This window comes from Mesoplodon mirus, assembly GCF_964341445.2.
Source record: "Mesoplodon mirus genome assembly, chromosome: 11".
In the NCBI taxonomy this organism is placed as follows: domain Eukaryota; kingdom Metazoa; phylum Chordata; class Mammalia; order Artiodactyla; family Ziphiidae; genus Mesoplodon; species Mesoplodon mirus.
This window is the reverse complement of record NC_138987.1, coordinates 56,324,595-56,468,773: the sequence shown is the minus strand read 5'-3', so window position 1 is coordinate 56,468,773 and position 144,179 is coordinate 56,324,595. Positions and strand designations below refer to the sequence as shown.

At 40.4% G+C, this 144,179-nt stretch overlaps 2 protein-coding genes across 8 annotated transcripts; both read left to right on the top strand.

Moving 5' to 3' along the window:
• Positions 1–40,933: 40,933 nt before the first annotated feature.
• LIMA1 (LIM domain and actin binding 1) lies at positions 40,934–93,765 on the top strand. 7 transcript variants are annotated; one of them, XM_082635183.1, is made up of 10 exons: positions 40,934–41,074; positions 50,927–50,972; positions 60,600–61,064; positions 71,879–71,963; positions 73,085–73,233; positions 75,879–75,986; positions 80,454–80,511; positions 82,054–82,163; positions 89,777–89,910; positions 91,412–93,765. In XM_082635183.1, exons 1-10 carry the CDS (start codon positions 40,956–40,958, stop codon positions 92,418–92,420), a joined length of 2,283 nt encoding a protein of 760 aa, XP_082491309.1. In that variant the 5' UTR covers positions 40,934–40,955; the 3' UTR covers positions 92,421–93,765. The 7 variants fall into 7 exon arrangements, with proteins under 7 accessions (XP_082491309.1, XP_082491308.1, XP_082491307.1 ...); XM_082635182.1 differs by lacking the exons at positions 40,934–41,074; positions 50,927–50,972 and adding an exon at positions 75,443–75,532 and having other exon boundaries at positions 60,603–61,064; positions 80,454–80,529; XM_082635181.1 differs by lacking the exons at positions 40,934–41,074; positions 50,927–50,972 and adding an exon at positions 75,443–75,532 and having other exon boundaries at positions 60,773–61,064; positions 89,780–89,910.
• A 3,312-nt stretch (positions 93,766–97,077) lies between these two features.
• Positions 97,078–131,584, top strand: CERS5 (ceramide synthase 5). Its single transcript, XM_082634656.1, has 10 exons — positions 97,078–97,400; positions 120,973–121,078; positions 121,688–121,818; positions 122,516–122,573; positions 124,431–124,481; positions 125,172–125,264; positions 126,884–127,012; positions 127,114–127,220; positions 128,026–128,182; positions 130,697–131,584. The coding sequence occupies exons 1-10, from the start codon at positions 97,204–97,206 to the stop codon at positions 130,871–130,873; spliced, it is 1,206 nt and encodes a 401-aa protein (XP_082490782.1). The 5' UTR covers positions 97,078–97,203; the 3' UTR covers positions 130,874–131,584.
• Positions 131,585–144,179: the final 12,595 nt, after the last annotated feature.

The window sequence follows — 144,179 nt, the reverse complement described above, 5'->3', positions numbered from 1 at the left end:
CTTAACTTACGTGGAACCCAAACATCAAAGCGATAACCAAGCTGGTGCAAATGATTTTCAATGCTTGATTTGGATATTTTGAGTATGTCAGCTATCTCCCGCATGGTTTAAAGTTGACTGTTCTCAATTAATGTCTCGATTTGATCGCTATCAACTTAAACTGGTCCACCCGACCGTGGAGCATCATCCAGCAAGAAATCTCCAGCACGGAACTTTGCAAACCACTTTTGACACATTCGATCAGTCACAGCACCTTCTCCATACACTGCACAAACCTTTTTTTTTTGCATTTCAGTTGCATTTTGACCTTTCTTGAAATAATAAAGCACAATATGCCAAAAATATTGCTTTTTTCTTCCATCTTCAATGTTAAAATAGCTCCACAAAAATTCACCCATTTTGATGTTTTTTTTTAAATGCACGCTGATATGACAGCTGTCACAATACAATCTAACAAAATTGTTTCGAATGAAGTTAAAGACAATTAAGTGCTACTAGAGCCATCTTTTGGAAAAAACTGAATAAACTCTTTGGCCAAACCAATATTATATGTGATATATATATGATCTATTACACATTATATAGTATTTATCTGATTCTAAAAGTATTTAGATAAGAACCACAATATTTCTTAACTTAAATCTTCATCCTTCTTTTAAGATTTAGAAAAAAAATACTCTTGAGAGTTTAATTTTTTCATTCACAGTTATCAAAATGATTCTTTATGGGCCTACCCAAAAAGGCAAATTTATATAATACTTTAAATATATAAAGCTTTTAAGTTCAATTAAATCATAGTGTATCATACGACTACAAACTCTTTTTACATTGTTTTTTAAGATTTTTTTCCCCGGATTTTTCTCTATACCTAATTTAAAATAATAGTTATTCCTGGAAAACAATGTGTAACATATTAAGATCTCTGTTGTTTTTTACTCTATACATTCTCCTTAGGCAATCTCATCTTCTCAGGGTACTTCATTACCATGTGTATACTGATAATTTTGACCTATATAGCTCAGAAACAGATCCAAGGTTTTCTGAGGCCTAAAGCTTACACAATTGGGAAATTAAAAAATTAAGTTCACACAACTTAAGAAAATTAACATAGCTCTTCAAATATAGAATTCTTAGCGCCTGTCGCAGAGCCTTGAAAGGAGACTTTGCAAAAGAGACCTGGAGTAACTTCATCAGCTTCACAGCAAATCTGCCTCTGCTATAGCTGTATCTTACAGCCAGATATTTCTCTTAGCGACTATTGAGCTATCCTCTAGTTGCCTACTGGATATCTCTCCTTTTAAGTCCCCCATTAAATTTTTTAAATTAATTTTTATTGGAGTATAGTTGCTTTACAATGTTGTGTTCCTCCGTTAAAATTAATAGGCCCACAGTTGAACTTGGTTTCTCCTTTCTACTCTTCCACCACTACCATAAGGAACTTGCTAGTTTTCCTGCATTCTCTCCAGATCAGGAAATAGCACCAGCATTCATGCAGCTGCATAGGTTACCTCCATATCCAAGCAAACCATCAAGTCTTGACAATTCATCTTCCAAATAATCTGACATTCACATCTCTCTCGTTCAGCTACTTTTCTCCAACTCCAATCCCAATCTAGTTCAGGTCATCAACTTCTCTTACCTAGATTATTCCAACAGTCACCTAATGGGTCTCCTAGCCTCCAGTTTTGCCACCTTCTAAACTGTTCTTCATGTTACAACCAAATACGCATCTGATCATATCATTCCCTAGGCTCAAATACTTTACTGTACAAACTTCAATATGCCTAAGAAATTACTTGGCATTGTTGTTAACAAACAAACAAACAAACATAGATTTGGGAACTTTACCCTAATGATTTTAAATTTTTATTATTTTTATTTCTTTGGCCGGGCCCCATGGCATGCAGGATCTTAGTTTCCTGACCAGGGATCGAACCCATGCCCACTGCAGTGGAAGCGCGGAGTCCTAACAACTGGACTGCAGGGAAATCCCTACCCCAGTGATTTTGGTTCAGTAGGTTTGGGGTAGAGTATAGGAGTGGGTAATTTTAATACGACTTGTAGGTGATTCTGATGTAGATAATCCGTACTTTAAGGCACAATGTTTAATGGCTCCCCAGTTCTCCTACAGTGGAGTTCAAACTCCTTGACATGTCTTCCAATGCCCTGTAAAATCTGGCCCCTGCTTACCTTTCTGGTTTCATAGGTGACTACTACTTCCTATACTCTAGGGTTAAGCTATACTGAAAATTTCCCCATTTTTAAAGAAAGCATACCCCAACCATGCTTTATTCTCCCCAGTTGATCCCATCCAATCTATCTATCCTTCCAGTGAACCAATCAAACACACACAACCCTCTGCCTTGCTAATTCTTATTTACCATTCAGTTTAGACATAAATTCCACTAGGAAGACTTTTGAGTCCCAAACCTTTCTAAGGGCTATAACAGCCTCCTATATTTTTCCCAATCACATACTTAACTAAAGTATTCTATTAATTTATTTACTAACCCTAACCCACTGAATCACTGTCTTGTTCTCCAGTGAATTCCCCAGTGCTTGGCACTGTACCTAGCATATTATAGGCACTCAATAAATATTTATTGAATGAAAAAATGAATGACTTTTACTTAGAAGAAGTTGAATGAAGTTAAGGGAAACAAGATAAAGATTGTATTTATGCAATGGAAAATACATACACCAATGCACAAGTGCCAGGGGGAACTATAGAAAAATAACCACAGCAAATGAACTAGGAGGAAAATGAACAAAGGGTTTGAATAAGCAATTCACAGCAAAGAAATTCAAATGGCCAATAAGCATGAAAAAACATATTTATTCTTGTTATCAATTAGACAAGTACAAATTAAACCAATGATACTGTCATTCCATACCCATCAAACTGGCAAAGATTTAAGTCTGATAATACCAACTTTTGGCAAGGATGTAGATAAGTGAGATCTCACACTATAGATGGAAGGATAGACTGGAGGCATATACCTAGCAATTCTAGCATATAAGTACAAGGATGTCCTCTTAACATTGTTTATGAAGTGAAAAAATGGAAATAATGTAAATATCCAGCAGTGATATATGTTTCAATGGAATGCTTCAAAGCATTTAAAAATGAATTAGTTACACATATGGATATGGATAGTCCCTCACAATAAAGAATAAATAATGTCAGTGGTGCAAATGTTGAGAAATCAGGAGTGAAGAAATGAAGGACCCAATACAGGAGGAAAGCAAAGGGTCATGGTATAACCATCATTTGATGATCCCAATCTGCTAACTCTTTTCCCAATAAATTTCTTGTCATTAAATTTGATACATGACCTACTACTGAACTACCATTTCTCACCTCATACAAATTCATTAAAATGAAGCTTTTTTCAGCTTTATCACTATTGATTGCAATAGTGGGTTTTTTTTTTAGCTTTTTGAATAGTTGCAGGGATTGTAACATTGTTTAATTCTACATTATTATCTACAAATCCCTGAAAATTTCATGTTTAAAATTTCACTTAAATAATACAATTTTCCCCCACCAGCGATCCATGGTGAAGTTAGTTCCTCACAAGGCCAAGGAGATGGTTCTAATAAATCAAAATAATTCAAAATGCTTTGTTTCTAATAAAAGACATAAATTCATTACTTTTTAGTAACACACTTCTAGGCAGAGCTTCAAATTTATTTTTATTAAACGGAATGTCTTGGGACTTGCCTGGTGGTCCAGTGGTTAAGGCTCTGTGCTTCCAGTGCAGGGGGTGTGGGTTCGATTCCTGGTGGGGGAACTAGGATCCCACAGGCCATGAAGTGCAGCAAAAAAAAAAAAAAAAAAAAAGTTGAAAAAAATAAATGGAATGTCTTTAAACTTATCTGACTTAAATCTCTGACATGAGAGTCATGCTTTCTAATACGAATTTTAAATTTTCTAAAGCTTTTATGATGCATTTAATTTTTTTTAACTTTCTGAATAGTAGTTGATCTTCATTGCAATCCAATTGAAAGTAATGAAAAATCTCAAAGAATATCAATCATTAAAACAAGGTCTTGGGCTTCCCTGGTGGTGCAGTGGTTAAGAATCCGCCTGCCAATGCAGGGGACACAGGTTCAAGCCCTGGTCCGGGAAGATCCCACATGCCGCGGAGCAACTAAGCCTACAACTACTGAGCCTGCACTCTAGAGCCCATGAGCCACAACTACTGAGCTCACGTGTCACAACTACTGAGGCCTGTGCGCCTAGAGTCCATGCTCCACAACAAAAGCCACCACAATGAGAAGTCCACACACTGCAACAAAGAGTAGCCCTGCTCGCCGCAACTAGAGAAAGCCCACACACAGCAACGAAGACCCAATGCAGCCAAAAATAAAATTTAAAAAACAAGGTCTTGTCATTTCTCCAAAGAAGACATACAGATGGCCAAGAGGTGCATGAAAAGCTGCTCAACATCACTAATTATTAGAGAAATCCAAATCAAAACTACAATGAGGTATCACCTCACACCAGTTAGAATGGGCATCATCAGAAAATCTACAAACAACAAATGCTGGAGAGAGTGTGGAGAAAAGGGATCCCTCTTGCACTGTTGGTGGGAATGTAAATTGATACAGTCACTATGGAGAACAGTATGGAGGTTCCTTAAAAAACTAAAAATAGAATCACCATATGACCCCACAATCCCACTACTGGGCATATACCCAGAGAAAACCATAATTCAAAAAGACACATGCACCCCAATTTACAATAGCCAGATCATGGAAGCAACCTAAATGCCCATCGACAGATGAATGGATAAAGAAGATGTGGCACATATATACAATGGAATATTACTCAGCCATAAAAAGAAATGAAACTGAGTTATTTGTAGTGAGGTGGATGGACCTAGAGTCTGTCATACAGAGTGAAGTAAGTCAGAAAGAGAAAAACAAATATCGTATATTAATGCGTATATGTGGAACCTAGAAAAATGGTACAGATGAACCAGCTTGCAGGGCAGAAATAGAGACAAAGATGTAGAGAACAGATGTATAGACACCAAGGGGGGAAAGTGGGGGTGGTGGGGATGGTGGTGTGATGAATTGGGAGATTGGGATTGACATGTATACACTAATATGTATAAAATAGATAACAAATAAGAACCTGCTGTATAAAAAAATAATAAAATAAAATTCAAAAAAAATAAAACAAACAAACAAGGTCTTGTAAGAAATTAATCTTAGCTAATCTCTTTGCCAAACCAGAATAAAAAGAATGAGAAAAATGCATATATGATGAAGTATATGCCTGACATACAGCAGTGGCAGTTTGTAAACTACATGCCACCCATCTCAATCTCAGTACTAGATCAGTTTTTTTTTTAAACTGTAGTTGATTTACAATGTGGTGTTGTAGAGCAGTTTTCATAATCTCAATTTCAAGTTCTTTAGCTACAGTTTCCAATCAATTTTATTTTTGTTAGATTGGTGATAAATAGAATAAATTTTATCCAGAATATTTTTTAAAGTTGACTTCTATTTCAAATACTGAATTGCAATTGATGACTTAGTGCCAAATAATGGCTTCAGGAAAATTTTATAACAAATTTGCAGCTATTCCAGACTTCCTTTCCACTATTGTACAAGCACCATTAGAACAAAATGCAATTAAGTTTGCTTTCAAATATTATCAAGGCCACAATCACTTAAAGTAGACAATAATGTATTAGAAATACACTCTGTTGTGGCTGACACAAGCAACAAATACCATTACCAATACAGAAACTGATTCAACTGTGCACTGGAGATAAATCACTAGGTTCTTTTCTTCAAACGTATAGATGCCTGATCAATTATAGTAACTATTTGGCATTCTCTTCTATAATATTCTTAAATATCTTCATATAATTTCTTTTGCAATATCGTCTGCTGTTCTTGTTGCATGTAAACAATTGTCTGTGTCTATTCCATTTTCCTCTTTCAACTTTATTGCTGCCCTCACTATCAGATAAAGGCCTACTATGTTTTACTAAACTGTGAAGAGTATTAAAAACATCTATGATAGTATCAATATTTTTATTATTTAGTTTATACACTAAATTGGAAACTGAGTCATTAGTTGATTCTTTTAACAAATTGTGAATTTTAGTGCAGTCTTTAGGAAAATCATATTCCCTAATTTTGTTTTTTTTTAGAAAAGTGTGCCTAGTAGTTTTATTAGTACCATTTGGGGTTACTCCATATGCCCTCCATTCCTTGGACATATGAACATGCTTTTCTGCTCTCCCTCCCTAACGCTAAAATATCAAACAATCCTTACATACTAGTTTATATTCTTTTATTTCAAGCAATTTGTACTGCTCTGAAAACATAAACACTTGTCTTTTCATTCCAACAATCTGGAAGCACAAGGTTATCTACTTCCTTTGCTAACCATGATGGTGTTTCTTCAATGACCAGTTGTTCAACAACTTTGAAATTTTTTTCCATTAGCTTAGGTATCCCACAATTTTCACTCCTATAATTTTCTGTGTCTATTTTAAACTTCATCAGATTTAAAAAACTTAATAAGTAACCCAGTTACTTTGGCATTTTAAGGATCTGAATCTGAAAATAATCTTAAGTTAGTAAAATTCACAATACTACTTGGGGGTTAACAAAATTTTTTAAAATAATTTTAATATGATTTTAGAAATAGCATAAACTTTATTTTTTAATTAAAATTTTTTACACATTGTAATTAGCTAAACCAATATTTTGTACCCTGCTTATAAATGTAGAGCTAGGTAAAAATAAGTCACAGATGGTATTCTTAGCTTTGGATATTAATTTTTTTAATGCAAACGTCTAAGAATATGCTACTATTTGGTTTCATCTAAAAGATTTAGAAAGTGATATTTTGTTTCCATTATTTTAGAAATAATAGGTATGCATCTGTGTTTTTATATATATTATATACCTATGTCATATACATTAGTATATATAAAAATATGTGTATATATAAATATGCATATATATGCCTGTTTTACATCAATTTTTTTTTAACCTTTTGACTCTCTTCACCCATTTGTCCCCCATTCCCGCCTCTGGCAACCATTAATCTGCTCTCTATATCTATGAACTTGTTTTTTCGTTTTTTTTCCTTAAAGATCCACATGTAAGAGAGATCATACAGTATTTGTCTTTTTCTGTATTATTTCACTTAGCATAATGCCCTCAAGTTCAATCTTTTCACAAATGGCAAGATGTCATTCTTTCTCATGGGTGCGTAATATTCCATTGTATATATACCACATTTTCTTTATCCATCCATCAATTGATAGACACCTAGGCTATTTCCATATCTTGGTTTTTGTAAATAATGCTGCAATAAACATGGGGGTGCATATGTCTTTTTGAGTGTTTTCATTTTCTTTGGAAAAATACTCCGAAGTAGAATTGCTGTAATATACAGTAAGTCTAGTTTTAATTTTTTGAGGAATCTTCATACTGTTTTCCACAGTGGCTGCACCGATTTACATTCCCACCAGCAATGTACAAGGGTTCCCTTTTCTCCACATCCTCACCAATACTTGTTATTTCTTGTCTTTTTGATAACAGACATTCTGACAGGTGTGAGCTTTCGACATCTCATTGCGGTTTTGATTTGCACTTCCCTGATGATTAACGCTGTTGAGCATCTTTTCATGTACCTGTTTACCTTCTGTACGTCTTCTATTGAAAAATGTCTATTCAAATCTTCTACCGTTTTTTATTTTATTATTTTATTTTTTTATTATTTTTTTTTTTCCGTACGCGGGCCTCTCACTGTTGTGGCCTCTCCCGCTGCGGAGCACAGGCTCCGGACGCGCAGGCTCAGCGGCCATGGCTCACGGGCCCAGCCGCTCCGCGGCATATGGGATCCTCCCAGACCGGGGCACGAACCCGCATCCCCTGCATCGGCAGGCGGACTCTCAACCACTGCGCCACCAGGGAGGCCCTTCTACCGTTTTTTAATTGGATTTTTTCTTTGCTATTGAGCTGTATGAATTGTATCTTTATAGACTTTGGATATTACATCCTTATCAGATATTATCTCCCATTCAGTATGTTGCCTTTTCATTTTGTTGATGGTCTCCTTTGCTGTGCAGAAGCTTTTTAGGATGATACAGTCCCACTTATTTATTTTTGCTTTTGGTATCAGATTCAAAAAATCATCACCAGACCTATGTCAAGGAGCTTACTGCCTGCATTTTTCCTTCTAGTAGTTTTATGGTTTCAGGTTTGACATTCCAGTCTTTAATCCCTTTGAGCTAATTTTTGTTTATGGTGTAAGACAGCTTCCCCAACACCATTTATTGAAGAGACTATCCTTTCCCCATTACATATTCTTGGTAACTTTGTCATATGTTAATTGACCATATATGCATGGGTTTATTTCTGGGCTTTCTATTCTGTTCCACTGATCTATGCATCTGTTTTTAGGCCAATACCATACTGTTTTAATTACAATAGCTTTATAATATAAAGTCAGGGAGTGTGATGCCTCCAGCTTTGTTCTTCTTTCTCAAGATTGCTTTGGCTATTCAGGTTTTTTGTTTGTTTTTTGTTTTGTTTTGTTTTGTTTTGTTTGATTCCATTCAAATTTTGGATTATTTCTATTCCTTTGAAAAATGCCATTGGGATTTTGATAAGAATTGCACTGAATCTGTAGATTGCTTTGGGTGGTATGGACATTTTAACAATATTGATTCTTCCAATCCATGAGCATGGAATATTTTTCCATTTATCTGTGTCTTCTTCCATTTCTTTCATTAATGTCTTATAGTTTTTAAAAAATTATTTATTTATTTGTTTGTTTATTTATGGCTGTGTTGGGTCTTCGTTTCTGTGCGAGGGCTTTCTCTACTTGTGGCAGGTGGGGGCCACTCTTCATCACGGTGCACAGGCCTCTCACTGTCGCGGCCTCTCGTTGCAGAGCACAGGCTCCAGACGCACAGGCTCAGTAGTTGTGGCTCACGGGCCCAGTTGCTCTGCGGCATGTGGGATCTTCCCAGACCGGGGCACGAACCCATGACCCCTGCATCGGCAGGCAGATTCTCAACCACTGCACCACCAGGGAAAACCCTGTCTTATAGTTTTCAATATATAGGTTTTTCACCTTCCTGATTAAATTTATTCCTAAGTATTTTATTCTTTTTGATGCAGTTGTAAATGGGATTGTTTTCTTCATTTCTCTTTCTGATAGTTCACTGCTACTGTATAGAAACACAACAGACTTTGTGTTTTAGTGGAGTCTTTAGCATGAATTTTAAACTAAAATACTAACTGTGCTTTTCGGTGTTTACCTATACCTTCAGTGTGACTTGTTGTTTCTTAAATATCTACTATCAGTTTTAATTATTTTTCCAACAATATCTCACAAAATCAGACTATGAATAAATTCTTGATTATGTTCTACAGTAAGACCCAACTGTAATAGTATAAGGATTAATCCTAAAAAGAAAAAATTCTTGATTATGATTTGATTCAGCAAAAAAGATGCTCACATCACTGCCAAAGAAGTGTAGTTTGGACAAGGATGCTGAGTGATATTTTTGTTTAATTAAGTAGTAAGAAAAAAGCAAAACAGTGAACTTCACTGTTGGAGCTTCATTCACATGTCAGTGACATGAGCAACTTCTTTACTGAACTGGATAACAGTTTTGAATACTGGAACAATACTTTCTTAACCTTTTGTGCTACTCACAATGTCAAGGCCACAGATGTGATACACTGTTAAGTTTAGTTCTGCATTATTAATATTTTCTCCACTACCCTACTGCCTGTTTTTATAAATACAGCTTTATTAGAACATAGCCATGCACACTTTTAATGTAAGAGTTGAGCGGTTGTGACAAAGACCATATGTACTAGAAGGCCTTAAATATTTACTAATCGGCTATTTACAGAAAAAATTGCAAACACTTGGTCTAGAAAATCAACAATAAACCAAGCCCTGGTTTGTAGAATTTGCCAATTTCCATGGTGTAAATACTCCTATTGCAGCCAATTTCATGCTACATATGTGACAAACATACAAACATGAACAGAGTTGGGCAGAAACACATACAACATAATATAGTATTTCCATCCTACAGATACCATAGACAACCTTAAGAATAATTAGTAAAATGAAGTTTTAAAAAGTGATGTTTTAAGTATTTATTACCTGTTTTGAACGTATTTGTTAATTTATATAATTTGATTTTAACAGTGGTTATGCTTAACAACTAGCTCATAAAATCCCCCCCAAAAATAGCAATCAGCCTTGCAAACTGGTAAAAGCCAACTGTGGTGTACTATTAGCTCTACTTTCAAGAGGCCAGGAGAGCAAGGAGTAATTTGCCTGACAAGTGGCTGAGTCAAGATTCAAATCTAGGTCCAAATTTCTGACCCCGGTTTGGCTTCTTAATCTTCTTGGCAGAGAATAAGGGCCTTTATTAACCTTGTTTAAAAAAAAGCGGGGGGTGTGGGGGGAGTGATATATACTAGGGGAACTCCACAGGTAATAGAATGCATTTTCTGCAGTACCATCCTATATATTTGCCAGAAGTCTCTAACAAAACTGTCAGGCAGCACGGGAATATGAATCTTGATGCTTGATACCTATTCAGAATACCTAGTCTGGGCTGGGTATCTGAAGGAATAAGAAAACAACTGATTGGTCTATCCATCATCTGCCATTGGAAATTTATTAGAAATCTTCGTTAACTGCTTTAGGAAGTGTTAAATACAGGTGTTTACTACCACAAGCCCCGCATAGTGTTTATCGACCTACATGAATTCTGAAAAGCTTAAGAAAACTTGTGGTTTGAAACCTTACTACACGTGGGGCGCAGAAAAAGGAAAGGACATTCTCGAAGGGCCCTCATGCAGCCACACGTACCTGGGGCACAATGTGCGGGCAGGATGGCCAAGTGCTAGGCCTCCCGACGTACGCTAAACCCTTAGAGCACAGCTCTAAATGAAGGAATGATAACGGCTAGAGCTGTTGGAGAACTTGGAGATCTGCCCTTGTACAACCCCTTCATTTACATGAAGAAACTCTGCTCTAGTGAGGTGAGGCGACTTGAACTTCAAGCGGTGGAGCCAGGACGAATTTATAGCTCTTTCCACTACACGCCACGGCCTCCTCTAGAACACCCTCCCTGCACAGAACTTACCCCAAAAGCACCAGGAACCTGGTTGGCGACTGGCCTACACTTGAACCTAGGACAAACCTCCTAGTCGCTCTTGAGTCAAACTGTAAAAGCTCTGAGTCAGCGGGTTAAAGCCAAAGTACAGAAGCACAGAGCTCTAGGTCGTGCAAGTGCGTCGAACCCTCAAAGAACAAAGAGCGAGACACGGTGCATGGAAAAAGCAGCCACGCCCCTCACCACGCCGACGACGCACCGCAGAGCAACGCGAGCAGCCGTGAGGAGGAGCACGCAGCCGGCAGCGCGCACGCTCACCACGAGGTCGCGCGGGAGACGGTCTGACGTGCGCGCCCCCGAGCCGGTGGGCGGGGTCTTGGGCGGGGCTCTGAGCCGGACCGGGGCGGGGCCGCAGGGAGCTGTAGGTGTTGCAGCTGGGTCGCGACAGGTGCGCAAGGCAAAGCGCCAGGGACCCGTAGCAGGGCTGGTAGCAGCGCAGAGAAAAGACCGCTGTTAGCCAGGTAAGAGCCTTCTTTCTCCACATCCTCCACAGCCGGAGAGTGCGCGGAGACCTCGAATTCCCTCCACACCCTCTTTCTCCCGCGACTTTTGGGGGTGGGGGGAACACAAGGAGCGTGAACCCCTCCCCCTCGAGAAAGGGAGTGGAGGAGCTGCTGATCCTTTGCTCTTTCCTCACTTCTGGGTACTGCGCTGGGGTTGGAGTAATTATGTAGAGCGGAGCTTTTGCTGCCTGAGGGCGGGAACTGATAGGATCCCCTCCTCTTCCAACAAGAACACTCCTTTCTAACTATGTATAGTTTTTTGGTGTGGTGTAGGAAAGCGGCAGTTCATCAAAATTCAAAATAGTCTCCCAGGGAAATATTCTAATAATTCAACTGCTCTTTTCCATTCTCCATTTTTAGCCATTCTCTCCCTCTTCGATTTTTCTCCCCTTCCATTCAGCCTTTTGAGATATGTTGATAATATAGCAGTCCTTACAGCTGGATGTGTCACCCCAGAATCGCTATCGTGTATATATCGCTGGCACCTGTCAATACGTGGGTGTTAATATAAGGTAACTGTACACCCCTGGCTACTAAGCCTGAAGCTGTAGGTGCTAGGAGCTAACCATCTGGCACCCTTCCTTACCTCCTTACTGGTGCTTACAATCCTGGTGAGAGATATTTGAAATACTATTATCTTTCACCTAATTCCAGCTTTCAGAAGTCTGCCTAATCCAGATGGTTCTATTGACTTGACTTTTCAAGTTAGTCAAAGATACTTAGGGAGTTATCAGCCCTTAAGACAGTGACCCTTTAAAAGGGGAGAGGTCTTCTTTTGCATTAGGTGTTCTTTCTTTTGCTCTTGATTTAAGTGGTTAAATGGAATACTTTTCATTTGCATAGTTATTAATACTATTCACAAATAAGTATTTTAGAAACCATGAAATAACACTTTCTTCTGAGGTCTGATGTAGGCACAAAAGAAGATGACCCTCAATGAGCATTTCCTAAGCTCCTGTGGAGTTATAGCCTGGTTGAAGGATGATCATGTTTTAGGTAGACCTTCAAAAACGAGTGTGTGCATATGTATTTCTTTGTTTTGCATTGATAGAACAACACGTAACATGATACTAGGTAATCACTTTAAGAACTCATTTCATTTTTTTGGACAAAACATTTATTGAGTGCCTCTTGTATTGTCAGTCCTGTGGATTCAAAGTTCTAAATGTTCTTCCTCTAAAATAGCTTAAAATCAAATGGGTTAGGCAGGTCAATAGATACAACTTAGAGATTAGTGAGGCCAGTGCTATACTAGAGATCAACCCAGAGTGCTGTAGGAGCATAGAGAATACAGTTTAAAAAAATTCCCTCTTCTGCTTTTCCTGGAACACAAAACAAAATAAACAACAACAATAACAAAAACCTTTGAGCAATAGTGAGTGATTCTCTTCAGTCCATGTATTTGTGTCAGTCATATTCCTTACCTATGTTCTGTCAACGTTATGGCCTTTTGATAATGGGATTAGGACTTGTCATTAATTCTATGTAGTTCAGTAAATAGTTGGTGGAGCTATTTTCACAGTTCTGAATTGGGCCTAGAAGTGTTGTTACCATGTAGTCCCTGAACTCTAGAGCCTCTGGGAAGAGAATAGTGTATTGGCAACATTAGCAAAGCAGTGCCATTTTGTAAAACTTGGTCCATTGTGTAGCTTTGTTTAGCTTGGTACGTTCAAGCTTTGTTCCAGATTCTGGTTAAAGGTGGGCCAAATTTTAACCACCTAATAATTCTAAGAAAAGAAAGTTCCAGAAGTGAAAACAATTCTATTAACAGCACATCTTGATGACAGAGGATACTTTTTCTTGCTAAGGTACCCTCAAAATGTCTTTTTCTTTCTTTCTTTCTCTTTCTTTTCTTTTCTTTTTTTTTGGAGCAGGAGACAGGATGGAGGAGGAAAGGGTCAGAAATGTTTGAAGATTCTTTGCAGAGTTTTAATGATCTGAAGTCTGTGGTAGTCTGCAGTGTTCTTCATAAACTGCAGGCATTTAGTAACTGCCTACAGTGTGCCAGTGTTCTAGTATATAGAGGATGAACATGCCACAGTCCCTTCTATATGATTATGTTTTTCATTTTTAAAATAGAGATTAAAAAAAATAGTTCTGATGAACCTAGGGGCAGGACAGGAATAATGACGCAGACGTAGAGAATGGACTTGAGGACATGGGGAGGGGGAAGGGTAAGCTGGGACGAAGTGAGAGAGTGGCAAGGACAAATATACACTACCAAATGTAAAACAGATAGCTAGTGGGAAGCAGCTGCATAGCACAGGGAGATCAGCTCGGTGCTTTGTGACCACCTAGAGGGGTGGGATGGGGAGGGTGGGAGGGAGGCACAAGAAGGAGCGGATATGGGGATATATGTGTACATATAGCTGAATCACTTTGTTATACAGCAGAAACTAACACAACATTGTAAAGCAATTATACTCCAACAAAGATGGTAAAGAAAATAAAATAGAGATTTTGAGTTAATAATACAGATGATGGTTGTTTCATTTGGCAATGAGCCATGGTACTTGATGGACACATTTCTTATCTCCTTTGACATTGTGTCTCTCTGTTCACGCTCTAGGAAAGTGGTCCCACCAGGAAATTTTGGAAAGACAGTAGGTATTTGCATGTATTTTGTGTATCTACAATGATTTTGTTGTTTACTTATGTTTTCAAGTACAAATTTTAATTATTGTTCCTCTTAGGGTTTCAAATATCTGGATTTCCTCTGATATTTTTCTTTCTTTTTTTTTTTGTTTTTTTTATAAATTTATTTATTTATTTTATTTTTTTGGCTGCATCGGGTCTTCGTTACTGCCCACGGGCTTTCTCTAGTTGTGGCGAGCAGGGTCTACTCTTCATTGCGTTGCGTGGGCTTCTCATTGCAGTGGCTTCTCTTGTTGCGGAGCACGGGCTCTAGGCGCGCGGGCTTCAGTAGTTGTGGCTTGAGGCTCTAGAGCGCAGGTTCAATAGTTGTGGCTCACGGGCTTAATTGCTCTGCGGCATGTGGGATCTTCCCGGACTAGGGCTCGAACCCATGTCCCCTGCATTGGCAGGTGGATTCTTAACCACTGCGCCACCAGGGAAGTCCCTCCTCTGGTATTTTTCAACATTTAGAGCTTCTGTATCAGAAAGGTTCATCAAAGACATATATACAACACAGACACAAAAGAATGTTGAGAGTGTGGGAGATCATTAGACATCTTTGCCATAAAAGGCCACCTAACCAAAAATTGGGAGAATTTGTCATTATTTATGTTGACAGCAAAACTAGTTTTCAGGCATTCTAAATTCCGTACACTCATAAATAGGTGACTTTCACTGAGAATGGAATTGTACTCTCTGCAGATAGGAAAAAGTGTGCCTTGGTTCCTAAGTCAGGAATTTCCATAAGAAAAGACTTTCTTTTTAAGGTTGGTATGGTCTTTCACTGTATGTTTTTTGATAGGAAGTTAAAGTACTTTATTTCGGATTGTGTACAGTAATCTCCAGGTGATGTTAAATTACTTAACACAGACTCTTCAAGGTTCTTTAGTAACAAATGAGTGGTTGTAAGTTGAGTCGTTTCTACTTAATGGTTGTGGAATTGAGATTCTATGGTAAATGGTACTCTTGGTAGGGCTATACTGATTTGTTTATTCTGTGGCTGGAGGGAAAGTCCTTGAGACTCAGTCAAGTTATTGTGCTAATGCAGTCCTCTTTTCATAAACAGGACGAGGTTTGACCCAACAAGAAATACATTATTTAGCATGTCAGATGATTTCTTTATATTTGAAAATGTTTCTAGAAACTTCACATGTCCAGTCATAAGAAGTTAACGTGGGGAATTCCTTGGCTCCACACTCTCACTGCCAAGGGAGGGCCCAAGTTCAATCCCTGTTCAGGGAACTAAGATCCCACATGCCGTGCGGCATGGCCAAAAAAAAAAAAAAAAAAAAAAGTTAACATGATACTATGAAATTTTACATTATTTTTATTTTTAAAGAATTTCTTTAATACTGCTCTGAAACTAAGAACTTGCATGTTTGGGGAAAAAAGATAACAGCTTTTTTGTACTTCTGGTAACAAGTGTGGAGCTGTTTTTTCCCTTATCTATCCTATAATGGAGCTCACTAAATGGAAACTTTACAATCCCTCAAACATGCTTTTTCTTGTACACCAAAGTATTGCCAATTTTTGTTTCATTACCCATAGATTAGTCATCTTGATATGCTTTTACTTGGTTTTAGATTTCAACAACATTTTTCCCCCATAAACTGAAGCTTAAGCAAATAATTTAAGCACAGGACTTCCTTTCCTCACAGTCAATTTTATTGAACAGGTAATATTTGCTCAGATTTGGTTTCCACCAGCAGCACTAGAGGAAACTGATCTGTCCATGCGTAGTACCCAGTGATTTCCCTCTAATGGCCCTGTCACTGTCCTCCTCCTCATCACTTGTCAACATTTGACCAAGTGGACAACTTTTCTATCCACTTTCATGTGGCTTTCTTTCTTCCTTTTTTTTTTTTTTGCGGTACGCGGGCCTCTCACTGTTGTGGCCTCTCCCGTTGCGGAGCACAGGCTCTGGACGTGCAGGCTCAGTGGCCATGACTCACGGGCCCAGCTGCTCCGCGGCATGTGGGATCCTCCTGGACCGGGGCACGAACCCACGTCCCCTGCATCGGCAGGTGGACTCTCTACCACTGCGCCACCAGGGAAGCCCCCATGTGGCTTTCTTGATGTGACTCTACCTGGTTCTCCATCTAACCATTTCCTTCCATGCTCCTTCACTAATTCACAGTCTTTTTGCCCCTTAAATGTGTGTGTTTGCCATGGTCCTGTCCAGCATCCTGTTCTCCTTATACTCTCTCCCCGAGCAATCTGATCTATTTCCATGACTTCAACTGACACCTGAATGTGAGTGATTTACAAATTAATCATCTTTAAAACCTCTTTTCATATTATATATATAATTCTTGTTTTATTTTCGCATATACAAACATCCATACGTATTTTGAAAATAAGAATTATATATGCTAGTTACAGAAAACCTGGGAAAAAAATAAATTATGAAGGAGACAAAATAGTCCATAATCTGTTCTGCAGAGAAGTACTATTTGGTGTATTTCCTTTCAGTCTTTTTTTTTTTCCTTTGATACACACAAACACACTCACATAAACACACAGGTAACTGGGTTCATTTTATTACAGTAGATAGAGTTTTGTATCGCTTTTCCACTTTACATTATGCCATGATTTTCCATGGCATCAAAATTATTTGAAAACAATTTTAACGGATGTTTAATACCCTATTGTACTGATGTTGCAAAATTTAACTGTGTACTTGGGTGTTTTGATTTTTACACCATTATTAATAAGTGAAAAAACTGAGACCAAATTTATGCATAAATCTTGGTACAAATCACTCATTATTTCCTTAGGTTAGATTCCCAGAAGTTTAATTACTGGGTCAAAGGGCATGAAAATTAAAAAGTACTGCTGTCAAATTGTGTTTTCATAATGACTAGATTAATATTCTCTCCTATAGTGATTGTGAGGACCTCTTAGTGCATCCTTCGTTAACACTGAATCTTGTTTTTTAATCTTTACTAATTTGATAAGCAAAAGTGATTTAATTTGTATTTCTCTAATTACTAGTGAGAGTGAACATTTTTCATGCCTTCATTTCCATTTCTGTGAATTGTCTTTTGGTTAATCTGTTCCCATTTTTAAATGTCTTAATATTTTAATTATGTTTTTTATTTGTTCGTTTGGAGTTCTTTCATTTATTTGGGGATTTGGCGGAGGGAGTACAGGTTTTTACTAGGCCAAACTGAATGAGTGGATGATTAAAGTGGAAAGTGTATAGAAGTTGACATTATGGTGTTTTACATGTCCATTATTTTGAGAATCCAGAGCTTGTGATGGATGGAGCAACACTGCAAAATGGAAAGGGTGCTGGCTTAAGAGTCAGGATTCCCAACTTAGTGTTGGGAACCAACCACTTAGGTGATCTTGGGCAAATCATTCATCTTCTCTGAGCCTCATCTGTAAAATGAGAGGGTTGGGCTATTGATCCCCAAATCCATACAACCTATGTATCGAAAGGATGACTTATGAACCACTGCTCACTAGACATGGTGAAATTATTTTCTGTCCCATCCCTAACCCACACATTTTAATTTTAACATCCCGGCACACATTTTAAATAGATAGAGCCAAGGAAAGACTGGATGCAATAAAGGCAGTTTTCCTAGGGGTATCAAGGCTTGGTGGAGCTTGGGGGCAATTTAATGTATTTGTACTCTCAAGACAATCAAAGTTACAACAATTGGTATTTTTAGGCACTCGCATAGATTGACACTTGATTACCTGGTAAAGTACATCGAAAGAGCCCTGCTGATCTATGTATGCCACAAAGCCCGATCATCTCTAGTGCATATAAAGCAAGTCTCTTTATGACAAGATAAGCTACCAAGCCAAGTTATTTAATAACTTCCACTATTCCATACAGAAACTATTCTTAGTGTTTTTTTCTTTGTGATTTGTGTAAGCTCTTTGGTTTTTTGTTTGTTTGTCTTTAACTCTTAGTTCCACAACCAGGGATTGAACCTGGCCCTGGCAGTGAAAGCACTGAGTCCTAACCACTGGACCACCAGGGAATTCCCATATAAGCCCTTCGTTTTAAGAATATTAATTCTTTGTTCTATGGTCAAATGTTTAGTTATTTTAATTTCATATGTGGTATATTATTTCTTATCTATAGATCTTTTTCTTTGGGATTTTTCTGTTGCTTTTACGTTCAGAAGTCTTTTGCCATCCAGAGATGGGTTAAGTATTCACTTCAATTTCCTTCTAAATTTTATGGTTTTACTTTTTATATTCTTTAATTGTCTTGAATTTACTTTGGAGTACCTAACCAGTATGTTTAGTGCCTTTGCATATCTTCTGAGCCCAGATCCATATTTCCAACATCTGGTAGACCATGTGGACGGTCCCTCTGCACCAGGCACCTGCGTCCACCTAATTTCCCTAAGGACAAGGCTAGAAGTTGTGTTGAACACTTCCGTCCTTCTCTCCTCCCACATTTAATCACCAGCTTTGGTTGATACTATCCCAACAGTGATAATGGCTCTTTTATCAGTCTTCTAATTCAGCTCCCCCTTTTTTGTTAGAGTCCTTGAGCAATCCTTAGAGTTGGCTTCAGTTTTTCCCTTTCAGTCCAGACTTGTCATAAAAAAATAGAACACTGATTTTCAAAGTATGGTTTCCTGATTATCTGTCTCAGAATCACCTGGGGTGTTGGTTTAAAAAGGAGATTCTTAGGTCCCACCTAGACTTACAAATCAGTGTATCTGGAGGGATGGGGCATGGGAATCTGCAGTTTTAACAAGTACCTGAAGAGATTCTTTTACATACTTAAGGGGAACCAAAGCCCAAGTAAATCAAGTCTAAATTTCTCTGCATGCCATTCAAGACCCCAACTCCCACACCCTGACAGCCTATTTTTCCAGGCTTATCTCTCACATCACTACCCACCCACCTGGCACTGTAGCCATACAATGATTCACAGTTTCCTGGACCCACCCTGTCCTTTCCTGCCTCTGTGCCTTTGCTCATGCAGTTCCCACAGCCTCAGACTCCCCCCTTCCCCCCCGCCCCCCCCTTAAATCCTTTTTCCTTAAGAGCTCAAATAAAATGCTACTTTAAAAAAATGAAGCCTTTTCTAAAGTCTTGTATTTGAATCAGTGGCTCCCTCCCCAGCCTTCAGTTGGCACTTTATTTTTACTTCGTTTTTTACCTTAGTGCTGTCACTGTTTATGAGTTATTGCTTCCTTAATAGATTGTAAACCTTCCAAGTGTGAGAACCTTGCCTTTCCTTTTCATTTTGCAACCATTATACATGTAATAAGCAATTAAATACTCATAGAATACATTAAATATATCTCATCTCGCAAACACTATTGTCTAACAATGTTTGACTTCACATCACACTGAGAATAAAATTAAAATCTTCTACCATTCCTTGTAAATCCTATTTAAACTGGCTCTGTCATCATTTCATACTTCTCACTCACTCCCTAGCCATATTATTCCTGCCTCAGGGCCTTTGCATTTGCTATTTCCTTTGCCAGGAAAACTCTCCCATCTCTTCTCTTCACCTGGCTGGCTGCCTGTCTCCTCCCCATCATTCAGGTTTCACCTCAAATGTCATTCACTCAAAGAGGCCTTCCCTGGCCAGTATCTAAAGTATCTGCCCCCTTTCCTACCACCACTCCAGTTACTCTCTTTGTATTTCCTTCACAGTACTAATCACAGTGTTTAATTGTCCAGCTTCCCCAGTGGAATGGAAGCTTCATGAGAGCAGAGACCTTGTCTGTCGCTTTTAGTGTCATATCCTGAGCAAATAGAGCACTGCTTGACACATGGTAAGTGCTCAAATATTTGTTGAATGAATGAATGAGCCTTGAAGAGAGACTTCTCCTTTTAACAAGTCTTGTTTTGGTTTGCAATCCAAAGTTTTGTTGTGGTTTTTTTTTTTTTTTAATGGACAACAGCTTGAGATATTTCCATCAGGGTTCAAATCAGGTAGCAGTCTCTGAGGATTTCTGAAGGTAGCAGGACAAAGGTTTGGATCCTGTGATAGGCAGGATTCAGTTCCACCTGAGTGCAGGTTTTCCAAGATGTTTCCAGGATCCAGGCCACTATTTTACTACCACTGTCAGCGTCTACTTTCAGGGTTATTACTGCTGGCCAGTACTAGTCTATTAGCTCTCATTACATTTTTAAAAGCAAGTATAGCAAAACTAGAACCAACTGACTAGAATTTTCAAGCAACCAGAGATTTTATTCTGCTTTCCTTCTCTAGGAGAAAAATAAGAAAGCTACCTAGAATCCTCAAGGAAAGATGAAATTATTTTCATTATGCTTACTATATGCCCTGAAATAGGACAGTGTATTGATTAGAGAAGTTTTTAGCAACAGTCTTAATTAACCAAGGGGTTTCTTGTTAACATCTAGCCAAACCAGGCAATGTTAAGTAATCAGTTCTAATTTTTTTCCAATTTCTCCTCATTGGGTAAAATAATTTTTAATCCCATAATTTTTTTCCTTGAAACTGGCTTGAAATTTTATTAAAAATTATAATAGTTTTTATAGCAATTTATACTTTTCAAAGTAGTTATACTTTTATTTTCTCACTTAATCCTCATAACCATCCCTTATGAATTATTATCTGTTTTTGAGATAAAGAAACTGAAACCTACCCAAAGAAGCTGATTGACTTTCCCATGGTGAATAAAAGACCACTACTCAATAAATGCTCTCAATGGATTTTTAAAAACAGCACCATAATTTGATGTAATTTTAGAAGGTAAACATTAAAATGTAATTAAATCATTAACATTAATATGTTTGTAACCAGTCCTTAAGAAATATGATGCATAGCATTGGTTCACATAAGTAGCAAAATTTTATCACTTCTGTGACTGTGTGATTTGGTAATTCTTTTTGTGGCCAGCCTCGGCTATGCTTGTCCTTGATTAAAGCATTGTTCTGGGTTAGCTTCTCAGATTTTTACAGAAGGGGAAGATTAGAGAACTTACCTAGAGAAGAGTCACTTTTCAGTAAACCCGTTTTAATTCTCCTACTTGAAGGGATTGGTTAAATTGATCTGAACTGGCTTTTAAGATTGAGCAAGTCCTGAAAAAAATACATCATCTAAAATTTCAGATAAGAAGAATGGAAGCCAGGCCCTTCCTGGAAATGGCCAGGAGTGAAACTAAGAAGCCCTGTATTTGGAGAAAACTTGATTAATTATTAAGGACAAAGGACTGGTATAAGGAGGTTATATCTTTAACAGATGCAGCCTTCTTAAATAAGTGTATATATTTCTTCTGCTTTGACATTGCAAAGAAGACTCTTTAATTAGCCACTGTGTCTTAATTAGCATGTAATTTTCAAGACCTGGGAGTATGTAGTTCATAGGCAGACACTCAATTATGCAGGTGGGCCTTTGTCAAGATATGTGGGAACTGAGAACTAGGATAATACTGTTTTTCATTCATATAACAGATATTTATTGAGCTCCTGCACTGTACCAGGAACTGATATTTGATGCATCTGATGTTCAAGTATGAAATGGTACAAAGGTTAAAGAAGAAACAGGAATTCAGAGTAAATCCATGTTTTGTGTAATGGCCCCAGTCAACTCTAAATTTCTATATTCTTTTTCCAATTAACTGTACTTTTCTCTAATTTTCACTTTAAATTTGAAGTTATTGACATCATTATCTGTGGGGGCTTTCTTTTGTTTTGTGTTTTGGGTTTTTTTGTTTGTTTGGGGTTTTTTTACTTACTTGGAGACATTTTCCTTGCTATGTGTGAAAAAATACTGGGAAAAAAACCTCACTGCATTGGACTATGTTTGTCCTTAGAGTGAGTTAATTATCAACTGGGGGGAAGGGGGAAGAAGAACCTAGTGAATAAGTAACAAATTAGATTTGAGAGAAGAGATAGAATTAAAATTGGATTAGATCTGGTAATTCCTTAATTTAAAGAAAAAAAAAGATTAGAAAGGTTCTTGGTCGGTTCTTCATGACCTAAAAATTTTAGACTGAAGTCAGTTTGTAAAGGCCATAATTGGGGGTTACTCTTTAAACTGTCTAAATAAGCTTTGTGAAGATTACCACAATTATGTAAAAAGCTAATGTGGGTTTCAAAAGTACAAGAAGATAAGATACTCAAATGAATGAATAAAGTAATAGAAGCATGTAAGAAAATGATAATTATATCATCTTCAACTTAGAGTTTTTACAGAGGTGTTGAGAACACCTAAAATTTGGCCCTTTCAAGGTATAATTTGACAGAGGTTTAGACTTTTTGGTGCAGAGAAATGGCGTCAGGGTTTTGAGCAGCTGTAGTTTTTCTGGTTGTAACTAGCAGTTTCTCAGAGACAACATCAGAGATGCTCTTTTTTTTAAATTGCTGATTTTACAAAAATAAGTAGACCATGAAGTACAGTGTGCATTGGAACTGCATTTCTGGTTTATCCTTTGTGCTTGAGATCATTTTGTTTCCATCCCAGCCTTCTAAAAAATGAGTAAGAGCTAGGATTTATTTAACCTCTCTGGGCCTCAGTTTCTTCATCTGTAAAGTGGGACAATCCTATTCTGAGTGTGTTACTATGAGGATTAATAAATTTATATTTGCAAAACAATTAAAACAATATCTAGTACATGGTAAATGTTCAGTGAATGTTAGCTATTGTTATTACTACCACTACTGTCAATATTTATTAAGCAGTTATTTTAGCACTAAGCTAAAGGAACATCTTAGAGATGATGAAACTAAGGCTTAGAGTGATTTTCCTAATTTTACTTAATAGATAAGTGGTTGGGAATTCCTGGCAGTCCAGTGGTTAGGACTTGGTGCTTTCACTGCCAGTGGGCCCAGGTTCAATTCCTGGTTGGGGAACTAAGATCCCGCAAGCTGGGTGGTGTGGCCAAAAAATAAATAAATAAATAGATAAGTGGTAGACTCAAGATGTGGACCTGAGCTGAAAGAAACTGGGGCAGAATTGACTTAGAGGTGGAACAGGCTGGGGTATGTGGCACAGCCGTTTCCATTTCTAGTTTTGACACTTTGAGAGTGGCCCAGACCACCCCCAGATACAGGGAGGATGTGATTTTCAGTAAATCGTCAGAGCACGGACATTAGGGCCTGTCAGACTTTTTCAAATCCTGGCTCTGCCACTTACTAGCTGTGTTACCTTGAGCAAGTTATTTAACCTTTCTGAGCCTCTTCCTCTGAAAGACGAGAATAGTATTTATTTCATGGTATCATTAAGGATTAAGTGAATAAGATCAAATGGAATGAATGTCTTTGCATATAACTGATCCCTATGCTAAGGTGGCTCAAACTTTTACCTGATTCTGACACAGTCATCTAGATGGTGGGTGATTAGGGTCTATGTCTGCCTCCCTGCTCTGGCCTAATGACCCCGGGATCAAGCCAAAACTGCACTCCCAAAGTTGTTTTTACATTGGAATCATAGGGGACCCTTTTCAGAAAAATTAGATGTGTTTGGACTCCGCATGAGAGATTCAGATTCCAAAGATGATCTTGATATTCAGAGCACCCTTCCCCTCACACGACTAAGAAGCCTTAGACTGGCTAGTTGAGGGTAGCAGCTGAAGCATAACCACAGAGAGTGATCTTAATGCCTGGATTGTCACATAGTGTCAGTCAGGCTTCTCACAGGGTTGTGCTGTGCTGGGAATATTGATGAGCAGTCAAGGGGTGGGTGCCCTACAGAAGAGAACTCTACAGAAATGAAGATCTCATCTGTATAGTGAAGCAACATTTCTATTTGGAAAGAATATTAATGAGATCTGGATAGGAATCAGACACCAGGAAAGACAGCTGCTGTGAGAGGCAATTTGAATTGTACAAGGAGTTACACATGATATTCAGAAGGTCCTTGTGCAAACTTAAAAAGTAATTAAGTTGTAGAGATAATAAACAATTTATAGATGACCTTTTAAAAATAAATGTAGTTTCAAAAAGTAAGTGTATTAAGTGGCCAATATACATTTAAAAATATGCTCAACCTTCCTTATGATTAAAAGAATAAAAACTAAAACAATAATATACCATTTTTCACATATCTAGCAGATTGGAAAAAATAAAAGTGATTAATAATGCTCAGTATGGGACTTCCCTGGTGGTCCACTGGTTAAGACTCTGCCTTTCAGTGCAGGGGGTGGGCGTTCAATCCCTGGTGGGGGAGCCAAGATCCCACATGCCTCCTGGCCGAAAAGTCAAAACATAAAACGGAAACAATATTGTAACAAATTCAATAAAGACTTTAAAAAATGGTACACATTAAAAAAAATCTTAAAAAAATAATGTTCAACATTCACAAGGATGTAGAGAATAAGCTTTCTCATATAGCTAATGGTTCAAATATACATTGATGCAAAATTATATATAAATTGTTGCAACTTTTTTTGAGGAACAGTTGGAAATGTCTATTAAAATTTTTAATACATAGGTCTTTTGAACCTATGAAATGCTGTTTTAGGAAGTTACACCTTAGATGCACACCTAAAAGTAGGCAATAGTAGAAGCATGTTCACTGCAGTCTTGTTCTTAAAAATGAAGAACCTAAAACAACATAAATGTTCATTGACACAGGCCTCATTCAATAAGTCATAAACTAATGCAGAGTGAAATAGTATGTGGTACTGAAAGGTTGAGGTAGATCTGACCTGTACATCTTAATGTGGGAAGATGTCCAAGAAGAAATAATTACTGAATAGCACATCAACATAAAACCATTACAATTTTTAAAAATGTGTGTTCACGTGTGACGTGTGTTAACTTCTCTGTGCCTCAGTTTTCTCATTTGTAAGATAAGCATAGTGATAATAGCTTCCTCTTGAGCTGTTGTGAAGATAAAATGAGATAATGTGTACTGAATGCTTAGAACAGTGACAGACACATAGTACTATGTGTTTGCTGTTATTAACATGTGTAGGCAATATCAGAAAGTCTTTACTCCAAACTGTGACAGAGGTTACCTTTGGGAAGTAGAATTGGCTTGGGAGAAGGGGTGGTTAAGAGCAGGTAGAGACTTCTGTTTTGTATATTGTATATTTCCACCTAATTGTTTATGATGAGTAGACTCATCCCTTGACCAGTCACTATGACCAAGGAAGCTAGACAGTGAAGAAAATGGCATCTTGAAGTGTTTGTTGAGACCAGTGGAGGAGACGTTCCCCAAAAGGAAGGAGGAGGGTGAAGGAGGGTGGCGGTGTGGGGAAATGGGAGGGACGCTGACGGATTACACCTTGGCTGCGGGAACTATTTTTGAAAACTACTGACCTAATTAAAGAAAAACAATTTTGATTGCACATTCCAACCCTTATATATGGACTTATCCTCTTTGCAGTTTAGTTACGTTTATACTAAAAAAGTGAGTAATGTTTAATTTGACTTTTTAAAAAATTTTATTTAGTTAGTTAGTTATTTTTATTTTTGGCTGTGTTGGCTCTTCGTTGCTGCATGTGGGCTTTCTCTAGTTGCAGTGAGAGAGGGCTACTCTTCGTTGCAGTGCATGGGCTTCTCATTGTGGTGGCTTCTCTTGCTGCGGAGCATGGGCTCTAGGCACTCAGGCTCAGTAGTTGTGGCGCACGGGCTTAGTTGATCCGCGGCATGTGGGATCTTCCCAGACCAGGGCTCGAACGTGTGTCCCCTGCATTGGCAGGTGAATTCTTAACCACTGCGCCACCAGGGAAGCCCCTAATTTGACTTTTTTAACTTTTTATTTTATATTGGAGTATAGTTGGTTAACAGTGTGTTGGTTTCAGGTACAGCAAAGTGATTCAGTTATACATAAACATGTATCTGTTCTTTTTCAAATTCTTTTCCCATTTATGTTGTTAAATAAAATCTGGTATGTATTTTACACTTACGGAAGATCTCAATACAAACTAGTCACATTTCAAGTGCTCAATAGACTTTTTTTTTTTTTTGGCCATGCCGTGAGGCTTGTGGGATCTTAGTTCCCCGACCAGGGATCGAACCCATGCCCCTTGCAGTGCAAGCGCGGAGACCTAACCACTGGACAGCCAGGGAATTCCCCTAATTTGACTTCTGAATAGAAACTACAAAAAGTAATTGCTCAAAGTGCCCAAAACAAACATTTGAGAAGGGATGGGTAGCTTTTCTAATAATTATGTAATTAAAATTTCAATGTTTTAAAGAGACCACTAATTTCTTTCCATTATACAATATTATAAAGAGAGTAATTTTTGCACTAAAAAATGTCAAACAGCTGAAGCAAAAATTACATTTATGAATTATTTTTTATCAGAGTCTAATGACATAGGCCTTGTTAAGACAATGTGACAAGTAAACTAAGCCCAAATATGTATCCTGTTAGTGAAGCCTCTGGAATAATGTTTATTGAATGTGTCTTAGACACGGAGGCATGCGGAGACTGACAAGATTGGGCTGTGACCTCAAGCTGTGTGCTAGGCATGGTATACATTTATTATCTCCTTTTATGTTTAGAACAACCCTGTAGGGTAGGTTATCATCCTCATTTTACATAGAAGAAGAGGGTAGTACAAAGAGGTCACCATGCATCTGGTTAGCACTGGAATCAGAATTGGAGTCAGCTGGTGTTTCCATGATAACTTACTGCCCTGCCTCCAAATAACCATTGTGGGAGGATGGGTGAATTGAGCCCTGTATGGAGGTACACTGAGAATTCTCAGGGACCTCAGTGATATCTCTCATCTAGTCTAGTGACTTTCAAACTATAATTTTTTTAAATAACAGTTTTATTGAAACATAATTCATGTAACATACAATTTACCTATTTAAAGTATGCAATTCAATGGTTTGTGGTATATTAACAGTTGTGCAGCTATCACCACAATCCATTTTACAACATTTTCATCACTTCCTGGAAAAACCCCATAATCATTAGCAGTCAGCCCTTTTCCCCCACCCCCAAGTGGTAGGCCACCACTACTCTACTTTCTGTTTCTGTAGATTTGCCTCTTCTAGACATCTTCTATCAATGAAATCATACAATATGTACTCTATTGTGACTGGTTTCTTTCACTTGGTATAATTTTTTCAAGGTTCATCCATGTTGTAGCATGTATCAGTACTTTTCATGGCTGAATAATATACCTTCATATGGATAAACCACATTTTGTTTATCTGTTCATCAGTTGATGAACATTGCGAATGTTTCCACTTTCAGAAACATTCGTGGACAAGTTTATATGTGGATATGTGTTTTCATTTCTCTTGGAGATACACACACACATACATACATACATACATACGTACATACATACATACCTAGGAGTGAAATTGTGGAATTGCTAGGTCATACAATAATTATATCTTTAACCTTTTGAGGAACTGCCAACTCTTTTCCAAAGCAACTGCACCATTTTAGATCCCCATCAGCAGTGTATGAGGGTTTCAGTTTGTCTACATCCTCGCCGACACTTGTCAAACTGTAATTTTTTTTTAACCACGTGCCACAGTGAGAACTATTTTACATTCTTACCCAGTTTATACACATACAAACTGAAACAAAAGCTTTATAAAAGAATATTTATCTCTACTATGTGTGATGCACTCTAACATTTTCTGTTTCATTTCATTTTTCATTAACATAAACAAACAAGCATGCTGGTTCTGACCCACTAAAATTGATTTCATGACTCATTAATTGTGACCCGCAGTTAGAAAAACTAGGCTATTTTAACCCCTTCATTTTACATAAGAGGAAATTGAGGCCTTGAGAGATGACTTGTTAAGCAGATGATAGTGTTAATTAGTGGCAGATTAAATAGAGATTAGAGCTCAAGCCTGTTGGCTTCTTGCTTTAACTTTAACATCTCAATAAATTTTAGTTACCCTCATGTTCAGTAGATAAAATAAATTGGAATTTCTATTCAGATACCATATTTAGAAAAAGAGTAAAAAGAATTCAACTTTGGGAAGTCCCCAGTGGTCCAGTGATTAGGACTCGGTGCTTTCACTGCGGTGGGCCTGGGTTTGATCCCTGGTCAGGGAACTAAGATCCCACAAGCCTCGAGGCATGGCAAATAAATAAATAAATAAGCCTTTAAAAAAAAACTCTTCAGAAAAAAAAAGAACTCAATTTTATTTATTTATTTATTTATTTATTTATTTGCGGTACGCGGGCCTCTCACTGTTGTGGCCTCTCCTGTTGCGGAGCACAGGCTCCGGACACACAGGCCCAGCGGCCATGGCTCATGGGCCCAGCCGCTCCCCGGCATGTGGGATCTTCCCGGACCGGGGCACGAACCCGTGTCCCCTGCATCGGCGGGCGGACTCTCAGCCACTGCGCCACCAGGGAAGCCCTCAATTTTATTATCATGAGTTATTGGTCTGCACAATATTTATTTATTTATTTTGGCTGCGCCAGGTCCCAGTTGTAGTACGTGGGATCTTAGTTGCGGCATGCGAACTCTTAGTTGCAGCATGCATGTGGGATCTAGTTCCCTGACCAAGGATGGAACCCGGGCCCCCTGCATTGGGAGCGTGGAGTCTTACCCACTGGACTACCAGGGGAGTCCCTGCACAGTAATTTTGTGCCATCTGGGCAGGGAAGTTCTAGGTGAACCTAGATGATGGGCAACAAATTTACCAGTTCAGTGACCCAGGTTCATTTTGTCCAAACCTCAGTTAACCTTTGAAGGGCAGCCATTTTTCTTACACGGCCAAATTTGAATGACAATGTAAATTTGAAATGAACAATATAAAAACATTTTATGCTGCTGTTTTTCCATTTTTCTTGGAATACGTATAGATCTTAGACCTTTTTATTTCAATGCTTTCCAGCATATGATGGGGAGAGACTTCCAACACTAGAATCACTTCAAGGTTCTTGTTAAGATGTGGTCTTCCTGGACCCTACTCCAGACCTAATGAATCAGAACTGTGGCATGGGACCTGGAAATCTGTATTTTAAACAAGCTTCCTAGGTGCTTCTTATGAACACTTGAGTGTGTGACCTACTGAATTAAGTCTCCCCCCTCTTTATTTCTCATCTTAGCTCTCTTTTAGTTTCTAGAATTACTATTTAGCTTTATTACCTGAAGAGCCAGTTATTTGTAAGAAATAGCATTTGTAAGAAAATACCTGAAATAGTCCAACAGAGGGAGTGAACTAAAACAATCTGTATAGATAAGGTTACGTTGTATTCTGCCTGAGTTTAATGCTAGAGACCATTTTTTCGGTGGCTATATCCTCTGGTTTCCCATTATTTGGAAGGATTTATCGCGGAACGAACAAACATAACCCACTGTTTTGTTTCACTTTCTTTCCCCCCAAAGTACTAGTTTTTAAAAATAGGTGAATCCAACAAATGATTTCAGATACCTGGTAAACCTCCCTTCGTTTAACAAATACTTGAGTACCCACCCATGTGTCAGGCACTGTTCTGAGAGTTAAAATACAATGTGATCCAAAAAATACAATGTGATCAATGTTGGGGTAGGTATAGTCCTTTGGAAACTTAAGAGGAGCCTCTTAGCCCAGTCTTCAGGGTTAGGGAAAGCATCTGGAGGAAAGTGTCATCTAAGCTGGGACCTATATCATAAGGCCAGGGAGGGTCTGAAGTATTTTCAGACAGAGGGAGCAACATGTACGGAGGAAGGCCCAGGCTCTTAGCCCCTATGCCATTCTCTCTTCACTATGTGTCACCTGTTAGGCATTTCTGATGAGCTAAGGTTAATGATGGTGTACTCTTCAGAGAGGTGAATCAAGTGCCTGTGGTCAACACAATTAGAAAGAGGCAGAGTGAGACCCTGGAAGTCCTCTTTTTGACTTCAGACCTTGTACACATTTTGTTACCGTTATACTGTCTTTCATACTGTGTTATTTATTTTATATAAGCAAAAATTCATATGCCAGCTCATCTTTGGAGAAAAATTATCTGTGGTTAAGTAAACTTAATTTGAAGGGTAATGGTAAAAGGATGATACATATGATTTAGGCTGTATTATGTTGTGTATTTATGTGACACATGAAGCTATCCATCATGCAGGGGAAAGTCAGGAAGGTTAGGGCTTATGATACAGCTTTGGGAATCATTTGGTATAAGTGACCTTTGATGACTTCAGCATAGGTGAGCTTACCTAGAGAGAGGAGAGATACTGACCCTTGAGTAATGCCTAGGAACAGGGGTGAGTGGAGAGGGAGAGGGAGAGAGGATTCCATGAGAAAATTGTGAATGGTTTAAAAGATAGGAAAGGAAGCAGGAGAGTTCCATTTAAGAAAAAACAAGGAGAAATACAATTTCAAAAATGAGGGATTAATCAACAACTCAAATGTCAACCGAGAGTGATAAAAACTGAGACATGGTCCTTGGATTTGATAGTAAGAGGTCTTCAGGAGAATAATTTCAACAGGATGGTGGGAGTGGAAGCTACACCCAAGTGGGCAGAGGGATGAATAGAAGATGAGGAAGTGGAAACAAAGAGGACCCGGAAACTAAGGTTCTAAAGATGGGAGCAAGGTGAGATGGTAGTTTGAGGGTGGAAAGGGCTTAAGAGAAAAAAGGATTATTTCCTTAATCCATATATACAAATTTCCACACACACCCCCACCCCAGAAATGTGAACATGTTTTTAGGGCAAAGTCAGAGGTGGATGTAAAGTTAGGGTCTGGGGAAGATAGAAGAGTCAGTATTGTGACACTTATTTTTCTCCTGATATAGACCAGGTAGGGGGAAAGATTATATCTGAGGGTACTTTCTTCTTTTATCTCTGGAATAGTTACATGTGAATTGCTTAGGGTGAATATTTGTAAGTGCCTAGTGAAGATTGCTCTGATTCTTTGGTGAGCAGTTTCCAGTGAAATTGCTTCTCAGTTTTACAACTTCTTTTTTCGTTACTTTTGCCCTGGATCTTAGTGTTTTTCTGTTTTGTTTTGTTTTGGGTTTTTTTGGCCACACCATGCAGCTTGAGGGCCGACCAGGGGTTGAATCCCGGCCCTCAGCAGTGAGAGCGTGGACTCCTAACCACTGGACCGCCAGGGAATTCCCTCTTAGTTTTTTTTTTTTTTTTTTTTAATAATACTTTTTTTTTTTTAATGTCTATTTATTTATTTATTTATTTATTTATTTATTGGCTGAGTTGGGTCTTCCTTGCTGCGCAGGGGCTTTCTCTAGTTGTGGCGAGCAGGGGCTACTCTTCGTTGTGGTGCACGGGCTTCTCATTGCGGTGGCTTCTCTTGTTGTGGAGCACGGGCTCTAGGCGTGCGGGCTTCAGCAGTTGTAGCACGTGGGCCCAGTAGCTGTGGCTCGCGGACTCTAGAGCGCGGGCTCAGTAGTTGTGGCGCACGGGCTTAGTTGCTCCACGGCATGTGGGATCTTCCCAGACCAGGGATCGAACCTTTGTCCCCTGCATTGGCAGGCAGATTCTTAACCATTGCGCCACCAGGGAAGCCCTCCCTCTTAGTGTTTTATTGGGGTTTTTTTGCGGTACGCGGGCCTCTCAGTGTTGTGGCCTCTCCCATTGTGGAGCACAGGCTCCGGACATGCAGGCTCAGCGGCCATGGCTCACGGGCCCAGCCGCTCCCCGGCATGTGGGATCCTCCCGGCCTGGGGCACGAACCTGTGTCCCCTGCATCAGCAGGCGGACGCTCAACCACTGCGCCACCGGGGAAACCCCCTCTTAGTGTTTTTAAGAACAAAATATTCTTATAGAGGAGATAAGAAAGAGGAAAATGTTATCGGTGACTCTGACCTGATGCAAATATCTATATCCTTGCTGACCCATGGGAATTTGGTCATTGTTACAATTTCCCTATTGTCCAGGATATATGTTTCTACAGAGACCTGGCTGAAGCTCTTCCAAGAACAGTAACAATGATTATTCTAACATGCTATAGACTTGCATGTCACCATGTTGCTGAATAATAGAGTAGTGAGCCTTTTATGTATAGTATTTGAAGTTATTTAGTGGTTCCATTTTCTTTTTTCATATCATTTGAGTTTATCTCAGAGTTTGAATAAGCTAAAATTACTGACTAATTCACAGTTCTGAAAAATGATATTTACCATCTCAACTTGCCTTGGGACTATATAATGGCAGTCATTTTTTGTACTAATAGTGTTCTGGATAAAATTTAAACCTTCATGCAGTTTTATTCAAGACATATTTATAGAGTTCCTTCTATTTAAAAAAGCAATATACTAGATACTAGGATGGCAAGAGGCAAAGTAGATCTGTCCTCTCACCTCAAGAATCTTTCAGGCTTCCCTGGTGGCGCAGTGGTTGAGAGTCCGCCTGCAGATGCAGGAGACACGGGTTCGTGCCCTGGTCCGGGAAGATCCCACATGCCGCGGAGCGGCTGGGCCCGTAAGCCATGGCCGCTGAGCCTGTGCGTCCGGAGCCTGTGCTCCGCAATGGGAGAGGCCACAACAGTGAGAGGCCCGCATACCGCAAAAAAAAAAAAAAAAAAAAAAAGAATCTTTCTATCGAGTATGATTTATAAAATTATTATAAGGCAGAGGAAGTGACCTATGCTGATTGGGATAAGGCTAGGGCAGTTCAGGAAAGGGTTCTTTGAGGAGGTAGTCTTTTCACTTGAGTCGTGAAAGGTGAATATATTGAGGAAGGGATAACAGTCTAAGTGTAAAGAAAAAATATATGGTGTATCAAGGGAGTAGAAACTGGCAATGGCATCATTTTGGAGATTCTAGATCTCTCTCCACATTCTATGAAATTAGGCTTCTCACCCTCAGAGAAAGAAGTTACAAATAAATAAAAGGGAATACTGGAATGAATTTTGTGATGCTAGATTGGAGTCAGAAGTATCACTATGAATTTATAGTTTAAAAAATATATGTATATATTTATAAATTTATATATAAATATATATAGGTAGATATAGAGATAAATATAGAAATATAGATGTGTATATATATGGTTTAATATACATATATATATTCCTAGTTCTGTCCCCTGAGAGCCTAGAACCAGTGACATCTCAGTAGCAATGAGTACACCTAATGTCCAGATCTTGGTTTCTCCAATAAAAGGAACCAGACTTCCTTGGAGAAGTGGTTGATTCCAGAGCTGGGGCAGGGCAAGCACAAGATGAATCTGAAACATCTTACAGAGCTAGAAAGTGAGGAAGTGCTTAAAAAAAAAAGAAAAAAATTGGTGGCATCTTGAAAGGACACCAGAGCCAAGCTGAAAGAGCTCCAAATGGCCAAGGTAGAATAATCTATGCAACAAAATAACATAACCCAGGGAATAAAATAATCCAGGAATTATCATAACCCAGAGAATAAAATAAATATCCATGAGTCTATACGAGTATAAATAAATGATTGAATAAATAAATGAGGGAGAAAGGATAATTCCTCCTTATAGGATAATTCTTCCTTATATAATAATTCCAGTTAATAAATGTAGAAGGAATGAGGGCAATAGAAAATCACCATTGGAACGCCACAGTATGGGACTTCCCTGGTGGTCTGGTAGTTAAGACTCCGTGCTTCCACTTCAGGGGGCGCAGGTTCGATCCCTGGTCAGGGAACTAAGGGATATAAAGGGAAGAAGATAGTCACTTTACAGTGGAGAAACGTGGCAGGTACCACCTTAACCAAGTGATCAAGGTTAACATCATCAGTAATAAGATATCAAAATAATGTATCCTCTGATATGATGCACTGAGGAGGCACATCAGCTCTGTAGTATTCTTCCCCAGATTCTATAACCTCAATCTAATCTGAGAAAACATCATATTTTTAAAAACAAACAAACTTTTTTTTGAGAATTGAGAGATGTTCCAGGCTTATCTTGTTTTGTTTCATCTCTTTTTTAAAAATTAATTAATTTATTTGGCTGTGTTGGGTCTTGGTTGCGGCATGCGGGATTTTTTGTTGGGGCGCGTGGGCTTAATTGCCCCCCAGCATGTGGGATCTTAGTTCCCCAAACAGGGATCAAACCCGAGTTCAACTGGAAGGCAGATTCTTAACCGCTGGACCACCAGGGAAGTCCCCATCTCTTTTTTTTTAATTGAAGTATAGTTGATTTATAATGCTGTGTTAGTTTCAGGTGTGCAGCAAAGTGATTCAGTTATACATTTACATATAATATCGATTCTTCTTCAGATTCTTTTCCCTTATAGATTATTATTAGATACTGAGGATAGTTTCCTGTCCAGGCTTATCTTGTATTTGCCCTTCCCCAGCTCTGTATCAACCATTTCTCCAAGGAACCAGGGTTCTTTTTATTGGAGAAACCAAGAAACCCAAATTAGGGGCAGTCTACATAATATCTGCCAGTACTCTTTAAAGTGTCAAGGCCATTCAAGGCAAGGAAAAACAGAACTGTCAGAGATTGAAGGAGCCTTAAGGAGGCATGACAACTAAGTGCAGTATAGGGTCCTAGAATAGAAAAAGGACATTAATGAAAAAACTGGTAAAATTTGAATATAGTTTATAGTTTATTTGGTAGTACTGTACCAATGTTAATTTCTTAATTTTGATAATTGTACTGTGATAATGTAAGATAAAGCTAGATGAAAAGCGTATGGAGGGGCCTCCCTGGTGGCGCAGTGGTTGAGAGTCCGCCTGCCGATGCAGGGGATACGGGTTCATGCCCCGGTCTGGGAGGATCCCATATGCCGCGGAGCGGCTGGGCCCGTGAGCCATGGCCGCTGGGCCTGTGCGTCCAGAGCCTGTGCTCCGCAGCGGGAGAGGCCACAACAGTGAGAGGCCCGCATACAGCAAAAAGAAAAAAAAAAAAAAAGCGTATGGAAACTTTTTACTATCTTTGCAGCTCCTGTGTAAATCTTAAATTACTTCAACATCAGGACTTCCCTGGCAGTCCAGTGGTTAAGACTCTGTGCTTCCACTGCAGGGGACTAGGGTTCCATCCCTGGTTGGGGAACTAAGATCCCACATGCCGAACGGCCCGGGTGAATTTAGTCACTATTTTTTGTACAAAAATATACCCTTAGAGATAAATGTAGTTTATATTCTAAAAAAAATTATCTGGGAACACATTTCATGTTGCTTTTGCTTACAATTTCCCTTTGCACCTTGAAGTTTTTTAGATTGTTTTTTTCTTTTAATTAAGTCTACAATCTATTTCTAAAAAGGTAACATTTTTTCTTAACAAGTGAGTTTGTACTTTGTTCTCTATTTTGAGGTTATATTCAAGCAACTATGCCTGTTGCACAAGCAACAACCTCAGGAGCCAAAAAAAAAAAAAAAAATAGAGAGCAAGAAAGATATGACTGAGATTGGATTTTTTTTTAAAATTGGGGTATAGTTGCTTTACAATCTTGTGTTAGTTTCTTCTGTACAACGAAGTTAATCATCTATATGTATACATATATCCCCTCCCTCTTGGGCCTTCCTCTCACCCTACCCCCGATCCCACCCATCTAAGTCACCACAGAGCACCGAGCTGAGCTGCCTGTGCTACTGTACAGCAGGTTGCCACTAGCTGTCTGTTTTACACATGGGAGTGTATATATGTCAATCCCATGAGATTGGATTTTTAAGAACAGGATTTTATTAGTGGCAGCTCATTTGCTTTTGTCCCAGCCTTGTTTCTGGGAGACAGTTCCCCTTGGTTAGGTAAAGCTGTAGATGAATTTATTAGAGCTGGTTTCCCAAGCAGCTCTAGGCCTCAGCCTAAGCAATCTCTTGAGGAAGCAGATACCTGGGGCCAAATTTCCCAGTGTGTCATTGCCCAACCCTTTATTTTCAAGGACCTTTGTTCAGAGATCTTTATATCCAGGCTATAGTTCATGCAAAGGGGTTTAGCTGTTCCACCTCAAGCTACCTAGTGTGATAAAAGAACTTTGGAACTGGGAATAGCTCTGGCTCTCATCCTGACTAGCTGGTGAGTTTGGGAGAATTATTGGGTGTTTATGTGGCTTAATTCCCTTACTGTAAAAAGGGGGATTTGATTACTTGATTTCTAAGCTTCTCTCTTGATGTAAAAATCTGCCATATGTATCTGAAACTGAAGGCATCTTCCTCTTAGCAAATAGTTCCCCTTTCTATGTATCGCATTATTACTTGCTGTACCACTGTCCTAGTCTCTGAGCCTAGGTTAATCTTAGAGTTATTTTTATTATATCTGTTTCCTTTACCTCTTCACAAAGTTCCACCAATCCAGCAGTTCTTCCTTCACAGTTGAAGTTTGGGTTTTGGAGTCTGAACACTGGATTCTGCCTGGGCCATATGTTAGCTAGATGACCTTAGGCAAATTATTCAACCTCAATAAACCACAGTTGGCTTTTTTGTTTGTTTGTTTGTGTTTGTTTTTTTAATGGAAATAGTCTATCTCCAGGAATGTTGTAAGAATTAGAGTTAGTAAGTGCCCGATAAGTGATAGCTGCTGTCATTATTTGTATATAACAGTGCAATGGATTGGATCTTAAAATCCACTGGGCCTCTGGAAAAAATACTCAAGGATATTGTAGCCCAAACCGAATACATCCTTCTGGAAGAGTTCTTTTCGGTGTTGTACATGCCCTTTTCACTCTTAACAGGATTTCTAGGATTAAGGAAGTTGTCCTAAAGTCTGAGAATGGGACTGTCATCTGAGACAGAGTGGGTGAGTTGGGGGAGATATCACACATTTTATGCAAGCCCAGAAAGCCGAGATATTCATGATGGGAGAGTATTTCAAGCAGGCCCAAGGTAACTTTAAGTTTCTCTGAAATTCTTTTCAGAGAAACTTAAAGTTACCTCTGATGCTAAACTTAAAGTTACCTCTGATGCTAAACTTAAAGTTATCTCTGATGCTAACCATTCTGGGAAGATACTTGCCACCACACTCTTACTGAAAGATCATTTGTGTGGGTTGCAGCTAGGTGAGTTCAGAGATTTTGCTGCCCGGTTTTCAACCTTGGCTAAAGGTGATGGTCTTAATCATTACTCATACTCCTAGTGGAAAGAAAATGGACTTTGGAATCCGACAGAATATGGATTTGAATTCCAGCTCTGCTACTTTATAGCTAAGCAATCATTGTAAAGTTATTTAATATCTCTGAAACTCAGTTTCTTCATCATAAATGTAAGCTAATAAAACCAATCTTTTAAAGTGGTTGTGAGGATTGAGACGTGTGCTTTGCGTAACTACATGTTTTTAGATGTTTTAAAATGTTCCTTTCCTTCTAAGAGTCTGATTTTTAACCTTTCAACTCCCTGCTGTGTATCACTAGGATTTTTCTTGCTGACATGTAGATCTCAACATGTGTAAAGCACAGCTCTTCATTCCCCCTCTTCTTCCTCTATTTACTCTCTGTTAGTGGCATCAACAACCTTCTAGTGGTTCAAGTTCGATGATGCCACCTTTGATTCCTTCTCTCACCTTAAGTCCGTTTTATTCTAAGAACTCTCAATTCTTTCTTCCCACTTTTCCATTCCCACCTATGCTAATTTAAACCTTGATTACCTTTCACTTAGACAGTTTTAGGATCTTCTTGACTAGTAAATAAGACTCCAATCTTTTCCTGTCTTATCAAGTTACACACTGCTGCAGAATCAGCTTTTATTTTTTAAATATTTATTTTATTTATTTATTTTATTTATTTGGTTGTGCTGGGTCTTGGTTGGGGCAGACGTGCTCCTTAGTTGCGGGAGCTGTGCTCCTTAGTTGTGGCAGGTGTGCTCCTTAGTTGCGGCTAGCTGGCTCCTTAGTTGCGGCACGTGTGCTACTTAGTTGTGGCCAGCGGGCTCCTTAGTTGTGGCAGGTGTGCTTCTTAGTTGCAGCTCACTGGCTCCTTAGTTGCGGCATGCACGTGGGATCTAGTTCCCTCACCAGGGGTCAAACCCAGGCCCCCTATGTTGGGAGCATGGAGTCTTAACCACTGCACCACCAGGGAAGTCCCAGGATCAGCTTTTAAAACATGGCTTTTATTATGTTACTTGCTTTTTCAGAAACTCCCAGTGTTCCACCATTGAGACTGGGTAATCCACTACAGAGCTCTTTTCTTACAGATGTGGATATTGAGGCTCAGGGAAATCTTTTTTTTCATTTGCCATAAAGGTCACACATGTGCTAGGGAATGACACATGACAACTAGATCTCATCTCTGCTCACCCACAGGCTAGTTCTTTCTGCTATTGGAATATGGTCCAGATTCCTTAGCGTGGTTTTCTTTGTTGTTGTTGTTTTGGCCATGCCGCTCGGCTTGTGGAATCTTAGTTCCCCAACCAGGGATTGAACCCGGTCCCATGGCAGTGAAAGCACTGAGTCCTAACCACTGGACCACCGGGGAATCCTATGAGCATGGTTTTCAAGGCTGTTCCCAGTATGTCCTCATTCTGTCTTTCCCTACTTTAACTTCTCTTGCATCTAGAGTCTAACTCCATTAAAGTATCTTTTGTCGTCTCAGCTCCCTAGCAGTGTAATGCTGTTCCCCCATCTGAGATGCACTTTCCGCCTCCTGCCCTCACTTGATGAAATTCTGCCAGTTTTATAAGTCCCAAGTCTTCCCTTCTCTCCCACCATGCCAGGAAATCAAGTCCTGTACTCTGAGACCATACATCCTGTCTTGTGCTATAAGTATTTGTGTGCGTTAGCAAGCCCAACAGATTATATACTCAATTTGGAAGTAGTTACTCGGTAACCTGGTTACAGAGTCTATCAAAAATCATGTACTGATTCTCACCTTTGTATGTTTCACAGGGTGGCTAATCACATTGCTAAGAAATAACAGTATGCTTCTGTGAAGATGTGGTCAGGGTGTTGAGCCACCTCATTCCTTGAGTATAAAGTGTGCTTATCCTAGCCTTATACCAAGATAGTTGTTCTGACTTACCTTGGCTTTCTGGCGGAGAGTAATCAAAATCACAAAATTGGACTTGGGAATTAAAATCCTTTTTCTTTATCACATTCAGTCCCTCAAATAATTAATGCTTTTCCTTTTTTAATGAACAAGTATGAGAACATGTATTCTGTATTTTTTTTTTGGATCCAGAATTGATCCCTTTAGAACTGACAACATTTATACCTGTACTTACATTGGAAGCATAACTGTACCAAATAATGTCTAAAAGTGTTGTTTGGTATTTCGTGGACTTGGCTTAAAGGGTCATTATTGTGGTTATACATAATTACGTTTAGCTGAATAAACAGCTGTGTCATTTTCTTGTTAGAGAAAGGCCTGCCAAGGTCTGGTAGGTCTGTCAGTTACAAACTGGAAAGCAGATAGACAAATGTCATATATTATTTGATACATGCAGGTTTATTTCAAAGAACATGTGTAGAATTAAGGTTATTTTATCCAGGGAGAAGAGATAATACAAAAAACTAACATTTATTGCTTACTTATTCTATGTCAGGGTCTTTTTTTCTTTATTTTATTTATTCCTCATAAAGATACCATGAAGTAAGTACTGTTGTTATGGATGAAAAATCTAAGTTTTAGGGAAGGGCACACAGCTTTAAGTAATGGGGCCAACACTCCCATTTAGTGCATGAGTCTCTTGACACCAGAGCTCCTTACCATAAGAGGGTTCAATGTTGTCTTACAACATGGGGATTTAAACAAACAAACAAAAACAACAAAACTAATGTTGTTTTCAGACAAGGCTTTAGTGGGGAGAACAGGTACTACAAACGGGAAAGTAGTGTGGTCTTTTTGGGTCACTTATCACTTACTTTGCATCACAGGACTTTTAGTGTGAAATGGTAGCCCACATTGCTTGGTTAAGCACATTGTGTGTTCTGCTGTTGTCAAGGCTGTTGGAAGCAGTGCCTGATGAACCATATTTTCTACCAGATAAGTTATGCTCTGTGGTTGTCAGGAGAGCTGCAAGTAGCACTTTCATTTATATTGTTCAATCTTCAAATAAGGAAACTATTGACTCATTTCTAATCTCATCTCCAACAAAGGTTGGAACTCCTTTGATAATTACTGGGGCAAAAACAAATAATCCAGTTAATGGATAGGGTCTAGGTGATGTCAAGGGCATGGCTTTATGTATTCTTTGACTTGAAGCCAATACCAATATGTTATACTTGAAATGTTCTTCATACTACTATAATATGCCTAGTATTTTAAGTATATTATCTCCTTAAAACCCACATCAAAAACCCTGTAAGGGTTGGTATTCTTATTTTACAGTGAGGCAACTAAAACTGAAAAGGTTATATAATTTGTTCAAGGTTACAAAATTTTGATTTCATTTGAAGTCTACCTTGCCTTAAAGCCCATGCTCTTTGTTTTATTCTATGCTGTATCCACAGCTCTCTCCCCAGCACCAAGTGGTCATTGCTGCAGAACTTGGGGAGAGAGGGCAGCCAAAAAAACTTGGATGTAGGTAGAACCTAATTTGGACCTGACTCTACACAGATGCCAATTGTACTTCCCCTGGGATGTAACTCAGAAGAGTGGGACATTTCACTCCAAATGTGACTTTGGAACAGGCTTAAGTTCAGGGAAAGGCCAATCACTGTTTGCACAGTGGGGTCAGTCATAAAATGATGGAAACTGAAAGGGACCTTAGAGATTACCTGATCTAACCTTCTCATTTTACAGGAAACTACAACCCAAATTCAATCACCTGACCAAGGTTACAGTTTTTGAGAGAACCGGTAGAGGACTACAGTCTGCTGCTCCAGGACTCTCTGCTCTCTCACTTAACACCACACCACTGCCAGTCCTTGGATGCTGGAGAATCCTCTTCTGTGTCTGATATTCTGACTTTCTTTGTCACATAGGTATTTCAGTATCTGTAGACAAGATGGAATCAACTCCATTTAATAGACGGCAATGGACTTCACTATCATTGAGGGTTACGGCCAAAGAACTTTCTCTTGTCAACAAGAACAAGTCATCGGCTATTGTAGAAATATTCTCCAAGTAAGTGCTGATCCTGGTCCAAAAGGACCATCTGTCTTGAGCAAACATTACCACCTGTCAGGGAGATTGGTAAAGGAAGTACATGGTGTAAAATGGCTTTTCTGAGCACCTTCTGGATTTTAAGTACCACGCAAGGCTCTGTGGAGAAGGGAGATGATAATAAGCAGGGGACACATTCTCTGTACTTGGATTTTTGTTCATTTGGGAAAAGAAAGTTATAAACACAAAGATAATTATAAAACACATTAGTTATTAAGCAAAATGTCAGCAAGTCCAGAATGAACAGGAGTAAGGACTAGATATAAAATAAGAGAGAGAGAGTGAACACCATGGGCAGAAGCTAGTCAGGAAGGCTTTCTGGTTGAGATGAATTTTGAGGTAAGTTTTTAGTTGAAGGGAGTATTAGAAATATACCTGCATTGTCCAGTAGGGTAGCCACTACATATGTGGCTACTTAAATTTAAATTAATTAAAATTAAAAACATTTAAAATTCAGTTCATCAGCTGCACTAGCCACATTTCAAGTGCCAATGGCTACATGTAGCTGGTGGCTACCATACTGGACATCAGAGAGACATTTCACCATTACATAAGGTTCTGTTGAACAGTGCAAACTATGTAGGCAGACTACAGCCTACTGGCTGCCTGTTTTAGTAAATAAAGTTTTATTAGAACATAGCCATGTCCCTTTGTGTATTGTCCACGGCTGCTTTCATGCAGCAGAGTTGCAACAGAGACCATATGGCCCTCAAAGTCTAAAATATTTGCTATCTGGCTCTTTAAGAAAAAGTTTGCTGGGCTCCCCTGGTGGCGCAGTGGTTGGGAGTCCGCCAGCTAATGCAGGGGACACGGGTTCATGCCCCAGTCGGGGAAGATCCCACATGCCGCGGAGCAGCTGGGCCCGTGAGCCATGGCCGCTGAGCCTGCGCGCCCGGAGCCTGCGCGTCCAGAGCCTGTGCTCTGCAACGGGAGAGGCCACAACAGTGAGAGGCCCACGTACCGCAAAAAAAAAAAAAGTTTGCTGACCCCTGCTCTGGACCATGAGTTTTTTGGTACGAGGGCCCCTTTCCTGCGTATTTTATATCCCTAGTGTGTAGCATGGTGATTAGAACATAGTAGGCACTCAACAAATGTTGAGGGAATCATATAAGTTAATAATATACAAGAGATGGTAAGCACATTAACTTCACTCAAATAGAGATGCCGGGCTTTCCTTGTGGCGCAGTGGTTGAGAGTCTGCCTGCCGATGCAGGGGACACGGGTTCGTGCCCCAGTCCGGGAAGATCCCACATGCCACGGGGTGGCTGGGCCCGTGAGCCGTGGCCGCTGAGCCTGTGCATCCAGAGCCTGTGCTCCGCAACGAGAGAGGCCACAACAGTGAGAGGACCTCATACCAGAAAAAAAAAAAAAAAAATAGAGATGCCATAGAGCTTAGGGCAGAGCTTACCTCACTAGTAGAGTTTGTTAATTAATAGGAAGCTATGATATATTTAAGAGAAGTAAGATGGTAAATATTTGAAGAAAGTGATTCTGGAGCTATATCTAGAATACAGCTAAATACCAGTAGGAAGTTTCTGTAATCTGCACTGTCACCTTTTCTTCAGTGACAAATCCATCAACCACCTGCTCTGTGGAAAACACTGCCCTTCCATCCTGTTGACCACGGTTATCACTTAAGGTGGCATGGAGGTGGGCTGAGACCACATAGCTCTTTTACCTTCTACATTATGCTTTTTACATTGCTGTAATTTTTATATCAAATGTATTATTCTTATCAAAAAAAGAAAATCAATAAAGCTATTTCAGAAAAAAGGGATCAAGCTCTGGAAAGCTATTAAGACTTAATTCCTGACCTCAAGGAATGTAATACTATAGTTTAGTATAGTTTGTATAGTAGAGGAAGTCCCCAAACTTCCTTCATCTTAAGAATCACATGAGGTACCTGTTAATAATATGGTGTTCCAGGGAGTTCCATGGTGGCCTAGTGGTTAGGATTCCGGGCTTTCACTGCCACGGCCTGGGTTCAATCCCTGGTTGGGGAACTGAGATCCCACCAGCCAAGTGGCATGGCCAAAAAAAAAAAAAAAAGGGTTGGGGGGAATAATATGGTGTTCCAGTTATTGCTACACAGGAAAAAAAATCTTCAAAATTTAGTGGCTTGCAATAATGACAATACTTATTTTACTGTGAATCTCCAATTTGGGCAGGGCTTGCCTCTGTTCCCCTCACCATCCCCGGTATCTCAGAACTGGGGGCCATAGTCACCTAAAGGCTTACTCACAAGTCAGTTGATGCTGGCAGTCATCTGGGATCTCAGCTGCGGCCACGATCAGAACACCTACATATGGCTTTTCCATGTGGCTGCTTGGCTTGCTTGGCTGGGTTCCAAGGGCAAGCATCCAGAGAGGGAGAGAAGGAGGGGACAAAGAAGGAAGGGAGTCAAGGCCAGGGGTTGTGTAGCCTTTTATGACCTAACCTCAGAAGTTATACAGTATCACTTTTTCCACATTCTCTTCATTAGCACCAAGTCACTAAAGCTGGCTCATATTCAGAGCGAGGGGAATTTGACTCTACCTTTTGGTGAGAGAAATGTCAGAGATTTGGGGGGACATGTTTTAAAACCATCCTAAATGGCTTCTCAGGCTCCTCCCTTAAAGATTCTGATTCGATGTATCTGGGATGGGACCCAGGAATTTGTGTTTTTAACAAGTATCCTAGTGATTTTTACCTTCAGGGAAGTTTAAGAAGCACTGGTAATGGAAGAGAGGGACTTATGAACTCAAAGCCGTGAACTTGAACGTAAAGCAGAACAAATAAAGTTTACTTGTTCAAGTAAAGGTTCAAGTAAAGGCTTGTGGAAGCTGAACATGAATAAAGGGAATAGGAAAGCAAGGAGTCAGTTGAGCATGGAGAAATACAGAGGGGAGAAGGGACTGGAGCAGTTCAGTTAGGGCCAGATGCTGGAAGGCCTTGAGTGCCATGCTAAGTTTAGGATTTAGTTAGATAAACAACAGAAACAATGGAAAGTTTTTATGATTAGGCTTGTATTTAGTGCCCTTTTTTTTTTTTTGGCTGTGGCATGCAGGATCTTAGTTCCCTGACCAGGGATCAAACCAGTGTCCCCTGCAATGGAAGTGTGGAGTCTTAACCACTGAACCGCTAGGGAAGTCTCTATCAGGCTTGTATTTAGAAAGATGCTTCTGGAAACAATGTAAAAGGTATATTGGAAAGGTGACAGATTGATAGCATGGAGACAAATTCTGAGGCTCCCTTGAGAACCCAAGTGAAAGCTATTGAGGGTGTGGGGCAGGAGGAGTGGAAAGGAAGGGAAGGATTTGAGACAGTGTTGAGTTGTGATTAATGGGACTTGGAAACTCCCTGTTCTGCAGAGAAACTTCTCCACATTCTTACCCTTTTCACCCTCCCTAGCTCCACCTCTCTTTCACTGAACTTGGCTTTCCCTCGCCAGGCATTCTGTTTCTGAGTAGCGCCTGCTCTTTCTGCACATGCTTCCCTGAAATATTCTGGGGCCAGGAGTCAGGGGTGCTACATCTCCGCTACTGTTTCCCATCCATTGTTTTTTTTTTGCCTTGTTCTGAGGTTGTAAACCTGTGCTTTGAGCTCACATCTAATCATAGTATTCTTTTTTTTTTTTGCGGTACGCGGGCCTCTCACTGCTGTGGCCTCTCCCGTTGCGGAGCACAGGCTCCGGACGCGCAGGCTCAGCGGCCATGGCTCACAGGACCAGCCGCTCCGCGGCATGTGGGATCTTCCCGGACCGGGGCACGAACCCGCGTCCCCTGCATCGGCAGGTGGACTCTCTACCACTGCACCACCAGGGAAGCCCTGACTCGTCATTTCTTGATCCTCCCTACTTCTTCAACCTGCACATTGTCTCCCATGCCCCTGCATCTAGTTCCAACCTTTTCATCACCCAGAATCCATCTCTGAAATGTGCATCTGGAAAACCTACTCTCTGATTAGAGCCTCCTTTTCTACTTGTCCCACTTTCTTATTCCCACTGACCCTGCTCTTTGGCCAAACCGGGACACCCAGGCCATGGATGTCAGTCCCCTTCCTGGCTTCACTTCCTTCCCTGCCTAACTCGGTCCATCACCTCAGTGGAACTCTCACCCCTTCCTCAGTTCCCATCCCACTGTTTTATTCTGTCATTGTCCATTCTAGACAATTCTCAAGATAGAGGATTTGGGTCCTGTAGTAGCACTGACGAGAGGAAGTTGGAAAAAGCTGCTCATTTTAGGGGCTTCTTAATCTTGCAGAGAGAAGGTGCAAAGGGACCTTAAGAGGCCACCTTCTCATAGAATAGTAGGGTGACTGTCTTTTCTCCACATAGGTTATAAAGGCAAATGGCAGTTATGCAAAGCTGTAAATCCTGAAGCCATTAATCAGAATCAATATGCCAGGTACTACACTAGACTCCTGATGGAAATCGATACTATTTCTAATCCTAATAAAAACTATATGAGGGAGGGACTTCCCTGGTGGTCCAGTGGTTAAGACTCTGCACTTCCACCGCAGGAGCCTCGGGTTCAATCCCTGGTTGGGGAACTAAGATCCCGCATGCTGCATGGTATGGCCAACAAAACAAAACAAAATAAAACAAAAAAACTATATGAGGAAGGGATATTATCCCTGTTTTATAGTTGAGAACACTGAGGGGTAGAGAGTAACCTGCCCAAGTTAATATTTTGATTTTTTTCTGTCTAGTATTTTTCTTCTGATGCATAGGTCCTACTATTGAACTGGTTTTGAAGGATGAATAGAATTTTACTTGGTAGGCCGGGACGATGGTGGTGACATTGCAGAGGAAGGGGAGTGATAGGAGGTAAGACACAGAAATGGGACAGGACATGATGTGCACTTAAGACAGTGAAAACCAGAGAATCAGCCTGGATCCTTCTCCAGGTTCGTACTTGGTGGAGACATATTGCCGACACTGCTTAAGGCTTTGAGGATTCACACACAGTAGGTTCCCAAAGCAGATTGCAGGACTGTTTTCCACAAAACATACATTAATTTTTACTTCTAACACAACTGACCTGATTTTCTCTTATTTTGAAACGATCTCTATTATGGGGTTTGGAATTAATAAATCCTATACGAGCCTAGTTAAGAGACTGTAGGAAACCTCGGGAGGTTTCTGACCAGAGACTAATATAAAAATGGTATTTGGAGGAAGCTTAATCTGGCTGCTGTTTGTAAGATTAGCTGGGTTTTACTTTTCACTGTTGATAATGTTTTACATGGATATATACATAAGAGTGATTTTTCTAGCATCACAGCTTGTGTCTTATGAGTGCTTTATAACTCCAGACATTTCTTTTACTAAACCTCTGTACTGTATAAAGCATTAACTTTGAGTAAGGAGGATGCTCTTGAACAGTCAGTTGGAACAGCTAGCTTTGGTTTGCCTCACAAATGACCCCAGCAGAGTATAATCCTTTGCTTGATTAAAATTTGATTCTTTTGGTAGAATTCGGTTTCTTTGCAGAAGGTTCCTCTTTGACTCATGTATTTTTGGAGTTGAAGGGAATCTAGCCCAGTGGTTTTCAAACTATCTTAATTGAGTTCTTCAGAGGAACCTCAGGGGCCAGTTCTGGGAAGACAGGAAGATCTAAAGGGCTGAGCCTGTGATCTTCCACCCCAGCTGTCCTGCTTTGATCCCTTTTATATGTGAGGTTCTAAGTTATCATTTGAAAAGAGGATTCTCCGACAAAAAAGAACTACTGATCTGGCTAACCTTTGTCCCATTCCTCTGACAAATAAGGAACTTGTGGTCCAGCAATTATGATTAAAGATCACATCCCAAGATAGTGGCAGAGCTTAATCCAGGACACTTAATCCCTCCACCACCGTTCCTGCCCTCCTGTCACTGCTTCTCCCACTCTTGTTATAACTTTACCCATTCCACAGTCCCAAGAAAGAACAGGGTTTATATTTAGTTTTCTGTGACCGTTCTTCCTTCATTAAGAAAACATTTGACCCTCAGATCTCCCTGGTTAACTTCTTTGCTTCTCTGTAACATTTTGGTGGTGAAATTATTCTAGAAGAAAATACATTTCCTAAAACTTGGGAGTTTCTTTTTTCCTTTTTTGGCTCAGTGAGACCTTTGCTCTGTTTGAAGGCATACAAGCAAGAGTCATGGCTCAGGAACTCTGTTTTCTGCTCTTAGAAAAGGTTGAGACACTGTTATTACTCCCCAGATAATTTTAGCATCCTCCATCAGCTGCCTGCCTCACAGCTGAGCATTAAGGAGCAGTTGCAAGATTAAATTCTGTGTGTGAAGAGGAGACTGGAGGACAAGAAAATCTGGGAAGTGAAGAGGGATAAGATTTTAATTATAGAGATCTCACGGCAAATACTTTTTCCCTCAGATTTGGATCTTTAAAATGCCTTCACTTCTCCCCTATCCAGTGACCTTCACATTTTTTGTCAGAATAACGCTAGTTGCTCCGAGCATCTTTGAGGAAAGTCTAAGGCCTGAATCCTGATCTAACACTTAATTCGGAAGTACTGTACCTCAGCGTCTCTTAGCATTCTGAGAGTCAAAATGTAAAAGTACCAAGGACCTAACTTGGAATAAAGCAGTGGTGTGTATCTACTATTTAGCAAGTACTTCATTACAAATAAAGGGTGGTGATATTTGAGTGGGAGTTTCAAAACAATTCAAGACAACCATCGGTGTATACACCTGTATCTTACAGATACCTCAGTGCTAAGAGGGTAGGACTAAAGATGGAAACTATTTTGATCTTTCTTTAAATATACGTTTCTGTTAAGACGGTAAAGGGAAGGGAACCTCTGAGCTTATTTATCCAACTAATCACAGTGTAAATTGTTCTCCTTGCCTTGGAGAACAATTGGCTAAGAATAAACCTGTCTGCTGATTGGCTCCAGCTTTCATATATTGTATTATTGCTGTAATATACTGTAGATGATTACCCAAAGGGTGTGGAAACATAAGTTCAAGGCCAGTTTAAGTTTCTTTCTAGCTATAATCCACTGTGTTTCTGCATTTCCATTTTTAGGGACTCTTAGACAGATACAGTAGTACAAGTGGGGAAAAAAATATATGTACAGGGCCATTCACCAAAGCACTATTTGTAATGGTGGATAACTGGAAATAATCCAAATGCCCATTAAAAGGACTATGGGTTAATAAATTATATTTATAATGGAAGAGGACTGCCAGGGTTACCAAAGACTTCTATGTTGCTAAGTCAAGGAGGTGTTTGTTAGTCCTTGTCTTAGATGACCCCTTGCCACTTCTTCCCACATTTTTTCTTCTCTTGGCTTCTCTGGGAGTCTCTTGGTTTTCCTGTTACCTCCATCTGTTCCTCTCATTCTCTGTTATCACCTCTTCTTCATGTTCTGACTGCTAAATGTTAGAGTCTCCAGGACTGAGTTCTGGGCTTTTTCTTGCACTACGTACTCTTCATAGATGATATCATATACTTTCACGGCTTTAGTATCATCTGTGGACAGACAAGTCCTAAATTTATATTGTTAGCTCAGATCTCTCTTTCGAGCTCTAGACACATGTATCTAATCACTGCCACCACCAAGTGGATGCTTTAGTTAACACGGCTAACGCTGAGCTCTTCGTCTTCCCCATCCCCAACTTTGCTCCTCCTTCCATTGACTCATCTGCCAGAAACCTGGGAGTCATTCTTTTCTTTTTTTTTTTTTTTTTTTTGCAGTACGCGGGCCTCTCGCTGTTGTGGCCTCTCCCGTTGTGGAGCACAGGCTCCGGACACGCAGGCTCAGCGGCCATGGCTCACAGGCCCAGCCGCTCTGCGGCATGTGGGATCTTCCCAGACCGGGCACGAACCCGCGTCCCCTGCATTGGCAGGCAGACTCTCAACCACTGCGCCACCAGAGAAGCCCCTATTTTTCTATTAAGTTTCTATTAATTTGTAAGAATTCTTTGTATTTTAGGGAAATCAGCCTTTTGTCTGTAATGTAAGTTTCAAATATCTTTCTAGCTTGTCATTTGATTTATTGCAGTTCTAATCCCATTTTCTTCCATAACCTATGGTCAATGAAATCCCAGAAAATATTGGAAGTCCTTTCACCCTACCCTATAGGAAAGTTCTGTTCAGTTTCAGAGTATTACCCAGCCTGGTGAATGAGACACTTGATATCTGATTACTGTTAAAATTTAAACAATAATAAGACTGGAAGAGACCTTAGAAATCCTCTCAAATACACTTAATTTTGTCAATGAGGCCCAAGTAAATGAAGTGATATAACCCAGGTTACATAACAGGTAAGCAATGGTGCCAGATCTAGGACTTTCCTCTGGCTTCCATTTTGGATGAGGTTGTTCTATTTAACACACACAATAAGGAAGTTCTGAGCTTGTGAAGGTATTTATGAGTTGAACGTTGGTTTTGGTAGAGGAATGGCCCTTTCCCATACTGCTCTTCACCTTTTTGTCTCATCTCCTTTTCCTTGCCCAAATGCCTTGTGAATTCTGAAATTCTACCTTAAAGCAGGAACAAATGGCCCATTGAATGTGCCCTTCTCTAGGGTTGGGTTGGTGAGTTCTAGGTATGCAGGCCCAAGAAAGGCACGCGGTGGGGATTCTCCACGTGATGGTGCTGCCTTCAGTGCTTGACTCAGAGGCTCTGAGGAAGCCAGGTTAAGATGGTTCTTAGTGGTTTGGAGATTTGCTGTAACCTGGACCTCCCAAGCCTTCTTTGTCTTCAAATGGAGAAAACCTGATGCCCCCTGAAAAGCCCTGGGATTTCACTTGTTTCTCAGGGATCTTCTGAGCAAATAATAAAAATTATAAAATAAAATGATGAAAGTAATAATAAAATTATATAAGCCTGTTTATCAACTCTAAGATGCCACTGACTGTAGGCTGGGCCATTATTTTATGCATCACTAAGGAAAAAATACTGCTAATTAAAAGGACCAATGCTTGCTTAGCACAGAAACTTTTCTCACGTATCACTCTTACGCATAAGTTATAAAAAGTAAAACAATTTTTCTTTAAATGGCAAAGCGTAGTGTCATCTCTCTAAAGACATTTAAGTGGCATTTAAAACGTGTATAGTATCATCGAATACATTCAGCTGAGCCAAAGCAACAGTTCCAACAGCATAGACTAAGTTCACACACATACAGGCAGTGTGACTACCTCTTGATCGTTTGGCCGACAGCACTTGTAAGACTTCAGAGGCATGAATGAGGGGGAAATGTCTGACCTAGGACTAATGCAGTGCTATATCCTTTGACTAATTCCAAAGCATTTTTATGCATGTGATCTTGTTTAATCGTCCCAGCTTTATAGTACATCATTTTCCAGATAAGGAAACTGAGGCTTAGAGTAGTTGACTTGCCCGAGATCACAGTGAATAAGTGATGAAACTGGGACTTTAAAACCCCAGGCTTGGGACTTCCCTGGTGGTCCACTGGTTAAGACCCTGCGCTGCCAATGCAGGGGGCCCGGGTTCAATCCCTGGTCAGGAAACTAGATCCCGCATGCCACAACTAAAGATCTTGCCCCAACTAAGACCCAGCACAGCCAAATAAATAAATAAATAAATATTAAAAAACAGAAAAAAGCCCCAGGCTTTCTGCTCTATCCAATTGTTTACCGGCATTTGACCTCATTGTCTTGGATCGTTCTCTTAGAGCAGATGACTGCAACAGTGCAGGAAGTGAGGGCTGCTCTGATTCTCTGCTTCTTCTGATAGAGTTGATTAAAGATAATCCCTGGCAGAGATAGGTGTGCAGAAGTGGTTTTCTTAAAGTTTGGAAGAGTAAAAATATAAGTTTAATTTGAGGACATTCTCTTTTTTTCCCCCCTCTTCTCTGAAGGTACCAGAAAGCAGCTGAAGAAGCAAACATGGAAAAGAGGAGAAGTGTAAGTATTCGGAAGCCCCGGGACATGTGGAACTTTGCAGGCAGAGCCCACGTGGCTCGGCCACCTGCAGCCTCTGCAGGGCGTGGGCTCCAAGTCAGCTGAGCCGGGCATCTGTGCCAGCTGGTCTGACTGGTGAATCATTTGCTCAGGAGAACTTGGCTCAGGTGCAGAGAATCTTATTTTTTCCCTGAGGTTCTCCTTTTGAGCCACTTTTTCTTTCCTGAGTTAAGGATAGAAAAGCCAAGTACTTTGCTTGTGGTTATAAAATGGCTTACTGCTTCTGCTCAAATTAGGCTTCCCAGGCTGTTTCCTTTTTTCCAAATCAAACAACCAGAATGTTTCTCTGCATTTAAGTGGTAGCAGCTGTGCAGCTGTTGTCATTCCCCCTGGGTTCTTTGTTTAAATCGAACCTCTTGACCCAGTCTAGTTAGCAAGTTTCTTAGCTGCAGGATCCACCAAAGGTGAAAACCTCAGAACCAGCTCTGAGCTCATACCCATTTGTACTCTCCCGCTGGCTAACTTCCAGCTGGGCTGGATAGTGTTTTTCTTTTGAGATCTTACTTGATTTAATGGTATGAGGAAAGAAAACCTCACATATTTGGGCAAGAATTCTTTAATTTGGCTGGCATTACAAAAACATCCTCCTGGCAGCTTTCAGTACCTAACCTATTTAAATTAGAACATAACATGCCCCTGTCACTTTGTTTTCTCTAAGGAGGCAATGCTGACGGGTCTTTGACTTAATTTCCCTGTAATTCGAGAATGGATCCCCTCTGGTGCACTGTAAGAAAACTTAACATCATTTCACTCAACTGCTGTTTTCTTTTCTTTCCTCCTTCTCTCTCTTGCATGTTATTTTTCCCCTTTCTCTTTTCTTCCTTCTTTTTTTTTCCTTTCACTTATTCAATTAGCAAGTATTCATAGAGCACCCACTATATGCCAAGCACTGCTTTAGGCACTAATACAGACTACATCTCTGCCACCATGGAGTTTATATTCTGGTGGGAGAGGCAGACAGTAAAGATGTGTCAGGTATGAAACAATATGAAGCAGGTAAGAAGGATGAGTATAGTGGTCAAGGAGAGATTTGAGCAGAGATCTGAGGACATGAGCTAGGGAGAAAAATAATTCAGGCAGAAGATAAGAGCACATGCAAACGCCTCGAGGCAAGAACATTCTAAGTGTATTTGAGGCATAGGAAGGGAAATGTCATGTAGGGCCATTGTGAGGACCTGGACCTTAACTCTGATCGAATGGGGGCCTTTGGAGGGTTTGTGTGCAAAGGAGTAATGTGATCTGACTAAAATTTTTAAAAGAGGAGGAAGAGACTAGAGGAACAATGGCAGAAGCATGAAGACAAATTAAGAGACAATTGCAGTGATTTAGGCAAAAGGTGATAATGGATCGGACTGCAATAGTAGCTGTATAGGTGATGAGAAGTGGCAGGATTTATAGTGAAGGTAGAGAAAAAGAATGGCAACAGTGCTTTTGGCCCAAACACCGGGAAAAATGCCATTGAGATGGGGAAGATGACAGTAAAAGCAGGTTTAGAGAAGGGGAAATATTTATTAGAAGCTCAGTTTTGGACATGTTAAATGTAAAATGCTTTATTAAGACATCCAAGTGGAGAGGTCAGATAGGAACCTGGATGTACAAATCTGGAATTGGAAGAGATCCAGGCTGGAGATGAGACGTGTGTGTATCAAAGAATCAGTGGTTTGTAAAGACAAGAGATGCGTGAGATCACCTGGGGAGTGAGTACAGCTAGAAAAGAGGTCTGAGTATTCAGCTCAGGGGCACCTTGTTGCTTGAAGGTTGGAGATAGAAGGAGGAACCAGCAAAGGAGACTGAGAGAGAGCAGCTGGTGAGATAGCAGTGGAAATAAGAGAACAGAGTGGCAGATGTCCAGTGAAGAAAGTGTTTCTAAAAGACATGTTATCAGCAGAGTCAAACACACAGATAGGCTGAGAACTGACCATCAGATTTGGCAATATGAAGGTCATTGGTCACTTTGTGCTATTTGAGAGTGATGGGATAAAGGCCTGATTGGACTAGGTTCAAGACAGTAGGGTGACAAAAGTTGATACCACAAGTATGGATGAACATTTATGGAGCATCTTTTATGTGCCAGGTGCTGAAGACACAAAGAGGAATAAGATGTGGTCCCTGCCTTCAAGGAACTGCTTAGAGTTTGGAAAGTAGAATTTATAATCCCAGTGTTATAAGTACCATATTAAAGAGATATTCAAGGTGCTGGGGGAGAATTTAGGAGACACTCATAACCTGGATTATGACATGTCAAGGAAGACTTCCTAGAAGAAGTAGTGCCTGACTGAGCCTGAAGGATGACTAGGAATTAGCTAAGCAAAGGGGGCAAAGGAGTGGCAGAGGAAGCAGCACGTGCACAGCATGGAGGCATAAGAGAACAGGCACATTGGACAGTTGAAAAGATAATTGTCCCATTCACCAAGATGGAGAATTCAGGAAAAGAAACAGATTAAAGATTGAGGAGTGAACGGAGGAGAGGCAAGACTTCAGCTTTAGACAAGGATGCATTTAAGATGTCTATAGGATTTCCAGGTAGAACTGAGAGGTAAGGAGAGATATCTGGCTAGAGTTAATAGGGCATGAATCATCAACAGACAGCTGGTGGGTGAAACCAGAAGGAGGACATCATCTATAGAAAAATACATAAAGTGGGTGAAGAAGATTACCTAAGGCAGAACCTTGAGAGACCCCACCAATCCTCAGGGAGGGACTGAGGAAGAGAAACCTATTAAAAAAAAAAAACAAAAAAAAAACACTGAAGAGTGGCCAGAGAAATGGGAAGAAATCCAGGAAAAAGGGATGTCACAGAAACCATGGAAGGAAGGAATTTTGTTAAAGGGGGGAGTGGTCAGTAACACCAGATGCTATAGAGAGATCAAATAAAATAAAATAGAAGTGCCCCTTGCAATTGGCAGTTAAAAGGTAAAAGGGTGTGAACAGGTAATTAAAGAAAGAACAATAAATATACAAAAAATGCTTAGCCTCACTAATAATCAAATATAAAGCAACTGTGAGATATAAATTGTAACCTAAACAGTTGGCAGATTTTTTTGATCGATAATATTTGGCATGTGAGGAATGTTCTCATCCACTGTTAGTGAAAAGTCAATTAGACAATGCCTATTAAAATATTAAATATGTTTAGTACGCATTGATCCTGCAGTTCTACTTCTAGGACTGATCATTGAGAGAAACTCACTAGTGAAATAAAATAAAAGTAAAAGGATATTTATTGCAGGATTCTTTGTAATACTTAAACGTTTGAAATAATGCAAATATCCATTGGTGGGGTAGTGGTAAATTATGGTACCTACACCCATCATAGCACTATATCATATATAATGTTTTTAATTGATTATTTTATTTTTGGTTGTGTTGGGTCTTCGTTGCTGTGCACAGGCTTTCTCTAGTTGCGGTGAGCGGGAGCTACTCTTTGTTGCAGCGTGCAGGCTTCTCACTGCGGTGGCTTCTCTTGTTGCGGAGCGTGGGCTCTAGCCATGTGGGCTCAGTAGTTGCAGCATGTGGGCTCCGTAGTTGTGGCTAGCAGCCTGTAGAGCACAAGTTCAGTACTTGTGGCTCATGGGCTTAGTTGCTCCGCGGCATGTGGGATCTTCCCGGACCAGGGCTCGAACCCATGTCCCATGCATTGGCAGGTGGACTCTTAACCGCTGTGCCACCAGGGAAGTCCTCATATATGTTATATATGATATTATGCTATGTGGTTAAGATTTTGTGTAATGTGGAAAGGTCTCAAAAGCACATTAATTTTTTTTTTTTTTTTTTTTGCGGTACGCGGGCCTCTCACCGTTGTGGCCTCTCCCGTGGTGGAGCACAGGCTCCAGACGCGCAGGCTCAGCGGCCATGGCTCACGGGCCCAGCTGCTCCACGGCATGTGGGATCTTCCCGTACCGGGTCACGAACCCATGTCCCCTGCATCGGCAGGCAGACTCTCAACCACTGCGCCACCAGGGAAGCCCCACATTAATTATTAAAGCAAGGTGCAGAATAGTAACTATAGTATGATTTTGTAGAAAAACATTACAGATAGTGTATAAAAATAAGGAAAAAATTGAGAGCATGTGCACCAAACTGTTGGCAGTGGATATCTTGGTTGGGAGGAGTGGGGGAGTCAAATAGGGAAAATTAAAGCATATATTCAAGGCAAATATACATTCCTATGTTGGCTATGACTTCCCCCCCAATAAGTTTTGGGGTTTTTTAATTAATTAATTTTATTTTTGGCTGCGTTGGGTCTTCATTGCTGCACGCGGGCTTTCTCTAGTTGTGGCAAGTGGGGGCTACTCTTTGTTGCGGTGTGCGGGCTTCTCATTGTGTGGCTCCTCTTGTTGCGGAGCATGGGCTGTAGGCACACGGGCTTCAGTAGTTGCAGCATGCTGGCTCAGTAGTTGTGGCTCGCGGGCTCTAGAGTGCAGGCTCAGTAGTTGTGGCACACGGGCTTTGTTGCTCCGCGGCATGTGGCATCTTCCCGGACCAGGGCTCAAACCCGTGTCCCCTGCATTGGCAGGCGGATTCTTAACTACTGCACCACCGGGGAAGCCCTCCCCCCACAATAAGTTTTTTAAATTACTTTTGTAATTGAGAAAAGTAATAAGTTAAAAATAAGATAATGGGGGCTTCCCTGGTGGTGCAGTGGTTGAGAGTCTGCCTGCCGATGCAGGGGACGTGGGTTCGTGCCCTGGTCCGGGAAGATCCCATATGCCGCGGAGTGGCTGGGCCCGTGGGCCATGGCCGCTGAGCCTGTGCGTCTGGAGCCTGTGCTCCGCAGCGGGAGAGGCCACAGCAGTGAGAGGCCCGCGTAACGCAAAAAAAAAAAAAAAAAAAAGATAATGAAATGAAAAATGTAAAGAAGTAATTGGTGATCCTGATTGGTGCTACTTCCAAAGTGTTTTGGTAGTAGAATTAGAGGGAATGGAAAGTAGTCAAGTGGAAATAGCAATTACACAAGACTGTGCTTTCAAGACCCTTAACTGTGAAATGTGGGAGACAGCAATAGCTGGAAGAAGACAAAGTTGAAGGATGGTTCTTTTTTTTAACAAACTTTTTATTTTAAAATAATTTTGGATTTACAGTAGAGTTATTAAGATAGTACAGAGAGCTCCCATACACCTCCACCTAGCCTCCCCTAATGTTAACATCTTCTATACTGTGGTACATTTATAAAGCCTGAGAAATTAACATCGGTACAATGCTATCAGCTAAACCACACACTTTATTCAAATCTTACCAGTTTTTCCATTAATGACAGACAGTTGCTTTTAAGATCCACCAGAGTTGTAAGAGACCTAATTTGTCTCCTGAAGAACAGGGAGAAATGTACATATAAATTTACAGAGGTGACTCTCCAGGTGAAAGAGTACTCACCTGAATACTCCAGGTGAAAGAATATTCATGGAAAGCACGGTAGAGAAACATTCAGGAGCAAATGGGTAAATTTGTTCCTTTAGCAAATACTAGGATCAGGTTACATGATAGCTTGGATTCCCAGAAATTCAGCCCTCCTTTTCTCTTCCTCTTCCACTTGCATCTAGGACACAGAAACACAGACCATTAATATGACCATCAGTTATATTTTCGGTTTCCTTTTAAGCATGGATTATGCCACTTCTTGAAATCTGTGCTGTTTGGGCATTCATCTCCATAATGACTGGCTACCACTTTTCTGAGAAGCTCTTAGCCTAGGAATTTATTCCCTTCCTTGGAGGCTGTACATCCAGGTAGTCCGTGTTTCTAGCCCCACTGCTGTATCCTACCAAATATCCTCCTGCTTTTAAGATGAAGATTCCCCTGCCAAGATTTCAACGTTAAAACTCATTTGACGCAGCCTCTTCATTTTGTGGGTGGAATAACAGACCCAAAGAGAGGAAGGGACTTATCTAAGGCCCTTTCCAAGTTGAATGCTCCTTCAGAAAGGACACTGCGTTGCATCTCCTGAGTGTGTCTGATCCGGATTTAGGCAGCCAGTTATGGTCCAGAGGCAATGTCTGCAGAGATTCTCAGCCTTGCTGGATAGGATGAGCAGCGTGCTGGATGTCACCCTGAGAAAGGAGGATGTGTTAGTCCAGCAACCAATGGGGCCCTTGAAAACTTGTACCCTCCTTGACCTCCTTATTCTAGGAAAATACTTGGGAAAAAGTGAAAACCCTGACACACAAATGACATCGACTAAAATTTCACCTTATTTTGTAGCCCCCACCCCCCACCCCAGCCCTACTCTGAAACAGTAGACACTGTAGAGAGAGTAGAAAGAACAGTAAGTGACTGTAACCCAAGTTCAGGATTTGAGAGATGACTGGCTACTGCAGTTGATCACCGTTGTGAGGTATGGCTGGGGAGTGGGGAGGGCCACTCATTTAATAACAGTCACCGCTACTGGTCAAATACTACATTATGTGCTTTAATATAATCTCATTTATTCTCCACAGTAGCCCTGTATAGAAGTTTCCAGAAATTAAGAAACTTGCCCAGGGTTATTTGGCTGGATGGAGCTGGATTATATAAGTAATGCATGTTCATTGTAGGAAATACAGATACGATACATAAAATAGATAAGCAACAGGGATTTCCTGTATAACACAGGGAATTACATTCAGTGTCTTGTAATAACCTATAATGGAATATAATCTGAAAAAAAATCACTGAATCACTTTGCTGTACACCTGAAACTAGCACAATATTGTGAATCAACTATACTTCAATTAAAAATTAATTAAAAAGAAAATACAGATAAAGAAAGAGAAGAAAATGTAGAAGGAAATGTAAGTGGCCCATAATCCACTGTCCAATGATAACCCAGGCTATCTCAGTCCAGTACTCTTTTCATTGTGTTGCCCGGTCTGCTTTCAGCTCTAGCTTTTGCTCTGTGCCTTCTTCCTTCTCTTTCTTCCCCAGAAAGACTGTAGCTGCTGCTTCTGCCCCATCTTTGCTTGCCTCAAGCTCTAAAGGCCCGGAAAGCTGGCATGACCTGGGTGGTGCTGCCAGGAGTGATGGCAAGTTCTGGGGCCTTTAATGCTGTCAGACCTTACAGCATTACCCCTCCCCTACTTGTCCCCACCCCAGCACTTTTGAACTTGTATCCTTAAGAACTCCTTTTAATAAAAGAGCACATTCATGCCGCTGTTAAGATGCCCCCCTAAGGGATGTCCTCCACCCAGGTCCTTGTTTGGGACATTGCTGGTACTCCATCACACAAATCCCTCTCTTCCAGGTCATCACAAGTCAAGTAGAGATGACAGCTTTCAAGCTGTTTACAAGTAACATCAAAATTATTTGATATTCCATAGAACCTTTTTCTTGTGATAGGAAGATGATGCATAATTTTATTTTTGTATTCATTTTTATTACACAGTGAAAGCACATTTATCCTAAAAAGAAAAAGAAGAAGAAAATACAAGTGCCCGCGGCAACCTGTTAACATTCCTGATGTCTTTTCTTCCGGACTACTTTTCTATGTTTATATTTAGAAACATATATGTGTATTATAAAATGGGATCATCCTGTCTTTTTTTTTTTTAATATTCGGCCGCGACTTGCGGCATCTTAGTTCCCCGACCAGGGATTGAATCCAGGCCCAGGCCCACAGCAGTGAAAGCTCCAAGTCCTAACACTGGACTGCCAGGGAATTCCCCATGCTGTGTTTTTTTTTTTTTTCTTTTCTTTTAAGTTTATTTTTAATTTTATTATTATTTGTTTTAATTTTTGGCTGCGTTGGGTCTTCGTTGCTGCGTGCGGGTTTTTTCTGGTTGCGGCGAGTGGGAGCTACTCTTCTTTGCGGTGCGCGGGCTTCTCGTTGTGGTGGCTTCTCTTGTTGCGGAGCACAGGCTCTAGGAGTGCTGGCTTCAGTAGTTACAGCATGCAGGCTCAGTAGTTGTGGTGCATGGGCTTAGTTGCTCCACCGCGTATGGGATCTTCCAGGACCAGGGATTGAACCCGTGTCCCCTGCATTGGCAGGTGGATTCTTAACCACTGTGCCACCAGGGAAGTCCCCCATGATGTCTTATAATTAGCTTTATTCACTCAAAAGTATCTTATGAGCATCTTTGCATGTCAATAAATATACTTCGATCACATGATATGTCTCTGAGAAAAGTAGTGTCCAGTTACCAAGGCAAAATGCCACTTTGATTCTCAGGGCTCCTGTTTAGGCAGGGCAGAGCAGGTGAAGTTGGAGACCCAGATGACTCATCCATTGTGTCTCAGGAGGGTGCACAGAGCCAAGAGTGCTTCTGGCAGTTAAGGTAGCACCAGCTTTTTAATTTTCTCTTTTCCAACAAGAAAACTTTTCTTGCTGCTTAAATTTCTGGTCCATACATGCTTCCCCCAATGAAGCATCTTGTCAGCTAAGACTTAAACACAAATATCAAGCAGTTGTTCTTCTGTAACTTTCTTTTTTCCATGCCTTGGTGCTACTTGATGAAGTGGCTCTCAGAGTGTATTCAGAAGAGTAATAGGGTGAGAGACTTAATTCCCAATATAGCTGCTAATCCTGTTTAATACCCCAGAGTCTTTCAGTCCTAGGTGGTTTGTCCTTTCTTAGTTGAAAGACCGGTGAGCCACAGACTACAGGAATGGAGGGCAAGAAGGTACTGGAGTTTGTGCTTTGTTGGGAAGGTGCTGCTGCTTAATTTATTTAGGAGTGCTTTCAGAGCCCGGGACATTGAATTTTACTTCACCCAGCATGTCTCCTCTATTACTGTGGAACTACATTGACACTTTCCAGGTTGTTTTCAATCTGTCTTATATGTACAAATTAATTCCAGTTTGACCCACGCGAAAGAGAACTGTCTTAGATGTGTAAATGTGTGTCCTTCCATCACGAGAAAGGGGTGGTAGTAGTGTTTCATATGAAGCCTGGGTATTTTTCAACCAAAGGATCTGGAAAATAGTGAATTTTCTGAAAACTGAGGATTTATACATGGACAAACATGTAGAGAAGTACAGGGGGCAAAAAGGATTAGGTTCTTATGTAAAAATAAAATTTGACTGTTCATGTAAATTATGTCGGATATGATGATATATACATGTAAAAGTCTTTAAATTTCCACAAAGAGTTTCAATTCTTGATGCTACTGTCCACAATTAGTGGTATTGTGTAGTTTAAGCTATACTGCATCTTTGTCTCATTTAGAAGAAAAAAACCCAGCCAGGATGTAATTTTGTGGCACGTAATGATGAACTTTTATTAGTGCATATTTACAGGGTTTAAAGTAACTGGTATTTTGCTTTTTCTTTCTGTTCTCCCCATTAATCTCTGGATAAAAATCCCTTGTCTCCAATGTAACTATCATTAGATCTGAGCTCTCCTTTCTTCTCATTTTGTCCTTATAAGGCTATCCTGTTTTATCACTTCCTGCTTTAGCTCCTGACTTTTTCTCTCTTCCCCTCTCCCTCTCTTGCGGTGGATGCTTTCTCCATGTGGCAGGGCTGTAACTGTTCACAGCTGTCTGAAACGACAGTGGACCAGGAGCTGCTTGGAGTTTTAACTTTCATTTTACAAAGAACAGCATGTTTGAATGTTTCAGCAGGCAAGTTATAACTGGCATTCACTTTTTGTTCTTCTAGAACACTGAAAATCTCTCCCAGCACTTTAGAAGGGGGAACCTGACCGTGTTAAAGAAGAAGTGGGAGAACCCAGTGCTGGGAGCAGACTCTCTCCCAGACTCCGTGCGAAACAGCAGCACCGAGGTCAGGCATAGAGGCGACCCTCCTCCCGCTGAAGTGGCAAACAGCTCTGCCTCTGGGGTCGAGGCTGACCAAGAGGAACGAGTCCACCCCAGACCTAGAATCAAATCGCCTCCTGAAGCTCTTATTCAGTATACGTACCCCCGCATCGAGGACAGTGAGCATCTTAAAGACCACTCAGCAGAAAGTAAAAAAATGGAAAATTGTCTGGGAGAATCCAGGCATGAAGTAGGAAAACCCGAAATAAGTGAAAATGCAGAAGCTGCAAACAAAATAGAGAAATACAATGTTCCGCTGAACAGGCTTAAGATGATGTTTGAGAAAGGTGAACCAACTCAAACCAAGGTAAGGATTGGGTGGGTTTAAAACTTGAAAAAGCCAATTCAAGTAGCTAAACAAAGCTGTTTTTCTAGTCTAGACGGTTTGTGTAATGGCGAGTATGTGGTCAGTATGTCTTTTGATTCAAGTTAGACGAGTAGTTAATAAAAAGTCTCAAATGAATTATTTACAGAGATGCTAAGATTTGTGAGTGTGACCCAATTTCACATGAAATCAAGTGCACACTGGGATTCAGGTCAATATCGAGAAATGAAGAGTTTGATGCTGATTGGGTTATGTGTTTTTGTATGCTTGCCCTTTTAATTTGTCTTCCTGTGCCTTTTGTCATTTGTAGCTTTAGGGGGGTGGAATTACTGCTGAATCTCTCTCTGCCTGGACACAGCTGCAGGCTGAGTGTTAAGGCCAGAGTTTATGAGACTGAGGCTTAGTTGTCTCCTTGCTAGCTGAATCCTTTCTCTTCTCAACTTCCTCATCTGTGCCTTCCAACAAATGTTTTCTATCAGCTAAAATCCTATCCCAGGAAAAATCAATGAAGATAGCCAGACTAGCCGTAGCCTTCAGGAGTTTTGACTTGCAAATGCAGAGGGTTGCATTTTCCTACAACTGCTAATGAAACTTGATCCTTCATGTGGAGTGCAGACCAGGTCCCCAGAGGGAATTACTTAACTAGAAAATGAGTTACATATGCTGGTGACTTATAACACAATCCAGGGGCCGCAGAGCTGGTAAATTTTTCCAGTTTTCTCATACTTTCCTGCATATCTGGCTTTGTACATGGGGTTGGTTTGTTACAACAGTCATTATAATGAAATAAACAGATCTGATGGGGAGCAAAGCCCTCATTTACTCTAGATTCCGTTTAGATGGGAAAGCAGATTTTTTCAGCTAAGTATTGGCCCAAATTTCTACATTTGTGAAGTAATGGTATGAAGCATTTCTTCTGAGGTAAAAATTAGATAACGTATCCTAGAATCCTCAGTTATGTTTGGTGTGATGTAGCCATCTCATCTTGTATCTTGCAGTGCCTGTTGCTTTTCTACCTGGAAAAGTTCTTTAGTGTTCAGAGATCGTCTGTTTGAGGATGTATCAACAGAAAGAATTTTTAAAGATTTGCAAAGCTAGAACCCTTTTCTCTGCATGAGTTTTTACTCTGTTTTAACACTGAAACCAGTTGGCAAGAGATGTAACCACAAAGCAATTTATGACTTTTCTTAAACTCTCATCCCTCTCAATTTTGAGTCCTCTAGGCCTGCCAACTCCCTCTTTCCCCTTTATGTTCTTAATAAAAAAAAAAAAAAAAAAAAACTTAAAAAAATTTAAATGGCAAGAAGAATTTTAAATGGAAGGAAAAAATGTCAAAAATCCTAAATAGAGAGGAAGGGGCTTTGTTGTGAGTCAAAGCACCATTGTAAGTCTCCTCCTCTCAGACCCTGTTAGGGGCAGGATGGCTGATGTCATGGCAGCACACACAATGTAGATTCAGTGCAAAAAGGCTGGTACATGTCAAAACTGGCCCAAGGTAGGAAATGATTGGGACTGCAGCAAACAAAATGCTGATTATGTGTAAGGATCTGGTGAGAGACTTTTTTCTCATAAATGTCTAGTGAAAGATGGGTCAGAACAAGCCTGTCTCTTTGTGGCTGGTCAAAGCAGAGAAAAAAATTCTCAGATAAAGAAAGATCCTACCAGATCAGACTGGCACTCAGCCTGATTGCTAACGGTCTAGGAAGATGGAGGGGTTCTAAGATTGACCTGGGCTTTTTTTTTTTTTTTGGGTGGAGGTGCTTTTTAAACTTCCTGATTAAATAGTCATTTGTCACTTAATGGACTGCTTAGGGAATGTAAAACACAACTGTCCTTGGTTTTATAGCTGCTTCTAAATAAGCATTACCCATGTTGGAAACAGTCTAGATTACTTGAAAAATGTTTGTCTAGTATTTCAGTAAAACTGTTTTTTAAAAAAAGTTTTGTCTACCTTAGTTTAATGAATAACTAATCAGTTTGAAACTAGGTTATGGTTATTGTTATCATAATTTCAGCTTTAATATGGATAAGGCTTTATTCAGGAAGTTACATAATTGGATCTTTGGAAGGAAGCTCTGAGAAATATGGTAGAGACACTAGCAGTCCTTTTCGGAGCAAGAGTATACACGTAAGAATGATTACCTGAGAGCTAAAAATTTAGTACTTCTGTGAGACAAATGCATATATTAGGTACAAATCATGTGACTCTTTGTCTCCATAATAGAATTTGAAAGAACTGGACTAAATCTCAACTAACTAGCTGAGCAGGGTCAGGGAGCACATAGATAATGGAAATGCATGATCTAAATCTTTTTATCTCCTAAATCTTTTTATCAGAGTTATTTACAGGAGGCCAAGTTAATTGGCTTGAGTTCTACTTTTCTCAGTCTCTCTTGCTCCCTTTTGTCTGAGATGGTTTCTGTTCTTGTCCACTTTTCTTCCTGATCTCTTCTCTGCAGGCCTGTTTTTTTCTCCCTCCCTGTGTAGTCTCATCTCTTTCCAGGACTCTAAGAGACGGAGCCCAAAACTAGATTCTAATCTTGAATTCTTAACCCAAGCTTCAGCCCCAATTTTGTGGTTGCCTGCCAGATCACACATCTCTTTATGAATATCCCTTAAGCACTCAAATTCAAGAAGGCTAAAAAAGAATCCATTATCTTTCCAACCAAAACCTGCTTTACCCCTGGTGTCCCTTAGTGCATCACCATTCACCACATCTCCTGGCCTGTAAAGCTTGGGATCAGTTCTTCTTTGTGCCTACCTCTTCTCGGTCAGTCACTTACTAAGCCATCTACATAAGTCTACACATCTCTCAAGTATGGGCCATTCTTTCCAAGAGGTCCCATATCTACTTCTATGGTTTAGCCTTATTACATCTTGCCTTGTGGTATTGCTGCAACCTTTCCTATTAGCCTCTCATTTTTTTCTTCCCTTCCATCCTCCACACTGTTGCTATTTATTTTTCTAAACATAGTTGTAAATTATGTTATTCCCTTGATCAGAAACTTTGGATGTCTCAGAATTAATCCATATTTAATATTTGGGTCTTCTACAGTCTGAGCTCAACCTACCTTTCCAGTCTCATAGCTAATCTTATACTCAAACCCTGGATTACTCCTCATTGTAAATTAGTCATATCTTTCCCCTAATTTCTACCTCTTGAAATCTTACTCCTCAAGGTCTCTGAAGACTGTGAGACCTTACCTCAGTTTTTTCCCAGATGAAATTACCTTCACCCTCCTGACCCTCCTGTAGCATTTTCTTTTTACTTCTCTTTGGCCACTTATATCATGCTTTCTTTACTAGTCATGTATGAATTTATACACTCCCCAGTCTATAATTCTTTCAAAGTAATAATGCTTTTATCTCCCAGTGGTCAGCACAATGACTGGGCTCTTGGTGTTTATTTAATAAAAAGGAGAAAAGAAGCTTAGAACTCAGATAACTTATAAATAATGAGAACTGATTAAAGGCTATTCCTTACTTATCCTCTACCTTTGGTGAATAGATAGGTTATTCTGGTCAGATGTTGTAGTTGAACATGATACTTCTAATTCCTATGAGCAAATGAGCAGTGGATGGATTAATGTAACCTATAAGTTATGAGGGAAAAGAAGCCCCCCTCCCAACCCCCAGTGACATACATTGAGTGTGGCTTAGCATCCCTAGCTCCATGTATATGTTGATCTGGGTTTTAGGTAGCCAGAGTAACTATTCTGGGCATTCTTTTAAGAGAAAGCTGATCAAGCAGTTATAACCAATATTCAGTTATCATCATGTTGACATTTGAATCCATAATCTTCAAAGGCCTTGATGCAGTTATTCAAATCACCAAACAATGTAGGGACAGGCTCCTTAAGTCTCAATTCTTTCTGTTGTTTCCTAACTTATTTGGTTCACACAAATCCTTGGAAAGGAGAATAAAGACCAAATATTTGGAAGGTGTATTTCTACCTTCATAACCTACTTAAAGTATTGTCTTTTGCTTGGGTCAGGATTAAACCAATATATATATATACACCACATCTTTTTTATCCATTCATCTGTCGATGAACGCTTAAGTTCTTAGTGTTATTTTGACCTCTCTGTAGTGGTACATTTCTTGTAAAAACCTCCTACTCGTATAAATTAAGTTTTATTTACCTTAGTTAGTAACTCTGAGTAAACCTTTGGTCTTTTGTGGTAAGACGATAATGGATCCAGGTATAAAGATGCCAGTCAGGGAATCCTGATCTTTCTGTTTGTTGCCCTAAGTGGCTGTCTTTGATATGTCAGTTAGAGACAAGTCATGTCTTTTCTGCTTATTTTCATGGCAGTTAACTACTTACTGGTTTCTATCCGGTTCCATTAAAATAAAAATATGTTGAAAAGTAATATCAGGAGACCAGAATATTCTCTAAGCATTAGTTGGCTACATTACAGTTTGTAGGGGCCAGAAAGACATCATTTGCCGCACAAAATCACCTTTTCTTTCTGCTACTGGACTCACTCCTGGATTAAACAACATAGGTGTGTATCCAGATGAATTTATTAGTCATTTCCTTTAGCCTTCTAATTCATTAACGAGTTACAATGAGTGAGAAATCCCTATCGAGATCGTTGACATAAATCCTAGAACTATAAGTGATTGTAAAAGGTTATTTAATTCAACTCATTGTTCGCAGGATATTAAAATCCCTATTTTACAGATGGAAACAGCTGACGTCAGAGAAATTAACTGATATGCCTGATGTCATGTGGCTAATTAATATCAGAACAAGAACTGAAATTGTGTAGCACCCCTTCTATCATAAACACTATCTTCATGGATATTATAATAGCTATTTATTAGATAAAAACATCTGGCCTTACATATTTTTGAAATCTAAGGAAACCAGGAAAGAATTAAAACATATTAACAGCTGTCTTCTCAAAGACTTAAGCTTTCTATCTGTCCTCTTCCTACGTTTTATAGTCTTTTTACTGAGTAAAAAACATCAGGGCAATGAAGAGAAGTACACTGGAATGCAAGAGATTTGTACTAAAACTCTTGAGTTAGAAGCTTGTGAGTTTGGGAGGTTTGTTTTTCTTATATAAATTAGTCATCTGAACAAGCACACACACACGCGCACACACACACACACACAAAACACAGTAAATCAGAAAAAGCCAAGTAAACCTGGAAAAAAGAGTAACCGTGGGCTTCCCTGGTGGCGCAGTGGTTGAGAGTCCGTCTGCCGATGCAGGGGACGTGGTTTCGTGCCCCGGTCCGGGAAGATCCCACATGCCGCGGAGCGGCTGGGCCCGTGAGCCATGGCCGCTGAGCCTGCGCGTCTGGAGCCTGTGCTCCGCAATGCGAGAGGCCACAACGGTGAGAGCCCCGCGTACAGCAAAAAAAAAAAAAAGAGTAACCTTTACCAATTGTGCACAATGATATCCTTATCGTTGCATAACTAGATTTTACATGGTTTTAGGTACTGTGTGCTCACCGTTTTGTGTGGTTTATCTTTGGTTTGGTCTTTTTTATATAGACCTTCCTTTGTGTCTTCCTAGTTCACGTAGTTATCCTTTTATGGCAATATGTTACTTCATTATACTTTTTAATCATTCCCCAGTAATTAGATTCTCTTCCAGCCTAATAAAACAAAGCTCTACGCATCTTGGCAGAAACATTTTATGTTTAGTTATGGGGGGGCTATATTACTGAATGATGTTACTGTGGTCAAAAGACATAATTCTGTAACACGACTAGCACACTCTAAGGACATATTTACTTCCCCAGCAGCTCCTCATCGGCATTTGCTTTTATCATTCTTATCTATTTATATTAATTTAAAAATATGAAGTATTACCTCTCCTTCCTTTCTTTTCTTCCTAATTGTAAGAGTAATACATAATTTTTATAGAACACTTAGAAATACAAAATATGGGAGTTCCCTGGTGGTCTAGTGGTTAGGATTCAGGGTTTTCACTGCCATGCGCAGGTTCAGTCTGGTTGGGGAACTGAGGTCCCGCAAGCCACGCAGTGCAACCAAAAAAAAAAAATCTATCTATCTATCTATCTATCTATCTATATACGCACACACATATATAAAAATATTTATATATATTTATACATATATATGTATACATATTTATACATATATGTGTGTGTGTGTGTATATATATATATATATATATACACACACACACACATATATATATATACTCATATATATGTAGAGAGAGAGAGAGAGATATCCCCCTGCCTGGAGATAAGTGCTCCTTCTGTGTGTATTTTGTACTTAAATGAGCTGTATTTTTTCTGCAAGGGTCCCTGGAGAAGGAAATGTTTCTCTCTCAGTATTTTGAGAAATTAAGGCCAGATTTTATCTACACCATATGATCTCTATGCATAGTTGAGCAAAGTCCCATTTTTCCCTAAAAGCCATCCTTCCTCCACACTTGACTTTGGAGGGATGAGAGAGTCTGAAGGAAGGTCAAAGTTGAATGGTTGAAGGAAGTGGCTCTCAGTAAATTAAAGTGTTGAGAATCAACTTTTAAAGAGAATTTTTCCTGAAAATAGGGGTACACAGGACAGGAAATCCTGCTTTTTACTTGACATTTGGGACCTAACTTACTTTATTTCTTAAAGAAAACTTTTCAGAGAAAAGAAATTCTACAGACTACTGGCTAAAAGCCCCAGACTATTATTTTCTTACCGGTAAATGTTGATGCATTTGGTTTATGGATTCAGTGAAAATATTTAAGGGGTAGTCACACTAATGAGAGTTGCTGCAGTCAGCTGACAGGAAGGAGGACTTGTGGGGTGGGGTGAGGCCAAGCCTTAGGAAATTCCAGAAAGTCTTAAAGTGTCTTATCTTTTCTCTCTTAACAGATTATGATGATTAAGTCTGCCTCAGGCATCTGAATAGAAAAGATTGAAATGTAATAAAAATGTGTTACAGAAGAGTATTTCAGTATCAGAATTCCTGGTGTTTGTTGGTTTTTTTTTTTTTTTTTCTTTTCTTTTTGTGCTCCTTTACTTTCCTTGAGAAATATTGGAGGAAACCCCACCTTCTTCCTGAACCTCAGATTACCACTTGTAAAATGAGGATCAAAAATTAATAGTTAATGAATTTGAGACCTTGAGGTTTTGGTGTTTTTTTTTTTTTCTTTTGAAGTATAGTTGCTTTACAATATTGTGTTCATTTCAGGTATACAGGGATCTTGTCATTCTTTATATTTGAGTGGTTTGGAGGTGGAAAGATATTAAAAGAAATGCATAGTGCTTCACCTGGGAGCTCATTAAAAGCCATCTAATCTCCGAGCTGTATTCCTCCTCAGAACCAGTGTCAGTATAGCTTTGATTTCCAGAGACGTTTTTCTATTTTTCTCTAAGACCAAATGACTTTGCAGATTCACTTTTTTAATAGATGAAAGAAAATAATTCAGAGTATTGAACCCTCATGAATTTGGGGGGGGGGGAATGGCTCTTTATTTAACCCAAAGATTTAAATAAAAAGCTAGCAAAGATGGGAAATTTTATGCATCTAAAACCAAAGAACCTTGCAGGGCATGTGTTCTGGTTCTAAATGGTCTTGCTCTCAATAACACCAGTGTAGGAACTTCAAGCACAAACAGAAAACTAAACTCCTAGCAGGTTGCAACATGTAACACATACTCTTGGAATTATGCTTGAACTTTACCTTTGACAGAATGTAAATATTTGAAATATTGCTCCAGTGTTAAGACTGCAGAACCCATTCCCTTTTGGTTTTTTTTTTTTTTTTTTAAAAAGTGTATTTCCAGGCTTTCTCCCTTTTTGAGCCCTGAAAATTTTAGTTTTTATAATGATCATTTTACAGTGCAGCAGCGTTTGGAATAAATCTTTGGAATTTCCTTTAACTGTCTGCAAATGAGAAATGTTTTAAAAACAGAAAAATGTGGATGGAGGGTATTCTGCCAAACTTATCTTTTCACTTTGGCTGATGATCTTCATTTCCAAGTGGTAGGCTGTTCCCAGAGCAAGAATGTGTTGCATCATAGGAGTCATGTGGATGTGACTGATGTTGGTGCAGCTGACCTGAGTATGATGTGGCAAGGTTAGAGTTGCTACAGCTTCTTTTAGTTTTTTTGTTTTTGTAAATAGATTCAACCAATAATGTAAATAGCAAAGATGACTGGAGATGCAGTACATTAAATGTATATTGAATTTGCTAGAAACTGTATTTTTTTTGGTAGGGTACAAGCAAACCAAATCCTTGGCTCTGATTTCTGAAGTGGCATATTTTCTATCTCCAAGGAGAGAGAGAGGGCTGGGGGGCGGGGGGGTGGGGGTGGGGAGGACTTGAAAAAGGGATAGTTCACTGTCTTAAACTTTATTGTTGGTTGATTAGTCCATTGAACTTAAAGGTTTAATAATTACTTACTAATGTTGAATTCAAAAGGGAGTTAAATGTTTTACTCTTGTCTCCTGTCATACTGGATTTCAGACATCTTTTCCACGTTAAGTTATCTGGAAATAAACTGAGATTTCAATGATAGGATCTGCTTGAAGGCTCTCATTGTAAGCTGAATAAACATGACATACTGTCTGTGTTTTATGTCTGGGAACATCCTCTGATACTTACTAAGTGGCTTTCTTGAGTTACTTTTCTAGTCGTAAAATTAGAATTTGGAACTTTCATTAGAGATCTACCCTAAATTTGAGAGATACAAATGTAGTAATTTACGGGAATCATTTTTTTTTTATTAAATAAATCTGTACCTTCCACTTTTCTATTTAAAAAATAAGAAATAGGACTTCCCTGATAGTGCAGTGGTTAGGAATCCACCTGCCAATGCAGAAGACACTGGTTCGAGCCCTGGTCCGGGAAGATCCCACGTGCCGTGGAGCAACTAAGTCCGTGCGCCACACCTACTGAGCCTGAGCTCTAGAGCCCGTGAGCCATAACTACTGAGCCCACGTGCCACAACTACTGAAGCCCACGTACCTAGAACCTGTGCTCAGCAACAAGAGAAGCCACTGCAATGAGAAGCCCGCGCACCACAACCAAGAGTACCCCCCCACTCGCCGCAACTAGAGAAAACCCGTACGGAGCAACGAAGACCCAACACAACCAAAAATTAATCAATTAATTAATTAATTAAAAAATAAAAGCATGGTCTCTGCCCTCAGTAAACTAAGATTCCAGTCCAGTATAGGGATGCGCAACAATTTGTTAAGCATTGTAATGGAAGTGTGTCCAGGTCCTTGAGAACAGAGAAAGGGCTACTTAGATTTATGGAAGAGAGGTAGGGCAGATGCAGAGGGACTGTTGCTTAGCTTACACTGAGTCTTGAAGGAACAGGCACTGTTAGACAACAGAAGGATAAAAGAGTAACCCAGGTAGAGGGAACTCATTTACAATATCATGGACCTCCCAGTGGTTTGCTTTTCCTGGAGGGTAAGCGGTGAGGAAGATAATACCCAGAGAGGGTAGGAAGGGACCAGATCTAGAACTGGTCTTTTCTGACATACTAAGCACTTTAGATTTAATTCAAGGAGTGATTAGGAATCCTTAAAGAATTTTGAACAAGAGAGTAACATAGGTTTTTAAAATTTTTATTTATTTATTTATTTATTTTTGGCTGCATTGGGTCTTTGTTGCTACGAGCGGGCTTTCTCTAGTTGCAGCGAGCGAGGGCTACTCTTCATTGCAGTGCACAGGTTTCTCATTGCAGTGGCTTCTCTTCTTGAGGAGCACAGGCTCTAGGTGCGTGGGCTTCGGTAGTTGTGGCACGTGGGCTCCAAAGCACAGGCTCAGTAGTTGTGGTGCATGGGCCTAGTTGTTCCACGGCATGTGGGATCTTCCCAGACCAGGGCTTGAACCCGTGTCCCCTGCATTGGCAGGCGGATTCTTAACCACTGCGCACCTGGGAAGTCAAGTAACATAGATTTATATTTGGGGATAATTTTTTTGTTTTACTTGGGATAATGACAGCATCATAGAGCCTTGATTGGAAAGTGGAAGAACCAATTAGAAAGGTAATGCAAGGACTTCCCTAGTGGTGCAGTGGTTAAGAATCCACCTGCCAACATAGGGGACACGGGTTCGATCCCTGGTCTGGGAAGATCCCACATGCCGCGGAGCAACTAAGCCCGTGTGTCACAACTACTGAGCCTGCGATCTAGAGCCCATGAGCCACAACTACTGAAGCCCGCGCACCTAGAGTCTGTGCTTCGCAGCGAGAAGCCACCGCAGTGAGAAGCCCGTGCACCGCAGTGAAGAACAGCCCTGCTCACCACAAGTAGAGAAAGCCCGTGTGCAGCAACAAAGACCCAATACAGCCAAAAAGTAAATAAATAAATGTTCCTTTAAAAAAAAAAGAAAGAAAGAAAAGAAAGGTAATGCAGTAGTCCAGGGAAAAGATGATGAAGACATGAACGAGGCAGCAACAGCAGGGATAGAATGGGACGGAGAAGGCCAACAGAAGATACTGCTATCAGGACTTGGCAGTTTGGAGACACATCATTTTCATCTGGGACATGAGGATTCTGCTCCAGTGACTGTTAAATTCTGAGGCTTTCTGGTTAAGGTGGTTAGGCAGTGATATTTCACAGAAAGCATTACCTATATAGAGTTACTTATTTTCCCCTGGGCACCTGTGAATATGTAGTGCTTGATATTTATAATACTAAAAACACACTCTGTTGTATATAAAAACTAATATAAAATCTAATCTCTACTGGATTTTATTTATAAAGGAGATTTGCAGGTCTCCTTTTTGAACATTGCGTCAAGATTTCCCATCCTCACTGCAAAGCTTATTGCTGGGTTTTGTTTTCCAAACAGATTCTTCGGGCCCAAAGCCGAAGTGCAGGTGGAAGAAAGATCTCTGAAAACAGCTATTCTCTGGATGACTTGGAAATAGGCCCAGGTAAGCAGAGAGTTCCATGTGTGGGAAATTTTCTAGGAAGTACTCATTAGTAACAATACCTTGTGACCTCAAATCTGATGCTTTTAAAGGAAGAGTGGTACAAATGAAAAGAAAGGCTGCTAGATACAAGCCATCCCCAAATCTCATTGCTTTTTCCAAATAGTGTCTCTGTATTTTTAATCCAACTTTATCAACAGTAACCTGTGTTAACCAAAGGGTAACTTTGCAGGATTATAAGGGAAGTACTGTTATCGACAGTTTTGGCTTCATGGTCATCTGGGGCTTGAGGGCTCCCATGGATGGACATTATCCCCTGTCAAGATTGGTTATCCTGTATTACTGATGCTAACATAACACCTTGAGAGCAGAATTATTATGTTTTAAAGGGGGCATATACAAGCACTTCACAAAAGAATATAAAATCAATTAATACAGGAAACCATCAGCCTCCTAGGAATCAAAGAAATGCAAATTAAAATGGCATTGCCATCTAATTTTTTCACATGTTAAATGAACAAAAAATTTAAAAATATATAACACTCAGTGATGGTAAGGGTTCTCCTTTTAATGTTGGGAAAGTAAGTGAATGTTACCTTATAAGTGACAGTTATAATCCTGATTTCATTCTTTGTATTATTTTAAAATTAATTAATTAATTAATTTTATTTATTTTCTGGCTGTGTTGGATCTTTGTCCCTGCATGGGCTTTCTCTAGTTGGGGCAAGCAGGGGCTACTCTTCGTTGCGGTGTGCGGGCTTCTCATTGCGTTGGCTTCTCTTGTTGTGGAGCACAGGCTCTAGGCGCAAGGGCTTCAGTAGTTGTGGCATGTGGGCTCAGTAGTTGTGGTTCACGGGCTCTAGAGCGCAGGCTCAGTAGTTGTGGCGCACAGGCTTAGTTTCTTCGCCTCATGTGGGATCTTCCCAGACCAGGGCTTGAACCTGTGTCCCCTGCATTGGCAGGCTGATTCTTAACCACTGCATCACCAGGGAAGTCCCCCTTCTTTGTATTCTTAATAGAAGAGGTTGATTATATTAGATTACAATAGCCCAAAATTTAGAATCTTGAAATCATTCAAATCGCATTTTATCTTCTAATAAAGCACATTGTTTGCATGCTTACAGGTCAGTTGTCACCTTCATCATTCAACTCAGAGAAAAGCGAGAGTAGGCGAAATCTGGAGTTCCCACGCCTGTCAGAAACCTCCATAAAGGATCGAATGGCCAAGTACCAGGCAGCTGTGTCCAAACAAAGCAGTTCCACCAACTATACAGTATGTGTTCAGCATCATTCATTCGTTCACTCATCCAGCAAATGGTCACTGAGCACAGGAACTAAAAGTGTCTCCCAGACCCTGACCTGTGAGCCTTGGCTCCTTACTGGTCCCCAGCCATTCTCTCTTCACATAAATCCTACCCTAGCTTCATTCGTAATCCTCACCATGTTCTAATCCTGACTTTGCTTTCCTAGGCCTCATTCCCACCCCGCTCATTTTTTTGTGTGATGTTACCATCCAGTAATGTCATTGAGAATTTTCCTGTCTCTTTTACTTAATCTTGTTGTTGTTGAAGAAGTATTGATAGTATTTTATTAGTTTTAACATATACACTTATATTTGTTTTTGAGAGAAGAAAGGGAGAATACTGGAGAGAAATATTGAATATATTCAACATTAATGTGGGATGGGGTGATTTTTGCAATTTTTATTGATATATAATTCACCTGACATAAAAATCACCATTTTTAAATATGCAATTAATATATTCACAAGGTTGTGCAGTCATCACCACTGTCTAATTCCAGAAATTTTCCATCACCCCAAAAAGAAACCCATACCTGTGCAGTGACTCCCAATTCCCCACTTCCCTCATCCCCTGGCAACCCCTAATCTACTTTCTGTCTTTATGGATTTTCCTGTTCTGAACATATCATGTAAATGAAATCATACAACATAGGGTCTACTTAATCTTTACTTCTTATGATGTAATAATTTTCTAAACAAATAGAATAGTGGATAGGAAAAAGGGAGAGAAATGACAGGAAGATGACGTACTCAGTAAGCACAAAAATGTCGTATTCTAAGTAGAGTGGAGGGTCTTTCCACTTTATACTTTCCTAGGCTTAACTGGCAGGAGGACACGACTGAACTGTTTATTTGAAGTTGCCTTTTAAATGCCATTTATTCATAAGTACACACACGTATATACACATGTACACATACATATATATCTTTCAAACAGTTGTTCCTTCTAAGATTTCAAATGACAAATTATTAATCTCTTGATTGTTATTTTTTAATAAAATTGGAAGAACAGTATTCACTTTTATTTGGCAGGCTGAACTAGTGCCTGTTAGAAATCACAATGTGTATTCCAGGAGCTGAGCCTTCTTTCCCCCACCTTATGAAGTATGCATTTTCCAGTAGTATTTATTGGTGGACTAAGTCTCTAGGCAGTGAGTAATCTCATCTTGATTTTTCAGTATCGGTTTAAGAAGAGATATTGTGTGTAAATCAGTAGCGAAGTGGAACATCACAGGCTTGTTATTCACTGGGGTGTGAAAAATAAGCAAATTTAGACTTCTCTTAAAAGGCAGGTCAGGAGATACAGCAAACAGATGATCTGTGGAGCTTAATTCCCTCTGTTACAGGATTTTGCTGCTTCTCAGTGCCCTCCTGCTATAAACATTCTTACCAGGTGACTCCCTAAGTGGAAAAACCTGTTCAGTGACTTTGTTTTTTAACTCCTAAATAAGAGTTTCTGCATTGCGGTTCGCCTGCTCTGTAAATTTTAAGAGTTGAGAAGTCTTAAGGAATTCTTGTAAAAAGCATGTTTTATCTCATCCCCAAAGAATTTCTCAGGCCTCTTACAGAGCATGGTTGTAGCAAGGCGCACTCTCTCTGGCAGTGATTCCAGAGGCTGGGCTTTGAGATGGGGTCACGAATGAGTTTTGGGCTCTTGTACTGTTGGTTTCTATAGTGCTGGCTGCCAGCTCCTCCTCGTAGACGCACCTCCAGAGCTGTAGGCCTCAACCTGGAATTCCACACCTGAGTCAGTCGCTCTCACACTCCCTTCATTGGCCTTGTGGCCATAAATCGCTCTTTTTCTCCCCATGCCTAAAGAATCACAGAGAACAGAAAGGTACTAGATAACTAGCAGACTAAAGGTAGGAAATGTCCGTATTCATCTACCTCTGTACTGATTATGGATCTAGTAATAAAGTCAATTTTAATATTTTGCCCCAAGTGTTCTTTGCAAGGAAAACAAATATGTTTACACTTACTCCTTCTGACTCCTTATGCCTGTTTTTTTATGTTGAAGCTCTATTATGAGAAGTAGAATAAGGTATGTCTTTAGTATACTGAATGAATTTTATGCTAAAAACATGTCTTTGAAAGTCTCACAAAGAAAGGCTGTTTTATGGTATCATTAAGTATAATTTCAATTTTTATATGTATACATCATTGCTGTCTCTCTTTCCAGGCCGGGCATTTATATATATATGGTCAGTATATTTTCTTAATTATTGGCACTTGGCATCTCCTTTCCCCTGCTCCAGAATGGTCTTTTCTGGTAAAACTCACCAGCTTTGCATTCCCACAAGCTCTGCTGCTAGAAGAGTGAATCACGAGAACATTGTATGCGGGGTGGGGGGGTGGTCTGTGTGTGTGTCTGTATTCTAATGAGCATCCAGTTTTAGACTAGTTGTATAAATATTTAACTCTGAGGTATGTGTCCACAAAGCTGCTTTTGTGATTTCACAAGTCAATGGGTTTTGCTTGTGAGAGTTAGGGGGTTGATTTGACTTAAAGCCTCTTAAAATAATTTCTTTTTTAACATTCCAAGTTTATTTAATAGATGTGCTATGAAGAGAATCGTGAGACTTTTTTTTAATTCACAGACTATTTTTATTTTGTAGAATGAGTTGAGAGCTAGTGGTGGTGAAATCAAAACTCATAAATTGGAGCAAAAGGAGAATGTGCCCCCAGGTCCTGAGGTCTGCATCGCCCATCAGGATGGAGAAAAGGTGGGTTGGAAAGTCTGATGTCCATTTGCCAGGGAAGCATGTGTTCTAAATTAGATGCTTAAAATTAGAAACAACTCTAACTCTAGGCTGTAGAGTGTCTGGGAATTTGGTAACAGCTGCCAGGACAGATTGTCTTTTTTGGAGGTCACATAATTTTGGTTGGGGAGCTCTGCAACTTATAGCTGACCAAATGATGAACCTTCATTGGAAAATTCTTTTGCTCAGCAAATGCTCAGAGGACATAGAGCTTAAGTAATTTTTAAAAATCTGGTTTGAATAGAGATATCATCTTCAAAGTTATTTGTATATTATTAATTTAACACATTTTATGCAAGAAAATGTCATTCTTTCACTTCAAAGTATTTTGAAAGCTAGGCACTATGCTAAGGACAGGCAATGCTGAGCTTAGCAACTAAATGTGAACAAACCATTCCACGTGGTCTTTACCTGCAAGGAAGCTAACAGAGTAGGAGGGAGATGAGTGTAGGTTGGCTATTGTAAAACAGTGTAACAAGTGCCATGCAAGGGCTATGAGGGGCCATGGAAGCTTGGACTGAGGACCCTTAACCTGACTTCCTCAAGAAGGTGATATCTGGGACATCCCTGGTGGCACAGTGGTTAAGAATCTGCCTGCCAGGGGGCTTCCCTGGTAGCGCAGTGGTTGAGAATCTGCCTGCTAATGCAGGGAACACGGGTTCGAGCCCTGGTCTGGGAGGATCCCACATGCCGTGGAGCAACTGGGCCCATGAGCCACAACTACTGAGCCAGCGCGTCTGGAGCCTGTGCTCCGCAACAAGAGAGGCCGCGACAGTGAGAGGCCCGGGCACCGCGATGAAGAGTGGCCCCTGCTTGCCACCACTAGAGAAAGCCCTCGCACAGAAACGAAGACCCAACACAGCCATAAATAAATAAATAAATAATCACATTACAGAAGAGTATTTTTAAAAAAGAGAGAGAATCCGCCTGCCAATGTAGGGGACGCGGGTTCGAGCCCTGGTCCGGGAAGATCCCACATGCTGTGGAGAAACTAAACCCATGCGTCACAACTACTGAGCCTGTGCTCTAGAGCTCGTGAGCCACAGCTACTGAGCCCCCACATGTCACAACTATTGAAGCCTGCGTGCCTAGAGCCTGTGCTCTGCAGCAAGAGAAGCCACCGCTGTGAGAAGCCCACGCACTGCAACGAAGAGTAGCCCCTGCACACCGCAACTAGAGAAAGCCCGCATGCAACAACAGAGACCCAACACAGCCAAAAATAAATAAATAAATAAATAAATGTAAAAAAAAAAGAAGGTGATATCTGAGCCAAGTCTTGAGGGATGTATGGAAATAGGCCAAGTGAATAAGGGGAAAGCTGAGTAAAGAAAGAGAAGGGTATCCCAGGGAGACACAACAGAGGTTTGGAAACCAGAGAACCCAACCAAGATGACTTGGCTGGAGCATGAAGTACCTGTAGGCAATGGTAAGAGACAGGTGGAGGGAGAGGGCCAGGGTGGGTCTTGAAAAACCCTTAAGAGTATGATTGTAGTCCTGCGTCAGAGGAAAGCCATGGGAAGGTTTTAAGCAAATCAGGTTTTATACATTTATGGTTAGATGGATGGCTTAGTTGGATTAAGTAACAATATATATGTCAGGTACATTTATCATTTTCTCTGCCAATCTATTACCCAGTCTCGTTGGTCTTTCTGTCAATATGATAATCAAATGTTAAGTTAGATGAGGAGAAAGAGCTTTCAAGTCTATTACAGTGACTAATAGGAGTGTAGTCATTGTTTCTGTTACACATATTAACACCCTTGAGGCCAATGTACAAAAGGTGAGGAGATAATTAAAATGGGTTAAGAGCAATAGTTCTCAAACTTATTTGATTATAACAGACTTAAAAATAGATATATTGACAGCATACCAACAGGAACTCATGAGATATACTACATACTTGGACCAAAGTAGACACACAGAAAAATAGTCTCAGATTAATGGCTACAATATTTGACTCAAAGAATAGAACAGGAAAAAATTTAGGAACATTAAATCGCTTTATTTTACAAAACTATATCACAAATGTATTTTGAGATAATAAGACAAACTACGTGGCAGTAATGTGTTTCATAATCATAAAATAATCAAATTATATACATCCTTGAAACAGTGGGCTCAGGCATTATTTCCATGTCACATGTCATGTATCAAGTGAGTTCTCTCATTAGACTGCCTGGTTTTCCCATTTTTTAAGTGGGAGATTATGTCTTATGTATAAGTGATATGTTTGGAATTTTTCTTATATACTGTCAAAAAGACATTTAAGAGAAAAAAATATTCCTAGCATTGAAATCCTCCCATCTGTCCTTGGAGCATAATTTGAGAAATGATCATCTGGAAAATCATGCTTGGATTGTCCCTATATCTAATTTCATGTTTCTTTCTTGATTGTCTTCGTATTGATTTGAACCTGGAACTCTGAGCTGAATTGGAGGATCAGAACATTTTAGTTATAGCCTAAAAGGGTATCATTGCAGCTGAATCACAAATTGGGAAGTGGGTGGGGAAGAGAGGAGATAAAGATAGTACATAGTCTTCAAGTGTATACTGTAGGTTCGTGAACCCTTGGCTGCCTTAAAATTCATAAAATTTTTCAGAGCGTCAGCTATCCTTTTGGCTGTTTGCCTAGCTTTTGTTAACCAATACCTAAGAACTATTTGAACTTCAGTTTGTTACAAAAGGACATTAATGCCAGGGTAAACTTGCCTGAAATAGAATATTTTGTCAAGGTATTGTTCTTCCCTTTCTCCTCTTGTGAATGAATTTGTGCTTTTCTTTAATGAAATGTTTGAGCAAAATCTCACTTGCTGTCTCCTGGCTATTCCTGCAGTGAAGTCATTTGGTTGGGCGTGTGCAATGATGTCATGATTGGCATTAAGTTTACCCTGCAGGTTCAAGGTGACTAAATTGGAGGTGAAAGAAGGACATCCTGGAATGGGTGCACCTCCTAACTTAGCAAGAATTGAAGAGCTTTTTATGGCCATGCACAACTTTCAGAAAATTTATTTCGTATCATTAAATGAAATAACGCATGTAAAGTGGTCATTCCAATACCTGGAACATAGTAAGCATTTAATAAATGTTAACTGTTATTATACTGGTTTGTTTTATACCATGTCAGAATTCCTGTAATGAACAGAGAATAAAGGGGAAAAAAATGACCACGCTGCAGTCAGCCAACAACTTAATCTCCATTGTAAATTTATTCAGTACATTAGACATCCTGATATAAACACTCAGCATCACCCATAAAATCCCTGACATCTGAATGAAAGAATATTCACGAGGAGTACACATTGGGTCACCTCTTGACCCTTCGTGATTTTTTTTAGAGGGGGGGGAATTCCTTCCTCATAACCTCACTAGAAGTTCTCTGCATTTCCTTCTTTCTTTTTTTTTTTCTAATATTTATTTATTATTTATTTGGCTGCCTTGAGTCTTAGTTGCAGCACGTGGGATCTTTGTTGCGGCATGTGGAGTCTTTCCGTTGCAGTGCGTGGGCTTCTTTAGTTGCGGCGCGCAGGCTCTAGAGCACGCACGCTCAGTAGTTGGGGCGCACGGGCTTAGTTGCCCTGCGGTATGTGGGATCTTAGTTCCCTGACCAGGGATCGAACCCGCATCCCCTGCATCGGAAGGCGGATTCTTAATCACTGGACCACCAGGGAAGTCCCAACCCTTCATGATTTTGAGTGTGGAGGAAGATACCAGGAAGGCCTAGGGGCCAGTAGAAAGGAGAGAGAGCTGGTAGAAAGTACTTTTATTTAAATTTGATGCCAAATGGGGAAAATAATCACCTGTACATAAGGTTTGCCATCTTGTTAAACATTGCCATTTTGAGACCAGAACTAAAAAGGGAAACTAACCTTGAAGATAATACCAAAGGTTGGTTTTAGATAAATTTGTTTTATAGCTATCAGAAGGTCTTCTGTACCAGCAAGCTTGTTTCAGCAGAATGCATTTGTTTGGGAAATAAGGAGTTAAGAAAATAAAAGAATAGTTCCTGTATGTAAAGACTTTATCTTGCCTTGGAGTGAGTTATAGTTGTGGTTTGTCGTGATGAGCTTTGCTCTCCCTGATAGAGGGTTTTGTTTTGTACCCTCCCCACCCCCCACCTTTTTTTTTTGAGAGTACAAAGATATGGTTTAGAACTTCTTTTATAAAGGAAGATAATGCACACTTTTGGCAGTTGCTTGCAGTCTGTTATTTGAGTTACTCTATAATTGAGAGGCATGTTAATATCCTCATAAAAGACATTTTGCTGCCTCTTGTTTAAATGCTCAGCTGTTCTGGGGGCCATTATTTCCCCCAGGCAGCCAGTGACTGACTGGAGTCAGCAGGTTTTAATGGCATTAATAGCAGTTTGCTCTTTTATTTTTAACGTGATTCTTAATCCACCCCCCTCCCCCCACCCTGCCTTTCTTTTTCTAGGTTTCTGCATCTGAGAATAGCCTGACAGCCCGTTCTGCCCCTGCTGAGGATGATTCCCGTAAGCTTTCATTCTTAGGTCTGGTGGAAGAGGGTCTTGTTCTCTAGCCCCTGTTTGGTTGGCGGGGGTGGTCCCCAGTTCTGTCAGTGCTGAGAATGTGTAACATATTAAACCCAGTAATGTAGCTGATCAGATCTTTCACTTGGTTTTAAGGACTGGTGCTTGAGTACCCTTCACACATCCCATGCCTAAGAGAGAAGTTAAATTCAATGAAATATGATTAACTTGTGGCCAGCTGAATACTTTTGATGCTTCTTTCATTGAACTTATCCTGTCTTTTGTACCAAACCTTTTCAGGGTTAATAAAAATAAAAATTATAATTTTGAAGTTTCATTTTAATAGAAGGTTGGCCAAGAAGGACTTTATTCATTTACAGGAATAAAGAATTGGTATTTGAGTAACCTTTAAAAAATATCTTTTTCTTATTTATCTAAATAGGTACTATAATCCTCCCTCTGGTTAGATTCTAGACAGTTTCCTGGGGGTGCTGAATTTGATCACCTTTTCATCCTGTTTTGGAATCATTTTGAGCCTCTCTTCTCCCAAAGACAAAAACCTTTGTTTTTTAATTTACTATGTCCACTTTTGATTCTGATGTTCAGTGTATTATTTTTTAATATATATGGATTTCTAGCTTCTCCTCAGGTTAATTAGTTTACTAGACATCGAAAACTCAGGAAGAAGTTGAAGTATCAGCTAAACAGATCTCTAGTAAACCCTGCCTTAAAATTTTAGAAACTTGCTGCTTGAATCCAAGAACATTCCTTTTGCAGTCATTTTGCTTGGACTAGAAATTTTTCTGAGTTTTGACTAGGTTTGCAAAACATTTTTTTGAAGAATAAGCCTTAATCTTTCAGTACTTTGTTGACATAACTCTAGATTTTAGGGATTCTTTTATGGTTCCTTAGCAACTGTGTGAATGACTTCTCTGTGCCTCTTCTGAGTTTTCCATAAAACAAATATATTGGCAGGAAATTAACTTATGCAGGTGACACGTCAATGACTATGAAAAAAACTTTATGGAGTCTTTTTCCATAATCTTCATCCATGGATGTTCACTATAGGACTGACCAAAAAGATGGTGTCAAATTATACACACTCATATACATGAGCATGTCTTATGAAATTTCTCCCCTCACATTCCCCCATTTTCCCAAGTTCAGTTGAAACGCCCCAGAAGGAGTTGTTGGGATTGCTAACTACCAAAAAGCCATCAAAGTCTATAAACAGCCTTAAAAAATGACAAATGCTACAGGGCAGAAATTTCCTTATGTAGGGTGGTTTGGATTCCCGCTGCATGCGGCAAAGGGTGAGAAAGCCTCTGAGTTGACACCCCGACTTGTGAGAGAACAGAGAACGTAAGAGCATAGTTTTTAGCATTAGAATAATGCTTTTCTTCAACAGAAAAGCTATGTTTTTTCCTGGTGTTGAAAGGACCTGTGTCCTTAGTGGAGGTGCCTAAAATTTGCTTTGGGGAGGAACCTTTTCTGAGCCTTCCCTTGAGATACTATAAAATGTCTTCCTTCTGTTAACTCAAGCAGGTAACTCCCAGGTTAAGAGTGAGTTCCAGCAGCCTGTGCATCCCAAGCCACTAAGTCCAGATGCCAGAGCTTCCGGCCTTTCTGAAAGTTCTCCTCCCAAAGCAGTGAAGGTATGATGGCAGTTTCTCTTGGAGCCTTGTAGACATTGGTTTACTAGTAGAGCTCATTGCATCTTTTATCTTTATGTTCATTATAACCTGTTTTTGCTTTCCTGGGGATGAAAATGCCAAATAAGGGCACACTTGAGCCAGTCACTTTCCCTGGAAATCTTGCTGCTTTTGCTCAGGTGTTTGAGCCAGGAGTGGGAAGCCTCACTGGTACCACTCCAGTCTGAAATCTGGAAAGCTCATGAAAGAAAACCCAAAGTTAAAGAAGATAACCTGACATTTTTCTTGTTAAGTCCAAATTCATAAATCTATGAATGGGTAAAAACCTATAAAAAGAGCAATATGAAAAATCTGTTAAAATCAGCCCATTGGATGGGAATGTGCAGTGTTAAAGATTTAGTGGCTCCCTGGTCTGAGGAATTTGACCATAACATGATTGGTGGGTGGTCAGCGCTTTTAAAGAAAGAATGTGTGCATTCCAGTGGGGGTTGACCAGTCCATTTGCTATAAAAATGATCATTCAAATAACACTTACACTAGGTTATAATATTAGATGTTAAGGAATGTCCAAAATGTTTGTACCCTAGGAAAATTTTACTAGGCTACTCAATCTGTGGTCTCCTTTCATTCACTAATTTTTAAAAGCAGTATTTTCCCTTTCTATGAACAAATAAATATTCCCATAAAAATAAACAAAGATAGGGCTTCCCTGGTGGCACAGTGGTTGAGAGTCCTCCTGCCAATGCAGGGGACACGGGTTTGTGCCCCGGTCCGGGAAGATCCCACATGCCGCAGAGCGGCTGGGCCATGGCCGCTGAGCCTGCGTGTCTGGAGCCTGTGCTCCTCAACGAGAGAGGCCACAACAGTGAGAGGTCCGCGTACGGCAAAAACAAACAAACAAACAAACAAAGATTAAAAAAAAATCCAACACCTCTTTTAGGCTGCTCACTTAACTTGTTTTAATTGAATCCTTTGCCAATGCAGTGCTGATTTACCCACTTGGTTAATAACAAACATATACTTCTTTAGTGTCTTCCTCCTCTGGTGTTCTCTTAAGTAGCTGGGTTTTGTTTCAAAGGTTTTAACATTTGAGAGAAACTGAATAGGTAGAATTAGTTTTAAGGTGGTTTGTACTGCTTCAGCCTCATGCACACATCTGCCATGTTTCTATCGCACAACTGTAGGCATGATTGGTCTCTTTTTTTTTTTTTTTGCGGTACGCGGGCCTCTCACTGTTGTGGCCTCTCCCGTTGCGGAGCACAGGCTCCAGACGCGCAGGCTCAGCGGCCAAGGCTCACAGGCCCAGCCACTCTGCGGCATGTAGGATCTTCCCGGACCAGGGCACGAACCTGTGTCCCCTGCATCAGCAGGTGGACTCTTAACCACTGCGCCACCAGGGAAGCCCATGATTGGTCTCTTGATGAAAGTTCTAATACACAGAAAGGATGGAGATACTCTGTAATGACCTAGATGGGAGAAGAATCTGAAAAAGAGTGGATATATGTATATGTATAACTGATTCACTTTGCTGTACAGCAGAAACTAACACAACATTGTAAATCAACTATACTCCAATAAAAATTTAAAAAAAGAAAGGGTGGAGGTAAGACATAGGTGAGGGTTTGGAACAAAGGGAGGAAAGGGGAGAATCCAGGAAATGGGAGGTCGGGCGAAGAAGGTAAACATGAAAATTTTAGAGGAAGCAGAGATGTAAGAGGGGAGTAAGGTTTATTGAAAGGAACAAAAAGTGAAGAAAGTAGCAAGAGAAAGCAAGTAAATGAGGGAGAAAGAACTGAGCTGCGTGATGGAATCTGCACATGTACTTAACATGACCCTCTCTTCTGGCCTCGAAGTTCTGCTCATGCTGGCATCAGCACTTTTTTTTTCCAGTATCTGAAGTCCAATAAAGTAGCAAATGCCACGGGGTTAATTTCCTCTCCAACAGCAACCCTGCCCAGATGTGAGTCCTTGGGTTGTGGTTCTGGACAAAGAACAGCTAACAAAGCTGACTTGGCCATGGATTCTGCGTGACTGAGGGACTAGGGAAATTCTATGGCTGATCTAAGAACTAAAATCTGTTCTCAAGTATATTTGAATTGTCAGTCCAGTCTTGCTTCCCTCCCTCAATTGTTGGGCCAGATCTCCTGGTCCTGGGTTGGACCTTTGGGACTCCTCCTGATTCATACTCCAGGGTCTGAGCTGATGAGCAGTGTGCAAAAGAATGCACCTCACTTAGGTCTTCCTGGCACACCAGGGAGAGGAGATGGAGGAAAAGCTCCCTCTGCACCTGCCCCAGATTCATGCCTGCCTTTTTGGCTCTGGTCACCCAGCAGTAGAATGCAGACAAGCCTACTTGCACCAGACATACACCTCAGGTTTTGAACATTGTATAAAGACAGGGGTAAACTGCCTCACTGCCTATGTTTGCCCATGGTCCAAAGCTCAAATGGTTATGGTGTACAGAGCTCAGGGTGGTACCCAATCACATCTCCACTTTATTCACAGGCCATTTATTTTCTCTTCCTCAAAGTTATTCTTTACATTCTGCAGGCAAGTATATAGATATTTTAGTGTTTATAGGAAGACCTGCTGGCATAACTGGTCTTGTGGCTATAGACCACGCAACAGAAGTTGTTTCTCCAGTCTGGGAAATTACATACAGCTAAGAATAAACTTGTTCACTCAGAATAGATTTGTGGATCCCACACATCCTGGTAAAACTGCTCCTCGTTGCCTGTCTGTTATTGAAAACAGGACATCTAAGGTAAAGACTCAATTCATTTCAAACTTTAGCTTAATAAAGTAAAAATACAGAAAACAAAAAAACACCCCATAAATGATACTGGTCTTTAAAAGTAAGGATTTTATCTATTTTGAACACTGGCCAGATAATTCAGTTGATGAGACTTGGCACTAATGAAGTTGACGTTGCAGGTTCCTTCTCAAAAGAGATGTTCTGGGTCTAGAGCTCAGTGGGCCCTGTCGGAAGGATCAGAACCTTTCAACTCAAGAAACCCAGAGGTCTCTTAAGCTTTATGTCCTCCCACTGAAATAAGTTACTCCCTAAATGTTTCTGGGGGGAGGATAAGGAAGGAGATGTGACTGGCCCTGGGAACACCTACTGGTCTAGGATAGCCCTCTCCCAGGTTCCTAGGCTGGTCCTGCTGATGGATGTGTAGAGAAAACATGGCAGCCTGCATGAGAGGCTGTACCCTCTGTGCCCTGTCCCTTCCTCCATGGACAGGGTAGGAGGTTTTATGCTATTTTGCAAATCTACCAGAATTATGCTAGAAGGGCATCTACAATCTTTTCTCACTACCTACATCATTACTGCTTTCTCAGAGCACTAACCCTTCCTCTACATGTAGAGGGATCTGTTTAAGGTGTGAATATCTCCAAAATGCTTTCATAAAGAGTTTCACAGAAAGCTAGGGGAAGGGTTAAGGCTGTTGAGAGCCAGCCCAAGCACTTACTATATGGTGAAGAATTTCAATTTAATTACCCAGATACTTTGTACAAATTGTAAGGAGGAAATGAAAGGCTTTTTATAGTGTTCTATCTGAGGAATGGAGGCCTGACATCAATACAGATTTTTCTTTTGATTTCACTGTGTCTAAAGGCTAATTAGCTTCACCATTTATGGCCAGCTGCTACCTGCTCCCCTCCCACACACAGACGTGTACCCAAACTGGAGCATTCATTAGACTAAAAAATATATATGAGACAAGAGAGTGAAAGAATGTAGATGAAGTCATAAAAATTTATTGTAAAAAAGCTTTAAGTAGATGCTGATCTACAGAAGGCCTGTAACATCCCTCAGATGGGAAAGACGTGACAGTGTTTAGGGACATCGATTATTTATATATTTTCTCACTCATTCCTGAATATCCTGAAGATATTATCTGCATATTTTAATTTGAAACAAAGTGAAGACTGTCGTTTGTTCACAATGCCGTGGTGAAATTATGTTCATTTGAGTTCGTTAGCATCTGCTCCCTTCCCCAAAGGGTTTCCTTTAGTTATGGAAATTTATTCCAGGACAATTGAGAAAATACTCTATTGGTTTGTGAGTCGGGAATTCTGAGTTTTAATCTTAATTCTTTTATTGACTGTGCAAACTTCTATAAGGCATCTGACATCCTGGTACCTTAGTTTCTACATTTGAAAAATGGTGAGGGAGGGGAGGCGAAAAAACATCTTACTAACTGAAAAAATATATTGGAAAGATAAAAAATGTCTGACACTCTAATATTGGCAGTGCTTTAAAGGTGGCTGTGCAAGTTCAGGCATACCATGACGGCCTGGGCGGGGTGTGGGCCAGGCCTACCGTAACGGTAGAGGTTTGGGCACTGACTGTGCTTCCTGCTGTCTGAATAGACATGGGGGAGATTACAGAAAAGTGGCTGAGAGCCCAGGACAGAGGAAATAAAGGGAATGCACAGCCACAGCCACTCTGACTTGGCATGTTACCATGTTGGGCTCCTCTTGTCTTTATGATGCTATAAGGGCCCTTGGGCAGCTGCCGCACCAACCTTCATTAAATAATTTGAAAAGGGTGTATGGAAAAAAGGAAGAGGAATAATGGGAATCTGGTAGGTCTGGCGAGGCAGAAGCTTGTAGTTAGTCAGATAGTTGAGCTGGCAGTCCATTAGTTTGATGTTAAGGGGAGGAATGCCTTTTCACTTGTTGTGGAAGGCTCCATTCAAGAGGGAGCCACTGATGCGGGGGCCGGGTGTGGGAGGTAGAAAGACACTAAAGAATCGTTCACTCCTTGGGTGAAGGCTATAAAAGCTCTCTCTTCTGAGCTGGTACTCTGATCTAGCCTCAGGTAGATGTGAGTGAGGCTGATTTTGCCACGATTAGCAGAGTTACTTGAAAAAGAAAGAAAATGTGGTCTTATTCTTGGATATGAGTCTGTAACTGAGTTTCAGCTCAGCTGCAGAAAAAAGCCCTCCAGGGCACACCAATGCTGTGTATTCATTGAAGGTTCCTGTTTGTCTCTTCCAGCTTCTGATTCCTGCTCCCGGTACCTAATTTCTGCTCCTGCCTTCCACTTTCCTCCTAATGTGAGCTCAACTTGCAGCTTTCTCTCAGGTTTTCCTTTCTATTCACTGGGCTGCACCCTCCTCCTACCGTGTGTTCTCTGTGTGTGTGTGTGTGTGTGTGTGTGTGTGTGTGTGTGTGTAACAGAGGCATGCTCTGTAGGCTTCCAGTCCCCTTTAGCAGAATAATACCCATTTCCTCCTCTACCATGGGAAATTTCTGTCTCCTGCTCTTTCTTTAGCGACCAGAATGAGCACTTATTCTCCTAAGTATTATAAATGCAATATTCATCTTGCAACTGAAAAAGATTTTCAATCTGATAAGTAAATACATTTGTCCTAATACTTTTACATTGTCTGAATTGTGATTTGTACAGCCGCTCTCCAGTGGCTCCAGTTGTACTATTATACCCAAATTTTATTCTGCCTTTTAATGTATTTCCTGCTTGCTAGACAGGGACCTAGTCCTTTTAGAGAAACCTAATTAAATTATGCAAGGACATCTCCACTTAGGTCCTATCTTGTTAGATGTGTCCATCCATATAAGAAAAAACAATTTCGGAATTCCTTGGCAGTCCAGTGGTTAGGACTCCAAACTCTCACTGCTGAGGGCCTGGGTTCAAACTCACAAGCCATGAGGTGCGGCCAAAGGAAAAAAAAAAAGCAAAAGAGAGAAAGAAAAAACAATTCTACAGTGAGGTCCTACTGCATAGCACAGGGAACTATGCTCAGTATCCTGTAATAAACCGTAATGGAAAAGAATATGAAAAAGACTATATATATGTAAAATGGAATCACTTTGCTGTACACCAGAAACCAACACAACATTGTAAATCAACTATACTTCAATAAAATAAATTTAAAAAAAAGAAAAAACAATTCTGAGCTCCAAATAACGCCTTAATATCTGCCAGCAGCATTCAGTACAATAACATTTGATCATATTTAAGTTCCTCCCTTATGCTTGGTAAACTTATTAAGTTGTAGCTGTGGTCTTTGATTCTTTAAGTTTTTCTTTTCGACTCTAACCCTAGGTATGGAGGGGCTGCTGTTAACACTCAGCCCTCCTCCTTCATTTTTAAATTCTTTGGTGCTATTTGGGAGCACTAATTTTATTAAACTCCCTTTTATAGATATTAACCTTTACTTCCATTTTATGCCCATTTTCTACTCTCATTTTCTGTCCAAATCTACTTGGAAAACCATTCCTATTTTTGCTTTACTTCCTAGTGAATCATGTGGCAAGTGAACCAGCAGTCTGAATTTTTTTTATGGGTCTATTTTCAGATTTTTTAATCAAAATTCTGTCTTACCCATAAGCTGGTTTATCTTAGGCTTACCTTAACCATTCAGGCCCTGGGCTTTGGGACTAAATTGTATTATTTACCACCATACCGGTCTTGGTGGCAGAGGCCACCAAGGTGCCTGAAAGAGCTTCCAGGCCACCTTAACTAAAGCTGCTTCTGCATTTACTGGTTGAGCTGTTTCTGTTGGGACAAGTCAAGAGTCACACACACCTAGGGACTTCTTACCCCCACCCCTAGTGGCCATGTAACTATTTCTTATCATGTAGAAACTTATGGTTTGGGAATTCTAGCTTTCATCAGTGCTAATACAAGCTACTTTATGTAGTTTAGGACTGAGTTTACCAGCAACAGCTGTGCTCACCCTGCCCATATTCCACACTTTACAAACAGTTCATGAATCCCCGTTGTGACTTACCCCCCTATCCAGTACATTAGTTTTATTCTCCATTTGGTGTTTTAAAAAGATTATAGAACCTATAGCTTTATTGGGCTATGCTTTCTTCTGGAATCCTAATAAAATAGTTTGTGTGTCTTTTAAAATGTTCCATTTATGTGTCAATTTTGCTTTATTTAAAAATGTTATGTCTAGTGGATTGAGCAAGTCAAGATTATATGCAGAGGGGACTGAGAGATGCTTTATCAAAGTGTCTTTTATGGATATTAAAAAAATGTCTCTGTGTATAACTGAGTCACTTTGTTGTACAGCAGAGATGGGCACAACATGGTAAATCAACTCGACTTCAATAAAATAAATAAATAAATAAATAAGTAAAAAGATTTTAAAAGTCTTTTCCTACTTCCCAAAGCCAAATGCTTTCTCTCCTTGAAAGTTACCCCCTTCAGAATCTGGTCTTTAAAAAGTCTGTTCTGCTTCTTATTTGGCGCTTGGATCAAACCATCAAACTTCTTTCTTCTGTATGTGATGACATTTTCTCCTCATTTCCTGTGCGCAGAATCATTTTGTGTGTTCTTGTGTGTGTGTGTGGTGGTTTGTCTAAGCCTTTCTCTGCGGTCCAGCCCTAGCTCCACCCATCCTCAGTGGCTGCTGCACTTATGGCAGCCAGACAATCTGGGTAAGGAATTCAGGAGAGCCTCTTGGCTTTAGAGAGTCAACCGATAGAATTGCAGTAGTCTTAGTGTTCCTCTGAGAAATGACAGGCCAGGTAAGGGAGCCCTTAGATAACAAAGTAAATCCCGGGGCCCACTTCAGCAGAGTACTAACTCATCGCTGGCTTTGCTAGCTAAAGTTGTCCTTTTCTTTTCCTAGAAGTTTCAGGCACCTGCAAGAGAGACCTGCGTGGAATGTCAGAAAACAGTCTACTCAATGGAGCGTCTCTTGGCCAACAAGCAGGTGTTTCACATCAGCTGCTTCCGTTGTTCCTATTGCAACAACAAACTGAGGTAAGCCAGACCAAAACAAGCCATCTCTCTGTGTGGTTGGACCTCCAGAGGGAGCCTTGGGTTTTTAGAACGCTGGTACTAAAATCTGTGGTGCTAATAGTGTGTGCTGTTGAGGGCCTCTGAAGAAAGTAAAAAGTACCATTTAATGACAGGCATTTTATATCAAATGGTAATGGTGTTTAGAACTTCTTGGTACTCTCACATGTTAATTTACATGTTAGGACCGAAGCTTAAATCATGTAAGTTGCAGGTAACTGCCCCTGTCACCTAATTTAGTAGAATGTTTTCCCTTGGTATCATAGAATCATACAGTTAAGAAATCTCAAGAGGATGCTTGTTGAAGCCCTTGAAATTATCCCAAACACTGTATAAATGGCAGAAATAGCAATAATAATAGATCCTGAAGGGCATATATTTTTCTGTATATTGCTTCATTTTATTTTCTGAGAAAATAATTATGTATCATTTCTTCCAAGTTACTCAAAGTATAGATATAAATGTGGCAAATTGGGGAAATATTCCATATTAACTCATTTTAACCAGAGAACCTTGGAGGAGGAAGTAACCAGGATGTCATTTCCTCCAGCCTTCCTTCCAGAGCAAGCACCCTTTCCAGCATACTGTTGAAAGATGTCCTGGCACCTGCGTGGCACGTCTGCAGGGGTTAATACCCCACTACAGCTAGTTCCAGTGTTAGTGCTAGCTTGAAAACTTTCCCTTCTGTTGAGCCAAAATGTGCCTCTGTAACTTCCACACAGTGGTTCTTTTTCTGCCCACTGTATTTTTTTCTCCAGAGCACATTTTTCTAAATTTTTGAATTTTTATATTTCTTCTGTGGAAATGCTGTTGTTTTTACCCCCTTTAAAATGTGTTACCCTGCGAGAGACACCAGATGTCCTAAAGGCCTGTCCAGCGCTCTTGTTAGGGTAGACCGACTTCTGGCTACTGCTCACCGTTCTCCTGTTAACCATAGCTTTCCTTTATTTAGTCACTGACGTCTGCTCACTGCCAAGCGTTGGCAGAGCATTATACCCATTCCTGTAAAAACATGCTTTTAAATTATAACACAAATGGGAAACTAGGAGGGAGAAGATGCAACTTTTTACAAAGGAATATCATTAAAAGTAGTTATAGGTTAGAAATACTTAGGAAATAATATAAAGAATCAGAGCTAGGTGGGACTACCTAGGGAAGACTTCCTGGAAGAAGTAACTTTTTCAACAGTTTTGACAGAGGGGAGTGAAATCACTTGAAAATGGGAGCATGTACCAGGTGGAAGAATGTCTTATGAAGGTTCAGAACTAGAATTGAGCATGTTTTTTATAAGGATAATAAAACAAATGTGCTTAAAAGGACACCCTCAGTGACTGATGTGCTTTTAAAGGTATTTTTCTCACTTAGCATCTTCTGAATATACTGGAATTGCCAGGTTTCAGCCTACTGGTGTAAATAAGAGTATACAGATTTGTTAACTTTATGCTCTTTTTTTTAAAAACAACAGTCTAGGAACATATGCCTCTTTACATGGGAGAATCTATTGCAAGCCTCACTTCAATCAACTCTTTAAATCTAAAGGCAACTATGATGAAGGCTTTGGACACAGACCACACAAGGATCTGTGGGCAAGCAAAAATGAAAACGAAGAAACATTGGAGAGACCAGCCCAGCTTCCAAATGCAGGGGAGACCCCTCAGAGCCCAGGGGTAGAAGATGCCCCCATTGCTAAGGTTGGTGTGCTGACTGCAAGTATGGAAGCCAAGGCCTCGCCCCCGCTGGAGAAAGAAGACAAGCCAGCTGAAACCAAAAAGTTGAGGATTGCCTGGCCGCCCCCTACTGAACTTGGCAGTTCAGGAAGTGCCTTGGAGGAAGGGATCAAAGTATCAAAGCCTAAGTGGCCTCCTGAGGATGAAATCAGCAAGCCTGAAGCTCCTGAGGATGTAGATCTGGATCTGAAGAAGCTAAGACGAACTTCTTCACTGAAGGAGAGAAGCCGCCCATTCACTGTAGCAGCTTCATTTCGAACCTCTTCAGTCAAGAGCCCCAAAACCTTGTCCCCATCTATCAGGAAAGGCTGGAGCATGTCAGAGCAGAGTGAGGAGTTTGGAGGAGGTGTAGCAGCAGAAAGGAAACAAATGGAAAATGCCAACGCCTCCGAGAAGAATGAGAGTGTGGAAAAAACAACGTGGCCAAACAAGGGATCTAAAGGAGAGGAGGCAGGAAGGAGAAGTAAGGAAGTTCACAGTTTTGAGATGGGGAGTGAAAATCTTATAGAAAATGGTGCAAACTTAGATGAAGGTGATAGAAACCTTCTCACGCAGCAGTCTTCACTAGAACCCAAGTCTAAAAATTGGTCTAGCTTTGCAGATGACACCTCCACTAAAGAATTCACTACTCAGAATCAGAAATCCCAGGATGTGGGATTCTGGGAGGGAGAAGTAGTCAAAGAGCTCTCTGTGGAGGAACAGATAAAGAGAAATCGGTACTATGATGAGGATGAAGATGAGGAATAACAAATTGCAATGATGCTGGGCCTTAAATTTATGTTAGTGTTAGTGAGCCACTGCCCTTTATCAAAGTGATGCACAAAACAGCTGTCTTAGCATGAGCTGTAATTTATGTGGAAGTAACTTTGGGAAAGAGTTCTTGCTTCAAAAAAATCCCATACTGTGCAGCTTAAGTGAACTGATTCTAAATGCTAGATAACATTACTTAAATCCTCTCTTTTAGCAATGATGATATACACAACTGCTTTAAGGTCTTTTGGGGGTTGGGAGTGTGTATGTGTGTGTGGCGGGGGATATTCCAACGGATATGATCCAGCTTCCACTGTACTCCCAAAAGACAATATGAAAATGGAGAGATGATTACTAGTACACTGTTACACTAAAAATTCAATTGGGGTATTACGAAACAGGCAGAAGGGATTTAGGGGCCTAAACATTGTGACTGAATGCACTTTAGTATAAAGGGCACAGTTTGTATATTTTTACATGACTACCAATTTATTGTTTAGTAGTCCTCTGTTAAGAGATCAAATATTTAGTCTTTTTAAAAAAAATTTAGGTTAATTTTCTTACTCTGATACATATGGGGAATTTACTGCTTGCTCCGATATATATGGGGAATTTATTGCATCCTGCTTTCTAAACCACATCCTGAACTGGATTATTGAGATATAGCATAACCATCCTTTTGGAGCACCTTTTGAGCACCCTTGGTGCTTGGAGAGATTCATTGTGTCCCAAATAAGCTATGGTATTTGCCAATGAGTTTGACTACACCCCCAAGTGATTGCTTTCTTCTCTGGTGGTATCTGTGCTTCTCATAATTTACTGTAAGCTGCAATATTTTTATAAGATCTTTTGTATTGCTGTTTGCCATGTTGCATATTAGAGCAAAGTGATGAGTTTAAAGGAGGAATAACAGAAAAAGAAAAACGCCTTAAACCACTTGAGCTCAGATCCCCAAACCCTATATTCTACTTCTGATATCCCCTTTCTGGGACACTAGTTTTTTAATACTTATAAGCTCTGAAATGTATTGATTTTTATGGCAGACAGTATTCCTAGGGTGCAATTAAACCAGTTATAGGCCTTTTTTGGGAGATGATTTTCTAGTATTAAGGTTTTGGAACAATATAAACTTGAGTACAGTTGTTGTACATAATTGATATTCCAAATTGTATGTTGGGGGAGAGAGGGGTTTTAAGGTATAGGCTTTTCTTTATACTGCATTTTTAGAGATTTAGCTCTGATATTTTTTAGAGATGTAAAATATTCTGCTTTCTTACAGTCTTGCTTACTCTGAAACATTTTTATTCAATAAAGCTTTTAATTTACACTTGAACTTTTCAATGTTCCTTTTCCATTATTATTTTACATTGTTACAGTCTCTCAGGACCTGCTTTTACCTCAGCAGTTTGGGTAGAAAAGGCAGATGGGTCTGATGGGTATCAAGTGAAGAGACATGCAATGTATACTTCTTACCACTAGGTGGTGGTGTTGGGCTGATCTTAGGCTTTCATCCGCCTAGAAAACATTTTTCTTGAAAATTGAAAGCAACTTGGCAAGAGAATTATTTGTACATTCAAAACGAGCTGTTTGTTTTACCAATTCAAAATGCAGTGGTGGTTTTTTATTGTTAATTGTACTCCGCATTTAATAATTTACCTTACAAGTATACCTAAATGCTAAATGGAATTTCCAAATGCCTCTGCTGAAAATGGACTTGTTTTCTACCCTGGGCAGAGGCATAGTTGGTGGTTTGATTTCCTTGCTTGCAGAGGCAACTGCCCCAATTAAGGTACCTTTTTTAATGGGAGTGTAGATTTCCTTGGAGATAGAAATGCTTTTTGAGTCATCTGTTAACATTTTCCAGGGTCACTGTGTGTTCCAGCATCTTGCCTGGTCTTCTAAGTGCATGTCCGGGTACTACTTTCTGCTCTTGGCCCCAACACAGGCTGAAGTCATTTAGAAAGCCCTGTTCACTGAACAGTTAATCCAGAAGTTCCTGCTGACATTTATAAAATATCCAATCTTGGCTTGAGTTTAGCTACCTTTACTCTGTGACTCACTGCTTGCTGCTCTAACCCTTCCACATTGTACTCCCTATGTCTACTAACCTTATACAAAAAGTCTGAGTGCCTATGGCTGGCATTAATGGGTATCAGTTGAGTATGTCACCATATATCAGGTACTTGGGGGCTGAGATTACCCTTGCAAGAACTCCTTTCTGTGCCTTTCAAGGGCTAAGATAGACATAGGTACAGACAGTAGAGACAAGAATTAGCTCCATAATCAATATAATAAAAGGATATTCTTATCAAGAGAATGACCAGATAACACTAAACATTCTTAGAAACCAAAAGAACCTACAGCCAAATAAAAAGTGCTTATCATTTATTCTCTCAGCTCTCTAAATGAAGGCAACTTGTTGGACTATGTCAATGTTGACAATAGGATGGTGTGAATTTTTCTGTTGGTAAAGCAGGAAAAGGGGCCAGCTTGGGACTTGAGATGCTTAAGGAGACTGTCCATGACTGCTACAGGGGCCAACTTAGTTCTTTTACCAGCTTGCTGGTCAGATCACTCCTGGCCAAAGTGAAACCTGTACTAAATTTGCTTTCATTACGTATTTCGTCAGCAATATGTTTTCTAACAGTCAAGAGGTTGAGAAATGGTACATACGTGTTTTTCTGGGAATAGATCTTGAGACCAAGATCATTGTGTGTTGGCCTCTGCATGCTAAGTTAGCATGTTCTTTGTTCCTTGGGGCTCTGCTTTGAATTCCCATGGGATCAGAGAGAGAGTTTACTTATTTATTTATTTATTTTGGCCACACCACACGGCATGTGGGATCTTAGTTCCCCAACCAGGGATCGAATCCATGCCCCCTGCAGTGGGGGCATGGAGTCTTAACCACTGGACCACCAGGGAAGTCCTGTGAGTTTACTTCTTTTAAAACATATCTTGAATATAGGGTAGTTACCATTAAGCTATTTCTGGGTTTGGATGAAAATGGCTTCAGGCAGTGTGGTTCTCAGACCAGCAGCAGTGGCATGACCTCTGAGTTTGTTAGAAATGAGAAATGCACATTCATGGGCCTACCCTGAACCTCCTGAATCAGAATCTCTTTGGATGGAGCCCAGAAAACTTTTAGCAAACTCTCCATGTGGGAGATGAGAGAAGCTAATGTCTGAGCTGTGGCACACTAAGGTTTGAGAACCACTGAACTAAAGCAGACCTTCTAGTCTACTCCTTAAGGTGGCTCCTTTTTTTTTCTCTTCTTTCTCTCCCTTTGAAATTCTTTATCTTCTGCTGCAAGCATGCCGACTAGTATAAAGATACTCTATCTGTCCTTGGACAAGATTAGTTCTTTAATCTTTTTTCAGATCATTCTAGGTAGCCTGTGGTAATTAACCTTGTAGCCAGGTTTGAATGGTTGGCACCCACGGTTCAGCGTTCTCCAGCGATTGAGGGACAATTTAGAATTCAGTGTTTTGAAGGTTTCTTGTCTATGGCTCCCCTCCCTGTTTATGTAGATCCACAAAAGAGTTCAATGTTTAATGTGGAAATCTAAAATTAAGGAGTTTTGTAGGATAAAGCCTCAGGGTTCTGGAATCTAAAGACTTTCTGGTTCAGAAGCTCAGCTCTACCACTTGTTTATATAGCCTCGGGCAAGCTGCGCTCTGGACCTCAGTTAACTCATCCATAAAACAGTAAATCCTACTTCACAGAATGAGGAAGTTAAATAATGTGTGTAAAGTGTTCAGTGCAGAACCTGGCATATAGTAAACCTCATTAAACACTGGCCATCATCTACTTTTCTTTTTCCTTTATATTTTCTGTTGGATATCTTCCATTTCCTTTCTCATGAGAAGAATAAAAGAATTTTTAAAAGTCAATTTTGAGGGGCCTCCCTGGTGGCGCAGTGGTTGAGAGTCCGCCTGCCGATGCAGGGGATACGGGTTCGTGCCCCGGTCTGGGAGGATCCCATATGCCGCGGAGCGGCTGGGCCCGTGAGCCACGGCCGCTGGGCCTGCGCATCCGGAGCCTGTGCTCCGCAACGGGAGAGGCCACAACAGTGAGAGGCCCGCATACCGCAAAAAGGAAAAAAAAAAAAAAAAAAAAAAGTCAATTTTGAGGAATATACGAGGACAGGGGGTTGAGATCATGGAGGGGCGCGAAGAGAGAAAAAGGGTGGGGAGCAAAAAGAACGCTGCTAATAGGCGGAACCAGCTGAGATGGCGATAAACCCTAGTGAAAGATGGGGGCTGTGAGGGAGCGGGGAGAGAGAGAGCGAGAGAGGTATGGCCTTCCAGGGAGCAGGAACAGCTTAAGCTGGCTGGACTGAGAAGAATGTCCCCATAAGGGAGCTATGCCTGAAATAAGGGGTGTAGCCGTAGCTGGACGGGAGAGTGAGGGAGGAGGAAAATCTTGGCCGAAACCGGTAGCAAAAAGGGGCAGCACGAGCGTTGAGTGCCTGTGCGGGGTGGGACAAGGGCTGGGTGGAGGCGGGGCGGGAAAAGGAGGGGCGTGGCCGGGGTCGGGAGGCGGAGTCCCGAGGAAAGGCGGCCGGGGAGGCTGCGGTGAGGGAGGTGGGCGGGGAGGCGGGATGGGCGGTGAAGAAGCCGGACCCCGCAGAGGAGGCGGGCTGAGACGTGACGGGGACAAGAAGGGGCCGGAAGGGGGTGGCCGCCGGTCCGGCCCCGCCCCGGGGCCGCCTCCCCGCGGGTTCTGTTGGCCGTGGCGGCAGCTGAAGCTCTGGCGGCGGTGGCCGCGGGGTGGGCGTAAGATGGCGACAGTGGCGGCGGGAGCCCTGGGCCTGCTGTGGGGCTGGCTGTGGAGCGAGCGCTTCTGGCTGCCCCAGAACGTGAGCTGGGCCGACCTCGAGGGGCCAGGCGACGGCTACGGCTACCCGCGGGCCCGGCACATCCTCTCGGTGTTCCCGCTGGCGGCGGGCGTGTTCTCCGTGAGGCTGCTCTTCGAGCGGTGAGAGCCCGCGGGCGAGCGGCGCGAAGGGCTGTGGGCGCGGGCTGGTGAAACCGGCCCGGGGGGAGAGGCGGAGGTCGAGGACCGGAAGACGAACTGTAGGGACAGCCCGGAAGCAGGAGGCTGGGAGAGCCTGGGCCGCGCGCGGGATGCTCCGAGGGTGGCCTAGGTGGTCGTGGAGCCTAGGTAAAGACAGGGAGTTTGGGGCTTGGACACTGAAAGAGTGAGGGTCGAAGGGGACACTGGACCCATTCAATTTGAGAGCCCGGGGTGGGTGTCTCATAGGCCTCTCCCCAACATCCAAGGATTCTGCAGACCCAGAAACTGCGAGCTGCGACCGAGAACCCGAGGCGGGAAACAAGAAAGGGCTGCCAGAACCAGAACTAGTTGGGGGCATGGAAGCTGAAGGGTCGGCGCAAGAGCCAGACGTTCCAAGCCGAAGAAATGGGTTCATGGGAAGATAAGATTTGTGAGGACACTCTAGTTCCAGAGAGTTGAGGGGCACAGGATTAGTTAGGCCCTAAGCCTTGGTTCGTCACACCGCATGGACGCGTGTGTGTGTGTGTGTGTGTGTGTGTGTGTTTCAATAAAATTCTGCCAAAGCCCGTAAGACAGTAGAAATCTGGTAGGGATAGGGTGTGGTGGAGCCTGAGTCTTCCAGAGTATGGAAAGGTGTCAAATTAGTTGCAGAACAGGCCTTGGAGGCCTGAAATGGAAGGAGGAGTGGTCATGTTGAAAGGATGGAGAGCCTTAGGGCGTATGAGACGACAGCTGTATTGAGACAACAGCTGTACTGAGCCAGCTTCTAAGTGACCATGTGTTCTTGACAAAAAGTGTTTTCACTTTTCATTGAGTGAGCGGCTCCTGTCTGCTGTCTAAGATAAAGATATCCATTGAGGACTTGTGGTGGTGATTTTACAATGTGGTCTTATAGCTGTGAGTGATTTTGATCGAGTCTACTCATACCCCGGGAAAGGTGACTTCTTTCTGCCTAGGTCTCAGGTAATGAGGATGGCACTTTGACATCTTTTGTTCCTTTGGCCTGTAGAGCAGGAATGCCCTTTCGAGGATGGGACTATATTGCAGATAGACTACTCTGTTACTGTCTGAAAATCTAATATTATCTGTTTTGGATTACTTCTTTGATTTGCCTACTATTTCTGACACAAAAATCTTTCAAAATATATGTTATATGTTTCCCACCATTCATCCATTATTTAACAGTGTTTATGTATTGTTGTCAAAGTGCTGTGCCAGAAGCGTAAGTATAGTCATTGTATTAAGTATTCCTGGGGTGGAGGCACAAACCGCTTGTCCCTCTTAGGAGTAACCTAGGTCCAGGTACTCTCCACCTTCGCATCTGTATGAGAGCAAAAAAAAAAAATAGAGAAAGACAGTATAATGCCTGAAAAGGAAAATACACAATTCAGGAGAGAAAAAAAAAAGTTCATCATCCTAGGAAAAGATTCTCTGCTTTTCATATAAATATATACTAATATGGAAATTTCCCCAAGTTAGTGGTAAGAGGAACTAGCTTGTTGCTTCTAAACACTCATTTTATATAAGCTTGCATATATCTTCAGATTTCCCAGGAGTGCCCCCAGGTGACTGTGAAGACGGACATATACCCTGGCACAGCCACTGGAAAGGATCCTTTTTACCTGTGGGAATTCTATCTGAATGTTTCTGTGGTGCTCCAGTGTCAGGGGAGAAGGGGTGGATGGGAATACTGATGTGAAAGCATTCTAGCATGATATTCCTTGGCTAGTAAGGACAGGTACCTTGTTCATGTCATGTTTGACCTTAGGAAAGTTTAAGCCTAGAAGCAGTCTTGCTACTTTGTTTCTCTTTAAGACCTACCACTTTAGTTAGCAATAGAAATTACAGCTGGATTACCAGTTCTTCTCTTACTGTGCTGGACTTCCATAAAGGTAATAGAAGCCACTTGTAGAGTATAGAAAAGGATATCGGAAATATTGGTTCATTTATTCTCTTTCCTACCTTTTCTCCTTTCTCAAATCCTAACTACTTAGTTTCTAAAAGTGATTCATATAATAATCCTAAACTGTAAGAGCTAGAAGTCCAGCCTCCATTTATATACATAGTAAACTAAGGCTTAGAAACATTTTGCAGCTTTTCAGAGGCTGCATGCTCACCTGGGGGAGGAGGTAGAACCAAGATCCAGAGTGTTTTCCCCAGCCCCATTCTCTTTCCACTGTATGATGTGGCCACTTTTCATATTCCTTAAAACCCCCTTTCAAGAGTTAAGATGTAACCTGCCGTTCCTACTATTCTAGGATTTGGAGAACAAATCCATGTACATCTTATTCTTGGTTATTTAATATAATGTGTTTGACCTGAAATTTGCATTTTTTGCTTCAAATTGTTCTGCCTATATTAATGTCTTACACTATGCCCTTTGATAAATTATCTCTGTGTTGTTTTAAGAATATCCTAAAGAAAAAATATAGAGTTTACAGTTTATCCTTACTTTCTCTTCCTTATCAACCACACCAAGCATTTGTTTATTTTATTATTATTTTATAATTTTTTTCATTTATTTATTTATGGCCGCGTTCGGTCTTCCTTATTGCGTGCAGGCTTCCTCTAGTTGCAGCGAGCGGGGGCTACTCTTGGTTGGGGTGCGCGGACTTCTCAATGCGGTGGCTTCTCGTTGCAGAGCATGGGCTCTAGGCGTGCGGGCTTCGGTAGTTGTGGCACATGGGCTCAGTAGTTGTGGCTCAAGGGCTCTACAGTGCAGGCTCAGTAGTTGTGGCGCATGGGCTTAGTTGCTCCGCGGCATGTGGGAGCTTCCTGGGCTGGGTCTCAAACCCGTGTACCCTGCATTAGCAGGCGGATTCTTAACCACTGCGCCACGAGGGAAGTCCCCATTTTATTCTTTAAGTTCCCACATTCCCTGGAGAGCTGTAGCCTCATCTGATAGGGACGATTTGAAAAGCCACCTGACCATATATTAATGTAGCTAGGTATTTCGCTAAAGAACTGCAGATAGGAGATTATTACCTACCCAAGAATAGAGGCTTTTTCCTTTGTGGGCCTCTGCTAAGTGGTTGCATTATGGTGGCCTGCACCTTGCAAAATACCTTAGATGTGGCATGTGTTCAGTAAATTCTGACTGAATGTTTGAGAAGGGTCTACCCTCGTCTACTCAGATGCCCAGAGGAGTAACCAGAATCTAGATCTTCAACATGAAATAGATGTTTGGCTTGACTGAGAGAGACAAAACTATAATTCCTTTGTTTCTGTTAAATTTCACCAAACAATGTTTGCATGTTGTGCACCTTTCTGCAGTTTCTTTTTCTTTTTCCCCATCCCCCATGCACACACTCATGCTACCCTATACCCTATCAAAAGAGAGATAAGAAACTCTTCCACCTGTTCTTTAAAACTTCTTTTAATATTACATTGATGATTGAGACCTGAGGGAATGAATAGTCCAAGCTAGGTCTGCCGTGTCTTACTTAAATTGGATCTTAAAGATAAAATTGTTTGAAATTTAATATCTAGTCCCTGAGCACTTATTCCTTGGGATCAAGTATAAGCTTGAGACTTAATATTGATATCTTCAGAGCTACATAGGCTCATTTATTTTGAATATGGTATTGCAATAGGAGCTTTATGTTGCCAGGAGAAAATTGTTTTGTGAATTATACAGGAGATAGATTAGAGCTCTCCTTGCTGCTCATTCATTATTCCAGTCCCCTCTTCTCTCCTGTTACTTCCAAGGCAACCTCACTGGCATGTCTAAGGAACTTTCTCAATACCATTCTCTGGCACAGGGGACTAATAGACTCACTTACTGGCCTATCTTGTAACTAGAAACAAGAGCAGTGACTCACTTTTTTGTGCACATTTCTTAACCACTCATTTCATCTTCCTCTTGTAAACCTTGCTACCTCTGCTGCATGCTGCCTTTTTTTTTTTTTCCTGTTCTTCCCCACTTCTGCCAAGTGGAGGAAGAAGAACCTTTTTCCTCTTCCTAACAGACCTGCTGTCTTCCTTCTAGGTCCATGTCATGTCACAACATTGTGACCCAGTATTAGTAGGTCCTCCAGACTGGAGAGAGGTGTTGGGAGGAATGGACATAGCTGCTGACTAGGTTGTAAGGGAGATTGCCCATTCCACTACATCCCTAAAGGTATTCTGTTGGGCCTTATTGAATTGTAAATCACAGAATTAAGTCAGGTTTGAAGATCCAGCAGAGTGAGGTTGAAAAAGATGGTCACATGGCTCTGCCCTTATCTAAGAACCCACCTCTTACTAAGCTGCAGATGATCCGAAGCCTTATGTGTCCCTCCTCTCTCCTGGAAAAATTTCCCTAGCCCTTTCTGTGCAGTGGGTGTTGATGCTCTGCAGACAACCCTGAATACTGTCGTGACTGAGGTCAGGTTCCTGGCTTACCCCTGGAGACAATATATTTGTCACAGAAAAGAAACATGTCAGATATTTTTGCTTTAGCCACTTGCTGATTCAGAAATCTAGGGTCTCCTAGCTAGGGAAAGAAGAAATTAATGGGGAGAAGAGGCATCAAGTGAACTCTGTATCTTCCTTATAGAGTGGGGAGGGGGAGATGTACCTATTTTGGCTTCCTCACCAGAGGTAGTTTTAGGCAGATAAAGCTGCTTTCTAAAGAATTCACTGAGTTTTGGGCTCTTTGTGGTTGAATCCGCTCCTCCTTTATCTTTGGGGAAGTTAATTGAGGTGTTGCTGCAAAAGGAGTTAACCATAGTCACTTCTAACTAAAAAAAGAAATCTGAAACTCGTTTTCCTGGATGCAAAGGCAGTTTTCCTAGATATGAAGAATTCTCCCTGAATTATCTAGTACTGTGGTTTCCAGTATAGGAGCCACTAGCTAGTACAGTAACTGCTAGCTTTGGGGGATTTCAACTGTGACTGGTCAGCACTGAGATGTGTTCTAAGTGTAAAATACACACCGGATTTTCAAGACTTAATGCAGGGAAAAAAATGTAAACTCTCTCAATTTTTAACATTGGTTACATATTGACATGATAATATTTTGGATATATCGGGTTAAACAAAGTATATTATCAAAATTAATTTCACCTGTTTCTTTTTTACTTATTTTAAAGTGCCTATCAGAAAATTTAAAATTACATATGTGGCTCACATTATTTCTATTGAGCAGTGCTGATGATAGTGATTCAAATAAGTGTTAATTACCAAGACGAGAATTTTAATGTAGATTCACATTTAATTTATTTTTTATTTATGTTTTTTAAAAATATTTATTTATTTTTGGCTGCATCAGTCTTAGTTGCGGCCTGCGGGATCTTTCGTTGCGGTGCATGGGCTTCTCTCTAGTTGTAGTGTGTGGGTTTTCTCTCTCCCGTTGTGGTGCGCGGGCTCCAGACCACATGGGCTTTGTAGTTTGTGGCATGCCAGGTCTCTAGTCGAAGCACGCAGGCTCAGTAGTTGTGGCGCGCTGGCTTAGTTGCCCCGTAGCATGTGGGATCTTAGTTCCCCGACCAGGATCGAACCCGCAGCCCCTGCATTGGAAGGCGGATTCTTTACCACTGGACCACCAGGGAAGCCCATGATCTTGTTTTTAAGCACCAGAAGGTGATTAGTCCTGAGTATATTGGACCAGGTTTTAAACAGTGGGGCTTTCTAAAAAATTATAGTAATAATGGGATTTTTAAAATGTAAATCATTTTCTGAATGATTTAAATGACTAGTTATAGTCTATTTTGAGTAACTGTCGATTAACAATGCCTTCTAGTCAAGTATTGCTCTGGAGTTTTTTTCTTCTGCATATATTTCCTCAGTTGAGTAGTTAATGATGTGTAAACAAATAAGTTTGTCAAGTAGTTCATTGGACATGAGGTGCTACACAGCCCTGATAAGGCAATGAGAATAATCAAACTATTGTATTCTTCTCAAAACTATGGAGTTTCTTAAAAAGGATATATATCTTGTAGTCTTTAGTTCTGGGATAGTGTCAGCATTTGTAAGAAGTCTCAATTATAGGCACAAAGGGTCTCAAACTAAATCAGATTGTTGTGGTTGTGTTTTAATACTTCTTGGGGAAATCTCCAGTTATAGACTGAAATTAGTTAACTTGAATTTCTACTGATTCTCCGGAAATCATTGACCTCCTACATTAGCTGGTAGGTTATCTGATGACCCAGGAGGACAGGTGGCCACATTTCCTTGAAACACTTTACCTTTTAGTTGAGAATTAAGTTTTTACCCATTTGTTCAACTGTTCATTCTTCAGCAGTTATTTATTGGGAGCTTAGTATATGCCAGATATCAAACTAAGTGCCAAGGGTAAAAAAGTAAGTCATGGTGTCTACGTGCAGGAAGAGAGCAAGAAAACCAGTGGTTAAAATAGAGTGTAATGAATTTATGCACAAGGTTAAGTCATGGGAATTTGGAACAGGTGGATTCGGTTCTTTTTAATGGTTATTAACTGAAATACAGGCTGGCTTAATGTCCCACTAACAAACACTTGTTTCTTGAATTATGAAGGATGGTAAAAACTTCTTAAGGAAGAGCTTTTTGTTAACCTTTTTCTCTAATCCACCTCTTATTCAACATGAATGCATTTGTGTTCCTACTTTAAGCAAATGCATTAAGTAGTATAATTACTCACCCATTTAAAAAATAAATATGTTTAATGAAAGAAATGTGTGTAGGTAGTTAGAGGAGTTCTTGTTGTTTCAACGAGAGTCTTAGGGACCTCCAACTGTTCTCCAGCCATACTCTGAGAACTGCTGCTACTTGCTGCTCTATGGCAAGTAAAATATTCATTAGCTACTGTATAATAAAACTACAACTTAGTCTTAAATTAGTTTGTGTCTGTGAAGCATTTTAATATACTTATATACTCTAAGTAATTCTTATTATCTCACGACTTACTTCTCTCATAATAAGGTAAGGTGTAAGGAGAATGCTGATCCTTCTTTCTCATCACAGTACCAAGTAGGTTCATCAGATTGCACAGTTATTAGTCATCTTAATTCTTTAAGGCCCTCTTATAGGTCTAAGTGAAGATAACTTTGGTGGAAATGGGAGAAGGAGTGAAGAATAGTCTGGTATAAATCCACAGTGTATGCCTTGTCATGGCTTAGGATAGCATAAAGGTTCTCTTCTTTTTAGTTTGTTTCTGCTTTAAGAGCAAATTGGCCAATTAAAAAAAAATAGTCCTTAAAAAAACCTGCAGATTACTTGCACACCGACCATGCAAGAAATGTTGGATTTGGTGTTATAGGTGTCCTTGAGAAGTGTAGTACCTCGTACACAACAAGCACCTATGTGTACAACAAATGTGTATAACACGTTTGCTTGTACATAGCAAATTCTGTCCTCTTAAGAATTTACTCAGAAAAAATACACTGATGTGCATGCATATGTATAGGGAGTATACAAAATAATATATGGTTGGGAATCAACAGCACATAAGTGAATAAATAGTATAACTTAGTAATTCTTAAATCTTTTGTTCTCAGCATTTTTCTTTTTTTTACCCTTAAAAATTATTGAGGATCCCAAGGAGTTTTTGTAGATGTAGGTTACATATACCTCTCAATTTTTTCATATTTGAAATTGAACTCGAGACATTTAAGAAGTATATTTATTATTTCATTAAATATAACAAAAATAGGACTTCCCTGGTGGCGCAGTGGTTAAGAATCTGCCTGCCAATGCAGGAGACACGGGTTTGATCCCGGGTCCAGGAGGATCCCACATGCTGCGGAGCAACTAAGCCCGTGCGCCACAACTACTGAAGCCCACGTGCCTAGAGCCGGTGCTCCGCAACAAGAAAAGCCACCGCAATGAGAAGCCCGCGCCCCGCAAGGAAGAGTAGCCGCCACTCGCTGCAACTGGAGAAAGCCCGTGCGCAGCAACAAAGACCCAAGCAGCCAAAAAAAAAAAAAAAAAAAAAAAAATCCTATTACATGTTAACATAAATAACATTTTTGAAAGATAATTTTCTAAACAAATATTTAGAGAAAAACATTGATTTTATATTTTTGCAGATCTCTTTAAATGTCTGGCTTAGTAGAGGATAGCTGGATTCTCCTCGCCGGCTTCTACATTCAATCCCTTCTGATATGTTGTTTTGGTTGAAGTATATAAATAAAAGCTGGCTTTACACAGATATGTTATTGGAAGGAGGAAGTATTTTATCTTTGATACTACACCAAAACACAAGGAGTAGTTTCTTAAAGGTTGGTTAGAATCTGAAACAATATCAATGAGCTTTCCATTCATGTTAAAATCCACTGGTGTCTTACACTTTGAATGGACATCATGTATTGGTCACTGGAAAAATACTGGTTCACTAAGTTATACAGATATCCTAAATGTCAATACATTTCATTATATAGTATTAAAAAATCACATAGTGGGCTTCCCTGGTGGCGCAGTGGTTGAGAGTCCGCCTGCCGATGCAGGGGGACACGGGTTCGTGCCCCGGTCCGGGAAGATCCCACATGCCACGAAGCGGCTGGGCCCGTGAGCCATGGCCGCTGAGCCTGCGCGTCCGGAGCCTGTGCTCTGCAACGGGAGAGGCCACAACAGTGAGAGGCCCGTGTACTGCAAAAAAAAAAAAAAAAAAAAAAAAAAAAATCACATAGTAATCTCACTGTAACAATCTCATCAGAAAAACCTTGAAGTATTGGGACCTTGTCAAGCTTAAAGGCAGATATATGGTCTCTAAACTTCTAATTTTCACTTGAAATCTTGAATTCTATCAATGGCAAGAGTGTTTGTTTTTTGAAGTGACAGGCTTACTTCATTCATTTTTAAGAAAATGTCTCTGAAATACCCAGTTCCTGAATAACCGTAGTTTGTCTGTCAGTCATTCTTCTGGGTAAAAATGGTGTTCTTTGTAAAAAGTGGTTTTAGTTCAGCATACAACTCAATCAGTCAAGCAAGTACATTTCTTTGAGACCACCGTATCCTTTGGTATGCAATAAAAGTGCTTTCTGTGTACTGCCCATTTTATCACAGAATACTTTTAAAAAATGTACTCAAGGGTTGGCATTTAATAAAATTGATCATTTGTATTGCTTCATCAAGGACATTCTTTAGTGAAACTGGCTTTGTTGTTGTTAAGTACGAGGCTATAGCAAGAAAGAATACAATACTACTGCAGTTTGGTGCCACTGCCCTGATTTGTGCTCAGCTTCCGTAAGTTTACCCACCATTGCTTTTTTTGCATCATCATTGTAAATATCAACACCATAACAAAGGCAAATGTCTTAATATCATTACGAAAATAGTTTTGACTTTATGAGCCCCCAGAGAGTATCTCAGGGATGCTCTGGGGTCTGTGGACCATACAGACCCTCTGCCGTTATTGAATGAGATCACCCAGGGTTGAGTGTGTAGAGTAAGGTAAGAATCTGCATAGAACCCTGAGGAAACACTGTGTTTTAGGAAAAGGCAGAGGAAAAAGAAACCCAAAAGAAGATAAGAGGTATGACAGCCATAGAGTATTTGATAATATCAGTAGTTAGCATTTAATAAGTACTTACTTTGTCCCAGGCACTGTTCTAAGTACTAAACATGGAATCTTCACAGTAACTTTATGAAATAGGTAGATACTGTGCTTATCCTCATTTTACAGATGAGAAAACTGAAGCAAGGAGAAAGTTAAGTAACTTGTCCAAGGTGACCCAACTAGCAGTGCACACCAAGAAGTCTAGCTCTACTGTCAGAAAGATAGAGGGAGAAAACTAGGAAGAGTGTGACAGAAAGGAAGCTAACAGGAAAGAGCATTTCAAGGGGGAGAACATGCTCAATAATGTCAAATGACACTAAGTGGTCAGGTAAGATGCAGGCCTGAAAAGCATCCATTTGATTTCACAATAAGGAGATCATTGAGGACTTTGGCAAGAGCAGCTTCAGTGAAGTATAGGGACAGAAGCCAGATGAGAGAGAGAGGAAGGTTGAGGAATGAGTGGGAGTTAGAAGAGAAGTCATGAGAAGAGAACTTTTTCAAGAACTTTAGTTGTGAGGTGGGTGAGAGCCAGAGGATGTGAGGGACAGGAAGTGCTGTTTTAAGGTGGGAAAACTTGAGCATGTTCAAGGTCTGATGAGAAGAAACAAGTAGAGAATGAAGCCAAAGGTAATAGAAAAAAATAGGAATAAATAGAATGAAATTTCTCATCAGGAAGAGAATGGATATAGAGCACAGGGATATTAGTTTTAGATAAAGTGGTTCTGATGCAGGAAGTGAAGGCATTCCCTTCTCAGCGGAGATTCTTGAGAGTCTTAGCTATTTCCACTTCTTTCTTCCTCCTCCTTATATCTTTCCCTGCTATAACTCATTACTATATTTTAGAGTCTCCATTTTATTGGAATTTCTTTGGTGAAGGTTACCACCGGTCTCCAAATTGCCAAATCCATTGGATACTGAAATCCTTGTCTTACTTGATCTCTACCTCATTTGATACAACTCCACCTCTGACATTCCTGTCCCCTAAATTCACCTTTTATGTTGGTGTTTCCCAGTATTCTGACCTTGGTTCTCTTTTTAGTTTATATTCCTTTCTTATGTAGTCACATCCACCCTCACAATTTTAGCTACCACCTATATTCTCATCCTCTCACTCTCTTTTTTCCTCTTTTTTCTTTCTCATATCTTTGTGTATGTATCTTAAGCCCTTTTTCCAAGCTTATTTGCCTACTAGACTGTTGCATTTCAGTGTTACATGGGTACTTCAAATTCAGCATACACACAACTCATCTTTCACTCCCAAATTTGCTTTTCTTATCTTATTCTCTACTTGGTTGAGGCTCCATAATCAACTTAGTTTCCCAATCCGGAAACATAGAAGGCACCCTTGATTTTTCCTCTTCTTTTGCCTCCTACATCTATCCAGTCACCAAGTTCTATTGGTTTCACTTTCTCACCATCAGTTGAATCTAACCTTGCCTTTCCATTTCTATAGCCTTAGTTCAGTGCTTTATTACTTATAGCATGGATTTTTTACAATAGCCTAAAGCCTTTCAGTGACTCTCCATTAACTACAGGATAAAGTTCAAGCTTAGCATACATAACATGCAAGGTACCTGTGACCTGGCCCCTAACTACTTGTATAGTTTTTTCCCCTGTCATTGTCACCACCTCCATTCCCGATTGTACACTGCATACTTCTCTAAGCCCTTTCTTATCTCGTTGCTTTAGTACTACATGCTGTTCTGTCTGCCTGAGTGTCCTTTTTATTTTTTTTTAATTTTTTTTAACTTTTAAAAACTTATTTATTTTTTAACGTCTTTATTGGAGTATAACAGCTTTACAGAGTTGTGTTAGTTTCTGCTGTATAACAAAGTGAATCAGCTGTATACATACGTATACCCCTATATCCCCTCCCTCTTGCGTCTCCCTCCCACCCTCCCTATCCCACCCCTCTAGGTGGTCGCAAAGCACCGAGCTGATCTCCCTGTGCTATGCAGCTGCTTCCCACTAGCTATCTGTTTTACATTTGGTAGTGTGTATATGTCAGTGCTACTCTCTCACTTCGTCCCAATTTAAGCTTCCTCCTCCCCGTGTCCTCAAGTCCATTCTCTATGTCCATGTCTTTATTCCTGTCCTGCCCTTAGGTTCATGAGAACCTTTTTTTTTTTTTTTTTTTTTTTTTAGATTCCATATATATGTGTTAGCATACGGTATTTGTTTTTCTCTTTCTCACTTCACTCTGTATGACAGACTCTAGGTCCATCCACCTCACTACAAATAACTCAATTTCATATCTTTTTATGGCTGAGTAATATTCCATTGTATATATATGCCCCATCTTCTTTGTCCATTCATCTGTTGATGGACACTTAGGTTGCTTCCATGTCCTGGCTATTGTAAATAGTGCTGCAGTGAACATTGTGGTACACAACTTTTTTTTTTTTTTTTTTTTTTTGCGGTATGCGGGCCTCTCACTGTTGTGGCCTCTCCTGTTGCGGAGCATAGGCTCCCGACACTCAGGCACAGCAGCCATGGCTCACGGGCCCAGCCGCTCCGCGGCATGTGGGATCCTCCCGGACCAGGGCACGAACCCACGTCCCCTGCATCAGCAGGCGGACTCTCAACCACTGTGCCACCAGGGAAGCCCCCCTCACTATAGTTTTGATTTGCATTTCTCTAATGATTAGTGATGTTGAGCATCTTTTCATGTGTTTGTTGCCAATCTGTATATCTTCTTTGGAGAAATGTCTATTTAGATCTTCTGTCCATTTTTGGATTGGGTTGTTTGTTCTTTAGAGAAATATCTATTTAGGTCTTCTGCCCATTTTTGGATTGGGTTGATTTGTTTTTTTGATATTGAGCTGCATGAGCTGCTGGTATATTTTGGAGATTAATCCTTTGTCAGTTGCTTCATTTGCAAATATTTTCTCCCATCCTGAGGGTTGTCTTTTCATCTTTTTTATGGTTTTCTTTGCTGTGCAAAAGCTTTTAAGTTTCATTAGGTCCCATTTGTTTGTTTTTGTTTTTATTTCCATTTCTTTAGGAGGTGGGGCAAAAAGGATCTTGCTGTGATTTATGTCCTGGAGTGTTCTGCCTATGTTTTCCTCTAAGAGTTTTATAGTATCCGGCCTTACATTTAGGTCATTAATCCATTTTGAGTTTATTTTTGTATACGGTGTTAGGGAGTGTTCTAATTTCATTCTTTTACATGTAGCTGTCTAGTTTTCCCAGAACCACTTATTGAAGAGGGTGGCTTTTCTCCATTGTATTCTCTTGCCTCCTTTATCAAAGATAAGGTGACCATATGTGCGTGGGTTCATCTCTGGGCTTTCTATCCTGTTCCATTGATCTACATCCTTTTTTTTTTTTTGCGGTACACGGGCCTCTCACTGCTGGGGCCTCTCCCGTTGCGGAGCACAGGCTCCGGACGCGCAGGCTTAGCGGCCATGGCTCACGGGCCCAGCCGCTCCGCGGCATGTGGGATCCTCCCAGACCAGGGCACGAACCCATGTCCCCTGCATCAGCAGGCGGACTCTCAACGGCTGCGCCACCAGGGAAGCCCCTCCATTGATCTATATTTCTGTTTTTGTGCCAGTACCATACTGTCTTGATTACTGTAGCTTTGTAGTGTAGTCTGAAGTCAGGGAGCCTGATTCCTCCAGCTCCGTTTTTCTTTCTCAAGATTGCTTTGGCTATTCAGGGTCTTTTGTGTTTCCATAGAAATTGTGGATTTTTTTGTCCTAGTTCTGTGAAAAATGCCATTGGTATTTTGATAGGGATTGCACTGAATCTGTTGATTGCTTTGGGTAGCATAGTCATTTTCACAATGTTGATTCTTCCAATCCAAGAACATGGTATATCTCTCCACCTGTTTGTATCATCTTTAATTTCTTTCATCAGTGTCTTATAGTTTTCTGCATACAGGTCTTTTGTCTCCTACGTAGGTTTATTCCTCAGTATTTTGTTCTTTTTGTTGCAGTGGTAAATGGGAGTGTTTCTTTAATTTCTCTTTCAGATTTTTCATCATTAGTGTATAGGAATCCAAGAGATTTCTGTGCATTAATTTTGTATCCTGCTACTCCACCAAATTCATTGATTAGCTCTAGTAGTTTTCTGGTAGCATCTTTAGGATTCTCTATGTATAGTATCATGTCATCTGCAAACAGTGACAGTTTTACTTCTTCTTTTCCAATTTAGATTCCTTTTATTTCCTTTTCTTTTCTGATTGCTGTGGCTAAAACTTCCAAAACTATGTTGAATAATAGTGGTGAGAGTGGGCAACCTTGTCTTGTTCCTGATCTTAGAGGAAATGGTTTCAGTTTTTCACCATTGAGAACAATGTTGGCTGTGGGTTTGTCAATATATGGCCTTTATTATGTTGACGTAAGTTCCCTCTATGCCCACTTTCTGGAGAGTTTTTATCATAAATGGGTGTTGAATTTTGTCAAAAGCTTTTTCTGCATCTATTGAGATGATCATATGGTTTTTCTCCTTCAATTTGTTAATATGGTATATCACATTGATTGATTTGCATATATTGAAGAATCTTTGGCATTTCTGGGATAAAGCCCACTTGATCATGGTGTATGATCCCTTTAATGTGCTGTTGGATTCTGTTTGCTAGTATTTTTTTGAGGATTTTTGTGTCTGGGTTCATCAGTGATATTGGTCTGTAGTAGTTTTCTTTTTTTGTGACATCTTTGTCTGGTTTTGGTGTCAGGGTGATGGTGGCCTCGTAGAATGAGTTAGGGAGTGTTCCTCCCTCTGCTATATTTTGGAAGAGTTTGAGAGGGATAGGTGTTAGGTCTTCTCTAAATGTTTGATAGAATTTACCTGTGAATCCATCTGGTCCTGAGCTTTCATTTGTTGGAAGATTTTTAATCACAGTCTCAATTTCAGTGCTTGTGATTGGTCTGTTTATATTTTCTATTTCTTCCTGGTTCAGTCTCGGAAGGCTGTGCTTTTCTAAGAATTTGTCCATTTCTTCCAGGTTGTCCATTTTATTGGCATATATTTGCTTGTAGTAATCTCTCCTGATCCTTTGTATTTCTGCACTGTCAGTTGGTACTTCTTTTTCATTTCTAATTCTGTTGATTTGAGTGTTCTCCCTTTTTTACTTGATGAGTCTGGCTAATGGTTTATCAATTTTTTTTTATCTTCTCAAAGAACCAGCTTTTAGTTTTACTGATCTTTGCTGTTGTTTCCTTCATTTCTTTTTCATTTATTTCTGATCTGATCTTTATGATTTCTTTCCTTCTGTTAACTTTGTGTTTTTTAGTTCTTCTTTCTCTAATTGATTTAGGTGTGAGGTTAGGTTGTTTATTTGAGGTTTTTCTTGTTTCTTGAGGTAGGATTGTATTGCTATAAACTTCCCTCTTAGATATGCTTTTGCTGCATCCCATAGGTTTTGGATCATTGTGCTTTCATTGTCATTTGTCTCTAGGTATTTTTAGATTTCCTCTTTGATTTCTTCAGTGATCCCTTGGTTATTTAGTAGTGTATTGTTTAGCCTCTGTGTGTTTGTATTTTTTAGTTTTTTTCCTGTAATTGATATATAGTCTCATAGCACTGTGGTCGGAAAAGATACTTGATACGATTTCAGTTTTCTTGAATTTACCAAGGCTTGATTTGTGACCCAGGTTATGGTCTATCCTGGAGAATGTTCCATGAGCACTTGAGAAGAAAGTAAGTGCATTCTGTTGTTTTTGGATGGAATGTCCTATAAATATCAATTAAGTCCATCTTATTTAATGTGTCATTTAAAGCTTGTGTTTCCTTTATTTTCATTTTGGATGATCGGTCCATTGGTGAAAGTGGGGTGTTAAAGTCCCCTACTATGATTGTGTTACTATCGATTTCCCCTCTTATGGCTGTTAGCATTTGCCTTATGCATTGAGGTGCTCCTAGGTTGGGTGCATAAATATTTACAATTGTTATATCTTCTTGGATTGATCCCTTGATCATTATGAGTGTCCTTCTTTGTCTCTTCTAATAGTCTTTATTTTAAAGTCTATTTTGTCTGATATGAGAATTGGTACTCCAGCTTTCTTTTGATTTCCATTTGCATGGAATGTCTTTTTCCATCCCCTCACTTTCAGTCTGTATGTGTCCCTAAGTCTGAAGTGGGTCTCTTGTAGACAGCATATGTATGCGTCTTGTTTTTGTATCCATTCAGTCAGTCTGTGTCTTGGTTGGAGCATTTAATCCATTTACATTTAGGGTAATTATCGATATGTATGTTCGTATTACATTCTCTTAATTGTTTTGGGTTTGTTTTTGTAGGTCTTTTCCTCCTCTTGCGTTTCCTGCCTAGAGAAGTTTCTTTAGCATTTGTTGTAAAGCTGGTTTGGTGGTGCTGAATTCTCTTAAGTTTTGTTTATCTGTAAAGGTTTTAATTTCTCCGTCAAATCTGAATGAGATCCTTGCTGGGTAGAGTAATCCTGGTTGTAGGTTTTTCCCTTTCATCACTTTAAATATTTCCTGCCACTCCCTTCTGCCTTGCAGAGTTTCTGCTGAAAGATCAGCTGTTAACCTTATGGGGATTCCCTTATATGTTGTTTGTTGCTTTTCCCTTGCTGCTTTTAATATTTTTTCTTTGCATTTAATTTTTGATAGTTTGATTACTATGTTTCTTGGCATGTTTCTCTTTGGATTTATCCTGTATGGCACTCTCTGTGCTTCCTGGACTTGGTTGACTATTTCCTTTCCATGTTAGGGAAGTTTTTGACTATAATCTTTTAAAATATTTTCTCAGACCCTTTCTTTTTCTCTTCTTCTTCTGGGACCTCTATAATTCGAATGTTGTTGTGTGTAATGTTGTCCCAGAGGTCTCTGAGACTGTCCTCAATTCTTTTTTCTTTATTCTGCTCCCTGGCAGTTATTTCCACCATTTTATCTTCCAGCTCACTTTTCTGTTCTTCTGCCTCAGTTATTCGGTTATTGATTCCTTCTAGAGTATTTTTAATTTCATTTATTGTGTTGTTCACCATTGTTTGTTAGCTCTTTAATTCTTCTAGATCCTTGTTGAATGTTTCTTGTATTTTCTCCATTCTGTTTCCAAGATTTTGGATCATCTTTACTATCATTACTGTGAATTCTTTTTCAGATAGGTTGCCCATTTTGTCTTCATTTATTTCGTCTTGTAGGTTTTTACCTTCGTCTGTAACATTTTTTTTTGTCGTTTCTTTTTTTTTTTTTTTTTTTGATGTTGTTTGGCCTGAGACGTCCAGTACTGGAATTTGCAGGCAGTTGGATAGAGCTGGGTCTTGGTGCTGAGATGAGGACCTCTGGGAGGCCTCACTCCCACTGATATTCCCTGGGGTCTGAGGTTCTCTGTTAGTCCAGCAGTTTGGACTTGGAGCTCCCGCCACAGGAGCTCGGGTCTGACCTCCAGCCTGGGAACCAAGATCCCACAAGCTTTGTGGCACAGTTAAAAAAAAAAAAAAAAAAGGAAGAAAGAAAGAAAGAAAAAAAGCAGCACAATATGAAAGAGAAAAAACAAAATAGAATTAGAAAGATAAAAATTATATTAGGAAAAAATAAAACTATAATTGAAACAATTGCAACAAGGTAAAATAAAACCACAACAGAAAAAAGAAAAAAAGGGGAGTGGGGTGGGGGGACAAGCCAAAAGGAGAGAACAATAACAAAGTATAAAGAATAAAATAAAATTAGAAAAATAAAAGATTTATTAGGAAAAATAAAAATATGAAAGAATCAACAACAATGAATCAACAATGTAAAACAGAACCCCAATCTAAAAGAGAAAAAAGAAAAGAAAAAAAAATCTTGGCCATTGTGGTGGAGTTTAGGCTGGGGTGGCACTTAGGCAGGAGTGGTGTTTAGGGTGGGGCGGGGTCTAGGCGGGTGACGTTTGAGCATGAGGTGGGGCCTAGGTGGGTGTCATTTAAGCGTGGGGCGTGGCCTCTGCTTAGGACCTGTGGGGAAGAGGAGAGGCAGCATGTCGAAAGGAGGGCCTCAGGAGTGTGTGGAGTTCCGGAGTTTGGAGGTAGGGCGCTGAGTGAGGGTGTGTGGGTGGGGTTTAGGCCCAGCTCGTTGGAGGGGGTCTCCGACTGTAGAGTCGGGGCCCTGGGTGGGGGTGTAGGGGCGGGGCTTGGGCTCTGCACGGCAGGAGGGAGGCTCCGAGGGCAGCGGATTAGGCCCGGGAGCCCAACAGGCTTCCCGGTGCCTAAGTGGACAGGGAAAGTACTGGCCCTGTTCCCTTCTGTTTCTTCGTGCCCCTCCCCCACCATCTCCCCCAGGGTCTCCCCCATCGCCACTGGACCCCTAACCGTGGGTGGGTCCCGCTGGGTGTAGGAACTCCTCCCCTCCCCCAGCCACCCCTCGGGGTGCTGGTCCTGGAGGTCTGGACTTTACTTTTGCTCCCCCTTCCCTCCCTCCCACTCCCTCAGGACCCACCGGGCTGGAGGGGGCCTAGGTGGGCAGAGGATCAGGCCCGGGATCTCAGCAGGTGGGCAGGGGAAACCTGGCCACACTCCCTTTTGATCCTCTGCCCTCCCAATGGTCCCCCAATTTCCCCGTTTTCCCCTCCCCCAGCCACCCTTCAGGGGTGCCAGTCCCATCTGGCCTCCACTTCTCCTCCCCCTTCACTCCCCCCACGCACTACCGGGTCACTGAGGGTTCCTCCCATCCCTTTAGGTGTCTGTGGTCCCCCTCTGGTGCCTGGTAGGTGCCCTAGTTGTGAGGAGACGGGAATTCCGCATCCTCCTAGTTTGCCATCTTGACTCCGCCACCGAGTGTCCTTTTTACTTTCTCCTTCTCTTTCAACTCTTTAGAAGTTACTTACATTTTTTAATGTGATTGGTTTATTAAACATTCAGTTGTAGGGAATTCCCTGGCAGTCCAGTGGTTACGACTCTGTGCTTTCACTGCCGAGGGATCGGATTCAGTCCCTGGTTGGGGAACTAAGATCCTGCAAGCCGAGTGGCGCGGCCCAAAAAAAAAATTCATTGTAAAGGGAAATGACTTTCTGAATGTTTTCTATGGGATTCTGCATTTGCCTCTAAATATCTCAGCTATCTTCTCTCCATGTTTGTGTGTGTGTGTCTGTGTGTGTGTGTGTGTGTCTGTCTGTCTCTTTATGTGGAGGGTGGTGGAGGGAGTATTCAGGTTCAAAATATTTAGTTACTCAGTACTCTTCACCTAATGATATACCATCTTCATCAGTCTGGATAAGACCTTTCTCTTTTTATTGTATTTTCCCCTTCTTCATCTTGTTTTCTATTTCAGTTTCTTTGATGGTTATTTTTCTTTTTTATATATCAATTTTGACATTTTTATGTTTTTCCAGAAATTGATCTAAGCCAGTGCTTCCCAACCCAGTCGTGTTGCTGCACACATAGAAAATAATATGTGCATGCACAGTGGGGTATATGAGGCCAAAGGCTGCAGACAAGGGTGTCTGGCTACCACCCACCCCATGGACCACCCTGAGAGCTAAGAGCTTATGTATCTCAACATAAGTATAGCCCATCTGTGTTACTTTCCATGACACACTAGTTGAGAAGCTCAATCTAGACTTTTGAATATATTTGTGTATAGTTCACATCCGTCAGTGATGTTACAGTGGGTCACAAAGATAGAATTGTTGATATAGCTCTTGTCTTTGGTATGCAAAAGCAAAGCAGTGAGTAATTTCATCTTAATTAACCCAGGCTTAGGCCAGCTGCTGCCATGTATCTGGAGGACAGGAAAGGGGCAGAATGAAATGGTCTCTCTAGAGCAGGACAGATACAGTACAATCAGGTTGGGTCACTAGACTTATGTTCTTGGAGTGGCAAGTGGAAAGGAGTAGTTTACCATTATAGACCACTAGATGCCTACTTATTCAGATATGCAGGCAAAGGGTAGTCTGGTCTTACAAATTATTTTAAAACTTGGGTAACATTGATACTGGAGAGGACAGAAAATCACAAGATAAGTTTGACAATGTCGTCCAGCACAGCAGTTTTCAAACTATGATGCCAGGAATCTTTTACACTATTAAAAATTATCAAGGACCCCAGAGAGTTTTTGCTTATATGGATAGTATCTAGCAATATGTACTGTTTTAGAAATTAACATAGAAGCATTTTTAAATTGTATTTATTAATTCACTTATAAATAACAATACATTGATTGTATTGGTAATATAACTAATGTTTTATGAAAAATTACTTTTCCAAAACAAAAAAAAATGTGAGGATAGCATTATTTTACAGTTTTGTGAATCTCTTTAATATCTGGTAGCTGTAGTCTCATATCAGTTCTGTATTCGATCTGTTATATGTCATGTAAGCTGTGGAAAATTCCACTGTACACTCATGAGAAAATGAGAGAGAAAAGAATTATTATGAAACTATAGAATTATGAGAATAATTTTGACCTTGCAGAGCTCCTGAAAAGGGTCTCAGAGGTCTCCAGGCATGCTTTGAGAAGAGCTGATTTAACAGAAAGGATGAATGCTAATGCTAGGCTCTTTGGAGTTTGACCAACCTATTTTATAAGTTATACTAAATGCCAGGTGAATGATGTAGAATGAACACATGACTAGGTGTGAACTTTCTCAAAGTTCTGATTTGAATTTTTTTTTTTTTTTTTTGGTTGCGCCACATGGCATGTGGGATCTTAGTTCCCCAACCAGGGATCCAACCTGCGCCCCCTGCAGTGGAAGCATGGAGTCTTAACCACTGGACCTCCAGGGAAGTCCCCTGATTTGAATTTTTTTATCACAGAAAAAATTCTTTGGACTTCCCTGGTGGTCCAGTGGGTAGAAACCTGCACTCCCAATGCAGGGGGCCCGGGTTTGATCCCGGTCAGTGAACTAGATCCCACAGGCATGCGGCAACTACGAGTTCGCATGCCGCAACTAAGAAGCCCATGTGCTGTAACTAAACATGCCACAATGAAGATCCTTTGTGCTGCAGCTAAGACCTGGTACAGCCAAATAAATGATTAAATAAATAAATATTTTTAAAAAAATTCTTTTCCAGTCGTAAGTCCTTATTTTTGGTTTTGTGCTTCATGCTATAGCACAAAAGCAGTGCCCAATATTTGTCAAATAAACAAATTTTCTTAGAATCTTAACAGTTGTCACTGACTTGATGCCAGTAGCTTTATGTCTTTCACTGAACTCTGAACTAATGAGGGCAGGATGTGAGCTGATGACAACTCTAGGATATTAAGTCTGTTTCAAGGTCTAGACAATAAAGCAATCTTGGCTTCACCCAAGTGATCAGGGTACAAACCCATCCCTGTTGTGTGAAAGAGGGTTTCTTGCTCTTCTCACTTTGCTGGAGGTACCGTCAGGGAGTACCCACACTGAACTATCTGTTCCTAGTAAAAATAATAATAGCTGCCTTTTAATGAATGTTTACAAAGTGTCAGATACTGGGTTAGGCATGCATCATGTCATCTCATCTTTAAAATAAACCTGTGAAGCAGATATTATTATCCTCATTCTGTAGGTGTGTAGCTTTCACAAAGTCTCTTAGCTGGTAAAATCTGTCTAACCCCAGGGCCTTTAATCACCTGACTGCATTGAGGAAGAGGCCTGGATCAGGGAGTAAGAGTAGGAATTGGAAAGGCAGTTTTTTGTTCTTAGATCTACCCCTTCATTCAATTAACGTAGGTGGGAGAAGACAGGGAGAGAGGATTCAGTGCTTTTATCTCTGATATGGCACCAACTCAACAGCAAAGAATGGCTGCCTTTTTTTTTTTTTTCTGGCCATGTTACAGCGCGGCATGTGGGATCGTAGTTCCCAGACCAGGGGTCGAACCTGCACCCGCTGCAGTGGAAGCGTGGAGTCCTAACCACTGGACTACCAGGGAAGTCCCAAGAATGGCTGCCTTAATTACTCTTCTGGATGCTGATCAATGCTGGGTACAAACTGAGCTCCAACAGAACAAGGGTGGAATTCACTAGACCTGTTCCTTGTCAATTGCTGAGCAACTACTGAGTACAGAACCTTGATAAATACAAAAACAGTATTCTCTGTGTTCACAGGGAGTTTAAACATGAATGGGGGGTTAAAATATTTGTACCAGAACTATATACCAGGAAGTATAAATTAAAGTATCTGTTAGCACTGGCATTTGAATGAAACTTTTATACCACCGGTGCAAAAGAGAGAAAAGAATGGGTTGCAGATGTGGCTTACTTTATCTGAATCAATGTTTCCCCATGGCTCAGGAACTTTGGTGATAAAGATAAAAGAAGTTTTCATAGAGGAAGACAATAAACAAAGTTTCTCGTTTTCAGTCCCTCCCTTAGAGATAAATTCTGGATTCAAATGTAGATCAAGAAAATAGGTCAAGAGCATTCCATCTTACACCCCCCAGTTATAATTTCATCACGAGACTCCCTAAGATGCTAAGAGAGAGCTAGAACTGGTTTTGACTTATTCTGAAAGTGACTACATAAAGCTTTTCCTAGAGCTGAGGCTCATAAAAATCTATGGTTGTGGAGAACAGAGAGATCTTTCTTTCAGAACCAAGGAATAATTCCTCAATTTTCAAAGATGTAAAAGTTATAAGTTAGTTATAGTCAATGATATCACTATGAATCTTAGAGAAAAAAATCTTTTATTTTTAAAATTTATTTATTTAATTTATTTTATTTTGGCTGCGTTGGGTCTTCGTTGCTGCATGCGGGCTTTCTCTAGTTGTGGCGAGCGGGGGCTACTCTTTATTGCGGTGTGCAGGCTTCTCATTGTGGTGGCTTCTCTTGTTGCAGAGCATGGGTTCTAGGCTCATGGGCTTCAGTAGTTGTGGCACATGGGCTCAGTAGTTGTGGCTCACGGGCTTTAGAGCTCAGGCTCAGTAGTTGTGGCGCATTGGCTTAGTTGCTCCGTGGCATGTGGGATCTCCCCAGACCAGGGATCGAACCTGTGTCCCCTGTGTTGGCAGGCGGATTCTTAACCACTGCGGCACCAGGGAAGCCCGAGAAAAAAATCTTATACGTCATCTCATATAACCCTTTCTTTTAGATGACAAAACCAAAACCCAAGAATTAAGTGACTTGACCAAGTTTATGTGACTTATTAGTGGTAGATCTGGGACTAGAATTGAGTACTAATAGGTAATTTCCTTCTTACCACTCTTCGTAGTTTCCCAGTTCTTTCTTCAGAGCCTCTGAAAGTTCAAAGTATTTCCGTATAGTCTTTTGATTAGGCAGGAAGGTGACCATGACCCGGGATATTTGTGTTTAGGAAGAGCTCAGTCTCAGTTCTGTACTTTTGCCTCCAATTAAGATCTTCTTGATCATCTGATATAAGGAAAATTACCATTTATTAAGCACTTTCCTTGTGTCACGGTCTTCATATATGTAATATCATTGTACCTGCAAGATTCATGTAAAGTAGACCCACTTCTAACATTTTAATGGGAATAGGAATCCCCTGGGAACCTTGTTAGTGCAGATTCTGATTTTGCTGGTCTGAGATGGGGTTCAAGCTTCTGTATTTCTAAAAAGCTTCTAGGAAAAACCAGTAATGCAGTTTATCTGTTGGCCTTATGTTGAGTAGCAAGAATCTTAATCTTGGGCCTCCCTGGTGGCGCAGTGGTTGAGAGTCCGCCTGCCGATGCAGGGGATACGGGTTCGTGCCCCGGTCTGGGAGGATCCCATATGCCGCGGAGCGGCTGGGCCCGTGAGCCATGGCCGCTGGGCCTGCGCATCCGGAGCCTGTGCTCCGCAACGGGAGAGGCCACAACAGTGAGAGGCCCGCATACCGCAAAAAGAAAAAAAAAAAAAAAAAAAAAAAAAAGAATCTTAATCTTATAGATGAAAAAACTGAGCTTTAGCAAGATTAAATAAGTTGCCCAAGTTCATACAGGCAGTAAATGGTAGACTAGTGATTTGATCTAGGTCTCTCTGACTCTAAAGCTCAAGATGTGATAAGGGAAGCCAGGAAAAAATGGAAAGAGAGCTTATGTTCCAATATTTCTTAAACAGGTCACTTCTCAAGTGAGTCAATGGCAGAATCCAGGACTAAATCAAAAATTCCTGGCTCTGAGCCAAGTGTTTCCCCTTTTTCCTCTTATCAGTCCCCTAATCAGGATCTCTGCTTCATGCTTAGCAAACCATTTTTAGAATTGGCTTTTGGGTTTTCTCCATTACAGGTTTATTGCCAAACCCTGTGCACTCCATGTTGGCATCCAGGACAGTGGTCCTTATCAGGCCCAACCTAATGCCATCCTTGAAAAGGTGTTCATATCTGTTACCAAGGTAAGTGGGCAAAGAAACAGAGGAAGATTCGTGTGGGGGTTTATCCCATAGGGCAGGGGAGGATAAAAGAGCAGGTATTTCCAAGGGTAGGGATAGGATGGGATGATCTTCACATTTGGATAGTCCATAGAGCTATTAGGAAAACTTTATCCACTCAGGGAAATACCTTTAGGCCAGGATCCCTTAAATAAGTCAAGTTTGCATACATTTGAGTTTTAGGCCTAGCAGCCACCACCACCCCTCCTTCTCCCCAGACACACATCACATATTGATGTTGTTTTTCCTTGCTCCAGCTCTTGTCATTACCTAGTTGCATAATCAAATGGAGATGGTACTGATAGCCTTTGCGATTGGGTTTTAATATCTCTTTTTACTTAGCTTGGGCTGGAGGGAGAAGACCAAACAAGGATGTGTATAGATGAATGGTAAAGGTCCTTGATGTGTAAAATAGTACTTCATACTAAAAATGACTTTGGGAGTGAAACCTGGAAAGAAAAACATTACTTAAGTCACTATAGTTATCACCGCTTTGCCACTCAGCTAGTCAAAGGGATTTAATGAGAGGTTTGAAGAAAAAGGGATGTTCTGACTCTGGTCATACATCTGCAGTATCCTGATGAGAAAAGGCTGGAGGGCCTGTCAAAGCAACTGGACTGGGATGTCCGAAAAATCCAATGCTGGTTTCGCCATCGGAGGAATCAGGACAAGCCCCCAACGCTCACTAAATTCTGTGAAAGCATGTAGGTGTGCAGAAGGAGGTGGGGAGTGAGAAGGGTGGAGTATGACTGGACTAAGGTTTTCTTTTTGGAAGTCACTTCTCTTGTTAGGATAACAGTCAATAGGTATGGAGGGCTAACTCTGTTATAGGCTGGGAAGAAGAGAACTGGAAGCCTGATCACCCTTAGTTTCTTGGACATGCTTGCCCCTAAGCTAGGTGTAGTTCCATTTTGTTCCCCTTTCCCAAATAAATTGGGAATGAATTCCTATACCGGCACTTACATAGGTAGATATGCATACCTTTGTACACCTTGGTAGAGATAGTACCAGCTTGCTCTAAATTGACATTTTAGTGGGAAGCATCCCTTTTCTGGACATACTATAATCCATTTCACTGGGCTTTTGCTGATTATCCTCTGGACACCGAGCACTGTATTTCTCACTGTCATGCAAAAAAAAATAAAGGCACTATCATCAGGGAGTCTAATATGGAAGAAAAGTTTACTAAAGACAGTATACACTTGTGGAACTCTATTTTAAACAGAGGCTGGAAGATTTTTATCTCTTTGGCTTTTTCGGTAACAGTATTTGTCCCTATTGTGGGAACTTAATTTCTTACCAGTAACTGTCTTATCCCCAAATCTGCTCTCTTGACTTCTTTACTTCACAGACTTTCTTTTGAGTGAATATTTATCTAACTTCTACTTCTTACCCATCCAGGTGGAGATTCACTTTTTATTTATGTATATTCTGCTATGGAGTTAGATTTCTCTGGTCGGTGAGTCTGAACTTTCTCTGTTGGGTTCTAATCATACCTACATCCCTGGAGATAAGAGTTAAATACCTTTAGATTTTGTCCCTTACTCCCCTTTTTTTTTTCTTGTGATAAGCTAAATAGATTGTCTTCTGTCTGGGGCCTGACATCAGTAACCTCGTGACTACTGTTTCTCCCATAAATAATGCTAATAATAAAAAATTAATTAAATCAGCATAGTACGTGATGGTTTACAAAGCACTTGACAAAAGTCCTGTTCTTTCAAGGAGGAGACATTACAGAAATGAAATCAGTAACTCATTAAAGTGTGTAAAACAGGTATTCCTGCTTTTCAGTTAATTGTCAGAGTCAAAGAAGAATTTCAGGCTTTTTGATTCATGAGTCCTTTTTTTTTTTTTCACTGTACCACACTATTTTCTTCTAAATGCAATAATTGAGGCTTCAAAATACATGAAACATAAAGAGACAGAAAGAAGGGAAAAGGAAGAGAATAGACAAATATACAATCATATTTGGAGATTTTAATACTCTTCGTAATTGACTAAATCACTAGACAAAAATCACTGAAGATGTAGAAGATTTAAACAACACAATCAACCAATTTGGCCTAAATGACATTTATAGGACACTACACCAACAGCTGAAGAATATGTATTATTTTCAAGTGCACATGGAACACCAACTAAGATAAACCATATGTTAGGCCATAAAATTAGTCTCAGCCAATTTTAAAATATTGAAATCTTACAAGATATGTTCTCTAACCATAATGGAATTAAAGTAAAAAATTAATAATAAAAAGATATCTAGAGAAATATTTGGAAGTTAAACAACTCTCCTAAATAACCCGAAGATCAAATAAGAAATCATAGGGAAATTAGAAAATATTTTGAATTGAATGATGCTGAAAATACAACATACCAAAATGTGTGGCATGCAGCTAAAGCATACTTAAGAGGAAATTTATAACTTTAAATGTTTATATTAGAAAACAAGAAAGCTTTAAAATCAGTGATCTAAGTTTTTACTTTAAGATCCAGAAAAAGAAGAGCAAAGTAAACCCAAAGTAAGTTAAAGGAAAGGAAAAAGAAAAAAAATGTAAAAATCGATGAACTAGGCATTAGACAAATAATGGAGAAAATTAATAAAGCCAAAAGTTGGTTCTTTGAAAGGTTTAATTAAAATTGATAAACCCTTAGAAAAAAACAAGAAAACAAATTATCAGTATCAGGGAGAAAAAGAAGCTATCACGGGGGATTTCCCTGGTTGTCCAATGTTAAGACTCCACCTTACAATGCAGGGAGTGCAGGTTCGATGCCTGGTTGGGGAACTAAGGTCCCACATGCTGCAGGGTGTGGCCAAAAATTATAAAAAAAAAAAAAAAGAAGAAGCTATCACTATATATCCTGTAGGCATTGAAAGAATAATAAGACAATATTATGAACAATTTAATAGTAATAAATTCAACAACTTAGATGAAATGGAGTTAATTGAAACTCCATTAGAGATTATTACTTTTGACTTGTGAATCTTTGGCATGGAGATCTCTCTCTCAGTTATTAAACGAAATCATTGTCTTCCTGCCTCCCAGTTTCCTATATATTCCAGGTTGTGATGTTTCCAGAAACTATCCTAGAGCTCTCATTGCTCTTACGTACCTCAAAGCATGGTTTCTCTCTTTGTAATAACACCTTCTTGTTCTAGAAGAAACGTCTAGCCGTTTAGTTACCCTAAATTCTGTCAAGAGGGATTCCTTTTTCTTTCCCAACTCTTTTGCCCCAAGCATAGAGAGAACAGGATTATATAGATGAGGCAGGGGAGAATTCTAAAGGCTGACTTGGATTATCTGTTTTCTCTTAGTCACCTTGGTTCTGGGACACCCGACAGTGCTGGCACAGTTACCCTTATCAGGTAGGATCTGAGCCCTTTCAAGACAGGGGTCTTATGTGTGCATGTAAGCTGGGGTTGGGGAGAGTACATTGCCAGTCCCAAGGGAAGGTGGCACATTTCCTTGTGATTCTTGAGGGATTAGGGACTGAGTCTCTTTGAGTCATATATTCAGGTATCTATTTTTGGGGTCCCCATAAGCAGTGAAATCCAGTGATCTGTTTGCTCCAGGTTCCTATATTCACCCTAATTGGGCTGGAAAGAAAAACAGCTTCCTGGCACTTAATGAGGTGCTTTCTGGTTCATGTGTCCCTTTTGAATCCCTCAAGATTTTCTACTATGGTTCTAGTCCGTAGTAGAAAAATGTCAGGGGGCTGCTAACAGAGTAGAAGAAAGAAAGGCCTCAGTGTATTTAATCCCCTGAAAAACACTAATTGCCCAGAATTCCAGACACACTGATTTGATTGTGCTATAGTATGTGTTAACCTTATCTGATCTCTGAAAGATGAGAGCTGAAGATGTGTATGTGGAAGGGAAGAGGTTTAAGTCTCCACACCAATCCAAAGTCTCTTAGCTATTGCAGATCTTGGAAGATGATGGAGAGGAAGGTTATTTAATAATTTGGGGTATGGGTCCTCTGAGACGGAGAAATTTGGGGAGATGGAATGAGTCTTTGACTAGCTGGTATTCTAACTACTACTTTCTCTCTTCCAGCCTCTCACAAATGGGCTTTATTACTATTATATCATGGAATTGGCTTTCTATTGGTCTCTTATGTTTTCTCAGTTTACAGACATTAAAAGAAAGGTAAGGACATTGGCTCCCTCAACTCCCTGACTTATTGCATCCTCCTTTCCAGCTGCTATCATTATTGTCATTGTGATAGATTCTCTGCCCTGATTGGGACCACAAAAGAGGGAGAAAGTAGGTTTAATGGGACCTTTAGGTCTTTGTAATGTTCTCAGAAGTGAGACCTGACTAATGATGAAGTATATTTGAGGCATTCAGGGCAGCCCAGGATGAAAACAGTTAACCATCTAAGAAGCATACCCTTTTCCTCATTTTCTCCAAGGTTCTTACATATACAAAGCTCAGGAAACTTAGTCTGAGCTTAGTTCCTAAGCTCAGAACGTAGGGATAGTAAGGCCTGATCCAGGGAAAGCCTTGATTCCAGAAAAGCTAGATCTGGCTTTTGTTTGGCATTAGGGACCCTTGTTCCCTCTCTGTTCTCCCTTCTTGGTGACCCCACTTACTTAAAGAATGTCAATTGGAAGGGGTTTTAGATGATTTAGTTTACCCTTTTCTTACTGTTTAGGAAACAAAGATTCAGAGAAGTGAGTTGACTTGCCCACAGAGTGGCAAAGTTGGAAATGACTTAAGTTTTTTATAAGTAGACAGAAAGGGCAGAATTTTATTGGTGTCCACCTGACATAATGCAGTTCCAGCAGCTCTAACCCTAATCTGTCACTAACTCGTGGTTATCTTTGGTAAGGAAAATCAGGGTTAGCCATTGTGGGAATGGGTTGAAATTGATCTGGATTATTAGTTGTTGTGTAACCTAGAAGCTTGATACACAATTCAGATGCCTTTCATCCTCCTATGATTAGTAGATACAAGTCTCCTTACTAAAATTTTATTTTAATACATGACACATATAAAAAGGTTTGTAATACATATGTTGGTTTTAAAACATTCTAGAATGTGTATTTGTAAACTCATCCCCAACTCAAGAGCTAAAATATACCACTGTATCTGTCTCTGTGGAGAGCGCAGACTATATCCTTTCTTCTCTGATGCAAATTTACCTGCCCTCTCCCACCCTCTCTCCCTCACTGGGCTGGGAAGTATTTATTAGATATGTCTAATAACTCAGGTATTTAGAGATTTCTCCAGGGCTAACCTTGGCATTTGAACCCAGGAAGAAGTTTGAGCTTTAAATCTGAAAGCAGGAAGTGCTTGTAGTAAGATGGATTGTTTAGCATGTCTCTGAAATGTTTTGGAATAGTTTAGCTTTGCCCCCTTCACAAACCTCCCCTTTCTGTTAGGTCCCTTTGGTTGAAATTGCCTTCATCAAAGCAGAAGAGTCTTAGACTTTCAAGGATATCTGAAAGGCTTGTATGCCTGACTACCACCTGGGAAATTATTTCCAAGTGTCAGCTCAGCATCCAAGCTCTACATGTTCTGCAACTACCAAAGAAAATTGTTCTTTTCTGTGTTTTGAGCTATATTAACGTAGATTATGGGTCAGTCATTGACGTAGAGAGTTTTGGGTCAAATGTTAGGCAGCTCCCTGAGGGAGAATTTAAACAAAATGGAACTTCTGAGGGGTGGGATAAGACCCTCTGAGAACAATGCAGGACATTGAGTTGGCCGGCAGCTCTATGGCCTTGCCTTTACCTGCCTGTTTTATTTCCATTCCTTCCTAGGACTTCCTGATTATGTTTGTGCATCACTTGGCCACCATTGGGCTCATTACCTTCTCCTACATCAACAACATGGTTCGAGTGGGAACTCTGGTCATGTGCCTACATGATGCCTCAGACTTCTTGCTGGAGGTAAGACCCCAACCCCCCTTTCCTCACTGTTCCCCTTTCTTTACTTTTCTTCCTGAGAACTAGCTTTCTCCCCAGCTCAATTCTTGTCTTCCTTTCTCCAGGCAGCCAAGCTGGCCAATTATGCCAAGTATCAGCGTCTCTGTGACACCCTTTTTGTGATCTTCAGTGCTATTTTTGTGGTGACTCGTCTAGGAATCTATCCATTCTGGTAAGTGTTAGGGCTGTGGAGCTATGGTAGATACGTAGCCGTAAACTGGTGATACCTTTCACCAGTTTAGGGAACAGACCACCAAGGTTCCCTAACCCTAAATATTGTTCTGCTTCTTCCTTGACCTAACCTGACCCTTTATGGACTCTCAAAGGACCTCACTTCCCTTGCACAATATTTCTAGTGAGGTGTGATCTAGACTGAGAGCATCCAACTCACTTAGCTGTGGCTCTCCTGACTCATCTCTGAGGAGCAGTCTTCATTTTATGCCTAAGTAATTCCTTTGCCTTCTTTTGTACTGATTACAAAATTCTCAGGCTCTTGCTTGTTTTCCTGCTCTATACCCTGTCTCCCACCCTGACCAACACACACATACACCACTCTCACTTCTACACTCACTACTTTAGGACACAAAGTCATTGACTCTGTGGGTTGGAGATTCTCCTTAGTCTGAGGGGATCAACTACCAGCTGTCCTATATGTGCCTGAGGATCTGAGTAATTCCTAGGATTATGATTAAAATTGGTGTCCCAAATTTGTGAAACTCTGTATATTTGAAGTGATTAATAATATGACTTATTCTATCAGTTGCTAAGATTTCTATATCTTTCCTTATCCCTAAAGATAGAAAACTCCATGGGCCCCTTTCTTTATTCTTTTCTCACTGTGGATGAATATCTCTGGAACTTCAACTGATAGAAGGTATGGGGAGAAGACACAAGATTCTGCTTTCCAGGGAATTCAGCTTCATCCCTATCTGTCTGGCTTTGACTCTGGAATCTGACCATTGGCCTCCGTCTTACAGGATTCTGAACACGACCCTCTTTGAGAGTTGGGAGATGATCGGGCCCTATCCCTCCTGGTGGCTCTTCAATGGCCTTCTCCTGATCCTACAGGTTCTGCACGTCATCTGGTCCTACCTAATTGCACGAATTGCTTTCAAAGCCTTGATCCGAGGAAAGGTGAGGATGAAAGATGACTTCTTTCTTTGGGGCTGGTGGGAAAATAGGTATTACCCAGCAAAGAGCCTAGGGCTCCAAAGTTTCCATCTTTTCTTTAAGTATGAGTGTTTAGCCATCTAAGACATGACTTAGATGTCAGAGGAAGGATCTGCCTTCTTCCTGTCCCTTAGGAATGACCATTGTAAAATAATAAACAGGATTAGGTTTGGAGATGACCTCAACCATTTCCTACCCCTTACCTACCTACTTCGTGGATTTCATATTTTTGTTTTTAGCATGGGAGCCTTTTTTCAAAGGAAATCATATGCAGAGCTCCAAGATATAAACTGTATGAAAGCAGAGATGTTAGATTGCCTAGGAGTAGTTTGGTAAGTCGCAAGCCACCCCAAGATGGCTTGTGATGTTCAAGATATGGTTTATGTAAGGGACTAAGTACCGATCTCACCTTACTGTTGTATGAGGCAGGGGTCTTAAGTGAGATAGGTCTTTAGGGTTTCAAATACCCATCTTATGCCAAGAGCCCAAAAGCACAAAGAAAGATCATTCAGTGATAGAACTCATAACTGAATTTTGCAAATTCTGAAGCAGTCAGACTGTGATTAGCCTGCGGGCTGGGGATTCAGCCTTCGGTAATACACAATCCCAAGGGGAGGGGCTCTGGTAGAGGATACACTGACTCTAGGACAGAGGGATGGAATGTTTCCCAGGAATATATGATCCCTTGGTGTCGCTATTCTTTATGGCTGCAATTGGTTTCAGAACTTGCTCAGTGTGCCTGTGCATCTTGCTGTAGCTACTGGACATCTCTCTTCTCCCCTGCTCTTTCCTGACCAGGTGACCTATCCAGGAAGGATTAGACCCAGACTCTGTACTCTCCACTCTTTTCTCACCTCCTTCCTTTTTTCTATGCCTGGTGGGAGCTGGACAGTTTCATCTCTTGCATGTAAGTGTATCTGTGCTTCTGGTGTTCAGTGAAGCATGTCTGTCTGAATGCGTTTCTCTTCCTTCCTGCTTTCCTTTCTGTTTCCCTGGGTTGTATCAGAGCATGTATCTCTCCTGACTCCAGCCACGGTGCCGGTCGGGTGAATGGTCACATGGGAGGCAGCTACTGGCTGAAGAGTAAGGTGGTTGGTATGGGGACTTCAGCATAGATGGACTTGTAGGGCTGCTGGCAGCCTACTCCTCTGGGCCTCCCCGCATCTGCACTCTTGTGACTAGGGGGTGTGCAGGGCACTGAGAAGAATCAAAGAAGCAAATATTTTCACTTCTTTAAAAAACTCTGCCATTTTATATGGAGCTCAGGTTGGGCCATTGTTGAATGGCGCTCAAGTTGCCAGATTCTTTTTCCTAAATTGAGGCAAGATTAGAGTCTACTCATTTTTTTTCCCCTTTCTGTTTTTCCTTTCCTTCCCACCCACCCACTGCCCCCCTCCTTTTTGAGCCTCCCTTTCCCTCAAATCTAGACACACTGCCCTCTGGTGGAAATTTCCTAAAGATCAGATAATCAGTTCATTATCTGGGTTCAGAGGTTGATAGCTATAATAAACCATAGAATCTTAGAGCTAACCAAAGCAATTACCCCACTCCTTGGCAACAGCAATTTGTAGTTTTGTTTCCTTCTCACCCCCTTCTCTTATTTACTTTTAAAAAAAAACAAAAAAAAAAACCACATTTATTATCCTTCAGTTCGGGAGGGCAAAAGTCTGACATAGGTTTCACTGGGTTTCTCTCCTTTACTTTTATGGTCCACGGTAGAGAATCTGAAATACTTTGCTTGGTATGCAGGATAATTTAGATTGAAAAACACTGCTCTAATCCAAGTCCTTCATTTGAAAATATAGAACAAAAAGCTGAGGTTGAAAGGTAAAGATTCATAGAGAGTAGCATGATTGGGACTGGGAGTTTTTATTCGCTGACTGCCAGTCTACTTTTCTTTTCACCATACTGTGTATCTTGGGGTTGCTCAAGAGAAGTAACTATCAACACCCTGTGACCCTAGTCATAGGGTGTTGATAGTTGGGCCCAGGAAGAGCCCAGTTGTGGATCAGCTTTGGGGATAAAGCAAAACTCTGGATAGCCAAAACTGCAGTGGCCACACCACCAGAAGATAGAATCAATGATTATAGCCATATGTATTGTTTGTGTTGGCCTTTTCTTCTTTTGAGGTACAAGAGGAGAAAGGGTGTCTGTGGAGTTTCCTTCAAACCTAAACCACGACTGGGTGAATGATTTCAGCTCTTTTAGGCTGGTCCTGAAAGATAAACTCCTCTACCAAGATGGCTACTTATTCCATTGAGAACGGAATTAGAGATGATGAGAGAGAAACCCAGAAAGCAGGCAAAGGATATTCACAACAGTCTGTGTGGTCCAGATAGTATTTTGAGTCAGATGCCACCAGAAAGTAGGCCAGATTGGGAGCAATGCCCAAACATGGGCTCTGTGGGCTTTGTCTGTCTTATGATTCTAGAAAAGTTCTGTCCTTACCTTTTCTACCTTTGGCCCCATCCCACCCAGGTATCTAAGGATGATCGCAGTGATGTGGAGAGCAGCTCAGAAGAAGAAGATATGACCAGTAGCACAAAAGGCCCCTGTGGCCGCAGCTCCAGCAATGGTGCCGGTCGGGTGAATGGTCACATGGGAGGCAGCTACTGGCTGAAGAGTAAGGTGGTTGGTATGGGGACTTCAGCATAGATGGACTTGTAGGGCTGCTGGCAACCTACTCCTCTGGGCCTCCTCGCATCTGCACTCCTGTGACTAGGGCGTGTGCAGGGCACTGAGGAGAATCAAAGAAGCAAATATTTTCACTTTTTTAAAAAAAACTCTGCCATTTTGTATTTAATAGCCTCCAGGTTCTTTCAGTAATGTTATTTGCTCTGTGTGTGCGCGTGCGTGTGTGCATATGTGTGCACATGTGCATATGCATTTGTGCATATGTGTGAGTTTCGTTGCCTAGGTTGGAGCACAAGCCTGGTCCCCTTTGAACCCACCTCAATCCCAGATTTGGCTGCATCTTGAATTATGCTGGCTCCAAAGAGTCCCCTCCCTTGTTGCCCATGGCTCTTGAAGCTCTGGCCATCTGAATGGAGCAGCTAAGTTCAGCTCCAGGTTTCTGCACTGTTCCTCCTTTGGAGATAGAATATTTCACACAACGTTATATAGAAACAGACAACCATGAATGGATGGCCAGGATTGCTGTGGCCCCTAGCTAGGTCCCCTTCCTGCCACCTGGTAGTGATGGACAGCTGCTGGTAGATACCCTGCTCTTTATTCAGTGGTACGCAGGGAGTGGGGGTGGTGGGAGGAGCAGGTGAGCTGAGGGCTGGAGGACAACAGCCACTGGGTGAGTGTTAACGGTTTATCCTATTGTTTACTCTTCTGTGATTAAAAGTGCTTCAACCCTCATCTGCTGTCTCAACCTCTTTAGTGACTCTGTCCCCAATCCCCTGAACCCATAATCTAATTAAGAACTTTTTCAGTTCTGATTCTAGAGGCCATTGGACACCAAGTTTTTCCTTTCTGTGCATGCTGGAAAGAGAGTGCCTGCATTTTAGGGCTTTATATTTTAAGAAAAAATAAACATGTGTCGTGACCATAAGAAAAAATACTAAGCAGATGAAAGCATGTATATTACTAAAGCAACAAAGGCTGTGGGTGAAGAGCTAAGACACCTTGAGTATTTCCTGTATTTCCCATTTTATTGAATACAGAGACTGGCAGTTAACATCTTAAGATTGCAATAAGTGAGCCTAAGCAGATGTTTTCTCTTTTAGTTCTGTTTTCTCTTTTAGCCTATGGAGAAACAGTCTTCCTAATCTAGATTTTTCTCTAGTTGAGGTCAAGGCAAAATTACTAATAGTAGTATTCATCTCTTAGAATAGTTTTCCATTTAGTGAATATTCAGATTACCAAAATATTTCCAGATGCTCTTGTGTACATTAAGACATATGGTGTGCTTCATTGTAAGGGAGATGGATAAAAATGGAAAGAAGTAGGTTATCGTTCTAAGAATCAGATACTCATTTGATGTTCATTGACATTATTGGGATATTGACTCTACTAAACTTACTGAGTGGCTGGAATTTAAAAAGACTTACTATAGGGCATGGAAAAATTAAGTTCTAAAAAGTCTTACATAGTTATTTGTTCAGAGCTAGTCAGGAAGACTAAAAGACTAGGGTCTTACATTTAGTTCCTCAATTTGCCTTATTGTTGAATAAATTAGTAATTATGAAATATGAATGAAAATGCTTTTGAAAGTCAGACAAGGTATGTATATTGCCTTTTGAAATTTGAACAATTGCTTTGTAAATACAATCTGAATTAGTTGGCCCAGTTAATCTGACAAAAGATGCAACCAAGTGGTATAATAATTAAAGTAATAATTGCTAACACATAGCTCTTTATTACATGCCAGGTACTGTATTAAGCACTTTACATATGATTAAAATACAGCAAAATAGGTTAACTTGCCTAAATTCAAACAGCTAGTAAAGAATCAAACTCAGAGTCTCTGTTCTTAACCACTATACTGTAACACTTCCCAAGACTTCATATGAGGAAGAATAGTTGTTGAAGAAGCATTTAGCCAGAGGTATAGACTGATTAGAGTTAGCCTTGGATGAGTGAATTGAGATTAGGGTCAGTTATAGGAACAGGGTCTTGTTCTGAAGAGGAACTGTATGCATATAGCTGGAGTGGGAGATGAGAGAGAGGTTGCTAGGGAGTTCGAATACAGAGCCGGAAGATAATAGTGCTAACGGGGGGCAGCAAGACTGTCATGAGGCCAGTTTTATAGATGGCCTGGGAAGGTTTTATGCCTGAGAGGAAGGCCCAAGTCAGTGCAGAGCAGGTTAGATGCAGACCCATCATCCCTACCCGAGAACTAGGAATATTTGTAAGAGAAGCAAGGCATTACCTCTCCTCTGTTGAATGTAAAAGAGTTTTAACTTTATTATTTATTGAAAAGATAACATGTTTGTGTAGTGCTTAACTGCTTTGAAGATGATTTCACAATATCAAAAAGTGAACTTCAGAACACTTCTGTAAAAGTAGGGATTATTATCCCCATTCCATAAATGAATGTTCTGATTGTCTATTACTATGTAACTAACCACCTGAAAACGTAGTGGCTTGAAAGAACAATTTATTATTTCTCATGGTTTGGTTGGTTGAATGAGCCCAGTTGGAATTATCTCATGTGGTTGCAGTCAGATGGCAGCTGGGAATGGAGTAGTTTAAAGACTCACCTGAGCTGGATGTCAAAGATGATTAACTAGTCTGGCTAGAAGTTAATGCTGGCTGTTCCCTAGGAACTCTGTCGGGGCTATCAACTAACGTACCTAAACGTGACTTCTCCATGCCTTGGGCTTTGCTCAGGTGGTTGCACTCCATGATGCAGGGAGCAGAAGTCACTAGGCCAATTAAGAATGTTGACTGGGGGAATTCCCTGGCGGTCCAGTGGTTAGGGCCGCCAGCGCTTTCCCTGGTGGCCCAGGTTCAGTCCCTGGTAGGGCAGCTAAGATCCTGCAAGCTGAGCAGTGTGGTCAGAAAAAAAGAAAAGAGAATGTTGACTGGAACTGGCACACATTACTTCCACTATATCCTGTTGATCAAAGTAGTCACAGGGACCACCTAGATACGAGGGAGTGGTGAGATAGATTCTACCTCTTGAAGCAGTGGCGAGGTCACTGCAGAAGAGCATGGGGAATGGGAGGTATGGTTGCATACACCTTTGAAAAATTCAGTCTGCCACAGTGAGAAAACTGAGTCTCAGAAGTTGTTCAAAAAACACGAACATCTTAGATTGTGTATCATGTATCATGAGCTTTCGCATTATCATAATCCTAAAAATAATCATATGAGTTTGGTTAGTGGGTGATAGTATGCTGATTTTTTTTATTTTTTTAATTTTTGGCTGTGTTGGGTCTTCGTTTCTGTGCGCAGGCTTTCACTAGTTGTGGCGAGCGGGGGCCACTCTTCATCACGGTGCGCGGGCCTTTCACTGTCGCGGCCCCTCTTGTTTCAGAGCACAGGCTCCAGACGCACAGGCTCAGTAGTTGTGGCTCACGGGCTTTGTTGCTCCGCGGCATGTGGGATCTTCCCAGACCAGGGCTCGAACCCATGTCCCCTGCGTTGGCAGGCAGACTCTCAACCGCTGCACCACCAGGGAAGCCCTAGTATGCTGATTTTAAACCAAGTTCTTCAGACTTTAGGTCCAGTATGCCTGCAGGAAGATATTTTCAGTTCAATAAAATATTTATTTAGTGCCTACTTTATGATAGGCACTGTGGCAGAGAAGCTGGGGACACAAAGATGAACAAGATCTGGTTTCTACTTCAGAGGTCTCAGACTGCAGTTAGGAAAGGGGAAAAAAATGATACAATGTGATAACAACTATTCTAAATTATTCTTGGCAAGGTGGGAGAAAACTTGAAAGTGGAGCTGGGCCATTAAAGATGAGTAGAGCTTTGCCAGGAAAACAGGAATAGGAAGGTGTTATGTTTGGAAGAGATGGGCGTATATGAAAGCTATCAGTTCTGTCTTAATGTAGACTAAAATAACCTGAGACAAACATCCAGGAATGGTGGATAAAGTTGTGGTGTTTTTTTTTTTCTTTAATGCACAGCTGAGCTTCCAAGAAAGGGACACAAAAGATGCAAAGGTATTGAAAACTAGAGCAGAAGGCAAAACAGCTGATGCAGTTACTGAAGGGAGAGGAGAATATAACCTAAGGACTTGGGTTTTAATGCTGACAAGAGACAAGACTGTGGCCCCATGCAGGAAGCTGGAACTGAGACCTCCAGTTAAAGCTGGGACCCAGAAAGAGCAACAGCAAAAGGGGGAAACTATCAAAAATTCACACAGTTGGCAAAAGGAGAAAGCAAAGGAATTTGAATATTTGGGCTTGTGGGGTCAGGATGCTCTTGAGAATTTTCTCAATTTCTGGGCCCACACTTCATGTGAATCTGAGAGCCTGAATGTATACTTCCTGTGTGGTCTGGGAAACATCACAACCTCCAACCTCATCCCCAGGTAAGAACTTGCAGGAAAATTGATTTCAGATCAATTATCTATGGGACTGCTCTGGCAAGACCTGTACATGATGATGCAGACAATGTGGGATTCTTATACTACCACCACCCCCCGCCACCAAATAAAGTTCCAAAAGATTTCCTCAAACCTGCAGCACATATAACTAACAAAATACAAGTATCCAGAGTATGAATAATTTTTAAAATGACAAAGACAACCCAACAGCAAGAAAAGGAGAGGGGGAGGGAGCAAAGGATATGAATAGGTAATTCCTAGAGGGTGAATATGCCAGTGGATAATAAAAAGGTGATCATCCTTACTAGAAATCCATGATATGTAAATTAAAATGAATAGAAACCCCTTGACGCCAACAGAATGAGGAAATGTTGCTGGTGAGAGTGACATTGACATAACTGCTTTGGAAAAGCAACTAGTAAAGCTAAATATTAGTAATTAGTCTTTTATAGAAACTAGTACAAGGTTACTCATTGCATTGCTGTTCATAAGAGGGAAAAAGCGGAAGAGACTCAGTGATCTTTCACTAGAGGAATGGAATAAATTGATTTACTCATGTAATTGGAATATTATACAGCAATTAAAATGAAGAGCTAAGTTTTCCTATTAATATGGATTAGTCTGAACCAGTAGGACATATATATATTTATGTATAGATTTTTTAAAAATGTATTATAGGGAATTGGTTCATATGGTTTTGGAGGCTGAGAAATCTCAGGATCTGCAGTCAGCAAGCTGGAGATCCAGGAAGGCTGATGGTATAGTTCCAATCTGAGTCCAAGAGCCTGACAACCAGGAAAGCCGGTGGTATAAGTCACAGTCCAACTCCGTAGGCAGGAGAAGACCAGTGTCCAGCTCAAAGACAGTCAAGTAGACAGAAAGACTGCCCTCTTACTCCATCTTTTTTTAAAAATTAAAGTATTATTGATTTATATTATATCAGCTTCAGGTATATATTTTTTAGATTCCACATATAAGTGACAACATAGAGTATTTGTCTTTCTCTACCTTATTTAACTTAGCATAATACCCTCCAAGTCCATCTGTGTTGTTGCAAGTGGCAAATTTTCATTCTTTATGGCTGAGTAATATTCCATTTTATACATATATATGTGTGTGTATATATATATATACACACACACACACACACCACATTTTCTTTATCCATTCATCTGTTGATGGACACATTAGTTGCTTCCATATCTTGGCTACTTTAAATAATGCTGCTATGAACATTGGGGTACATGTATCTTTTCGAATTAGTGTTTTCATTTTCTTCAGGTATATACCCAGGAGTGGAATTGTTGGATCATATGTTATTTCCATTTTTAGTTTTTTGAGGAACCTCCATACTGTTTTCCATAATGGCTGCACCAATTTACATTGCCACCAACAGTGTACTAGGGTTCCCTTTTCTCCACATCCTTGCCAACATTTGTTATTTGTGGACTTTTTGATGATAGCCATTCTGACAGGTGTGAGATGATATCTCATTGTGGTTTTGATTTGCATTTCCCTAATGATTAGCACTGTTGAGCATCATGTGCCTGTTGGCCATCTGTGTGTCTTTGGAAAAATGTCTATTCGGGTCTTCTGTCCATCGGGTTGTTTTTTTACATTTAGTTGTATGAGCTTACTCCACCTTTTTGTTCTATTCAGGCTGTTAATGGATTGGATAAGGCCCAACCCCATTGGGGAAGGCAATCTGCTTAACTCAGTCTACAGATTCAAATATTAATCTCATCCAGAAACACCCTCTCAGATGTACCAGGAATACTATTTAACCTTCTGTCTGGGCCTTCAGTGGCCAAGTCGACACATAAAATCAACCAGTGTGAAGGATAAATATCAGAGACATAATGTTGAATGAAAAAGGCAAGTTGCAAAAGAATATGTCCTGTTTGATGCAATTAACATTACTTTTTAAACCCAAAAATATATTTAGGGTACTTCTGTAGTGAACATACAGAAACATACAGCAACTGCAGGATGGATAGTGCTTATCTTTGTGGAGTGGGGGGTGTGGATTTGGTATGAAATTTTATTTCTGGTGCTCTTCAATAAGTTTGGAATAATTCATCATTTTAAAAAACTTTTTAAATGTAAAAACAAGTATGTGGCATTTTCAGGGAACTCTGATCTGTTGCAGTTGGATCAAAGTGGCAGGAGATGAGAATAAGAAGGTTGCTTGGGGCCAGATTGTGAAGAACCTTGACTATCAGGCTAAAGAGTTAAATTTTAGCTGGTAGGTCATGGGAGCCACAAAGTTTTAAAGCAGTAAGATGGGTCTTCTAAAAGCAGTTGTAGAGAGGGTTTTCCTAGGACTTGGGATGTAACCTAAGAGAGGTAAAGAAAATGGCTTTTTAAAAAAGGGGCCTATGAATTGGCATAGGGCAGTACACAGTAGGGTTATCTGTACCACCTTCATCTCAGCCGTCAGCATACAATTCTGTTTTTTCTTCTAGTTCAGCAAGGTCTCTCATAGGGCAGGTCTCACCGAAAAGAGTTCAGCCACAAGCCCTAAGCCTATAAAAGTAGATTTGGGATCTGCTTTCGCTCAACTGACTTCTATGAAAGACTTTTAGGAAACAATATAAAACTTTCTAGCAGCAACATGGCTTTGCTGGTAATAATTTATTATAAGGAATTGTGGCTCGTGCAGTTATGGAGGTATTCCTTGTGGCTGGTCTCTTTCCTTCATTGTCCTCTCTCTCCAATAGGGTTCCTAGGACAAGCTATAACCCTGCTACCAAAGCTGATCCTGACTAACGCAGGGTGGGGAGAGCTATGGAGTCTCAAGGTTTGCCCATTAGTCCTCTCCTGAGTCTGGCCTCTGAATAGCTGAAGAGACCAGCAAAAAGAGAATTCAGTCAACATATATTTCTTTATGTACATGTAAACACATTGAAAATGGTAGAAAAAATACACCAAACTGTTAACACAGGCAATTTCTGAGTAGGGAAATGGGAAGGGGTGTTGGGGTGGGATGGAGTGACAAGGGGCACTTTTATTTATCTGTATTTTAAAATATTTTCCACTGAAAATATATTCATGTATTGAATCCTGACCTTAAGAAGTTACAAACTAGTAGATATACAAATGAACACAATTTTTTTTCTTAAACAAAAAGCAAAAAACCTGCTGAAGCAAGTGTAGCAATATGTTCAAAACAATTAAAACTGAGGAATAAGTATGTGGGTTTTATTTCTAAATTCCCTCAGCTTTTGTATATGTTTGTAACTCAAAAAATATTTTTGTTATAAAAGCTATATATATGCTCATGGTAAAAAAATGTTAAGTACATGACATCTCCATTCACCCTAATCATTATTAACAGTTTGGTATATAGCCTTCTAGAACCACTTGTCAGATAACCAAATGTATACAAATGTGTTTCTTTTAAAACAAAAATGAGATTATACCATACATATTCTGCTGGTTTTGACTGATAACATTCCATTTTATGGGTATACCATTATTCATTAACTAATTCTTGAGCTTATTTAAGGTTCTTTACTATTAACATAATACTGCAAATAATAACCTTGTGTGAATATATTGTACAGTTATGTGACTGTTTCTAAGGGCAAGAGTCCTAGCAGTGAAATAACTAGGTAATAGGGTATAGACGCTTTAAATTTTTGATAGAAAAAGACTATACAAACTTGTATTGCCGTTAACGAGAGATTGCCCTGTATTATTTAAGTATTAAAAGTGCTGTGAAAGGGGTGGTTGTTATGGAGTACAAAAGAGGTCTTAAATAGCATGATAGGGAATTTGACCTTGACCCAGTAGCCAGTTGTTCTCATCTCTATAAAAAGCCCAATACCATTTTTTTTTTCTCTTGCAAAGGCATTTAAGGGCATACATTTCCTGACATGACCTTGGGCTCTGTCCTGCAGTTTTGTATGAAATACTTTGTTTTATTGCTTTAAAGAAGGTAAGAAATTTGTTTTGGTCTTTCTCTTTGATTTGAGGGTTGCCCAGGAATATTTCATTTCCACATAGTTGAGATTATCATTATTTATAATTTTATTGGATGTGATCAGAGAATACAGTCTGTAAAATTCCTGCCATCTGTAAAATTCCTACTTTTAAATTTGTTAAAAAATTGTTTTAAATAGTCAATCAGTGTTTATAAGTGAACTATAGATATTCACAGATGATCTATTCTATACTTATATATACACAGGTGTTTGTATTGTTGTTGTTTGTATTATTCATTTCTTCTCAGTCCTTACTTTATTCTTCTAGTGCTGTTCAGTCTGAACAAAGTATGATAGACTCTCACCATAATTGTATTTTTAACCTGTTTTCCTGTATTCCTAAGAATTTTTGCTTTAGTTTTTTTTGTTGCTTTGTTTGTTGCAAATTTATGATAACCACCCTTTCTTCATAATTTATGTCTTTTTATATTACCAGATGATCTCTTTATTCCATTTAGTGTTTGTTAACCTTTCTTAATATTACCGTTCTTGCTTTACATTCGTTTGCATTTCTGGTATGTCTTACCCATCTATTTTCAACTTCTCTTTATTAGTGAGTGAGTATGTTTATTAGAAACTATATATAATTTGGATTTGCTTTTTTAGCCCACTCTATTAGATTTTGTCTTTTAATGGGAGAATTCAGTCTATTGATATTTAGTGTAATATCCGATGAACTTACATTCCTTCACCTTAATTTGACAGCAAATAAGTCTATTCTTCTTTATTAAATATAGTTCATGCTCAGTAAATACTGAACAATTGCTTGAGTTTAGGTTTTAACAAGCTTATTTGAAATGACAGTAGGTGCTCCAAGTGTAAATGAGGTAGGAAAGGACTGAACCTAGGCAGGGAGTAAGACCGGATGGATACATATTGGCATATTACGTATTACCTACTCTATTAGAGTTCTCCAGAGAATCAGAACCAATACATTAGAGAATAAGAGTGAGGGCAAGAGAGACTGATTTATTTCAAGGAATTGGCTAACACAGTTGTAGGGACTGGAAGGTCTGAAATTTAGAGCAGGCCGGCAGGCTGAAAATGGAAGTAAGAGTTGTTGCAGTCCAAGATCCACAGGCTGGAAACTCAGGTAGGGGTTCTATGTTACAGTCTTAATGCCGAATTCCTTCTTTGGGAACTCTGTCTTTGCTTTTAAGGCCTCAACTGATGGGGTGAGGCCCATCCATATTATGGTGGACAATGTGCTTTACTCCAAGTTGGCTGATATGTTAATTACACCTAAAAAATACCTTCAAAGCAACATGCAGACTGATGTTTGACAAAACAACTGGGCACCATAGCCTAGCCAAGTTGAAACAAAATTAACCATCACCTCAACACCATAGCAAAAGTTGACCAAATATGAATGGACTATTTCTAAACCAAGTGGTTACAAATATTTGTAACACTCCCTTTACTATCCTTAAATGCAATTAACATTTAACTTATCTACTGTACACATAATTTTAAAAAATCACCATAATGTTCTAATAGTAATACAAAGGATATGTTTTAAGAAGAATTTATAATAAAATTATTTCCACATATAAATATTGGGCATAGTTATACTCAGATGCTTGCACTTCTGTACATTCACCATGAATACAGTGGCTACAAATGCAGACTGATACTATCGTGTTGTCAGAGATTCAAATGCCAGGAACAGACTCTGCCATCAATGGCATGGTTTTTTGAAATGGTGAACAAAAGTTCTAAATAAACTACACTACAATCTCCCCTCCATTTATACAGTAGTTGCATGCCTAGAGGATTCAGAGTGCAGTAAAAACTGTACAAAAAATACTTCATATTTATAGGTAAAAGAGTGAGGTTATAGGCTCAGCTAATTATAAATTTTTTCACTTGAATATTTATGGGGACATTTGATAGTTGTGCAGGACTTGGGACAGTATGTTGTTTAAGACTATCCCAGACATTGTGAGAATTCTGGCATCCTTGGCCTCCACCTACCAGATGCCAGAGATGCTTCCCAATCATTTTGACGATCAAAACACTTTCACCTCTGTTGTGTGTGGGGGGTGCCACTTCTGCTGAGAACTACTGTAGTAAATAATAGGAAGCTATCAAAAGTACTTTTTCTCCCCTCAACTTTTTGAGAAATTGGGGGAAAAAAGGAGAAAAACATTAAGAATGCTGTATGCTGTCACATTTCCAATACCCAAATACCTCTAACATTTTGTCTTACTTCAAATCTTATTTTTAAAAGAAATAAAAAATTAGAGACCTGTGACATTGTGATATAATAAATACATAATTGGGGATCTCCAGAGTGATATATCTTTTTATTTGCTAATGAGGTTATTCTTGGTGGGCCCCTAGATAGTTTCAGGTTGGGAGCTGGTTGCCAGAGGAACAAGATGAAGGCAGATTGATTAGAAGGCTGGAACTTTTAGCCCCACATTCCCGATCTCCTGGGAGGGGAGAGGTGCTGGGGATTGGGTTAATCATTGAATGGCTGATGATTTAATCATGCTTATACAATGGAACCTCCATTAAAACTCTAAACAATGAGGTTCAGAGAGCCTCTGGGTGGAACACATAGAGATGCTGATACAGGGATGGGCCCTATGTATCTCTTCCATTTGGCTGTTCCTGAGTGGTATCCTTTATAATAAACTAGTAATAATAGTTTCTCTGAGTTCAGTCATGTGAGCCATCACAGCAAACCTGAGGAGGTCGTGGGAACGGATCTGTAGCTGTCAGGCAAAGTGTGGGTAACCTGGGGACCCCACTACTTGTGAATGACTGAGCCCTTAACCTGTGGTGTCTGCACTAACTACAGGTAGCTTAGTGGCAGAATTGAACTGCAGGACATAGTTGGTGTCTGGAGACTTGGAGAATTGTTTGGTGTGGGAAAAACATATTTGGTGGTAGAAGTGCTGTGAGTAGAGGAAACAGTTTCCATTTAAGACCCCCTTTAACCTCTGCCCTCTTCCACCTCACCTCATCCCCAGTGTAACAACTACTGTTGTCCTTTCAATCTATTTTTTATACTTCTATAATCACGTATGTATCCATAGCAACATAGAATATGAATTTCCCCATGGGTTTGTGACGTATCCTCTATCATATTCAGTTTCTCACAGATACACTGATGTGTGTCTGAGTTTATCATTCTGTGCCATTGATCTATTTGCTCCTGCACTAGTATCACAACATTTAGATTACTATTAGTTTTCTACTATGTCTTGATATCTGGTAGCCCCAACCCATCTTCTTTGTTTCTTTTCAAAACTGTCTTAGATACCTGTGCTTTAAAAGATTTTTTTAGAGAAAAAGTGGTGTCTTCTATAGATACTTGGCCCAGCATGGGAGGGTGAAGGGTCAGAGAAACCTTTTAGGAAAAAGAGGATAGAAAGGATGTTCCATTTAGAGAGAAAGCAAGAACAGGCATGGAGACAAGAAACAACGTGCAACCACACAGGTCATCTGATTTTACGAGAACACAAAGGGTGAGGCAGGAACATAAGGTGGGTCAAGTCTTAAGGACCTCATACACCATATCAAAGAGTCTGGACTGGACCTTATAGGTCAGGGATTCTTAACCTATTGTCTATGGTTGAGCTTCAGAGGGGATCCGAAGCAGAATGCCATAATCGATTCTGTTCCAAATAGATGTCTCTGACAGCAATGTGGCAAATATGAGGTCAAGATTGGAACTAAGACCCCTAAAAGGCTCCCGCAAAAGTATAGGCAAGAAATGACAAGGGGGCTTCCCTGGTGGCACAGTGGTTGAGAGTCCGCCCGCCGATGCAGGGGACACGGGTTCGTGCCCTGGTCCGGGAAGATCCCACATGCTGCAGAGCAGCTGGGCCCGTGAGCTATGGCCGCTGAGCCTGCACGTCCGGAGCCTGTGCTCCGCAACGGGAGAGGCCACAATAGTGAGAGGCCCGCGTACCGCAAAAAAAACAAAAAAAAAAACAAAAAAAAAACAAGGGTAGAACTGACTGAATCGATGTTTAAATGGTAAAGATTAATAAGACAGTTACTTGGTTGGGAGTAGGGTACAGAGAATAGTGTAATAAGACTCCCATATGATAGTGAAAATAAGGGGAAAAAAAAAAAGTAGGTCCTGGAGATATGAAGGAATGCTGTTAGTCGTGGACAAGTTAGAGAGGACTATAGGATTTGAGTGGATATAGCAAGCAACTGGATATATCTGAAGCTCAAAAGGTCAACCTGGAAGATACAGATGTGGAAGTCGGCAGCAGGTGTTAACAGCTGACATTTATTGCTTGTCAGGTACCGGAGTATTAATGAATTGTCTCATTTAATCTCAAACCAATCTTCTAAATTAGAAACTACCACTTAAGCAACTTTATATACTGAGAAGAAAGAAGAGGGTGAGTTAGATAACTAATGGAGCTAGGTCTGGGGTTCAGAAGGGTAAGGCTGGAGGCAGGGCAGCTGTTCGGGGGCTCAGCTGTGGGCAAAGGCTGGACAGGGAAGCAGTTTAGACCAAAAAGGGGGTGAAAGATTGGAAGGAAAAAAAGGAATCCAAAGATTTGAAGTATTCAAGCTCTCGAATAGAGTGAAAATGAGAATATAAGAAAGCTCCTCAAAAAGGACTGATTTTACACTGTTTGGAAGTGGCACTGGGGAGCTGAGAGAATGGTCACTTTACTGTCTGTACAGGCAAGTGAGAAAGCAGAGAAGGCAGTGGAGTCCTTGGTTAACACATCAAGAGAGGATGGGAGTAAATGGGTTGAGGATATAGGAATGCTGAGTTTTTAAATCATGGAAGAGAGCCTTCAGGTGAAAGGTTTAGGAATGGGGGACAAAGGTCAGAGCAGTATGTACATGAGAGAGGACAGGTGTCCAAAGGGGTTGATATTTTGGGCAATCACCAAGAATGACGTGAACAAGCAAGCCTCAAAGCTCAAAATGAAATGGTGGTGGGACTTCCCTGGCGATCTAGTGGTTAAGACTCTGGGCTTCCG

Coding starts and splice junctions, on each gene's coding strand:
- CERS5 (XM_082634656.1), top strand. CDS start 97,204: ATGGCGACAGTGGCGGCGGGAGCCCTGGGCCTGCTGTGGGGCTGGCTG. Junction 97,401..120,972: donor GTGAGGCTGCTCTTCGAGCG/GTGAGAGCCCGC, acceptor TCTCCATTACAG/GTTTATTGCCAAACCCTGTG. Junction 127,013..127,113: donor CCTCAGACTTCTTGCTGGAG/GTAAGACCCCAA, acceptor TCCTTTCTCCAG/GCAGCCAAGCTGGCCAATTA.
- LIMA1 (XM_082635183.1), top strand. CDS start 40,956: ATGGAATCAACTCCATTTAATAGACGGCAATGGACTTCACTATCATTG. Junction 80,512..82,053: donor CCCTGCTGAGGATGATTCCC/GTAAGCTTTCAT, acceptor TAACTCAAGCAG/GTAACTCCCAGGTTAAGAGT. Junction 89,911..91,411: donor TATTGCAACAACAAACTGAG/GTAAGCCAGACC, acceptor TAAAAACAACAG/TCTAGGAACATATGCCTCTT.